We start from the raw sequence: 144179 nt of genomic DNA on the forward strand, positions 1-144179 counted from the left end.
ATCCGCCGTACAGTCCCGACCTGGCACCGAGCGAGTTCCACTTATTCCCAGCAATGAAGAAGTGGTTGGCTATGCAGCGTTTTGATGACGACGCGCAGCTTCAAGAAGAGGTAACCACGTGCTTGAAGGCGCAGGCGGCCGAATTTTACGACGAAGGAGTTTCCAAGCTCGTCCATCGCTACGATAAGTGCCTTAATTTAAATGGCAACTATGTAGAAAAGTAGTATTTAAGTGTGGCTTTCGTCTGTATATAATAAGAAAATTTCCAATACTTTATTTATTTCTAATTCCAAAACGTAATGTACTTTGTGGATAGCCCTCGTACTACAGATACAGACGACTGGTGCGTCAACAGATCAGTAAATGGAAAAACTGACGAAATTCCAGCTGCTGATGAACATCTTGGGCCACTGCGTCGTCATCGCCATAGTGGACTACCAGTCGCTGCTGGCGATGGCCCTCGCGCTGAGCGCCATCTTCTGCGTCGCCAGAGTGTACGGCGCGGCATCCAGGGCCGCCAAGAGCCTCGAGAGCAAACGTGAGTCCAGCTGAAGCTCCCATCATCCATCAGTTGGGTTGGTGCATAGGTTCAAACACAGCACAGTAGGTGCATTTTAACTAAGCGTAAATACTTAACATCTGTTAGTGTTAATACCCAGTGACCATACGTCTGCAACGACTGGTGCTCGCAGCACCGAAGTTTGACAGGTATATCAAAATCGGTTCAGAGCTGACATGTAACCAAGACAGCGACGATCGAATTTCAGAAATTTTCGTCTTGCGAACATCGTGTAAACGTCGTGTCTGTTGCGTCGTTCATAGTCACGACTCGAAATGAACAACAACTTTTTGATTCTTGTATGTCACTCACACGAAGGACACGACGAGAAATGTACCACTTTTCGGTACAATCGAAATTGTTAATATCTAGAATTATGTCAGTCTCTGGCCAGAAAGAATTAAGAGCCACTATTTGTTTCCGCAGACAACGCTCAACAGTTCGTGTGCCTGCAACGTCACATGAAAGGGACATAGGTTAGGTTAGTGTTTAACGTCCCGTCGACAACGAGGTCATTAGAGACGGAGCGCAAGCTCGGGTTAGGGAAGGATTGGGAAGGAAATCGGCCGTGCCCTTTCAAAGGAACCTTCCCGGCATTTGCCTGAAACGATTTAGGGAAATCACGGAAAACCTAAATCAGGATGGCTGGAGACGGGATTGAACCGTCGTCCTCCCGAATGCGAGTCCAGTGTGCTACCATTGAAAGGGACAGAGTTATTTTTCTGCCGTATTTATATTAGATTGACCCGTAGCTTCGTAGCGTTTTTCCATAAGTTTAATAGACACAACAGGTACAAATAGCAGTACGTAGTACACCACACCGTCGCTGTTCCACCAATGTTAAACATTATCTTTTGTGGATGCGCGCAGGTCTTTGTACGGGGACTTCCTGCTTTATTTGTATTCTACCTTTCCTTTCTTTTTCTTTATACTAGCTTAAAGACACCATTTCCCGTCATCACTAACTATACAGGATACGAATGGTCGGTGTTATTCGCGAGTCAGTTGATGACGAGCAAGCAGAGATGCACGTATCGTCACGCGCTGATTTTTGTGATTTTGGCTTAGAGCATGCGGTACCGATACCCATTGCTTCAAAATGTCGCACGATGGTGGAATTAATAACAGTTCGTCACATTCGCCAGTTCTCAAGTACACAGACGTGGATTAATGCTTTTAAACGATCTTCATCAAACCCCGAATTTGTTCCAGAAGGTGGAGAATCACTAATGCCAAAACGACCCTCGTTAAAACTAGTAAACCATTCTCTTGCCGTGTTCCGTAAAATGGCGTTATCCTCAAACACGCCGCAAATGTTTCTGCCTGCAACCGCCGCTATCACACCTCTATGGAACTCAAACAGAAGAATATGTCAGAAATGTTCCGATTCCTGCACTTGGCACCCCATTTCCTATCATCCACAGCTCCACTCACTGTCTCCAAATGACGGAATGACAATATGTAAAGTGACATAGCAACGGTGAACTATAAATAAAAAATGACAATCGACAAATAAAATCGGAATACCGACACGCAAAACAAAATCGCTAAGAACTTACGCACCAACCTAATACACATATAAAAAAAACTTTTGCATCACCTCGGTTCCGATAGTCCCGGACCCTGTATAGACAACTGGAATAAAGATCAACATAAACATAATTTCCGCCCTTTTTATTGCTCATGAAACCGACACATTTCATGTTGTGCCACCATACAACGAGAGCTTCAGAGGTAGAGGTAACGATTGCTGTACACACCGGTACCTCTAATACCCAGTAGCACGTCCTCTTGCATTGATGCATGCCTGTATTCGTGGCGCACTATCCACAATTTCATCAAGACCCTGTTGGTCCAGACTGTCCTACTCCTCAACGGCGATTCGGCGTAGACCCCTCAGAGTGGTGTCGGGTCACGTCGTCCATAAACAGCCCTTTTTCAATCTACCCCAGGCATGTGCCACAGGGTTCATGTCTGGAGAACATGCTGGCCACCCTAGTCGAGCGATGTCGTAATCCTGAAGGAAGTCATTCAGAAGATGTGCACGATGAGGGCGCGAATTTATGTCTATGAAGGCGAATGCCTCCAGTATGCTGCCGATATGGTTGCAATATCGGTCGGAGGATGTCATTCACGTATCGTACAGCCGGTACGGCGCCATCCATGACCACCAGCGACGTACGTCGGCCCCACATAATGCCACCTTGGACAGTGTGCCTGACCGGGTTACCTCAAAACATGTCTCTGACGATTGTCTGCTTGAAGGCATATGCGACACTGATCGGTGAAGAAAACGCGATGCCAATCGTTAAGCAGTCCATTCGGCATGTTGTTGGGCCCATTTGTAACGCACCGCATGGTGTCCTGGTTGCAAAGATGGATTTCTCCATGGACGATGGGAGTGAAGTTGCGCATCATGCAGCCCATTGCACACAGTTTGAGTCGTAACACGACGTCCTGTGGCTGCACAAAAAGCATTATTCAACTTGGTGGCGTTGCTGTCAGGATTCCTCCGAGCCATAATCCGTAGGTAGCGGTCATCCACTGCAGTAGTAGCCCCTAGGTGGACTGAGCGAGGCGTGCCATCGACAGTTCCTGTCTCTCTGTATCCCCTCCAAGTCTGAACAACATCGCATCGGTTTGATTCACTTTGAGACACCTGGACACTTCCTTTGTTGAGAGGCCTTCGTGGCACGAAGTAACAATGCGGACGCGATCGAACCGCTGTATTGGCCGTCTAGGCTTGGTTTAACTACAGACATCACGAGCCGTGTACCTCCAGTCGAACCCCCCCCCCCCCTGCCTCCCCACCCCGTCTAATAGGAGCTGCTCATGCAGGGTTGTATACATCTTCGGGTGGGTTTAGTGACTTGTCAAAGGGACTGTCAAAGAGACTGTGTCTGTGATACAATATCCACAGTCAACGTCTATCTTCAGGAGTTCTGGGAACTGGGGTGATGCAAAACTTATTTGATGTGTGTACATGTATCAAATTATATTGAAATCCAGACCTTTGTAGCTCTTTGATAAATATCAACAGGCATCCCCGACCGAGACTCGAAGCCACGATATCTTACTTACATTGCAGACGCTCTATCCGACTGAGCCATCGAGTCCTGGTCGGGGCCCACATTTTCATCTGTTCCTGTTGATATTTATCAACGTCTGTAAACAGCTACAAAGGTCTGGATTTCAATGTAATTTCATTCTTCGAGAGCAGCAAGATCACCAATTGTGTCTGTTCTTTCGGACACCATATTCGTATAATACATGCACAGTCCACGAGCCCCCTTATAGTGAGTGAACGCCTGGCACCGCTGTGTCTCGTCCCCCGTCGTCCCCCGTCCCTCTCCCAGCCCCTTTCGTCATGACCATTTAATAAGATGTATAGCACCTGACAAAAATAGTGAAGCACACGAAGGAAGGACACGAAATGCAACTTCACACGCTGAGAGGGTATGTGCAGTTACCTCAGTGATTACAAAACAGGGTCAAATTTACAAAGAACTTGGCAGTGTGACCACACATATCAGATGGCGCTGCACCAAATGTGACCTGGACACATGCACTGATTCGCTGTATCCGGCCCTCAGCCAGGCTGACTCAGTCAATGAACTGCAAATAAGTCCACTACATAAACACAAGCTCGGTGAAGTTAGCTTGTCTACTCACATAAGAGATCTGGACAGAAACTTTCTGAAGTAGCTGCGGTTTTCGAGCCATTCACGAAAGACTTCAGAAAGTGACCTTGAAGGGTCCTGTCACCCCTCCAAAAATTGACTCCAAGTGGGATTTTTAGAATGTTGTTCATAGCATTACTAGGCTACAAGTGTCCAAAAATTTGCGACTACACCAACTTTTTTCCCTTATTCCCCCCTTTTCCTGTCTTGTTTGACGGAGCTACATAATATTGTTGATAGTGGCACTGGACGGAATTGACATTCGAGCTGGTCGCAGACATGCTCTATCAGATCTGGAGATATTGCTGACCAAAGGACTACCTGTACATTATGCAGAGCGTTCGTAGACACACGCACCTACTGAAAACTGCCACCATGATACTGACGCGTGAGAGGTAACACACGAGGATCGAAGATCTCCGTGACGTACCATTGTGCCATTAGTCGCTACCAGGCATGACATAAAATCATACCTGATGGCCACCCACACAATCACGCCAAGAGAAATTCCACTGTGCCACTTTGAGACGTTGGAAGATTGGGATCTCTCCCCAGGCCGCCACCATACTTGCAGATGAAGGTCATCTAGGGGAGTACAGAACCGTCATTCACGGTCCACACAATACGACATCGTTCATCAGCAGACCATGCTTCCTGGGCAAGAACCACACCAAAAGCAGACGTTTGTGTTGTGGTGGTAACGGCAGCCTACATGTTGGACAGTGATTCCCTATGCCGGCTGCTGCTGGTCTCCAACCAACTGTGTGCGATTACGCAGAATGTTGCAGGGAGTCCGTTACTAGTCCTCAGATGGCACACCTAGAAGTGAAGGGGTGCGATGTGCCTGGAGCACGATATGGCGATCCTCCATTGAGATGGTCAGACGTGAACGACTGGCTCTGAGCACTATGGGACTCAACATCTGAGGTCACCAGTCCCCTAGAACTTAGAACTACTTAAACCTAACTAACCTAATCACCCACATCCATGCCCTAGGCAGGATTCGAACCTGCGACCGTAGCGGTCGCGCGGTTCCAGACTGAAGCGCCTAGAACCGATCGGTCACACCGGCCGGCGTGAACGAGTGGAACCTTGACGACGATCATGCCTGCCCTCATGGTTCCCCCTACAGTCCAACATTTGGTCACTGCCTCATCCCAATGCCCCAAAAATCTGCATATTGCTCGATTCGACCAGCTTGCTAAATGGAGACCCCCTCCTTTCGAACTCGGTCACGTGCTGATAATGCTGTCACACACGAGTACTCAGCATGTGCGTGTCCTTGGCAGCGATCACTCAACATCTAACGCTGTTCAGGCCCTTATGTACTCTATTAGGCCTCTTAACAACACTAAACACAACAGGACTAATGCACTACGGTGGCCATTCTGTGTATCGAAGGGAACTGCAGATCTAACCATTTAAATCCCCGCTGATGGCGTGTGCGTCTTTGAAGTTACAGTCACATCTGACCAGGTGTTCTACGTGCTTAAAGATATATCTGTTTTTATTAATTATGTAATAGACAATAATAAACCTTATATCACACTTTAAATTAATACCTTTTTTCTAACTTTTGTGTCGCACTGAACATAATGTTAATTATGTAGAATACCTGGTTACATGCAAGACAGAGTCTGATTGCCCTAGTCTTGCAGGGATGAAGTCATCAACAAATCATCATCTTAAGCAGTGTCCAGCCCCAAGCTGGGCCTGCTTGGAACATAAGCAAAAAATGGCTCTGAGCACTATGGGACTTAACATCTATGGTCATCAGTCCCCTAGAACTTAGAACTACTTAAACCTAACTAACCTAAGGACATCACACAACACCCAGCCATCACGAGGCAGAGAAAATCCCTGACCCCGCCGGGAATCGAACCCGGGAACCCGGGAGGAACATAAGCCTCGCGATATACTCCTGTTATGTTTGCCTCATTTTTCAACACACTCCTCCACACCTCTCAGCCATCTGTCCCTTGGTTTCCCCTTGACTGTTTCCTTCTCATCTCCATTTCATGTATCTTCTTCGAAATCCTGGTGTTTTCCATTCTTTTTAAGTGTCCAATACCACATTAGTCACGATGTTTCTGACCTGCTCTGCAAGCATTGCTGTTTCACTATTTTCCTTACCCTTTCAATCTTCATGCTGTCACTTTGTTTCTCCTAATCTACTTCTGAGGAACTTCAATTCACATGCCAGTAATCTGCTTACATCTATTTTCTTCATTAACTACGTTACAGATGTATAGCTCAGTATTCTGATGTCGTAACTTCTTTGTTACTTCTTTGCTTTTTTGTGAGACCTCTTTGTTCCAAACCAGGCTCTCAACACTTCGCAGAAATATTCCTGTCTCTCTCCTGGCCCCTTTCCCATTTCTTCCAGTTTCCTCTATCACGCTTCCCAAGTACTTGACACTCTCCACCTTCTTCAGTTGTTCACCTTCAATCCTTATTCCGTTCGTTGTAACTGGGATCTCACATTTGTTTGCATTAAATTTCATTCCACGTTGTCTCACAGTTTCTTTCTAAGCACCCATCATAGAGTAAATCAATAAATAACAAATAAAATAAATGGAATGATTGACACGATACCTATACTTCTTATCTCCTTATTGCCATATGGCTGTCTCCATAAGCCATCGACATTGCATCATTATTAATGGCTTTTCTAATATATTTAAATATCTTCAACATTTCGCGGCCCTGTCAGCAACTGTATAATTATTAATTTTTATTTTAATAATGAATAGCCTCAACTGCTGTTCATTATTAAAATTAAAATTAGCTAATCTGATATGTATTTCATTAGTTCCTATGTACAAAAAATTACGATATTAATAAAGGATTGAAAAATCAGATCACTGGAAACAACTTATAAGATTAGTTTATCGTAAGTTCACAAATAGCATAACATAAAACAAAATGTCCAGACATATGCACAGCACCTCTAGTTAGTTAGGTCATATATATTTAAGTGGCTGACCTTCATATTTAACAGTAGTTTACCGTTTCATGTTTACAACAACACTGCCGTCGATGTTGAAAGGATAGCCTCTGCGTCAACCAGTGTTCGGGTAGAAGATTTTTGCCGTTATTTGTGTGAGGTGCTCGAAAATAGTTGATACTTCACGATTCTTTCATCGAGTAAGTTCCGTAGTAGAGACTCATCCAGTCCATTTCAGAACAGATGGGTTGGAAATTTGCAATAATTTAAGCGCAACCCTGCAATCGTTTTTATGACTCTTCTGCTTCTGCTCCAACTATAGTTCAATTCTTTTATCTTGGCGGCTCGCGCATGCCCGCCCAGACGCGGGAGATTGCTGCGTTGCCAGTTGCACACGACGCACGCGCCAATAGAAGCAGCGCCATAGTATAGCATAGTTCACAAGCTTACGTTTAGGGGGGAGCGCGCAGTTCATGAAGTAAAGCCACCATGGCCGCATTAACCCTTTCGCTGCTACAAAGACGTGCTCCCTGCATTCCGCGCTGTGCGCGATTTTGTCACTGCACTGCTCGCCTGTGCAGACACATCGTGTTCCGACTGCTTTGACACTCTTATCATTCGATTCCACAAAAACTATTTGGCCCAAAAATTAGATTTTTACATGTCTTCTTGACTGATACCTTCCCCCCATAAATGACTTAATTTTGTTTCGATGTTCAACGTAGTTATTATGCAGCATTAAATATTGTAAACCACTGCACGAAATTTTGAAAAGTTTGCAGAGGTATAAGTCCATAGAGTATACTTTCCGTATGGTCGATTTTAGTTGCCACAATGTTGAGAATGAAATGTGGACAAGATACCTAAATTTCATATAAAATTACTACATAATTACTGCATAATAACTGCGTTGAACATCGAAACAAAATTAAGTCATTTATGGGGGGAAGATATCAGTCAAGAAGACGTGTAAAAATCAAATTTTTGGGCCAAATAGTTTTTGTGAAATCGAATGATAAGTGTGTCAAAGCAGTGGGAACACCATGTGTCTGCACAGGCGAGCAGTGCAGTGATGACAAAATCGCGCACAGCGTGGAATGCGGGGATTACGTGTCTGCAGCAGCAAAAGGGTTAATGAAGAGACAAAGCACTAGAAATTTAAAAAAAATTGCATTCAAACGAATATAATTAGTGAAGTAAGGCACTTATATATTGTTTTTAAATAATGAAAATATTAAGCAGCACACAAGGTTTGAACTCATAACCTTTCGCATAGAAGCCCAACATCTTAACTGTTACGCTAACACAGCTCCTCTGAGTACTTAACGCCTTGAGGATTGTAACGCGTCATGCAAAATACCGACAAACACTGTTGGTATGACTATGAATTACTCACGCTTCGTCGAAGTACAATAGGAAATAAACAATTACCGCTGTTCTTTATTGCGAAAAAGCGGTTCGTGAGATTGATACAAACACCTTTCCTTGCTATCGCCTGAATTAGGAGTCTTATTGCTTGTTTGGTTTAATTAATTAATAGAATATGAAGCAATTGGTATAAAGAATGCTTTTTCAAAACTTTCTATAAAAGAAAGTCTGCTATCAAGACATTGCTTTTGTTCTATTACTTTATTTATGACTGAGCGTTTCTAAAACTGAAGACACTCGTCCATGCTATGCACTGCAGTCGAGATCTGGCAACGTCGTTCTCTGTTCATTGGCTGACTGTGTTTTGTGACGTCAGATGCGCAGAACGAACCTAAACTCGGCCGCCAACATAAATGACGCTCACTTTAGTAAATCAGCCGATAATAGTGCACCCATTTAGAGATGTAGGTCCAGTCCCATTGCGCATGCCAGCCGTTTCTCACTTTTTCTTTGACCGTGCTCGTCATTTCTGGATAAGGAAGTCTCTCACTCAGGGGCAGCTATGTCGGTGGCGAGTTTGTGCAGCAGGTGGTTGCTGATGGGGAAGCGTAAAGCGGCCCGCCCTTGTGCAGGGAGGATTCGGCTGTACGCCCACGTGGCCGACTCGCTGAACGGCCTGGTCACCATCAGGGCTCTGGGCAAGACGGAGGAGGCGCTGCACCAGTTCCACACCCGCCAGGTAAGGCCAGCAGACTGCAGTTGTCTGCAAAACTGACGCTGCCAACCTGCTTGTTTACTATCGATAATGTAATTAAAGACGCTGTACGCATTTCTTTGTTTGTGTCTGCACGCGTGGGTTCTGAAAGCCTAACTGGACATACTGAGTTCATATACAATTTGATCCCTCGTTTGACCGTAATCTACTGTAGATCGCTCGAACAAAAAATACTATACGCTCAGTCTGGAAGAATACAAAGGTCAAGCGGCCCTGCTCGGAAAGTAGCAGAACTGACCCACAAAACAACCGTCCAATATCACCAACCTATATTAACTGTAGAATCTCCAAATCCTCGCACGAACGGAAAAATGGCTGACATCGATATAAGTGTCTAAGGAATAGAAAAGCAACTGGAATCGCTCAACAGAGGAAAGTCCACTGGACCTGGCGGAATACCAGTTCGATGTCCTCGGTGGCTCAGATGGGTAGAGCGTTTGCCATGTAAGCAGAAGATCCCGGGTTCGAGTCCCGCTCAGGGCACACATTTTCCGCTGTCCACATCGAGGTATATCAACAACACCTGTCGGCAGTTGAGGTTTTCAGTTAGTTATCATTTAAATGACGTATTGTTGCAATTTTGGGTCAGTCGTGAGTTGTCTGTCGGTATCTTTGGTGTGACGTCATAAGCGCGTGACTGCGTGTGAGATCGCTCTCTAAGTTTTCATCTATTTTTAGTTTTCAGATATATATTTTAACTGTTTTTGTGATAATATTTACTATATAAGTGACTTATTAGTGGTTTCTTCATTCACCTCTGCATTTCCTGTGTTGTGGCCTGATATTTGTGAGTGTTTCGTATCGAGCAACTTAACCTCTTACCCGTGTTTACATTCCGCGCTGACCAGTTGCAGCTGTAGCGGCGCATCGAAAGCTAAGTACTAATTAATTGTTTGTGTATAGTATTTTATTTAGGAACTTTAGTGGTCTTCAACCGGTGTTCTTGGTGTTTTCCGGTGAAATAACTTCAGAAGAAATTTTTGCGAACTGCTTTCAGTTTCGTTACTGTCATTAGACGTTTGATTTTCTTTCTGTGTTAGTATTTTGTTATATTCTCATTTGTTGTTGATTAATACTTTCAATAATAGTAGTTACTTCCCTTGTAGAGCAAGTTTGTGATAATTGTAGTCAGTTTTTAACATCTTCTTATTGTAGTAGCGGAACTTAGATAAAGTTGTTTTCTTGTTTCAATAATTGTAAAATTTTACCATGAGTGAGAAGTGTGGGCTTTGCCGTAGGTTCGTGAGTAGTGGATTGCGGTGTGAGACTTGTTCGAAGTATTTTCACTGGGGGGAATGCAGTGGGGAAGCCAGTGGGCATTCTGGTGAGATCCTCTCCTGGAACTGCAGGTTATGTAGCAAGAGTAAGTTGATAGAGGAGCAGGAGCGTAAGATCTGTGCCCTTCAGGTGCAGTTGAAAAACGCACAGTAGGAGCTAGATAGGATGAGGAGGGAGAAGGGGGTTGGGGAATGGGAGCTGGCTGTTGGCAAGAGATCTGCTAGGAGAAGGAGATTTTCAGATAGCTTTACTATTGGTGTTTGTAATAGATATGACCAACTGTCAGAGTCTAGTGGAGAGGAATCTCTAGTAGCTGTAGATGTAGGAAGTATGCAGCAGACCTCAGCAGTTACGGTGGCTAGGACAGTTGCAAAGTCTAAGAGGAAGAAGAAGGTTCTGCTGTTAGGTAGTTCTCATGGTAGAGGTGTAGGCCAGCAGTTGCAGGAAGTTTTGGGGAGTGAGTACCAGGTCACCAGCATTGTGAAGCCTAATGCAGGATTGGCTCAGGTGACTTTTAACATAGGGGGGTTATGTAGGGATTTTACTAAAGAGGATCAGGTAGTGATTGTGGGTGGGGCTGGTAATAGTATTGATAGGGATGGGAAGTATGACATAGATGGTGACCTGGAAAAGATAGCCACTCAGACTGGCAACACGAATGTGCATTTCGTGGAACTGTTTCAGCGTCACGATCGGCCTCATCTTAATATAGCCGTCAGGCGTAATAACATGAGACTTGGGGGTGCGCTGATGACAGAAGGCATGAGTCACATTTCAGTGGTGTCGGTGGAGTCTATCAGTAGGACGGGTTTCACTAGACATGGCCTGCACCTCAACAGGTATGGGAAGGGGAGGTTGGCAAAACTTATAGGTGACAGCATAGGTGGGGGTGGTGGGATCACTCATGGGAAAATTCCGGTAGTTGTGGGTGTTAGAGCTGTACCTTTTTTAGATTGAAGTCAGCTGATAGGTATTCCTGCTTAAGGGAAGTCTCTCTAACAAAGAAACCACTTTCTACAAAGCTTGGGTATCCGATTAATGAGGGAATTAGTATATTTCATCAAAATATACAAGGTATTCGAGATAAAGTTAGTGAACTGCTTATAGATGTTGACTCTGAAATTATTGGTATATCTGAACACTTCTTAAATAAGGAGATAATTCAGAGGCTTCCTTTACCAGGATACAGGTTGGCTGGCAGCTTTTCTAGGAGCTCTTTGCGGTGTGGGGGAGTAGCCATGTATGTGAAAAACGGTATCCCATTTGAGTCAATTGATGTTTCAAAGTACTGCACTGAAAAGGTGTTTGAATGTTGTGCAGGTGTGGTTAAATTTAGTGGAGCTAAACTTCTTACTGTTGTTATTTATAGATCCCCAGACTCCGATTTCACAACATTTTTGCTAAAGCTAGAGGAGGTTCTTGGTTCACTTTATAGGAAATACAAAAAGTTAGTTATATGTGGTGATATTAATTGTATAAGTGATTGTGCAAGGAAAAGGATGCTGGTAGACCTCCTTAATTCATATAATCTTATGCAAACCGTATTCTTTCCAACGAGAGTGCAAGGGAACAGTAGAACAACCATAGACAATATTTTTGTTCATTCGTCATTATTAGAAGGGCATTCTGTTAGCAAAAAGGTGAATGGCCTTTCAGATCATGATGCACAAATTTTAAGTCTAAAAGATTTTTGTGCTTCAACACATGTTAAATATAGTTACCAACTTTTTAGGAAAGCTGATCCAGTTGCTGTACAGACTTTTGTAAACCTTATCAAGGAACAAGATTGGCAAGATGTTTATAGTGCTGATACAGTAGACGATAAATATAATGCTTTCCTCAAGACTTTTCTCGTGCTCTTTGAAAGTTGCTTTCCGTTAGAACGTTTAAAACAGGGTACTAGCACAAACAGGCAGCCTGGGTGGCTGACTAAAGGGATAAGAATATCTTGTAGAACAAAGTGGCAATTATATCAAAACGTTAGAAACAGTCAAAATCTAAATGCAGCAGCCCATTACAAACAGTATTGTAAGGTGCTTAAAAAAGTTATTAGGAAGGCAAAAAGTATGTGGTATGCAGATAGAATAGCTAAGTCTCAGGATAAAATTAAAACCATATGGTCAGTCGTAAAGGAAGTGGCTGGTCTGCAGAGACAGGTCGAGGATATAGAATCAGTGCGTAGTGGGGATGTCCGTGTTGCTGATAAGTCGCATATATGTACAGTACTTAATAATCACTTTCTGAATATAGCAGGTGAACTAAATAGAAACCTAGTCCCAACAGGGAATCATATAGCGCTCTTAGAAAAAAGTGTTCCGAGACTGTTACCTGAAATGCTCCTCCATGATACTGACAAGAGGGAGATTGAGTTAATAATTAAATCACTAAAGACCAAGAACTCTCATGGATATGACGGGGTATCTAGCAGAATACTGAAGTATTGTTCCACGTATATTAGCTCAGTACTTAGCCATATCTGTAACTTTTCCTTTAGCAGTGGTCGGTTTCCTGACCGATTAAAGTACTCGGTAGTGAAGCCACTTTATAAAAAGGGAGACAGGGATAATGTTGACAATTATAGACCTATTTCTATGCCATCGGTGTTTGCTAAAGTTATCGAGAGGCTTGTATATACAAGGTTACTGCAGCATTTAAATTCACATAATTTGCTGTCAAATGTACAGTTTGGTTTTAGAAATGGCTTAACAACTGAAAATGCTATATTCTCTTTTCTCTGTGAGGTTTTGGACGGATTAAATAAAAGGTTGAGAACGTTAGGTGTTTTCTTTGATTTAACGAAGGCTTTTGACTGTGTTGACCACAAAATATTACTGCAGAAGTTGGAACATTATGGAGTAAGGGGAGTAGCTTACAATTGGTTCGCCTCCTACTTTAAGAACAGAAAGCAGAAGGTAATCCTCCGCAATATTGAGAGTGGTAATGATGTTCAGTCCCAATGGGGCACTGTTAAATGGGGCGTTCCCCAAGGGTCGGTGCTGGGGCCACTGCTGTTCCTTATTTATGTAAATGATATGCCTTCTAGTATTACAGGTGATTCAAAAATATTTCTGTTTGCTGATGACACCACCTTGGTAGTGAAGGATCTTGTGTGTAATATTGAAACATTATCAAATAATGTAGTTCATGAAGTAAGTTCGTGGCTTGTGGAAAATAATTTGATGCTAAATCACAGTAAGACTCAGTTTTTACAGTTTCTAACCCACAATTCAACAAGAACTGACATTTTAATCAGACAGAATGGGCATGTTATAAGCGAGACGGAACAGTTCAAGTTCCTAGGCGTACGGATAGATAGTAAGCTGTTGTGGAAAGCCCATGTTCAGGATCTTGTTCAGAAACTAAATGCCGCTTTATTTACCATTAGAACAGTATCTGAAGTAAGTGACATTTCAACACGAAAAGTAGTATACTTCGCATATTTTCATACGCTTATGTCATATGGTATTATTTTTTGGGGTAATTCTTATGATTCAAAAAGGGTATTTTTGGCTCAAAAACGGGCTGTTCGAGCTATGTATGGTGTAAGTTCGAAAACCTCTTGTCGACCCCTATTCAATAGTCTGGGAATTTTGACATTGCCCTCACAGTATGTATTTTCTTTAATGTCGTTTGTTGTTAGCAATATTAGCTTATTCCCAAGAGTTAGCAGCTTTCACTCAGTTAATACTAGGCAGAAATCAAATCTGCATGTGGAATGCACTTCCTTGACTCTTGTGCAGAAAGGAGTGCAGTATTCTGCTGCATCCATTTTCAATAAGCTACCACAAGAACTCAAAAATCTTAGCAGTAGCCCAAACACTTTTAAGTCTAAACTGAAGAGTTTCCTCATGGCTCACTCCTTCTATTCTGTCGAGGAGCTCCTGGAAGAGATAAAAAATTAAGCAAATTCCAGTGTTACATTCTTGATTTTCTTTATTTAAACTAACGACTTGTTTCATTTTATGTGTTTCTACAATCGTGTTATAATTTCATGTATTGACTCGTTCCATGACCATGGAGACTTCTCCTAAATGTGGTCCCACGGAACAATAAATAAATAAATAAATAAAATAAATAAACAGATTACGCGAAAGAGCTTGTCCCCCTTCTAACAGCCGTGTACCGCAAGTCTCTAGAGGAACGGAAGGTTCCAAATGATTGGAAAAGAGCACAGGTAGTCCCAGTCTTCAATAAGGGTCACCGAGCAGATGCGCAAAACTATAGACCTATATCTCTGACGTCGATCTGTTGTAGAATTTTAGAACATGATTTTTGTTCGCGTATCATGTCGTTTTTGGAAACCCAGAATCTACTCTGTAGGAATCAACATGGATTCCGAAAACAGCGATCGTGTGAGACCCAATTCGCTTTATTTGTTCATGAGACCCAGAAAATATTAGATACAGGCTCCCAGGTAGATGCCATTTTCCTTGACTTCCGGAAGCCGTTCGATACAGTTCCGCACTGCCGCCTGATAAACAAAGTAAGAGCCTACGGAATATCAGACCAGCTGTGTGGCTGGATTGAAAAGTTTTTAGCAAACAGAACACAGCACGTTGTTATCAATGGGGAGACGTCTACAGACGTTAAAGTAACCTCTGGCGTGACACAGGGGAGTGTTATGGGACCATTGCTTTTCACAATATATATAAATGACCTAGTAGATAGTGTCGGAAGTTCCATGCGGCTTTTCGCGGATGATGCTGTAGTATACAGAGAAGTTGCAGCATTAGAAAACTGCTGCGAAATGCAGGAAGATCTGCAGCGGATAGGCACTTGGTGTAGGGAGTGGCAACTCGCCCTTAACATAGACAAATGTAATGTACTGCGAACACATAGAAAGAAGGATCCTTTATTGTATGATTATATGATAGCGGAACAAACACTGGTAGCAGTTACTTCTGTAAAATATCTGGGAGTATGCGTGCGGAACGATTTGAAGTGGAATGATCATATAAAATTAATTGTTGGTAAGGCGGGTACCAGGTTGAGATTCATTGGGAGAGTCCTTAGAAAATGTAGTCCATCAACAAAGGAGGTGGCTTACAAAACACTCGTTCGACCTATACTTGAGTATTGCTGATCAGTGTGGGATCCGTACCAGATCGGGTTGACGGAGGAGATAGAGAAGATCCAAAGAAGAGCGGCGCGTTTCGTCACAGGGTTATTTGGTAATCGTGATAGCGTTACGGAGATGTGTAGCAAACTCAAGTGGCAGACTCTGCAAGAGAGGCGCTCTGCATCGCGGTGTAGCTTGCTCACCAGGTTTCGAGAGGGTGCGTTTCTGGATGAGGTATCGAATATATTGCTTCCCCCTACTTATACCTCCCGAGGAGATCACGAATGTAAAATTAGAGAGATTCGAGCGCGCACGGAAGCTTTCAGACAGTCGTTCTTCCCGCGAACCATACGCGACTGGAACAGAAAAGGGAGGTAATGACAGTGGCACGTAAAGTGCCCTCCGCCACACACCGTTGGGTGGCTTGCGGAGTATAAATGTAGATGTAGATGTAGATCTTAGAGTATCCACGAATTGGACAGAAATATGAAAAGACCGAAAACACATTACCATGCCTAATACAGAGCAGGAAACCAGATGGCATTCAAAAAGACTTGCAGTCGTCTAGCAATGGATAAATACAGGATCGTAGGTTTTCAGGGCAATCTTACACCATTCTTCCTGCAAAATAGTGACAAATTTAGTTAGCGATCATGGAGATAGATAGCGATCACTCACCCTTCTCTCCGAAGTAAATCACAACGGATCAATAATCTTCAGATATGGTGATTGTGCTAAGCAGGGGAGATGCGAAAGTTCATGTTCATGCCAACAAAACCAGTCCTGGGAGAAGTAAGCTGCGTGAACACGAATTCTGTCATATTGGAACAGCGCATCAACACTGGGGAACAAACACTGCATCGTGGGATGGACGTGGTCAGCTAACACTGTACTATAATCCCTGGCAGAAATGCGACATTACAGAGTAACAATCGGGCCCGTAGAATAGTACGAATGAACACCGAGTCCACCCCATGTTTCAGCCTTGGGATGTAACTGTTTGTAAAGCTGAAGGCAGTGCAAAACAAGGTTCCTCTGAGCAAATGACTTTCTCCCTTTTCTTCGTGGTAGAGAGTTGATGGCTTCAATTCCTCATTTCCATTCTATGGGTATTTGCATCAATGATGAGTGGCTGTGCAGTTACAGCTTGCTCGTGGGGCTTCGTTGGTGTTGTTTTGATGCTGACACGGTCCGGTAGTGCGACGTTTGTTCTGCCGTGACTTTTCAGCTGTAGTGCCCTTATTTTTCGTCACATTCCTCTTTAATCACCCTCCGTCACGATCAGTCAACATACACTTTTGTCCGCGTTTTTTTTCCGATTTCTTTGCATGTGGTATAAATCTCCGACACAGCCCCTCTTGATACATCATACACTTCGGCTACCTTTGTTACAGAAGCACCACCATACGAGCACCGACAATTTCCTCACGTTGTAATCCACTTGTCTCCGACATAATGTACTCACAGCTACCCTCAATACTGTTCTGAGCACGACTGAGGACACGGCACAGGTGCTGTTCGTCGACCAATACAACGGCGCCAGTTCCTGGCGCTTGTGTGTTCAAATACGCATTTCTTGGATGTTTCCACTTTTTTCTCCAACCCTTCTATTCTCAGCTCGTATATAGTGAGGTATCTGTAGCAGAATGCTCGTGACGTCACCGAACAGCTGTCGCATGACATCCTGAAAGTCGCCGATCAACGTATTCAGGTAGATGCAGAATTTCTTTACATCCAATAAACATTTACCTCAGTACCATGTCAACTCTATTATCGAAGTTACTCCTGTATGGGGTAAGCCGGCCGGAGTGGGCGAGCGGTTCTAGGCGCTTCAGTCTGGAACCGCGATGCTGCTACGGTCGCAGGTTCGAATCCTGCCTCGGGCATGGATGTGTGTGATGTCCTTCGGTTTTTTTTTTTGTGGTCATCAGTCTACTGACTGGTTTGATGCGGCCCGCCACGAATTCCTTTCCTGTGCTAACCTCTTCATCTCAGAGTAGCACTTGCAACCTACGTCCTCAATTATTTGCTTGACGTATTCCAATCTCTGTCTTCCTCTACAGTTTTTGCCCTCTACAGCTCCCTCTAGTACCATGAAAGTCATTCCCTCATGTCTTAGCAGATGTCCTATCATCCTGTCCCTTCTCCTTATCAGTGTTTTCGACATGTTCCTTTCCTCTCCGATTCTGCGTAGAACCTCCTCATTCCTTACCTTATCAGTCCACTTAATTTTCAACATTCGTCTATAGCACCACATCTCTAATGCTTCGATTCTCTTCTGTTCCGGTTTTCCCACAGTCCATGTTTCACTACCATACAATGCTGTACTCCAGACGTACATCCTCAGAAATTTCTTCCTCAAATTAAGGCCGGTATTTGATATTAGTAGACTTCTCTTGGCCAGAAATGCCTTTTTTGCCATAGCTAGTCTGCTTTTGATGTCCTCCTTGCTGCGTCCGTCATTGGTTATTTTACTGCCAAGGTAGCAGAATTCCTTCATTGACTTCGTGATCAACAGTCCTGATGTTAAGTTTCTCAGTGTTCTCATTTCTACTACTTCTCATTACCTTCGTCTTTCTCCGATTTACTCTCAAACCATACTGTGTACTCATTAGACTGTTCATTCCGTTCAGCAGATCATTTAATTCTTCTTCACTTTCACTCAGGATAGCAATGTCATCAGCGAATCGTATCCTTGATATCCTTTCACTTTGTATTTTAATTCCACTCCTGAACCTTTCTTTTATTTCCATCATTGCTTCCTCGATGTACAGATTGAAGAGTACGGGCGAAAGGCTACAGCCTTGTCTTACACCCTTCTTAATACGTGCACTTCGTTCTTGATCGTCCACTCTTATTATTCCCTCTTGGTTGTTGTACATATTGTATATGACCCGTCTCTCCCTATAGCTTACCCCTACTTTTTCAGAATCTCGAACAGCTTGCACCATTTTATATTGTCGAACGCTTTTTCCAGGTCGACAAATCCTATGAACGTGTCTTGATTTTTCTTTAGCCTTGCTTCCATTATTAGCCGTAAGATCAGAATTGCCTCTCTCGTCCCTTTATTTTTCTTAAAGCCAAACTGATCGTCACCTAGCGCATTCTCAATTTTCTTTTCCATTCTTCTGAATATTATTCTTGTAAGCAGCTTCGATGCATGAGCTGTTAAGCTGATTGTGCGATAATTCTCGCACTTGTGATCTCTTGCCGTCTTCGGAATTGTGTTGATGATGCTTTTCCGAAAGTCAGATGGTATATCGCCAGACTCATAAATTCTACACACTAATGTGAATAGTCGTTTTGTTTCCACTTCCCCGAATGATTCCCCCTTAGGTTTGTTAGGTTTAAGTAGTTCTAAGTTCTAGGGGACTGGTGACCTCAGATGTTAAGTCCCATAGTGCCATTTGTATGGGGTACCAAGTGAAATTTACGTCTGTATTGAAGGTTACTAGTAACGAGCGCGCAGCATGTTATCTTGGGTGCAGGGGGTGGTCGTGGTTAAAGCTCAGCTACTGACGGCCTTCCAGTGTGGGCTGTAACTATCCTATGCCATAGAGACTTCTTAGATTTCCTAATGCGATATTGCTGACCCGATTTGTGTTGCAAAAAATTAGTTTCAATTGTGGCCACCAAATTCCAAACCTGGCGCTGTGAATGCAAGGACGACTTATAGAAATGCTTCCATCTGTAATGGATAAGGAACGGGACATCGGCAGAAAACGTCAAACATTGAGAAAGGCCGGCCGAAGTGGCCGTGCGGTTAAAGGCACTGCAGTCTGGAACCGCAAGACCGCTACGGTCGCAGGTTCGAATCCTGCCTCGGGCATGGATTTTTGTGATGTCCTTAGGTTAGTTAGGTTTAACTAGTTCTAAGTTCTAGGGGACTAATGACCTCAGCAGTCGAGTCCCATAGTGCTCAGAGCCATTCGAACCATTGAGAAAGGGGGCAATGCTGATATGATTATTATTTACCGTTGCTTACGCAGTTTGTTCTGTATGAGCACCGGAGACGTCGACGAGATGATCTACAGCGTCAGATTTGCACCTAGTGACCAAAATTGGAACTAATTTTTTCCACTGTAATTCAGTTCCGTATTAGCACATTACTATGTCTACCAAGTTTCGGCACCGTATGATAATTACAGCCGTCACTGGACCTCTGTCAGTAGCTGCAGTTTAATTATAACCACCCAGTGGAAATACTTTAAGGTGTGCCCCAGAAAGTGCCTTAAAATCATTGCTGTTCACATTGTATATTAATGACTTATCATACTATATTAGTAGTAACGTCAGACTGTTTGCAAATTATTAGGTCAGTTATAGTGAAGTACTGTCCGAAAAAAGCTATGCAAATATCCAGTCATATTTTGATAAGATCTTCAAGTGTCGCAGAGACTGACAACTTACTTTAAATGTTGAGAAATTTGAAATTGTGCCCTTCAGAAAACAGAGAAAAGTAACATCGTACATCTAGGCTTAATCACAACACGAACCAGTCAGCTCAATCAAGTACCTAGGTAGGCACGTGATTTGGAATGATAACATGGGCTCGGTCGTGTGTAAAGCGGTGGGGAAGTACAGTCCGCCTACAACGGGGGGTTGCCTGTAAGACACTCAGGCGGCCCGTTCTAGGATATTGCTAAAGTATGTTTGACGCACACCAAATAGGACTAACACAGGATACTGAACGCATACAGAGAACGGTAGCACGAATGGTCTCAGGTTTGTCTGGCCCACGGCCGAGAGTCACTGAGAAACTGAACTGGCTGAAGTGTGAAGATAGACGCAAAGTGTTTCTCCTACGAAATTCCAGGAGCCAGTGTTACATGGAGAATTTAGAGATACTGTTCATCCTGCAAGCAGCGGCGTGAAAACAAGATTAGACCTTATAGGGCACATAAAGGCATTTTAGCGGCTAGTGCTGGGGATTCTGAATTCCAGGACTGCGGCGAACGATCGCAGATTGCGAGGGGAGAACCATGACGGTAATGATCAGAGAGAAAGCCTCTGATACATTGGCTGGACTCCAGCAATGGAGGCTGAAGCCTTAAAACAATGCCAGCCACTCGCGCTAGCGCATCGACAGAACGATCATTAAACAAATGACGGCCGAAGATCACGAGAGAGAAGCCAGAAAGGCAACGTGTCAGTCATCATGCTGTCTTCTCTACAGGTTCATCTACAATGATAGTCTGCACACCACTGAACTGCATGACAGGGAGTACTTTCGCACTGTACTGTGTATTCGGTTATTTCTTTTTCCAATGCCATTCAAGTATGAATCGCAGGAAAAGTGTCTTCGCGATACCTACCGTGGCGAAACGTTCGGCATTGCACTATATTCGGAGATTCATCATTAACGCTGCTTCTTGAAACTTCAGTTTTTTCAGCATAACAGTGACCCCCTTCCGAGGGTCTGTCGCCAATACATTTTGAGGAGGGGACGCCTCACAGCTGTTATATATTGGAAAACTGTGATGACGATTACCGCCTTGAGCTGCTGGTAAAGTACTTTATTCATACAATCAATTTTAGTCGTCTGACCATCACCAGGTTCACAAATGTATTACTGCATCATGTTACGCGAAATATAAAATCATTACGGTCAGGTGATAAAACCATGAACAATACACTGCCATCGTATCGTAATACAAATCAAGCCGCCAGTCTATGAAAACCGTGCTCTGGAGCGTACACATTTATATTTAAACAAAAAAAAGGTCCAAATGGCTCTGAGCGGTTCCGCTAGGCCAACGCAGCCGGCTTATATTAAAACAATAATCGGCGTTGACGCTGCGAACAGATTCATACCACACAGAGGCGACTCAACAGCTGATTACTCTTATGAACCTGATGATGGTCAGACGGTTGAAACTGGTTGTATAAATAAAGTATTTTATTAGCAGCTCAATGCGGTAATATGAAATTTTTCAAACCTGTGAGCGCTCATGCTGCTCCTCTTTGTACACTGCCGTGAGAAACTTAAGGACGAAAGTAAATTTCGCATGATGTGTCACTGCGAAGTAACAAAGCACAATCAAACTTGGACCATACATAGAATGAACTTCTAGAGCATAGTGGAAAAGGTAACTGAAAAGAAAAACAGAATGAGACGAACATAAATCACACTTTTAATCAAAGGCAATAATTACACTGGAGTCACCGCGACTTATGAGGGCACTCCGGACATTACAAAAGGCGGAACATGGTTCTTAATAGTGTGTGTGATCAGCAAAGACGGAAATGGAAGGTCTGCAACGTGAGCCAACGCTGCCCACAAGGTAGCTGAGGACTTCTTGTGGTGGGGCGTTCCATTCTTCCAGCAGCGCGGTTTACAACTGGTGGGCGCTCGTTGTTGGACGTGGCCGTGCTTCAGTGCGTGTCCGTAACGCATTACACGCGTGATCGATGTGATTTAAGCCGGGGGAACGGCAATACGTTCGATTTACCACGTATCCTCTCGTTCCTACAACTCCCCTACCAGCGCTATTCGGTGCGGTAGCGCATTTGCATCCATAGAAATGAATTTAGGGACAAATGCACACCTGGAAAGACGCAAACGGAGAAGTAGTACAATGTTACAATAGCGCTGGCCGGCTAGTGTATATGGCGAATGGCAGGAATACGTAACCCACACAGCGACAATGTCGAACATGATAGTTTTCGTCGTCCAGATGGTATTATATGGGGAGGCAAGACGTTTCATGTGCGTACGGACAAGCAAATTTTTGAAAACGGTACGCTTACCTATGAATGTTATTGTGAAACTGTACTCGTTTCCCAAATGCGTCTTTTTCGGTGTATATTCAGCCCTGACTTAATTTTCATTTATGACAATCCCCGACTACTTCGATCGGGTGGGAGAGGTCTTGGAATGAGAGGATATTCGGCGAATGCACTGGCCTGCCCGTTCCCCCTGCTTAAACCGAATCGAGCACGTGTGTAATGCGTTGGGGAGGCGTTGTGGAGCACGTCCCCCATGCAGCAACGAAACCATCCAGCTGTCCTGAACAGCGCTGGTGGAGGAACGCAACACTCCACTAAAAGAAATCCTCTCCAACCTTTTCGCCAGCATGTGAGCCTGTTGCAGGTCGTGCACTGCCGTTCGTGACGACGACACATCCTATGGAGAGACATGATCCGCCATTTGTAGTGCCCAGAGGACCACCATATTTCGCGGTGACTTTCGTGTAACTACTGTCTTCGAATAAATGCGTCGCTTCTATTCGCCTCACTGGGTATTTATTTCAGTTACCTTCTGTACAATAATGTAGCAGTTCACTTTATGCATGGCCGAAGTTTCATCGAGCTATGTTACTTGCCAATGACAAATCGTGGATAAGTCACTTCTGTATTTGAGTTTTGCACACCAGTGTATATCTTCAATATCCCCTGTTGGTCTTATTTGGCACAGGTCCAGCACCACTGATCACTTGAATCCAATGAGTGTTTTGGAAGCAGTCTCCTTTGTAGACTTACTCCGTTCCTCCGGTATTCTACCAATAGACCAAAGTCTACCACGTGCCGTACCTACTGTTAGGTCTCCGTGATCGTTCCGTTTCGTATCCCTACAAATTGTTGCACGCTGTTGATCGTATGAGTTACATATTCCACTTGTCACGCACTGGTACTGTAATCGGAACTAATGATATCAGCTGCATCGGGACTTTATGCAGCGGGTGAAAATGTGTGCCAGGCTACGACTGGAACAGGGATCTCCAGCTTACTAGGCAGTTGCGTCAACCACTGCACCACTGGACGCAGCAAAGTGTCCCGGTGATCTCCCAGACCTCGCCCACGTCCTCAGTTCTCGCTAATTTCAGATTCCCGCAGCAGGCCAAACGTAAATGTGCATCCGCACTGAAGTTTGTGGATGCATTGCCTTTCCAAGGCGAAACGATTATATGAATGTGTGGTACATTTTAAAAATTATTTTTAAGTGTTTTAGAGAAAATAGTATCCAGCGATTCATTAGAAGATAAAATGCAAGGCTGTATATGGAACGGGCAATACCTATGAAATTTGATAAAACTGAAAGTCAACCCACCTCTCCTACTGAGATTAGGAAAATAACAAATTCATGCAAAAGGGGAATTTCTTGTTCCTAATACATAAATAGGTTTCTCAGCTACGTATGTAGTAGCTCATTGAAACAGGCCATTTATACAGACTTCAGTATGCTATTGTTAAAGCATTGCATAATAAACAGGATAGGTCTGAAGCTAACAACTGCTGCCCAACCTTACTTCTGACAGCTTCATCCAAAATTCTTCCAAATGTTATGTATTCAAGAGTAGCTTTACGTATCTGTAAAAATGAAGTACTAACAAATTGTCAATTTAGTTTTCAGAAAGACATTTCAACAGAAAATTCTATACATGCTTGCACTGAATAACTGAACATCGCCCACCGTGATATTTTATAATTTCTCAAAGGCTTTTCACTGTGTGGATGTATGAGTGAGACAGTGAGCAAATGGTTTAATTCATATATAACAGGAAAAATGCAGAACGTTGAAATTGACAGTACAGATAGACTCCAAAAATCAGCAGAGTCCTCTAACTGGGGAGATATGACGAATGGTGCCCCACAGGGTTCCATCTTCGGTTCCTTATTGTTCTTCATATATATTAATTACTTGCCACTCTATAATCATGAAGATGCAAAGCTATTTCTTTTTGATGATGATACAAGTATAGTAATCACACCCAACAAACAGGACTTAACAGAGGAAATCGTAAATAAGCTCTTTCAGAAAATTATTAAGTGGTTCTCTGCAAATGGGCTCTCACTAAATTTGGAGAAAGCACAGTACATACAGTTCTGTACAGCAAATAGCATAACACCGTTGACAAAAATACACTTGGAACAGAGGTATCTTGCTAAGGTAGCATATTCGAAATTTCTGGGTGTGTGCACTTATGATAAAATGAATTGGAAGAAACATATTGATGATCTGCTGAAACGGTTAGGTTCAGCTACTTACGCTATTAGGCTTATTGCAAATTTTAGTGGTAAAAATATCAGTACATTAGCCTCCTATGTTTATTATCATGCACTGTTTTCACATGGCATCATATTTTTGGATAATTGTTCACTAATAGAAAAAGTATTCACTGCATAAAAGAGTGTAACCAGATTAAGAGCTGGAGCCCAGGTAACATCACCTTGCAGACGTTTATTTAAGGAACTTGGGATATTTCCTAATGAAATGTGTTATTAACAACCCATCCCAATTCAAAAACAATAGCGAAGTGGATAGCTACAATACTAGAAGAGAGGGGTTAAATCTGACATTGGTACAGAAACGGATTCATTATCCTGCCACTAAAATATTTGGTCATTTACCAAATAGAATTAAAAGTCTGACAGCCAGCCAACATTTAAATACAAAACAAAAGAATTTACGAATGACAATTCATTCTACTCAACACATGAATTTTTAGATATGAAGCAGTAATTTTATATTTATATACAGGGTGGTCCATTGATCGTGACCGAGACAAATATCTCACGAAATAAGCTTCAAACGAAAAAACTGCAAAGAACGAAACTTGTCTAGCTTGAAGATCGAAACCAGAGGACGCTATGGTTTGCCCACTAGATGGCGCTGCCATAGGTCAAACAGATATCAACTGCGTTTTTTTTTTAAATAGGAACCCCCCATTTTTATTACATATTCGTGTAGTACGCGAAGAAATATGAATTAGTTGGACCAATTTTTTCGCTTTGTGATAGATGGCGCTGTAATAGTCACAAACATATGGCTCACAATATTAGACGAACAGTTGGTAACAGGTAGGTTTTTTAAATTAGAATACAGAACTTAGGTACGTTTGAACATTTTATTTCGGTTGTTCCAGTGTGACACATGTACCTTTTTGAACTTACCATTTCTGAGAATGCATGCTGTTACAGCGTGATTACCTGTAAATACCAAATTAATGTAATAAATGCTCAAAATTATGTCCGTCAATCTCAATGCATTTGTCAATACGTGTAACGACATTCCTCTCAACAGCAAATAGTTTGCCTTCCGTAATGTTCGCACGTGAATTGAGAATGCGCTAACGCATGTTTCCAGGCGTTGTCGGTGGATCACGATAGCAAATATCCTTCAACGTTGCCCACAGAAAGAAATCCGAGGGCGTCAGATCCGGTGAACTTGCAGACCGTGGTATGGTGCTTCGACGACCAATCCACCTGTCATGAAATATGCTATTCAACACCGATTCAACCGCACGCGAGCTATGTGCCGGACATCCATCATGTTGGAAGTACATCGCCATTGTCTCATGCAGTGAAACACCTTGTAGTAACATCGGTACACCATTACGTAGGAAATCAGCATACATTGCACCATTTAGATTGCCATCGATATAATGGGGGCCAATTATCCTTCCTGCCATAATGCCGCACCATACATTAACCCACCAAGGTCGCTGATGTTCCACTTGTCGCAGCCATCGTGGATTTTCCATTGCCCAATAGTCCATATTATGCCGGTTTACGTTACCGCTGTTGGTGAATGACGCTTCGTCGCTAAATAGAACGCGTGCAAAAAATCTGTTATCGTCCCGTAATTCCTCTTGTGCCCAGTGTCAGAACTGTACACAACGGTCAAGTCGTCGCCATGCAATTCCTGGTGCACAGAAATATGGTACGGGTGCAACCGATGTTGATGTAGCATTCTCCGAAGTTTTTGAGATTCCCGATTCTCGCGCAATTTGTCAGCTACTGACGTGAGGATTAGCCGCGACAGCAGCTAAAACACCTACTTGGGCATCATCATTTGTTGCAGGTCGTGGTTGACGTTTCACATGTGGCTGAACACTTCCTGTTTCCTTAAATAACGTTACTATCCGGTGAACGGTCCGGACACTTGGATGATGTCGTCCAGGATACCGAGCAGTATACATATAACACGGCCGTTGGGCATTTTGATCGCAATAGCCATACATCAACACGATATCGACATTTCCCGCAGTTTGAACGGTCCATTTTAACATGGGTAATAATACCGTCAGCACTGGCGGAATGTTACGTGATACCACGTACTTATAAGTTTGTGACTATTACAGCGCCATCTACCACAAAGCGAAAAAAGTGGTCCAACTAAAACATTCATATTTCTTTACGTACTACACGAATATGCAATAAAAAATGGGGGTTCCTATTTAAAAAAAACGCAGCTGATATCCGTTTGACCTATGACAGCGCCATCCACCGGGCCAACCATAGCGCCATCTGGTTTCCCCCGTCAAGCTAGACGAGTTTCGTTCGTTGTAGTTTTCTCGTTTGATGCTTATTTCATGAGATATTTTGCTTGGTCAGTCTCAATGGACCACGGTCTTCAGTCCAGAGACTCGTTTGATGCAGCTCTCCATGGTACTCTATCCTGTGCAAGCTTCTCCCAGTACTTACTGCAACCTACGTCCTTCTGAATCTGCATAGTGTATTCATCTCTTGGTCTCCCTCTACGATTTTTACCCACCACGCTGCCCTCCAATAGCAAATTGGTGATCCCTTGATGCCTCAGAACATGTCCTACCAACCGGTCCCTTCTTCTAGTCAAGTTGCGCCACAAACTCATCTTCTCTCCATTTCTATTCAATACCTCCTCATTAGATATGTGGTGCACCCATCTAATCTTGAGCATTCTTCTGTAGCACCACATTTCGAAAGCTTCTATTCTCTTCTTGTGTAAACTATTTATCGCCTATGTTTCACTTCCATACCTGGCTACACCCCACGCAAATACTTTCAGAAACGACTCCTGACACTTAAATCCATACTGGATGTTAACAAATTTCTCTTTTTCAGAAACGCTTTCCTTGCCATTGCCAGTCTACATTTTATATCCTCTCTACTTCGACCATCATCAGTTATTTTGCTCCCTAAATAGTAAAATTCATTTACTACTTTGTCTCATTTTCTAATCTAATTGCCTCAGCATCACCTGATTTAATTCGACTCCATTCCATTATCCTCGTTTTGCTTTTGTTGATGTTCGTCTTATATCCTCCTTTCAAGACAATGTCCATTCCGTTCAGCTGCTCTTCCAGGTCCTTTGCTGTCTCTGACAGAATTACAATGTCATCGTCGAACCTCAAAGCTTTTATTTCTTCTCCATGAATTTTGGTTCCTATACCTAATTTTTCTTTTGTTTCCTTTACTGCTTGCTCAATATACAGATTGAATAACATTGGGGATAGGCTACAACCCTGTCTTACTCCCTTCCTAACCATTGCTTCCCTTTCATGCTCCTCGACTCTTAAATATTATATGTAGTGTAATGAAAAGTTAAACTGATACGTTCTACATTATTCAATTACTTGCGAAATGTGGTATTCATAATCTACGGAACAAGTATTAAAGTAACGTAGTTTAATGTAATGTAATGTACGAAAGCCATATATTAAATAGAAGTGACATTACATGATATTATCAGAATTAATAACATTAAGATTGTCTGCTAAGAAATTTGTCAACGAGGGACAACGTGTTAACAGTCAATAAATCTTGCATCTTTCTCTTAAACTGTCATTAATTAGGAGGTAAACTTACAATGGTTCTTGGTACGTTATTGAAAATTTTCGTTGCTGAAGCATCAAGGTTTTGTTGGATCACAGTTACTGTCTTTAAATCTTCGTGTAGATTTTTTTTTAATATCTCGATGATGTCTACCAAGCTCTTCGTTCTCGACGAGGTCAAATACTACTTGAGAAAAGTTTCAGAATGAACTACAGTAAATATGTGGAGAAGTAACAGCAAGAAATAATTCATTGTGCTAAGAATAAACAAGTCTTTGGGCATGTTTGTGCACAACGTTCTTAAACTCTTTCTTCAAATAATTCGTTACACTAGTTGAGACTACCGCTTGTACTCCAGAACAAACGGTTGTCCACAAACGAAATAATTTCCGCCCTACCTGAACCCTATACTTCCCCTTCCAGACACGGAGACCCATTGTTAATACAGAGTACCTACTAATATTGAACAAGTTGCTTGTCTTTTGTTAGTGTATTCCACGAGTCATTCCACGTCCCTGCAGCTTATCCTTCTCGAGATGACTTACGGAACACGACTGGTGAACGAATGAATAGCGATGTTTATCTCATTTAATATAAAGGGTGATTATAAGGTCCGCGAAAAATTTTAGAAAGTCAGAACAGATAAATGGGCAAGAAGAATGTAATAAAAGATACAGAATGTGGAAGTGAGAGTCAACGACGTGAATGTCCTGTGTGTCGGCCCTCCCTTCACACGGCAGACAGCTAGTCGGCAGTGCTAACCCGCCTGTACCAGACCCAGTGGGCCGGCAGTGGCGGTACGAACAGCTATAGTGCGATGCGGTTTCTCAAATCTTTGACGTTTTGTGGCAGACGTGCAAAATTGAAACTTCTCCTTTTTTCTTTGTGCAGCCTTCCCATCGGAAGAGAGTCCGCTGTTTGGAACCATTTCTTACGATGTAACGCTTCGTGTTGTTTGAGGCTTCTTGATCTGAAATCTGCGTCTGTTGTGTCCCGCACTGCCTCCGGCCCCCGCCAGTCAGACGACGGCACTGAGCTGACGACTCAGCTGGATGTCGCCCGTACTGCGCGTCCGCACCGGTCAAGTCTCCATTCTTGCATCTTTTCACTGACTGGAGCCACTCCAGCTCCTTGCCGCGTCGTCGTATAGTTCAACTGGTCGAGCAGGGAAACGCCTTACAGTGAGGTGACAAAAGTCACGGTTGTTGTTGTTGTTGTTGTGCTCTTCAGTCCAGACACTGGTTTGACGCAGGTCTCAATGCTACTCTATCGTGTGCACGCTTCTTCATCTCCCAGTACCTAATGCAACCTACATCCTTCTGAATGTGCTTAGTGTATTCATCTCTTGGCCTCCTTCTACGATTTTTATCCTCCACGCTGCCCTCCAATGCTAAATTTGTGATCCATTGATGCCTCAGAACATCTTCTTCTTGTCAAGTTGTGCCACAAACTTCTCTTCTCCCCAATTCTATTCAATACCTCCTCATTAGTTAAGTGATCTACCCATCCAAACTTCAGCATTCTTCTGTAGCACCACATTTCGAAAGCTTCTATCCTCTTCTTGTCCAAACTATTTATCGTCCACGTTTCATTTCCATACATGGCTACACTCCATACAAATACTTTCAGAAACGACTTACTGACAATTCTATACTCGATGTTAACAAATTTCTCTTCTTCAGAAACGCTTTCCTTGCCATTGCCAGTCTACATTTTATATCCTCTCTACTTCGACCGTCATCAGTTATTTTGCTGCCCAAATAGCAAAACTCCTTTACTACTTTAAGTGTCTCATTTCCTAATCTAATTCCCTCAGCATCACCCGACTTAATTCGACTACATTCCATTATCCTCGTTTTGCTTTTGTTGTTGTTCATCTTATACCCTCCTTTCAAGACACTGTCCATCCCGTTCAGCTGCTCTTCCAGGACCTTTGCTGTCTGTGACAGAATTACAATGTCATCGGCGAACGTCCTAATTCCATGTCGGACCTCGTTTCGCCCGGCGTAGCACAGCAACTCGACGTGGCATGGATTCAACAAGTCGTTGGACGTCCCCTGCAAATATATTGGGCCATGCTGCCCCTATAGCCGGACATGATTGCGAAAGTGCTGCCGGTTTGTGCACGAACTGACCACTCTCGTATGTCCCACAAATGTTCCATGGGATTCGTGTCGGGCGATCTGAGTGGCCAGATCATTCGCTCGTATTGTCCACGACGTTGGTCATACCAGTCGTGGACAACTGTGTTCCGGTGTCATGGCGCATTGTCACCCATAATAATTCCACCGTTGTTTGGGATCATGAAGCCCACGAATGACTGCAAAAGGTCTCCGAGCAGAGGAACGTAACAATTTCCAATCAATGACCGTTTCAGTTGGACCACAGGACCCATTCCACTAGCTTGCACAGTACCTTATTTACGACATGGGTCCATGCCTTAGTGGGTTCTGCGCCACACTAGAACCCTACAACGAGCTGTTACCAACTGAAATCGGGACTCATCTGACCAGTCTACAGCTCTACAGTCGCCTAGGGTCCAACCGATACGGTCACGAGCCCAAGAGAGGCGCTGCGGGCGATGTCGTGCTGTTACCAAAGTGACTCTGGTCGTAGCCCATTTTTCGCGCTACTGTCGTAACGGATACACTAGTCATAAGTCCCACATTGATTTCTGCTTGTCTGTTAGCACTGGTAACTCTCGCAAACGTCACTGCTCTTCGTCGTTATGTGAAGGCCGTCGTATTGTCCGTGGTAAGACGTAATGCCTGCAATCTGGTATTCTCGGCAAACCCTTGACACTGTAGATATCGAAATATTGAATTCCCTTGCGGATTGCGAAATGAAATGTCCCAGGCTTATAGCTCCAACTACTATTCTGCATTCAAGGTGTGTTAATTCTTGTCGTGCAGCCATAAACATACCAGTTAGCTTTTCACATGAATCACCTGAGTTCAGATGACAACTCTGCCTATGCAGTGCCCTTCTCTACCTTGTACACACGATGCTACGCCATCGGTGTATGAGCGTATTGTTATTCCATGGCTTTTGTCGCCTGAGTCTATGTTATTTTCAGTCTTCGCATTTCGATGCTTGTTGTGGGTGTGCCGGCCGGACTGGCCGAGCGGTTCTAGGCACTACAGTCTGGAACCGCGCGATCGCTTCGGTCGCAGGTTCGAATCCTGCCTCGGCCACTGGTGTGTGTGATGTTCTTAGGTTAGTTAGGTTTAAGTAGTTCTAAGTTCTAGGGGACTGATGACCACAAATGTTAAGTCCCATACTGCTCAGGGCCATTTGAACCATTTTTTTGTTGTTGTGGGTGCTCAGCGCTAACAGGTGTGGACCAACACTCGGTACGGGTCGACCGAAGCGTCCGATCCACCCGTCGGCTTTGACCCGTGACGTAACGCTGTTGTGTGTGGCGTCACGACGGCGCGGAATTTAGTTTGTGAGAGTGGAGTGTTTGTAGGTGTCGTTTTGATGCGATTGGTGTTGCTCTCTGGAGGTGTGTTAGGTGATATTTTTGGTTTAGTTTGCGAGTGTGGCGTCGTGTGTGAATTTTGGTGAATTGCTCTTTTTATGTCTCTGGTAGGCATGGATATGACTGACAGGGTCAACTGTTTTCGGTTGTCAGCTATGATGGGGAAAATTCCGTTGTCTCGAATGAAATTTCTTCAGCTATTCGGATTTTTGGATGAAGTCGTGAAGTGTTCAGTATGTCGTGAAGAAATGAGGCTTACTTAAAGTTACGGCGACTCGGACCACGGATGGCTGTATATGGAGATGTCGTAAGCATAACAGGTCAAGGAAGTGTTCGATCCCAATTTATGAGATAGGGAGCTGCTGTTGGCCTAAATAGGTCAAGCGAAGTGTCAGATTCCAGATGATATTGTGTTTAGTGGTATTTGGGGAGTTTTGTGAGGTCGGTTATTTTTCGACGTTTTGCGTGGTTTTGTATGGGGGTGGGTGTCTAAATTTGTTTATATTTAGTTTGTCCCCAACCAAAAACCCCATATTTCCCTCGCTTGTCCCGTTAGTGCAGTAGGTTTTTTGTGGAAGGTGTGTGTGTTTGTTTTTCGATGTATTTTCGTCCTCATAATGTGTACGTAACGATTTTATATGCGCCATATTGGAAAAAATCTACCATCTGGTGAGCAAGATGTATGAGACAGGCGAAATATCCTCAGACTTCAAGAAGAATATAATAATTCCAATCCCAAAGAAAGCAGGTGTTGACAGATGTGAAAATTACCGAACTATCAGTTTAATAAGCCAAAGCTGCAAAATACTAACGCGAATTCTTTACAGACGAATGGAAAAACTAGTAGAAGCCGACCTTGGGGAAGATCAGTTTGGATTCCGCAGAAATATTGGAACACGTGAGGCAATACTGACCCTACGACTTATCTTAGAAGAAAGATTAAGGAAACGCAAACCTACGTTTCTAGCATTTATAGAATTGGAGAAAGCTTTTGACAATGTTGACTGGAATGCTCTCTTTCAAATTCTATAGGTGGCAGGGGTAAAATACAGGGAGCGAAAGGCTATTTACAATTTGTACAGAAAGCACATGGCAGTTGTAAGAGTGGAGGGGCAAGAAAGGGAAGCAGTGGTTGGGAAGGGAGTGAGACAGGGTTGTAGCCTCTCCCCGATGTTATTCAATCTGTATATTGAGCAAGCATTAAAGGAAACAATAGAAAAATTCGGAGTAGGTATTAAAATCCATGGAGACAAATAAAAACTTTGAGGTTCACCGATGACATTGTAATTCTGTCAGAGACAGCAAAGGACTTGGAAGAGCAGTTGAACGGAATGGACATTGTCTTGAAAGGAGGATATAAGATGAACATCAACAAAAGCAAAACGAGGATAATGGAATGTAGTCGAATTAAGTCGGGTGATGCTGAGGGAATTAGATTAGGAAATGAGACACTTAAAGTAATAAAGGCGTTTTGCTATTTGGGTAGCAAAATAACTGATGATGGTCGAAGTAGAGAGGATATAAAATGTAGACTGACAATGGCAAGGAAAGCGTTTCTGAAGAAGAGAAATTTGTTAACATCGAGTATAGATGTGTCAGGAAGTCGTTTCTGAAAGCATTTGTATGGAGTGTAGCCATGTATGGAAGTGTAACATGGACGATAAATAGTTTGGACAAGAAGAGGATAGAAGCTTTCGAAATGTGGTGCTACAGAAGAATGCTGAAGTTTGGATGGGTAGATCACTTAACTAATGAGGAGGTATTGAATAGAATTGGGGAGAAGATGAGTTTGTGGCACAACTTGACTAGAAGAAGGGACCGGTTGGTAGGACATGTTCTGAGGCATCAAGGGATCAGAAATTTAGCATTGGAGGGCAGCGTGGAGGGTAAAAATTGTAGAGGGAGACCAAGAGATGAATACACTAAGCAGATTCAGAAGGATGTAGGTTGCAGTAGGTACTGGGAGATGAAGAAGTTTGCAAAGGATAGAGTAGCATGGAGAGCTGCATCAAACCAGTCTCAGGACTGAAGACCACAACAACAAAAACAACATATTGGAATCGTGGTTTATGGTCGTTTCCGCCATAGTTGTGACGTCATGGGTCAAAGCAAACGTGCGGGATCTGACGCTTCCGTATTTCTCTCGGAACTATATAAAGCAATTAGCCTCACCATTGTACGGTATATTTTTGATTGTGGGTGAATAGGCATCTCATGACAACAAACAGCAACAGGAAAGTCTCTGAATCGCAATCAGGTCACTCCGATTCCTGCTGGCACATCCCCACTCACATAGCCGTCGCTTTACAGCCGAGAGCCTCGGTATCAGAATGTTACCATCTTGGCGAAAGGAGCCCCCTTAATTCGTGTACTTGCAGGAGATGGACTCGTTTCGAGGACTCAATCACGAGGACGTTTACAGATCTTTGCAGACCATCATTTCCATGTTTACACTCGAGTTTGAAGTTGCTGCCTGGTGTCCGCCGCAGGCATCACATCATGACACTGGTCACGGTACGCATTTCTGTGCGACGCGCGCTGCGCTATTCGAAGAGGAGTGGAGTGGAGTCAGGACTGAACATCGATGAACGCCGACTGTCGCAGGGAAGCCGTCAGGCAGTCTTGCCAGTCTAGTGTCGTGCCGCACTGAGTACTCAGCTTATGTAAGTTTCTGCAGCTTTGTGGTAGCGAAGAGGATACCAGATCGCCTGCAGTTTTCCTCCACCATAAGCGCTGTCCTCCGTGTGACCTCGCGAGGAATCATCTGCTTGCGTCACGTCTGGCGTTCATGATTGCGACTCCACTGGTTCCAGGTCAGCGGCCGTGACTCCGTCTCTCCAGCGACGTCCTGCCGTCTCGCTCAGGAACACACTTGTGGAAACACTCACAGATGAAACCCCTGCTATTAGTTTCATGTTGCGGCACGAACCACGTGTGCAGCCAACTAACATAAGGACAGCACACACATCCATACCCAAGGCGGGATTCGAACCTGCGACCGTAGAAGCAGAGCGGTTCCGGAGTTAAGCGCCTAGAACCGCTCGGCCACAGCGGCCGGCTCCATCGAGTCGAGATAGCTGATACCATTGATAGTTCTCTCAACAAAGAAAAATGCCGGCCGAAGTGGCCGTGCGGTTAAATACGCTGCAGTCTGGAACCACAAGACCGCTACGGTCGCAGGTTCGAATCCTGCCTCGGGCATGGATGTTTGTGATGTCCTTAGGTTAGTTAGGTTTAACTAGTTCTAAGTTCTAGGGGACTAATGACCTCAGCAGTTGAGTCCCATAGTGCTCAGAGCCATTTGAACCATTTGAACAAAGAAAAAGGGTTTATAGACTGCCTCGTTGGGACATGCCATAGTACACGTTAAGTTTCTTGGTATCCCGGACGTGTTCGACTGTTGCATTTGGATTCTCTGTCCCCTGTATACCTGTTGTTGTGTCGGTTGACCATTCCCGAAAGATGAAAAGCGGCCTCGCGACTGAAGACCAGTTTGCTTGCCAAGTCATTATTCATGTGTTTACACAGATCTGGACACGGCTCAATTTGTTCAAAATGGCTCTGAGCACTATGGGACTTAACTTCTGAGGTAATCAGTTCCCTAGAACTTAGAACTACTTAAACCTAACTAACCTAAGGACTTCACACACATCCTTGCCCGAGGCAGGATTCGAACCTGCAACCGTCGTGGTCGCGCGGTTCCGGACTGTAGCGCCTACAACCGCTCGGCTACCACGGCCCCGCACCTCGTGGTCGTGCGGTAGCGTTCTCGCTTCCCACGCCCGGGTTCCCGGGTTCGATTCCCGGCGGGGTCAGGGATTTTCTCTGCCTCGTGATGGCTGGGTGTTGTGTGCTGTCCTTAGGTTAGTTAGGTTTAAGTAGTTCTAAGTTCTAGGGGACTGATGACCATAGCTGTTAAGTCCCATAGCGCTCAGAGCCTACCACGGCCGGCGCTCAATTTGTCGTCATGGTTTATGGCTAGCAGGATCTGCGATTTGTATGGTTTCGCTCTCAATCGCTTACAAAGAATTTTCCAAAGTTTTGGCTGAGGGATGTTTTGTGTGTGTGTGTGTGTGTGTGTGTGTGTGTGTGTGTGTGAAATCTTATGGGACTTAACTGCTAAGGTCGTCAGTCCCTGAGTTTTCACACTACTTAACCTAAATTATCCTAAGGACAAACACACAGACCCATGCCCGACGGAGGACTCGAACCTCCGCCGGGACCGGCCGCACAGTCCATTACTACAGCGCCTCGGACCGCTCGGCTAATCCCGCGCGGTGGATGTTCAGTACTGCACTCCGTAAAATCAGGTCCCTCACACCGTCCTCCGTCTATTGTGACACAGTAGGTCGGCTCCAATCTTTTCCATCGTACAGCCAACCATCCTCACTGAATTTCTCGCAGCACTTCACTGTGCGGTAGACGGGTCGTGTGTTGTGAAAATTGCCGCGATAATCTCTTTGCACGCGCTCAGTGCCGACTGGCAACGGAAGAAATACTAACACATACTGGGTCCGGGCCTAAGTTCATAGCGTTTTCCCGTAAGTTTAAGAAACGCAACAGATACACATACCAGAGACTTGAGTCATCAATAATATATTCTCCTTCACAATTTACAACAGCCTGCAAATGATGGGATAACTTTCCGTGTCCGCGACTGTTGGCATCACGTGGTTTTGAGGCGAACAACTCGTCGAGCTATGCTGGGAGCGCATTTTCATCCGGAGAGGAAGTTCCTTGAAGGCTGTTCGATGGAGAGCGGAAAAGGTGAAAATATGAGGCCGCAACTTCAGGTGAACAACGTGGGTGCGGCGTCACTGCCCAACCCTACTCCTGTACAGTGTTCGCTGTCTATCTATCAGAGTGGGGGCGGGAGTTACCGTGGAGCAGCGCCACCTCACGCAGTCTTGCTGGTCGTTGCTCTTGGACTGCGTCTGTAAGACGTGTCATTCGTTGACAATAAAACTCAGCAGTGTCAGTCACACATCGAGGAAGCAATTTGTAGGCCACCACGCCGTTGCTGTTCCACCGGATGTATGACGTCATCTTCTGTGGGTGCTCACAGATGTTTGTGTGGAGAGTTGCTGCTTTGTCTGGGCTCAACCATTCCTTTCTTTTCCTTACGTTATAAAAGCAAACACCATCCCTCGTCATCAGTAACGATGCAGATAGGAACGGTCGGTGTTGTTCGGAGAGACAACTGATGACCAGCAATCAGAGATGCAAATATTTGTGATTTTAGCTTCTTAGTGCATTCTGTACCCACACACACGATTTTTGAACCTTCCCAACCACAGGCAAATGTCGCACTATGGAGGAACGATCACAGTTCATCACATTTGCCAGTCCTTATGTATACTGACGTGGGTCATTGAGGATTACCGCGCTTAAACGATCTTCTTCAATCCCCGAACTTCTTCCTGAATGCTCCCGCGTCCGGCCATCCTGATTTAGGTTTTCCGTGATTTCCCTAAATCACTCCAGGCAAATGCCGGGATGGTTCCTCTGAAAGGGCACGGCCGACTTCCTTCCCCATCCTTCCCTAATCCGATGAGACCGATGACCACGCTGTCTGGTCTCCTTCCCCAAACCAACCAACCAATCTTCCTGAATGCGGAGTCACTAATGTCAAAACAATCCTCCTTAAAACGAGAAAATCGTTTCCTTGCCGTGCTCTGTCCATTGGAATTATCCCCGTACGCGGCGTAAATGTTTCTACGTGCCTCCACTCCACTGCAGTAAGCCCTCTATTGAGATCAGAAGAATATCTCGGAAATGCTTCAATTTCTCCATTAGCTACTCCATTTTCTGGCGCCACACCTCCACTCACTATCTCCAAATGACAAAATGACAATATATAAACTCAAATGGCGACAGCGAATTACAAATAGAACATGACAACCGATAAATAAATCCATATAACTGGAATACCAACGTGAAAAACAATAACGCTCGGTACTTGTGCACCAACCTAATAAAATAGTGCGTTCTCTGCACGGTTCTCTGCCATTATCAGCAAGTACGGTAGATGGCGCCCGTGGCAGCGGTTTTCCAAACTGACTAGCCAGCTCCAAGTTCACAAAACACCTTGAGAACCTGTCTCACAACTTACGGTATCATTTGTTACGTTACATTTAGCCGTTTCCTTACAGCAATTTTTCAAATTTTTTTCCAGACTTTATGTTTGTCCTCTAGGAACTGAAATATAAAACCATGAAAACATTCATCAGTAAAAAAATTTATTAGAGTTCTATGTGTGTTTTTGCATTAGTGCACGTCCGACATGAAGTGATCTTTCGGTTTCTTTCAGGACGACTACATGTGTTCGAAAGCCGTGTCTGCCGAAATAAGCAGCGAAGCCAACCTGTGGATCGACAGCACGGTCGCTTTCTTCGCACTGTTGACTGTAATAATAATCATCATGTTCGGAGAAAGTAAGTAAAAATTCTTTTTTGTGTAAATACCACGGCTAATGAACAAACTAGGATAATGGAATGTAGTCGAATTAAATCAGGCGCTGTCGGTATTAGATTAGGATACAAGACACTTAAAGTAGTAAATTAGTTTTGCTATTTGGGTAGCAAAATAACGGACGATGGGCGAAGTAGGTTCAAATGGCTCTGAGCACTACGGGACTTAACATCTATGGTCATCAGTCCCCTAGAACTTAGAACTACTTAAACCTAACTAACCTAAGGACATCACACAACACCCAGTCATCACGAGGCAGAGAAAATCCCTGACCCCGCCGGGAATCGAACCCGGGAACCCGGACGTGGGAAGCGAGAACGCTACCGCACGGCCACGTGCTGCGGGCGGCGACGTAGGGAGGATATGAAATGTAGACTGGCTGTGGCAAGGAAAGCGTTTCTGAAAAATTTGTTAACATCGAGTAACGATTTAAGATTAGGAAGTCCTTTCTAAAGGTACACTACTGGCCATTAAAATTGCTACACCACCAAGACGACGCGCTACAGACGCAAAATTTAACCGACAGGAATAAGATGCTGTGATATGCAAATGATTAGCTTTTCAGAGCATTCACACAAGGTTGGCGCCGGTGGCGACACATACAACGTGCTGACATGAGGAAAGTTTCCAACCGATTTCTCATACACAAACAGCAGTTGACCGTCGTTGCCTGGCGAAACGTTGTTGTGATGCCTCGTGTAAGCGGGAGAAATGCGTACCATCACGTTTCCGACTTTGATACAGGTCGGATTGTAGCCCACTGCGATTTTGGTTTATGGTATCGCGACATTGCTGCTCGCGTTGGTCGAGATCCGATGACTGTTAGCAGAATATGGAATCGGTGGGTTCAGGAGGGTAATACGGAACGCCGTGCTGGATCCCAACGGCCTCGTATCACTAGCAGTCGAGATGACATGCATCTTATACGCATGGCTGTAACGGATCGTGCAGCCACGTCTCGATCCCTGAGTCAACAGATGGGGACGTTTGCAAGACAACAACCATCTGCACGAACAGTTCGACGACGTTTGCAGCAGCACGGACTATCAGTTCGGAGACCGTGGCTGCGGTTACCCTTGACGCTGCATCACAGACAGGAGCGCCTGCGATGGTGTACTCAACGACGAACCTGGCTGCACGAATGGCAAAACGTCATTTTTACAGATGAATCCAGGTTCTGTTTACAGCATCATGATGGTCGCATCCATCACGGTGAACGCACATTGGAAGCGTGTATTTGTCATCGCCATACTGGCGTATCACCTGGCGTGATGGTATGGGGTGCCATTGGTTAGACGTCTCGGTCACATCTTGTTCGCATTTATGGCACATTGAACAGTGGACGTCACATTTCAGATGTTATAGGACCCGTGGCGCTACCGTTCATTCGATCCCTGCGAAACCCTAAATTTCAGTAGAATAATGCACGACCGCATGTTGCAGGTCCTGTCCGGGCCTTACTGGATACAGAAAAGGTTCGACTGGTGCCCTGGCTAGCACATTCTCCAGATCTCTCACCAATTGCAAAAGTCTGGTCAATGGTGGCCGAGCAACTGGCTCGTCACAATACGCCAGTCACTACTCTTGATGAACTGTGGTATCGTGTTGAAGCTTCATGGGCAGCTGTACCTGTACACGCCATCCAAGCTCTGTTTGACTCAATGGCCAGGCGTATCAAGGCCGTTATTACGGCCAGAGGTGGTTGTTCTGGGTACTGATTTCTCAGGATCTATGCACCCAAATTGAGTGAAAATGTAATCACTTGTCAGTTCTAGTATAATATATTTGTCCAATGAATACCCGTTTATCATCTGCATTTCTTCTTGGTGTAGCAATTTTAATGGCCAGTAGTGTATTTGTCTGGAGTATGGGAGTTAAACAGGGACGATCAATAGTTTATGGCTCTGAGCACTATGGGACTTAACATCTATGGTCATCAGTCCCCTAGAACTTAGAACTACTTAAACTTAACTAATCCAAGGACAGCACACAACACCCAGCCATCCCGAGGCAGAGAAAATCCCTGACCCCGCCGGGAATCGAACCCGGGACCCCGGGCGTGGGAAGCGAGAACGCTACCGCACGAGCACGAGATGCGGGCGATAAATAGTTTAGACAAGAAGAGAATAGAAGCTTTCGAAATTTGGTGCTATAGAAGAATGCTAAAGAATAGATGGGTAGATCACGTAAGTAATGAGCAGGTACTGAATAGAATTGGGGAGAAGTGGAATTTGTGGCACAACTCGACAAGAAGAAGGGGTGGTTGGTAGGACACGTTCTAAGGCGTCAAAGGATCACCATTTAGTATTCGAGGGAGGCGTGGAGGGTAAAAATCGTAGAGGAACACCAAGAGATGAATACAGTTAGCAGATTCAAAAGGGTGTAAGTTGCAGAAGTTCCTCGGAGATGACGAGGCTTGCACAGGATGGAGTAGCATGGAGAGCTGCAGCAAACGAGTGTCTCCACTAAAGACCATGACAACAACAATGAACATTATTTCACATAGATGTAGTTCTGGTCTACGTTACAGAAGACGCAGAAAACTGGGGCATGTTGGAAAGACTGCCGCGGCCTCAGGAACACCCGCTTCCAGCTCTCGAAAGTGTTTGAGTTCGACACTTTCGTCTCTTTTGGCCACCGCTTTGTGGTCATTACTTCACAACGGCGCAGCACTTCACTACAATCTGTCCTGTGGGGGCCTCTTCATGTCTGCGTGACTACCGCACCCCGCAGCGTGTCCGTAATTGAAGTTCCAGTCTCAAAACGCTGTGGAAAGAGAACCACTGCTCAGAATGACGTCAAATTTGAATGGCATGGAATAAAAAAAATAAATTCAAATTTGACCAACAGATGGCGCTGTAAGCGTCACAACGTGCGCGCCGACAGACAGCTCTTCCTCAGGAGGCGCCTGACGTCACAGCCTCCATGATGGCGCGCTGCTGGTAATGCTCTGTTACGAGAACGGTGCGCAGGAGCAAAAATTCCGGACACTCGAGGGCACGAAAATAGGTACTGCTGCGATGTCTGCTGAAGGTCTGAGGAAAATAATTACAAAATTGGAGGAGACAGATTCTCATGAAGTAGAATGTGGCAAAGGAGGGAAACCAGTTGATCCGACGTCTGTCGAAGATGTGGCCACAGCATCGCAGGACCGGTCTAGCGGTGGTGTGCAAACAAGGAGTGCAAAGGGAGTTGCCCGAACATTGGACATGCCTGCGCGCACGCTGCGTAAAGTCCTACGAAACGTCCTGCGTTGCTCTCCACACAAAACCGTTCATGTTCAGGAGTTGCTTCTCCTGAACAGCCAGCAAGACAAGCGTTCGTTCGCTCTGAAATTTCTTGCTCGCATAGAAGTCGACACTGAATGCCCATCCAACATTCTGTGGACAGACGAAGCCTATTTGGATCCCCGAGTACATAGCAATACGCAGAACTGCTGAATATAGGCGACGGAGAATTCGCGCGCACATCAGCCTATACGACTTCATTCCGCAAAGCCAACCGTGTGGTGCTGGTTAACGAGATCCTTCACTGGAGGGCCGTTTTCATTCGAGGAGACGACTCATGGGAGTACTGTTACCTGCTCCGTCAATGGTAAACGGTATAAGAGTCTTCTGTGGACCAACATCGCCGGCCGCTGTGGCCGAGCGGACCTAGGCGCTTCAGTCCGGAACCGCGAGCCTGCTACGGTCGCAGGTTCGAATCCGGCCTCGGGCATGGATGTGTGTGATGTCCTTAGGTTAGTTTAAGTAGTTTCTAAGTCTAGGGGACTGATGACCTCAGATGTTAAGTCCCATAGTGCTCAGAGCCTTTTGAACCATTTGGACCCAGGTCACTCCAAGCCACGAACAACACGGATGCGTGGGTAGGACAACTTTTGTGCAGGATGGCGCTACTCCGCACATTGCACAGGCAGTGGAACGGCTGCTGCAGAGATAATTCGGGAATGTCAGAACTGTCAGCCGTCATTTCCCCTTCGGCCGGCCGCCCAGATCACCTGATCTTACCGTGTGTGACTTCTACATCTACATCTACATAGTCCGCAAGCTACCTGACGGTGTGTGGCGGAGGGTACCTTAAGTACCTCTATCGGTTCTCCCTTCTATTCCAGTGTCGTATTTTTCGTGGAAAGAAGGATTGTCGGTATGTCTCTGTGTGGGCTCTAATCTTTCTGATTTTATCCTCATGGTCTCTTCGCGAGATATACGTAGGAGGGAGCAATATACTGCTTGACTCCTCAGTGAAGGTATGTTCTCGAAACTTCAAGAAAAGCCCGTACCGAGCTGCTGAGCGTCTCTCTTGCAGAGTCTTCCACTGGAGTTTATCTATCATCTCCGTAACGCTTTCGCGATTACTTCAAAATGGCTCTGAGCGCTATGGGACTCAACTGCTGAGGTCATTAGTCCCCTAGAACTTAGAAGTAGTTAAACCTAACTAACCTAAGGACACCACAAACATCCATGCCCGAGGCAGGATTCGAACCTGCGACCGTAGCGGTCTTGCGGTTCCAGACTGCAGCGCCTTTAACCGCACGGCCACTTCGGCCGGCGTCGCGATTACTAAATGATCCTGTAACGAAGAGCGCTGCTCTCCGTTGGATCTTCTCTGTCTCTTCTATCAACCCTATCTGGTACGGATACCACACTGCTGAGCAGTATTCAAGCAGTGGGCGAACAAGCGTACTGTAACCTACTTTCTTTGTTTTCGGATTGCATTTGCTTAGGATTCTAATGAATCTCAATCTGGCATCTGCTCTACCAAAGATCAACTTTATATGATCATTCCGTTTTAAATCACTCCTAATGCGTACTCCCAGATAATTTATAGAATTAACTGCTTCCACTTGCTGACCTGCTATATTGTAGCTAAATGATAAGGGATCTTTCTTTCTATGTATTCGCAGCACATTACACTTGTCTGCATTGAGATTCAATTGCCATTCCCTGCACCATGCGTCAATTCGCTGCAGATCGTCCTGCATTTCAGTACAATTTTCCATTGTTACAACCTCTCGATATACCACAGCATCACCCGCAAAAAGCCTCAGTGAACTTCCGATGTCATCCACAAGGTCATTTATGTATATTGTGAATAGCAACGGTCCTACGACACTCCCCTGCGGCACACCTGAAATCACTCTTTATTCGGAAGACTTCTCTCCATTGAGAATGACATGCTGCGTTCTGTTATCTAGGAACTCCTCAATCCAATCACACAATTCGTCTATGGCCCTCTGAGTTTCGTGGACAAATAGCGCGAGCTGGGTTTCACACGATCGTCTTTTTCGAAACCCATACTGATTCCTACAGAGTAGATTTCTAGTTTCCAGAAAAGCCATTATACTCGAACATAATACGTGTTCCAAAATTCAACAACTGATCGACGTTAGAGATATATGTCTATAGTTCCGGCTGTGAGATTATCAAAAGATGTTGTGTTCAGTGCTGCAATAATAAAAGTAGCTGAACTGAAGGCACGCATTACGTAGCACATTCTGAACGTGGTCCTCGAGATACTCGACTCAATTGTCGCACATCCTGTAAAAACCGATGTCATGTTGTCTTTCGTGCGGTTTTTGGCCCCAGTACGATTGAAAACAGATGTCGTTTTGCTTCTTATTCAGTTTATGGCCTCAGGACAACCAACAATCAATTTTTCCTATCCGACGTGGCACGACCTTGCCGTGGTGGACCCCATTTACGTTAAGACGCTTACAGCGCCAGATATTCGTAAAATTTACGTTACCTTTTTTTTTTTTTTTGGATTATGACCTTTCTTCCTGCGTCAATAATATGTTCAAATCTGAAGTCATTCGATGGAGTGGTTCTCTTTAAATAGCTTTTTGAAACTGGAATTTTAATTATGGGCACCCTGTACACCCACCTCAACCTGCTTACTGTACTGAAGCACTGGACTGCCACGACAAATTCCCCTCCATTTCCACATTATCTACTCCTTCATGTCTCAGGATGTGTCCTATAAAACCATGCCTTCTTTTAGACCGCCGGCCGAAGTGGCCGTGCGGTTAAAGGCACTGCAGTCTGGAACCGCAAGACCGCTACGGTCGCAGGTTCGAATCCTGCCTCGGGCATGGATGTTTGTGATGTCCTTAGGTTAGTTAGGTTTAACTAGTTCTAAGTTCTAGGGGACTAATGACCTCAGCTGTTGAGTCCCATAGTGCTCAGAGCCATTTTTTTTTAGACCAGTTGTACAATAATTTTTTTTTACCTCCAATTAAAGTCGTTACTTTCTCGTTAGCATTCGATGTAGATCTGTAATCTTGAACACACTTCTGTATTCGCCATATTTGCTACGACTATGTCACCTGCCCTCATCTGACGCTTTGCCTTTCCCCTTTGCCACGCTGTACATCCTTTTGCTTTTCGTCTTTCCATTCTAAAGAGTGGTATTTTATAAACGGGCGTGCAAAACGGGCAGCTACACTTCTACAGTACTGCCCGATGTGAGGGAATCGTGCACCCACGAACAGTTCAGTCTTCCACGCTAGCCCCTACATCGAGTCCATTGGCAATAAAAGCAGGTGCTTCATCAAATCTACAGCTCAATACGTTCCCAAAATCTCTTCCTTTACTGCGCACAGTGCCGCAGTTGTCGGTGGACTGGACCGCCACCCGGTTTTTCTGTGGTTTTCGTAAAAGGGTAAAGAGAATGCCGTGTTGGCGCCTTTGGAAAGACACCCTCGATTTCCTTCCTTATTACGTTCTACCTGAGTTTGTGCTCCGTCTGTGATGACCACACCGTCGACAGCACGTTAAAACCCACCCTCCCTTCTTTTTCCGACAAGTTTTAATTTTTTTCCTTTTGTAATGATTTCACTCTAGAATGAAACTACGAAGGTGAAAACAACGCTGGTAATAACGCGTACCGACCATAATTGAACTCATTTCGCTTTTTACCGATTAGGTATCAAAGTTAATACCCTATGCAAATGTCAGAGCAAGAAGAAAGAAGGAGAAGTTAATTACTCGCTGTTTTCGTACAACTTCTTCGAAGCATACAGCGTTTACTCTAAAATCTTATGAAAATCGGAGTGATCCAGTATTATCTTTCATGAGGCCCTTTTTGGTTTTCTCTGGGATGCTAACAGGTGTTTGTCAATCTTGTTCTTTTGTGTGTGGTTGTATTAATACTCTAGTTTCCGCACTGTTAACTGATCTATTATGTGTTATTTCGCAGGTACATTTGGCGTCGTTTCTTGATTCCTTAGCTTTAAGTTCCCTTTTTGACCACGCTGTAGAACAATTTTTATGTATTAAGGAGATCACTTCTATTTTCATATTTCTATTTTGGTGTTTTTATACTACTTTTGCACGAAGTCGTTGGCAAGATGGTTAATTACACCCAAGCAAGCAAGCAAGGACTTACAATGTATTTTTTTAAGAAGCTTTGGATAAACATCTTCATTGCTGTTGATCGCTCAATTCTCAGATGCCTTTAATATTATACCAATGATTATTTTTTTGTTATGACCGTAAGTTTGCAACACAGTACAGGTGATATTTGTTGTGCCAGAAATACTGTATGTCGTCGAAATTTATTTGTTAGCATAGCCTTCAGCTACGTCAATGGATACGACCTAGCAAGGCGCCATTAACAGTTTCTAGTGTGATTATAACATGTTCCATCAAGAGCGATGTACACCAGTTGTGGATTAAAGTTAAGTATTCCAGCAGCTACGTACTTTTCTTTATAGCATTCATTACGTATCCTGTTTCAGACCTCACGCCAGCCTGCGTGAGTTTAACGCGTGCATTTCGGCCTCCGCTCTCCACACAGTGTTGGCTAATCTGCCAACACTACATAATCATTTGCATATCACAGCATCTTCTGCCTGTTGGTTAAATTTCGCGTCTGTAGCACGTCACCTTCGTGTGGATTTGGCCAGGTCACTAATGACACCCCGACATGGCCAAGCACGGTACTCTGGTGTCCCGAAACAGTCGACTGGAGAGTGCAATGGCACTCTGGTGCCTTCAGTGGCGTCTACGTGAAAGAGACGGACGTACAGGTGTGTTCTGCAAACCCAGTGAACTGCGTGTTCCGGAGCTCATTCGTCCACGACCTGAGGGGCAGCATCCCAGGCTTCGTGGTGTGGAGGGCCATCAGTTGCACCTCACGGTCACATTCGGTGTTTCTTCAGGGTAGAGTAACCACTGCACAGGTTATTATCTCTGTGCTGCTGCCATTCCTTCGACAGGAAGGTGATGCGCTTTTCAGAAGCACAGTGCGTGTCCACATACAGCTGCTGCGGTGCGAAGTGCTCTTTGTGGTGTGCGACTCCTGCCCTGGCCAGCACCATCACCACACGTCTCGCCAGTCGAACACATCTCGGACACGGTGAAGTGGGAACACGGTCGTTCTGCAGGGTCTGCAACAACCACTGCCGAACTGCAGAAACACGTGCAAGATGCTCGGGACAGCCTATCGCAGGACGGCATTCGACAGCTTTGCGATGCTTTGAATGTGAGAAAATACGCCTCAGTTGGCGCCAGAGGGGGCTATGCTGTTTACTGATCCGACTCCCTTCACTGTCACGTGGGTCTCATCTGGTCAGAATTGGTTATCATGCACTCCCAGAATGGTGAACTACCTGTCTCCTCACTTCTGAATAGCGTGATCGTGTCCTTGAGGGTGTTGGTCTTTTTTTCCAGCAGTGCAACATGTAGGCAGATTATCAATTTCCAGATGGATTTACTACACTATTCATCTTGAGAATAATTTCACACTAATTGCATTTATTATTTGGAAACAGTACATGTAGTAATGGCAAACTGCAGTTAAATGAAATTAACTGCTAAAATGTAATCGAGTGCACTATGTGCAATGAATGAAATCAAGGGCGTATCCTACTGTCTACGGCGAAACTTCAACAAAATTGGTTTTATTTCCACACGAAATATCCATCTTGCACCAGAACTACCTAAATGGTAGCAAACCTTAACAATTTGCTTGGCTCCTTACTCTGAAGTGTTTCAACAACAGTTGTCGATCACGAAATAAGGATACAAAATAGTGATGTGGTCACGAGGCTCAAGGACGGCACCCTGATTCCAGAGAGGCAAGTGTCGGTTACGAGGGCAGTTCAATAATTAATGCAACACATTTTTTTTTTTGAAACAGGGGTTGTTTTATTCAGCATTGAAATACACCAGGTTATTCTCCAATCTTTTAGCTACACAACACTATTTTTCAACGTAATCTCCATTCAATACTACAGCCTTACGCCACCTTGAAATGAGGGCCTGTATGCCTGCACGGTACCATTCCACTGGTCGATGTCGGAGCCAACGTCGTACTGCATCAATAACTTCTTCATCATCCGCGTAGTGCCTCCCACGGATTGCGTCCTTCATTGGGCCAAACATATGGAAATCCGACGGTGCGAGATCGGGGCTGTAGGGTGCATGAGGAAGAACAGTCCACTGAAGTTTTGTGAGCTCCTCTCGGGTGCGAACACTTGTGTGAGGTCTTGCGTTGTCATGAAGAAGGAGAAGTTCGTTCAGATTTTTGTGCCTACGAACACGCTGAAGTCGTTTCTTCAATTTCTGAAGAGTAGCACAATACACTTCAGAGTTGGTCGTTTGACCATGGGGAAGGACATCGAACAGAATAACCCCTTCAGCGTCCCAGAAGACTGTAACCATGACTTTACCGGCTGAGGGTATGGCTTTAAACTTTTTCTTGGTAGGTGAGTGGGTGTGGCGCCACTCCATTGATTGCCGTTTTGTTTCAGGTTCGAAGTGATGAACCCATGTTTCATCGCCTGTAACAATCTTTGACAAGAAATTGTCACCCTCAGCCACATGACGAGCAAGCAATTCCGCACAGATGGTTCTCCTTTGCTCTTTATGGTGTTCGGTTAGACAACGAGGGACGCAGCGGGAACAAACCTTTGAATATCCCAACTGGTGAACAATTGTGACAGCACTACCAACAGAGATGTCAAGCTGAGCACTGAGTTGTTTGATGGTGATCCGTCAATCATCTCGAACGAGTGTGTTCGCACACTCCGCCATTGCAGGAGTCACAGCTGTGCACGGCCGGCCCGCACGCGGGAGATCAGTCAGTCTTGCTTGACCTTGCGGCGATGATGACACACGCTTTGCCCAACGACTCACCGTGCTTTTGTCCACTGCCAGATCACCGTAGACATTCTGCAAGCGCCTATGAATATCTGAGATGCCCTGGTTTTCCGCCAAAAGAAACTCGATCACTGCCCGTTGTTTGCAACGCACATCCGTTAGAGACGCCATTTTAACAGCTCCGTACAGCGCTGCCACCTGTCGGAAGTCAATGAAACTATACGAGACGAAGCGGGGATGTTTGAAAATATTCCACAAGAAATTTCCGGTTTTTTCAACCAAAATTGTCCGAGCAAAAAAATGTGTTGCATTACTTATTGAACTGCCCTCGTACGTTTAAACTGTCTTAATAATTTGACCACTGTCCGATCTTGGTCTATCGTCAGGAAATGAAGTGTATTACTTACTAGCAAATTTGACAACTTTTTTTTACATTGCCCTGAACCAGTGAGATACGTAAATGCCATGAAGAGACATTATGAACAATACATTTCACATACTTCCGCATATATTGATAGCAGTCCACGGCAGCAATTATTCTGATTACACGCTTTTGTGCAATGAAAACTCTTTTACTCAATGATGAGTTACCCCAGAATATGATGCCGTACAAAAGCAGAGAATGAAAATAGGCGTGGTAAGCTAATTTACTCCGATTTATATCGCCAAAATTTGCAATGACCCTAATAGCATAAGAAGCTGAACTCAAACGTTTCAGCAGATCCTCAGTGTGTTTTTTCCAGTTCAACCCCTCATCAATGCATACACCTAGAAATTTTGAATATTCTACCTTAGCTACCGATTTCTGATCGAAGTGTATATTTATTAATGGGGTCATTCCATTTACTGTGTGGAACTGTATAGACTGTGTTTTGTCAAAGTTTAATGAGAGCCCATTTGCAGAGAACCACTTAATGATTTTCTGAAAAACATCATTTACAATTTCACCAGTTAATTCTTCTCTGTCGGGTGTGATAGCTACACTTGTATCATCGGCAAAAAGTACCAGCTTTGCATCTTCGTGAATATAGAATGCCAAGTCATTAATATATATTAAGAATAGCAGAGGACCCAAGACCGAACCTTGCGGCACCCCATTCTTGTTTGTTCCCCAGTTTTTTTGCATATTATGTGAACTGTTTATTTCAACTTTCTGCACTCTTCCAGTTACGTATGATTTAAACCATTTGAGCACTGTCCCATTCGTACCACAGTACCTGAGCTTATCTAGAAGTATTCCATGATTTACACAATCAAAAGCCTAAAGCAGTGGAAGCACTCTGCTGAATGCCACGGCGCAAGGAAATCCGGGGAAAGAAGCAAGCAGACCAGGCAGATGAGGCAGACAGCAGGGAATACAGTTTTGTAGAGAGCAACATTCTGCTGAGGGCTGCCAGCTCGTCGTCGATTCGGAGAGCCAGGTAAGCGAGGGAGGGGAGTGGTCAGCTGACCGCCCGGCCGTGCTGCAGGTGTGGGCGTGACGGCCGGGGGCGTGGGCATCGCGCTGACGCACCTGCTGGGGCTCTCCAGCATCGTGTCCCAGCTGCTGCAGGAGGCGGCCAGGCTCCAGCAGCACCTGGCGGCCGTCCAGAGCGCCGTCGCCTTCGCCGCCGTCCCCCCGGAGGCCGACTGCGCCACCGGCGGTGAGCTGTTTACCTCCTCTCTCATTCACACACGGCTTCCTCTGTCGTTCAATTCCGCGTATCTTTAGGAGGCATTTCATATCCACTGCTTGATAAAGGCATCTCCTACATCACTCCTCGTGCTCTCTGTAGGTCTTACCTGGACTCTTAACATCAGCCTCCACATATCAATAAGGTCATCTCGCTATTGCAATTTTGTCATATGATGACATGATGGAGACCGTGGCTGTTGTTTGAAGAGAAATGTTGGTGGTGTTAGGACAGTAACCAGCCACACACACACACACACACACACACACACACACACACACACACATTATATATATAGCTGAAAAATTAAGCAAATTCCAGTGTTACATTGTTGATTTTCTTTATTTAAACTTACGAATTGCCGCCTGAATATGTTTCTTATATTTCATTTTATCTGTTTCCACTATCGTGTTATAATTTCATGCATTGACTCATTCCATGACCATGGAGACTTCTCCTTAATGTGGTCCCACGGAACAATAAATAAATAAATATATCGTAACATTTGACGATAATGTCCTATGTTTGGAAAGGATCATACATTCATTTACACAACTGTAATGCCTTTTTTCACTAGTATAGAGACATTGAATTTTTGTATTGATATTGCTAAATTAATTATGAAGTATATATATTTATTGTTCCGTGGGACCACATTAAGGAGAAGTCTCCATGGTCATGGAATGAGTCAATGCATGAAATTATAACACGATAGTGGAAACAGATAAAATGAAATATAAGAAACATATTCAGGCGACAATTCGTAAGTTTAAATAAAGAAAATCAACAATGTAACACTGGAATTTGCTTAATTTTTCAGCTCTTCCAGGAGCTCCTCGACAGAGTAGAAGGAGTGAGCCATGAGGAAACTCTTCAGTTTAGACTTAAAAGTGTTTGGGCTACTGCTAAGATTTTTGAGTTGTTGTGGTAGCTTATTGAAAATGGATGCAGCAGAATACTGCACTCCTTTCTGCACAAGAGTCAAGGAACTGCATTCCACATGCAGCTTTGATTTCTGCCTAGTATTAACTGAGTGAAAGCTGCTAACTCTTGGGAATAGGCTAATGTTGCTAACAACAAACGACATTAAAGAAAATATATACTGTGAGGGCAATGTCATAATTCCCAGACTATTGAATAGGGGTCGACAAGAAGTTCTCGAACTTACACCACACATAGCTCGAACAGCCCGTTTTTGAGCCAAAAATACCCTTTTTGAATCAGAAGAACTACCCCAAAAAATAATGCCATATGACATAAGCGTCTGAAAATATGCGAAGTAGACTACTTTTCGTGTTGAAATGTCACTTGTTTCAGATACTGTTCTAATGGTAAATAAAGCAGCATTTAGTTTCTGAACAAGATCCTGAACATGGGCTTTCCACAACAACTTACTATCTATCCGAACGCCTAGGAAGTTGAACTGATCCGTCTCGCTTATAATATGACCATTCTGTCTGATCAAAATATCGGTTCTTGTTGAATTGTGAGCTAGAAACTGTAAAAACTGAGTCTTACTGTGATTTAGCATCAAATTCTTTTCCGCAAGCCACGAACTAATTTCATGAATTACATTATTTGATACTGTTTCAATATTACACACAAGATCCTTCACTATCAAGCTGGTGTCATCAGCAAACAGAAATATTTTTGAATCACCTGTAATACTAGAAGTCATATCATTTATATAAACAAGAAACAGCAGTGACCCTTGGGGAACGCCCCACTTAACAGTGCCCCATTGGGACTGAACATCACTACCACTCTCAATATTGCGGAGAATTACCTTCTGCTTTCTGTTCTTAAAGTAAGAGGCGAACCAAGTGTAAGCTACTCACCTTACTCCATAATGGTCCAACTTCTGCAGTAATATTTTGTGGTCAACACAGTCAAAAGCCTTCGATAAATCAAAGAAAACACCTAACGTTCGCAGCCTTTTATTTAATCCGTCCAAAACCTCATAGAGAAAAGAGAATATAGCATTTTCAGTTGTTAAGCCATTTCTAATACCAAACTGTACATTTGACAGCAAATTATGTGAATTTAAAAGCTCCAGTAACCTTGTACGTACAACCCTCTCGACAACTTTAGCAAACACCGATGGCATAGAAATAGGTCTATAATTGTCAACATTATCCCTGTCTCCCTTTTTATAAAGTGGCTTCACTACCGAGTACTTTAATCGGTCAGGAAACCGACCACTCCTAAAGGAAAAGTTACAGATATGGCTAAGTACTGGGCTGACATACGTAGAACAATACTTCAGTATCCTGCTAGATACCCAGTCATAGCCATGAGAGTTCTTGGTCTTTAATGATTTAATTATTAACTCAATCTCCCTCTTGTCAGTATCATGGAGGAGCAAAGAAATGGTTCAAATGGCTCTGAGCACTATGGGACTTAACATCTATGGTCATCAGTCCCCTAGAACTTAGAACTACTTAAACCTAACTAACCTAAGGACATCACACAACACCCAGTCACCACGAGGCAGAGAAAATCCCTGACCCCGATCATGGAGGAGCATTTCAGGTAACAGTCTCGGAACACTTTTTTCTACGAGCGCTATATGACTCCCTGTTGGGACTAGGTTTCTATTTAGTTCACCTGCTATATTCAGAAAGTGATTATTAAATACTGTACCTATATACGACTTATCAGCGTATCTTAGCATCTGTGATACTCATATGTTTGTAAGCTCTTTGTATGTATCAAAACATGTGGTGCGTGGTAGAAATCATCTCAGTGACAAATCTTAAGTGTTCAGTGAGAACAATTTACGAGTGCAACAATAAGAATGCAGTGGGAATGCTTTTACATCTGTTGGGCGAATTTTATGAAGACAAACACTCGAAACCGACGTTTCACGTAAGTCACATGCAACTAAAATCTGTAACGCAACCATCGGTGTGTGGCGTGTTTATAATTATGTATTATTTATATTTTAGGACAATTAATCTGTAAAAAACACACCATATGTCATAAAGAAAGGATGTAAACCGTCTGAGGATGAATCACAACGATTCGAAACCGGTAACGGTACCCTTTGAATAAAGGAACTGAAAGTAAATTTGTGGCTGGTTGCTGTCCTAACACCATCAACATCTCGCTATTTCCTCATCTTTTCAAATCCACCAAAGAACTTACTTGATCCACATACCAACCATTCACTCGCTTACGTCTCCTCACAACATTTATGTTTAACTTCGTCCCTGGTTTCCCCGTATCGATTAAGGCAAATTATGGCGCCAGTCCTTTGAAATGGTTGACTTTGTTCTGCGCCTGCTCTTGAAGCTTTCCTGGGCAGCGCAAACGTGCCTTTATTGTCTGACGAATGCACAAAATTATGTGTAGCCACCTTCAGGGTAAACAAGATATAATCTCTTTATTACACGGACGGTTCAGCATATCGTATTTGCTTACAAATTTCAGAGAAGTACGTACAGAAGCAGTGGTCGCTGAGTGGGTCCATAGAATTCCAGCAGGTTTCCCTCAAGTATGAGAGAGGTCCGCTGGCCCTGAAGGACGTCAGCTTGCGGATAATGGATGGCGAGAAGGTGAGTGTGAATCAAAGCTTCTATACCATTGTTCTTTCTGCACTCTAAAGACAATGTTGTAGTTGTTATGCTTTGGTGGTCTCATATCTGCTACCAGTAACACAAATACACCTCTATCCTGTCAGTCATGTTAACGGTTTCTGCACTCCAGAAACAGGCAGTGCTCAAATTTACAGAGTTGTGAATAGCTTGCGTGAAAGAAAAGCAGCTACCACGGAATAGCACGCATTAAAACAAGCAAATCCATTAGTAATTTGTATATTCGCTCAAAAGGAAAAAAACATTTGCCTGTTACATGGCAGAGTCCTATGACTTGGCTGGCGAACTATAGCACAATTAAAACCGGTGCCTTGAAAGTGTGAGGCGACAGCGACATACCAGACAGTGTAGGGTCGAACCCAGGCCTATTACTCGTACTGGACCCAGGGAATGTTGAGTGTGTGAAAACCGCCTATAGCGATTATTTTGCATGTCCTGCAGAAATGTAATTCATTCTGGCTGTGCAAGAGAGTGATACATTACGAAGAAGTGACATGTTTTATTGAACAGTAACCCTGAGAAAGGCCACTGTTACACAGGTGAAAGATCTCTTCAGTATTTTAAATATTCCACATGCTGACGTTGCAGAACAAATAAAAAGATGTTAGTGAAACTCCAAGAAATAGCATCATTATCTTGGCGGCACTCTGCCTCCATTCTCGTTCCATTTCGTATTTACCGTTGATGGGACAGCAGCGAATTGCCTGTACTTGCGGTTGAGTATCCACATGTCAGGACGTCATTATATAGCAGACACACATCCATCACCCCAATCAGTTGTCTCTTGGAGATAAACATGGTGCCAATCTTCAAAAGTTAGAGTTTCTACTAAAACACGTTGCAGCCTGAACGACAAGAGAATTTTATTTTGGGATGCCGCTGTCAAATCCGTTTGTGGCGGCTCTCTACTGGGTAATTTTGCTATATGAGGACAAACAGCAGGAGAATGTCACTGACAGGAGCAGGATCTGAAACGGTCATATGGACACATGGCCGAAAATGCATTCCTACTGGAGCATGTTATAGTCTTAGGTGGAGATTTCAATTTACCGGACATAGACTGGGACACTCAGATGTTTAGGACGAGTGGTAGGGACAGAGCATCGAGTGACATTATACTGAGTGCACTATCCGAAAATTACCTCGAGCAATTAAACAGAGAACCAACCGTGGAGATAACATCTTGTACCTACTGATAACAAACGGACGCGAACTTTTCGACTCTGTAAGCGCAGAACAGGGAATCAGTGATCATAAGGCCGTTGCAGCATCCCTGAATATGGAAGTAAATAGGAATATAAAAACAGGGAGGAAGGCTTATCTGTTTAGCAAGAGTAATAGGAGGCAGATTTCAGACTACCTAACAGATCAAAACGAAACTTTCTGTTCCGACACTGACAATGTTGAGTGTGCAACCGTAAAATGCGTTTTAGTCAGGTACGTGCCGAGTAAAATTGTGAGGGACGGGAAAAACCCACCGTGGTTCAACAACAAAGTTACGAAACTACTGCGAAAGCAAAGAGAGCTTCACTGCAAGTTTAAACGCAGCCAAACCCTCTCAGACAAACAGAAGCTAAACGATGTCAAAGTTAGCGTTAGGAGGGCTATGCGTGAAGCATTCAGTGAATTCGAAAGTAAAATTCTATGTACCGACTTGACAGAAAGTCCTAGGAAGTTCTTAGAAAATGTAGTCCATCAACAAAGGAGCTGGCCTACAAAACACTCGTTCGACCTATACTTGAGTATTGCTCATTAGTGTGTGATCCGTACCAGGTCGGGTTGACGGAGGAGATAGAGAAGATCCAAAGAAGAGCGGCGCGTTTCGTCACAGGGTTATTTGGTAAGCGTGATAGCGTTACGGAGATGTATAGCAAACTCAAGTGGCAGACTCTTCAAGAGAGGCGCTCTGCATCGCGGTGTAGATTGCTGTCCAGGTTTCGAGAGGTTTCGTTTGTGGATGAAGTATCGAATATATTGCTTCCCCCTACTTATACCTCCCGAGGAGATCACGAATGTAAAATTAGAGAGATTCGAGCGCGCACGGAGGCTTTCCGGCAGTCGTTCTTCCCGCGCACCATCCGCGGCTGGAACAGGAAAGGGAGGTAATGACAGTGGCATGTAAAGTGCCCTCCGCCACACACCGTTGGGTGGCTTGCGGAGTATAAATGTAGATGTAGAGGTGGAGAAAAAATATTTTCGACAGTGACCCCAGTATCGCCACCAGGTAGGCAGGTGGCTCGCCAGCACGGGGTAAGCCAACCAGCCACGTGGGACATTACCTACGGACCCGCCTCGACAGCGACGGTTTTGTCACTGTGTCATCGTACACGGATCCAAAGTGCTGCGTTGTCCATCATCCCACAGATTCACAGATGAGGCCACATGTATAAGGGGGAAAACCTGTCAACCTTCACAGCACCAGGCTGTGGGTCAAGGAAAATCCCTGAGGTGTGGTGGCAGTGAATCATCAACTCTTGTCCAGCCTCAAGGTGTGGGTGGGGAATACTTGGGGACTGCCTTGTGGGACCAGTCATCCTTCCACAACGGCTCATAGGGGAGGCATATCTCCACTTCCTGCGGATGACCCTGCCTTATCTGCTGGAACATGTGCCTCTGGCAGCACAGAGCAAGTGTTCGGATGGTACAGTACTTGCTCGTGAAAAGCGAAGGTCCCGGGCCTAAATGGTTGAAATGGCTCTGAGAACTATGGGACCTAACATCTGAGGTCATCAGTCCCTTAGAATTTAGAACTACTTAAACCTAACTAACCTAAGGACATCACACACATCCCTGCCCGAGGCAGGATTCGAACTGCCACCGTAGATGTCGCGCGGTTCCAGACTGAGGCGCCTAGAACCGCTCGGCTACACCGGCCGGCCGATCCCGGGTCCGAGTCTCCGTCTGGGATACTGCTTTGATTCGCTGCAGAGTGAAAATTTCATTCCGATCTTTTGTCTGCATCTTCAAGTGGCTGTATCTCCCTTGTAACGCACTTCTGGCCCTATGTCCGTATGATCTTTTTTTGCTCCTTAGCCTCAAAGGGATGATTTGCTGCAGTTTGTCCTCATTTAGCACAATCACACTGCATAAATAAAACAGTTTCGTTTTCTATCACAATCACGTTTCACATTTACAGGAGGTACTGCTTATGAAGGTTACATCATTTCCAGAAAGCTGGGCATACGGTTGCAGTAATATTTCTGTCAGGAGACGTCCAGTTCACTAATCTTCCTTCTCTTAACAAGCACCTGATGGTCAGCTCAGTAAATGACACTCTCTTTGTTGTGACGTTTTCTCTGTGATGGTTTCTGTGTGTGTGTGCTACTTTCTGTGAAGAGGTGTTGGTGTGGTGGCAATGCTCTAGGCGTTGCTGAGGATGGGTGAAGATGGTTTGGGGCAGATGGGTCAGGGCAGACCCTCGCGAGTGGCGATGTTGTTCAGGCTGGCCCTGTCCTCCTCCAGGTGAGTATTATTCGGCGAAGTCGTCGTCTGGATTGTGATTGTCTCAAAATGTGAGCCACCTTGTGTAAGCAAGTGGTGATTAGTGAGCAGGGAGGGGGGGGGGGGGGGGGGATGTGGAAAAGCACTGGAAAGTCTTCGCTTCTTGAGACGCTGCTGCAGCTGCTTCCAGCCACCTCTGGCCATACCCTTCTGGTTCATCTTCATCTACATCGATACCCTGCAAATCATACTTAAGTGCTTGACAGAGGGTTCATCGAACCACCTTCACACTAATTCTCCACTATTCCACTCTCGAACAGCACACTGAATAAACGAACACCCATATCTTTCCGTATGAACTCTTATTTCCCTTATTTTATTATCATTCTTCTCCATGTAGGTGATAGTAAAAAAAATTTTTCACATTCGGACGAGAAAGCTGGTGATTGAAATTTCGTGAAAAGATCCCACCACAACGGGAAACGTCTTTGTTTTCATGACGTCCACCCCAAACCATCTTCATGTCCGTGACCCTCTCTCTCCTATTTCTCGATGATACAAAACGCGCTGCTCTTCTTTGAACTTTTTCAATGTACTCTGTTAATCGTATCTTGTAAGGATCCCACACAACGCAACCGTACTCCAAACGGGGGTGGACAAGTGTGGCAGTTTCTTTAATAGATCTGTTGCTTCTTCTAAATGCTCTGCCAATAAATCGCAGTGTCTGGTTTGCCTTCGACACAACATTTTCCAATTTAAGTTGTTTGTAATTGTAATTTTTAGATATTCATTTGAATTTACGGCCTTTAAATTTGACTGATTTATCGTGTAACCGAAGTTAAATGGCTTCCTTTTAGCACTCATGTGGATGACCTCAAACATTTTATTATTTAACGTCAATTGCCAGTTTTCGAATCATACATATAGCATACATAAATTGTTTTGCAGTTGGCTTTGATCTTCTGATGACTTTACTAGACGATAAGCGACAGCATTATCAGGAAACAACCTAAGACGGCTGCTCACATTGTCTCTTAAATCATTTATATAGATAAGGAACAGCACAAGGCCTGTAACACTACCTTTGGAACGCCACAAATCACTTCTCTTTTACTAGATGACTTTGCGTCAGTTACTATGAACTGTGTCACGTCTCTGACAAGAAATCACGAATCCAGTCGCATAACACAGACGATATTTCCTAAGTACGCAATTTCACTACAAGCCGTTTTTGTGGTACAGTGTGTAAAGCCTTCTGGACATCTAGAGATACGGAATCAGTTTGAAATCCCTTGTCAGTAGCACTCAACACTTTATGCGAGTAAAGAGCCAGTTGTGTTTCACAAGAGCGATTTTCTAAATCCGTGTGGACTGTGTGTCAACAGACCGTTCTTTTCGAGGTAATTCAAAATGTTCGAACACTATATATGTATGTTCCAAAATCCTGCTGCATATCGACGTTATTGGTATAGGTCTGTAATTTAGTGGATTAAACCTACTGCCTTTCTCGAATATTGATGTCACTGTGCAGCTTTCCAATCTTTGGGAACAGATGTTTTGTCGAGCGAGCAGTTGTATATGATTGTTAAGTACGGAGCAACTGCACCACCATACGCTGAAAGGAAGCTAATTCGTATACAGTCTGAACCAGAAGACATGTTTTTGTTAATCTATTTAAGTTGCTTCACCACTCCGAGGATTTCTGCTTCTAAGTTGCTCATGTTGGCAGCTATTCTTGATTCGAATTCTGGGTAATATTTACTTCGTCTTCTTTGGTGAAGGAATTTCAGAAGGTTGTGTTTAGTAAGTCTGCTTTGCCAGCACTGTCGACGATAGTATTTCCACTGCTGTCGCGGAGCGAAGGGATCGATTGTGTCTTTCCGCTAGCTACTGCACTGTGTTGGTCCCCACATTGATGCCGTCTTCTGCAAGGAGATGGGGACTGTGGGATGGGCTGGAGCCAGAAAATCCTCACTGCAGGGATGCACTGCTTAGGCGTGCCTCTTCTACCTCTGACTATACAGGGTGGTCCATTGATAGTGACCGGGCCAAATATCTCACGAAATAAGCGTCAAACGAAAAAACTACAAAGAACGAAACTCGTCTATCTTGAAGGGGGAAACCAGATGGCGCTATGGTTGGCCCGCTAGATGGCGCTGCCATAGGTCAAACGGATATCAACTGCGCTTTATTTTAAAATAAGAACCCCCATTTTTAATACACATTCGTCTAGTACGTAAAGAAATAAGAATGTTTTAGTTGGACCACTTTCTTCGCTTTGTGATAGATGGCGCTGTAATAGTCACAAACGTATAAGTACGTGGTATCACGTAACATTCCGCCAGCGCGGACGGTATTTGCTTCGTGATACATTACCCGTGTTAAAACGGACCGTATACCAATTGCGGGAAAGGTCGATATCGTGTTGATGTATGGCTATTGTGATCAAAATGCCCAACGCGCGTGTACTATGTATGCTGCTCGGTATCTTGGACATCATCCAAGTGTCCGGACCGTTCGCCAGATAGTTACGTTATTTAAGGAAACAGGAAGTTTTCAGCCACATGTGAAACGTCAACCACGACCTAAAACAAATGATGATGCCCAAGTAGGTGTTTTAGCTGCTGTCGCGGCTAATCCGCCCATCAGTAGCAGACAAATTGCGCGATAATCGGGAATCTCAAAAACGTCGGTGTTGAGAACGCTACGTCAACATCGATTGAACCCGTACCATATTTCTATGCACCAGGAATTGCATAGCGACGAGTTTGAATGTCGTGAACAGTTATGCCACTGGGCACAAGAGAAATTACGGGACGATGACAGATTTTTTGCAAGCGTTCTATTTAGCGACGAAGCGTCATTCACCAACAGCGGTAACGTAAACCGGCATAATATGGACTAATGGGCAATGGAAAATCCACGATGGCTGCGACAAGTGAACATCAGCGACCTTGGCGGGTTAATGTATGGTGTGGCATTATGGGAGGAAGGATAATTAGCCCCCATTATATCGATGGCAATCTAAATGGTGTAATGTATGCTGATTTCCTATGTAATGTTCTACCGATGTTACTACAAGATCTTTCACTGCATGACTGAATGGCGATGTACTTCCAACATGATGGATGTCCGTCGCATAGGTCGCGTGCGCTTGAAGCGGTATTGAATAGCATATTTCATGACAGGTGGATTGGTCGTCGAAGCACCATACCGTGGCCCGCACGTTCACCGGATCTGGATGTCCCCGAATTTCTTTCTGTGGGGAAAGTTGGAGGATATTTGCTATAGTGGTCCACCGATAATGCATGGTCTTACGTTAAATCAGTAAGTGGCTCGAAACAGCATATCCAGACACTCCGGGATGATGATGGCATTGACAGAGAGGATGACACGCGTAAAGCTGAAGTACTAAACACCTTTTTCCAAACCTGTTTCACAGAGGAAGACCGCACTGCAGTTCATTCTCGCACGAACGAAAAAATGACTGACATCGAAATAAGTGTCCAAGGAACAGAAAAGCAACTGGAATCACTCAACAGAGGAAAGTCCACTGGACCTGACGGGATACCAATTCGATTCTACACGGAGTACGCGAAGCAACTTGCCTCGCTTCTAACAGCCGTGTACCGCAAGTCTCTAGAGGAACGTAAGGTTCCAAATGATTGGAAAAGAGCACAGGTAGTCCCAGTCTTCAATAAGGGTCGTCGAGCAGATGCGCAAAACTATAGACCTATATCTCTGACATCGATCTGTTGTAGAATTTTAGAACATGTTTTTTGCTCGCGTGTCATGTGATTTCTGGAAACCCAGAATCTACTCTGTAGGAATCTACATGGATTCCGGAAACAGCGATCGTGTGAGACCCAACACGCTTTATTTGTTCATGAGACCCAGAAGATATTAGATACAGGCTCCCAGGTAGATGCCATTTTTCTTGACTTCCGGAAGGCGTTCGATACAGTTCCGCACTGTCGCCTGATAAACAAAGTAACAGCCTACAGAATATCAGAGCAGCTGTTTGGTCGGATTGAAGAGTTTTTTGCAAACAGAACACAGCATGTTGTTCTCAATGGAGAGACGTCTACAGACGTTAAAGTAACCTCTGGCGTGTCACATGGGAGTGTTATGGGAAAATTGCTTTTCACAATAAATATAAATGACCTAGTAGATAGTGTCGGAAGTTCCATGCGGCTTTTCGCGGATGATGCTGTAGTATACAGAGAAGTTGCAGCATTAGAAAATTGCAGCGAAATGCAGGAAGATCTGCTACGGTCGCAGGTTCGAATCCTGCCTCGGGCATGGATGTGTGTGATGTCCATAGGTTAGTTAGGTTTAACTAGTTCTAAGTTCTAGGGGACTGATGACCTCAGATGTGAAGTCCCATAGTGCTCAGAGCCATTTGAACCATTTTTTTGCAGGAAGATCTGCAGCGGATAGGCGCTTGGTACAGGGAGTGGCAACTGACCGTTAACATAGACGGATGTAACATATTGCGAATACATAGAAAGGAGGATCCTTTATTGTATGATTATACGATAGCGGAGCAAACTCTTGTAGCAGTTACTTCTGTTCAATATCTGGGAGTATGCATGCGGAACGATTTGAAGTGGAATGATCATATAAAATTAATTGTTGGTAAGGCGGGAGCCAGGTTGAGATTCATTGGCAGATTCCTGAGAAAATGTAGTCCATCAACAAAGGAGATGGCTTACAAAACACTCGTTCGACCTCTACTTGAGTATTGCTCGTCATTGTGGGATCCGTACCAGGTCGGGTTGACGGAGGCAATAGAGAAGATCCAAAGAAGAGCGGCGCGTTTCGTCACAGCGTTATATGGTAAGCGTGATAGCGTTACGGAGATGTTTAGCAAACTCAAATGGCAGACTCTGCAAGAGAGACGCTCTGCATCGTGGTGTAGCTTGCTGTCCAAGTTTCGAGAGGGTGCGTTTCTGGATGAGGTATCGAATATATTGCTTCCCCCTACTTATACCTCCCGAGGAGATCACGAATGTAAAATTAGAGAGATTCGAGCGCGCACGGAGGCTTTCAGACAGTCGTTCTTCCCGTGAACCATACGCGACTGGAAGAGGAAAGGGGGGTAATGACAGTGGCACGTAAAGTGCCCTCCGCCACACACCGTTGGGTGGCTTGCGGAGTATAAATGTAGATGTAGACAACATGCGTCAGCGCATTGGCAATGCATGTGCGAACATTACGGAAGGCGAACTACTCGCTGTTGAGAGGAATGTCGTCACACGTATTGCCAAATTGCATTAATTGCATTAATGTGGTATTTACAGATAATCACGCTGTAACAGCGTGCGTTCTCAGAAATGATAAGTTCACAAAGGTACATGTGTGTAGCGGGACTTTGAATTTCGCAGCGCTACACTCGGAACCTCAGATATAAATTATACCGTCGCAGCGGTATGAGCGCTCGACGGCAGAGAAAATACTAAAATTGTAACTCTTTTTTTTCTATCCGTCGATTGTCTCTCGAGAGCGGAAGCTTAATGCAGACGTGATCTGATGAAGACGAAAAAAACTTGTTAATATGTAGACATATTGAGGAAGTTGTTATGACATTTGGAAAAGGGAGCAACGCAAAATAAATTGCATTTAGTATCAAGACGGTTTTGTGATAGATTAGAAATTCCTGGACAATGAAACTTACTGCAAGATTTCGGAGCAGACTTTTCACGCAGAAATGAAGTAGGAGATTTTTGAAGACCTGGAAGCCGCTCGAAAGAGGACATGTTAACATGCTAAAGGATGATCTCTTATCTACGCCATTTCCCCCTGTCAGTTACCTTTTGTTATTCTCTGTTCTTTTTCAATAATGTTTGTAGTGGAAATTGGTTTAACTTTTGCTGAAAAACGCCACAAGGACCACCCCAATAATAGCTTTTCCGAATCATGAAGTCCGATGGCTTTTCTGCAATACGAAGTCCGACTTGCTTTTCATTCTTTCCCTTTTTCACGGTCATTTACGATTTTAAAACCCCCTTTTTATTCACCATTTCTTCCCACGTTTTCAACCTTTTCTTATCTTTTCTTCACTTTTATTTTTCATTAACCACTACATGTATCACATTGGAACAACTGAAATAAAATGTTGAAATGTACCTACGTTCTGCATTTTAATTTAGTAAAACCTACCTCTTACCAACTGTTCGTCTACAATTGTGAGCCATATGTTTGTGACTATTACAGCGCCATCTATCACAAAGCGGAAAAGGTGGTCCAACTAGAACACTCATATTTCTTTAAGTACTACACGAATATGTAATAAAGAAAAGGGGTTCCTATTTTTAAGAAACGCAGTTGATATCCGTTTTAGCTATGGCAGCGCCATTTGGCGGGCCAACCATAGCGCCATCTAGCTTCCCCCTTCGAGCTAGACGAGTTTCGTTCTATGTAGTTTTTTCGTTTGACGCTTGTTCCGTGAGATATTTGGCCCCGGTCACTGTCAGAGGACCACCCTGTCCACTTGTGTGCTTCGTCGCCGGCCTGCACACGTGCGCCTCCACGTGCGCGCAGGTGGCGGTGGTGGGCCGGACGGGCGCCGGCAAGTCTTCGCTGGGGGCGGCGCTGCTGAGGCTGGCTCCGCCCACCTCGGGCCGCGCCCTGCTGGGCGGCGTCGACGTCTGCGCTCTGCCGCTGGCCGCGCTGCGGCGCTGGGTCTGCCTGGTGCCGCAGCAGCCGGCGCTGTTCGCAGGGACCCTGAGGCGCAACCTGGACCCCGCCGGGGAGGCGGGCGACGCCGACGTCTGGCGGGCGCTGGAGCACGTGAGTAGCAGGCGTCCGGGGGGGGACCGGGAGCGGTGGCCGCTGTCCACTACTCACCAGGCTGCTGACCTCTCCCGTGAGGGGCCGGGCTTCGCCTGTTACAAGCCAGGATAAACGGAGAGTAGAGGAGGAGTGCCACTATAGATATCGTCGCCCAGCTGCTATTACCCTTAAGGGGGGTAGGACGTCACACGGGCCGACTTGGACCAGGAGAGGCATCACAAGACATTTTAATTTCCACGCTCTATACTTTCACAAACAAAATTCATAAAACTTTGTCAGCATCACCAGGAAGGATTCAGAATTCACACTCATTGCCGTGGAAGTTCGAAAACACAGCAAAACAAATTTTTTTTTACGTGTGAAATTTCATCTTTTTTTCATTTCTAATGGCTGCATTTGTTGCTTTAGGTACACTTTTCTTCATAAATTAGAGAGATTCTTTGATGAATTTTGCACATCATACATACCATACTTACATCTACATCTACATGACTACTCTGCAATTCACATTTAAGTGCTTGGCAGAGGGTTCATCGAACCACAAACATACTATCTCTCTACCATACCACTCCCGAACAGCGGGTGGGAAAAACGAACACCTAAACCTTTCTGTTCGAGCTCTGATTTCTCTTATTTTATTTTGATGATCATTCCTACCTATGTAGGTTGGGCTCAACAAAATATTTTCGCATTCGGAACAGAAAGTTGGTGACCGAAATTTCGTAAATAGATCTCGCCGCGACGAAAAACGTCTTTGCTTTAATGACTTCCATCCCAACTCGCGTATCATATCTGCCACACTCTCACCTATTACGTGATAATACAAAACGAGCTGCCCTTTTTTGCACCCTTTCGATGTCCTCCGTCAATCCCACATGGTAAGGATCCCACACCGCGCAGCAATATTCTAACAGAGGACGAACGAGTGTAGTGTAAGCTGTCTCTTTAGTGGACTTCTTGCATCTTCTAAGTGTCCTGCCAATGAAACGCAACCTTTGGCTCTCCTTCCCCACAGTATTATCTATGTGGTCTTTCCAACTGAAGTTGTTCGCAATGTTAACACCCAGGTACTTAGTTGAATTGACAGCCTTGAGAATTGTACTATTTATCGAGTAATCAAATTCCAACGGATTTCTTTTGGAACTCATGTGGATCACCTCACACTTTTCGTTATTTAGCGTCAACTGCCACCTGCCACACCATACAGCAATCTTTTCTAAATCGCTTTGCAACTGATACTGGTCTTCTGATGACCTTACTAGGCGGTAAATTACAGCATCATCTGCGAACAACCTAAGAGAACTGCTCAGATGGTCACCCAGATCATTTATATACACTCCTGGAAATGGAAAAAAGAATACATTGACACCGGTGTGTCAGACCCACCATACTTGCTCCGGACACTGCGAGAGGGCTGTACAAGCAATGATCACACGCACGGCACAGCGGACACACCAGGAACCGCGGTGTTGGCCGTCGAATGGCGCTAGCTGCCCAGCATTTGTGCACCGCCGCCGTCAGTGTCAGCCAGTTTGCCGTGGCATACGGAGCTCCATCGCAGTCTTTAACACTGGTAGCATGCCGCGACAGCGTGGACGTGAACCGTATGTGCAGTTGACGGACTTTGAGCGAGGGCGTATAGTGGGCATGCGGGAGGCCGGGTGGACGTACCGCCGAATTGCTCAACACGTGGGGCGTGAGGTCTCCACAGTACATCGATGTTGTCGCCATTGGTCGGCGGAAGGTGCACGTGCCCGTCGACCTGGGACCGGACCGCAGCGACGCACGGATGCACGCCAAGACCGTAGGATCCTACGCAGTGCCGTAGGGGACCGCACCGCCACTTCCCAGCAAATTAGGGACACTGTTTCTCCTGGGGTATCGACGAGGACCATTCGCAACCGTCTCCATGAAGCTGGGCTACGGTCCCGCACACCGTTAGGCCGTCTTCCGCTCACGCCCCAACATCGTGCAGCCCGCCTCCAGTGGTGTCGCGACAGGCGTGAATGGAGGGACGAATGGAGACGTGTCGTCTTCACCGATGAGAGTCGCTTCTGCCTTGGTGCCAATGATGGTCGTATGCGTGTTTGGCGCCGTGCAGGTGAGCGCCACAATCAGGACTGCATACGACCGAGGCACACAGGGCCAACACCCGGCATCATGGTGTGGGGAGCGATCTCCTTCACTGGCCGTATACCACTGGTGATCGTCGAGGGAACACTGAATAGTGCACGGTACATCCAAACCGTCATCGAACCCATCGTTCTACCATTCTTAGACCGGCAAGGGAACTTGCTGTTCCAACAGGACAATGCACGTCCGCATGTATCCCGTGCCACCCAACGTGCTCTAGAAGGTGTAAGTCAACTACCCTGGCCAGCAAGATCTCCGGATCTGTCCCCCATTGAGCATGTTTGGGACTGGATGAAGCGTCGTCTCACGCGGTCTGCACGTCCAGCACGAACGCTGGTCCAACTGAGGCGCCAGGTGGAAATGGCATGGCAAGCCGTTCCACAGGACTACATCCAGCATCTCTACGATCGTCTCCATGGGAGAATAGCAGCCTGCATTGCTGCGAAAGGTGGATATACACTGTACTAGTGCCGACATTGTGCATGCTCTGTTGCCTGTGTCTATGTGCCTGTGGTTCTGTCAGTGTGATCATGTGATGTATCTGACCCCAGGAATGTGTCAATAAAGTTTCCCCTTCCTGGGACAATGAATTCACGGTGTTCTTATTTCAATTTCCAGGAGTGTAGATCAGGAACAGCAGAGGTCCCAGGACGCTGCCCTGGGGAACACCTGATATCACTTCATTTTTACTGGACGATTTGCCGTCGATTACTATGAACTGCGACCTTCCTGACAGGAAATCACGAATCCATTCGCACAACTGAGACGGTACCCCATAGGTCCGCAGCTTGATTATAAGTCGCTTGTGAGGAACGGTGTCAAAGGCTTTCCGGAAATCTATAAATACGGAATCAACTTGAGATCCCCTGTCGATAGCGGCCATTATTTCGTGCGAATAAAGAGCTAGCTGCGTTGCACAAGAACGATGTTTTCTGAAACCATGCTGATTGCGTATCAATAGATCGTTCCCTTCGAGGTGATTCATAATGTTTGAATACAGTATATGCTATGAGTGTGAATTCTGAATCCTTTCTGGTCATGCTAACAAAAGTTTATGAATTTATTTGTAATAGACAGTGGAAATTAAAATGTCCTGTGGTGCCTCTCCTGCTCCAAGTCGGCCCCTTTGACGTCCAACCCCCCCCCCCCCCCCCCCTTAAGCGCCTCTTGCCTCAGTTACACTGAAGAATGCAGCTGTCTGTGGAGTGAAACTCACGAGGCAGTCACCACGGTAGTTTTGTGTCGCCCGTCTTCTGACTGGTTTGACGCAGCCCGCAAAGAGTCCTCTCCTCTGCTAACCTTTTACTCTCAGAGCAGACGGCCGGCGTGGCCGTGCGGTTCTAGGAGCTTCAGTCTGGAACCGCGTGGCCGCTACGGTCGCAGGTTAGAATCCTGCCTCGGGCATGGATGTGTGCGATGTCCTTAGGTTAGTTAGGTTTAAGTCGTTCTAAGTTCTAGGGGACTGATGACCACAGATGTTAAGTCCCACAGTGCTCAGAGCCATTTGAACCATTTTTGAATCTCACAGGGGCACTTGCAACCTGCATCATCAATTATTTGCTGGATCTATTCGAATCTTTATCTTCCTCTAAACTTTTTACGCTCTACAGCTCCCTTTAGTTGCGTGGAAGCTATTCTGTGATATCTTAACAGATGCCCTACTAATCTGTCCCTTCTTCTTGTCAGTGTTTTCCATTTATCCCTTGCCTTGCTGATTGTGTGGCGAACTTCTTCATTCCTTAACTTATCAGTCCATTTAACTTTTAGCCTGCTTCAGTAGCACCACATCTCAAATGCTTTGATTCTCTTCTTTCCCAGTTTTCTCACAGTCGATATATCTCTACCATACAGCGCTGAGCTCCAAACGTACATTCTCATAAATTTCTTCCTCACTTTATTTCCTACGCTTGATGTCAGAAATGCCCTCATTTCCTGTGTTAGTCTGCTTTTTCTGTTCTCCTTGCTTACGTTGCCGTGTTGTATTTTTCTTCCGCAGAATTCCTTCACTTTGTCCACTCCGTGATGACCAATTCCGATTTTTTGTTTATCGCTGTTCTCATTCCTGCAATTTCTCATTACTTTCGTCTTTCTTTGATTTACTCCCGATCAATATTCTCTACTGATTAGAATGTTTATTCCATTCAACACATCCTGTGATTATTCTTCACCGAGGATAGCAATGCCATAAGGAATCTTACTACTCATATCCTTTATCCTTGAATTTTAATTCCACTCTTCAACTTCTCTTTTATTTTCGTCATCGTTTCTTCGACGTATATATTGAACAGCATGGGCGAGAGATTACATCCCTGTCTTACACCCTTTTTGATCCGAGCACTTCTTTCTTGGTCTTCCACTCCTACTGTTCCCACTTTGTCCTTGTACATATTGTATATTATCCATCTATCCCTATAGCATACCGCGTTCTCAGAAATTCGGACATTTTGCACCATTTACATTGTCGTACGCTTTTTCCAGGTCGACAAATCCTACGAACGTGTTTTGATTTGTCTCCAGTCTTGCTTCCATTGTCAACTGCAACGGCAGAATTGCTTTTCTGCATGTTCTGAACGTCAGTGGTGTCAGTGGAATATACATTCTTGATGAATAGCGATTCAAAATGGTTCAAATGGCTCTGAGCACTATGGGACTTAACATCTGTGGTCATCAGTCCCCTAGAACTTAGAACTAATTAAACCTAACTAACCTAAGGACATCACACACATCCATGCCCGAGGCAGGATTCGAACCTGCGACCGTAGCAGTCGCGCGGTTCCGGACTGAGCGCCTAGCACCGCGAGACCACCGCGGCCGGCCAATAGCGATTCATGGCACCTTGTTATTGTGTCGGTCCTGTGATACGTGAGTCAATGACTGGAACTACTTACGGTATTTGGTTTATAGTAGGACCTGAGTATGACGCAAATGTGGCGTCTGAATAATAATTTCTTTGTAAATACAGGTCTTTTGTTCCATTTCCATTATTTATATTGTCAGCAGTTATCCCAAATCCAGAAGAACGATAAATTTTCATAAGCTGAATATATAGAGGGCCTAAATAATAAAAACAAAACTGAAAGGAAGAGAAAATACACGGAGGTTGAGACATATGATAGTGCGACATGATTTTGTCGGAGCACTGTAAAACTTAAAATCCAAACAAGACTCCTGAAGTGAAGAAAGATATTGATATGCTTGGGAGAGTCAGCAACACAAAGCTATTGCACGTGGTTTGTAACATAAAGGAGACAGGCAACATATCTTCAGATTTAAAGAAAAACGTAATCATTTCTATTGTAAGAAAAGCAGATCATGACAGGTGGATATATTACCGAACCATCAATTTCGTAAGTCACGTTTACAAAATACTGGTGAAATTTATTTTCAAAACTGACCTCAGAGAAACTCAGTTTGTGTTCCGGAAAAATTTGACACACACGAGGCAATACTAATCGTTCGACTTAGAAGATAGTTTAAAGAGAGACAAACCTACTTTTATAGCATTAGTAGGTTTAGAGAAAGCTTTTCACAATATTGACTAGAATACACTGTTTGAAATTCTGAAGGTAGCAGGGAGCGGGAGCAGAATGTTAGGTACAACTTTTTCACAAACCAGACTGCAGTTGTAAGAGTTGAGGGAAATGAAAGGGCAGCAGAAGCTGAGAAGAGAGTGAGACAGGGTTGCCGCCTATCCGCGATGGCATTTAATCCGTACATTGAGCAAGCAGTAAAGGAAGTCAAGGATGTATTCAGGTGACCCTGAGACAAGAGGATTGGGAACTGAGACACTAAAACTAGTCGATCAATTTTGTCATCTCGACAAAAGAATATCTGATGATAACTGAAGTAGAAGGGCTGTTCTGAAAATGAGAAATAAAAATATAAATTTAAACGTTAAAACTTCATTTCTGAAGTTATGCTCTTTAAAGAGGCGTCACGTCGAAGACGAAAAATTCTGAGAAAAATAAATAAATAGAATCTCTGGAAATGAATTCTGAAAATTAGAAAGTTAAATAGAGTAACTAATGAAAAGGTTTTGATTCGAATTTGGAATAAAGGAAATTTATGGTACAACGCAACTAAAAGAAGGAATTGGTTGATTGGACGCATCCTGAGAGACCAGGGATTAATTATTGGCAACGGAGGGAAGTGGTGGAGGCGTAGAAGTTGTAGAGGAAGACCAACAGCTGATTACATTAAGCAGGCTCAAATGGATGCAAGTTACAGTACTTAACCCGACATGAAGAGGTTTTCGTAGGATAGAGTAGCGTTGAAACCACATTTTAACAGTCTTTGGACGGAATAAAGGAACATCATCAACAATGGCCATCAACATATCAAAAATATCCGCATTTCCAAAGCACAGCAATAATCACAAATTAATATAATTGTTGGAAACAGTGAAAATGTACCAAATGGTGGACGAGAATGTGAAAACACCAACAAAGAGAGAGCCAGTACGGCTTGGCCGTTGATCATACCGCTGTGTCTTTCCCTTTGCATTGTCTGCCTCACGAGAAGCATCGACTAGACTCTCCCCACCTCCCCATGTCCCCCAACCCATCTCTTCCTCAGCCTGCTCCTGACTTGGCCCATTTTTATTCCTTCCTTCAACGATTCCTCGTTGCGGCCAGTTTGTTCCAAATAGTGGTTGATCATTTCAAGTTGGATTCTTTCCTCTACTATTGTTCGAAGTGCTTCACTATTCCTTATTCTCTGAGTCCACTTCTCTTCGAACACCTCACTCCACAATGATGAACCATAATTTTTGCCGTCAACAAATCTTGCACTTTTTCGAAATCTCTTCTGTGCATACTGTAATTCTTATTTCCTCAACACAACTTTTTCTACCAACATACTTTCTCGGCAGCTAACCCATTGTAATTGTTCCACGGTCTTTCATTCCAACAATGTTTTTTCAGAACCTTCATATTTTTTATTTCTCATCACTTTGTTCTTTCCAACGTTTATCCTCATCATGTACTACTTACCCACTTTTGGGAACTACCAGAATCATAAATTGTAGTTCCTCGTCTGCAACAGCCAACACTGCTTAATTATTTAGTTATTTATTATACACACACCAAATAAAGGTTTTACATCACCACTGTTCCCAGAACTCCTGAAGATAGACGTTGACTGTGGATAGCCGGCCGAAGTGGCCGTGCGGTTAAAGGCGCTGCAGTCTGGAACCGCAAGACCGCTACGGTCGAAGGTTCGAATCCTGCCTCGGGCATGGATGTTTGTGATGTCCTTAGGTTGGTTAGGTTTAACTAGTTCTCAGTTCTAGGGGACTAATGACCTCTGCAGTTGAGTCCCATAGTGCTCAGAGCCATTTGACTGTGGATATTGTATCACAGACACAGTACCGTACACTTCAGAAACAACTATGCATGATCAGCGCCTATTAGACGGAGGCGGTCTGACAGCCGATCAGTTCCAGTCATTCCACCAGGAAGGAGGTACACGGCTCGTGTTGCTCGTAGTTCAATCATGCCCAGACGGTCAATACCGCGGATCGATCGCGTCTGCGTTGTTACTTTGTGCAAGGAAGGGCTCTCAACAAGGGAAGTGTCCAAGCACCCGGGAGTGAACCAAAGCGATGTTGTTCGGACATGGAGGAGACCAAGAGAGGTAGGAGTTGTCGATGACATGCCTCGTTCAGGACACCCAAGGACTACTATTGCAGTGGATGACCGCCACTTACGCATTATGGCTCGGAGGAACCCAGACAGCAACGCCACCATGTTGAAAATGCTTTTTGTGCAGCTACAGGACGTCGTGTTACGACTCAAACTGTGTGCAATAGGCTGCATGATGCACAACTTCACTCCCGAAGTCCATGGCGAGGTCCATCTTTGCAAACACGACACCGTGCAGCATGGTACAGATGGGTTCAACACCATGCCGAATGGACCGCTCAGGATTGGCATCACGTTCTCTTTACCAATGAGTATCGCATATGCCTTCAACCAGACAATCGTCGGAGATGTGTTTGGAGGCAACCCGGTCAGGCTGAACGCCTTAGACACACTGTCCAGCGAGTGCAGCAAGGTGGAGGTTCCCTGCTGTTTTAGGGCAGCATTATGTGGGCCGACGTACGCCGCTGGTGGTCATGGAAGGTGCCGTAACGGCTGTACGATACGTGAATGCCATCCTCCGACCGACAGTGCCAACCACATCGGCAGCATATTAGTGAGGCATTCGCCCCCATCGTGCACATCTTCTGAATCACTTCCTTCATGATAACGACATCGCTCGACTAGAGTGGCCAGCATATTGTCCAGACATGAACGCTGCCGAACATGCCTGGCATAGATTGAAAAGGGCTGTTTATGGACGACGTGACCCACAAACCACTCTGAGGGATCTACGCCGAATAGCCGTTGAGTAGTGGGACAATCTGGGCCAACAGTGTCTTGTTGAAATTGTGGATAAGATGCCACAACGAATACAGGTATGCATCAATGCAAGAGTACGTGCTACTTGGTATTAGAGGTACCGGTGTGTACAGCAATCTGGACAACCACGTCAGAAGGTCTCGCTGTATGGTAGTATACAACATGCAATGTGTGGTTTTCATTACCAAAAAAAGGGGAGAAATGAAGTTTATGTTTTCTCTATTCCAATTTTTTGTACACGTTCCGGAACTCTCGGAACCGAGGTGATGCAAAACTCTTTTTGATGTCTGTATTTATCATTTTTGCACCTCGTGTAATGCCTCATGCTATTCAAAGCTTTTTCTAATGCTGTCGGTATCACAGCATAAATATTGGAAAGCGCTGGTGGCAAACAACATCCTTGTCTAATAACTCTTCAGGTATCATTTACAACCACACTGATGGAAAAAAACCGTAATACCAAAAAATAATTGACCTAGAGCAATGAAATTTCGAGAATACATTTGTATAGGAAATATATTGAAGTGGTTAACATTGCAAGATCAGAGGCTAATGTAAGCACGAAATATGCCATCGGAAATGTGAAATACTGGTACATTAATAAACGGTGTAACCTGCCAGAATGTTGAATGTTACCAAGAAAATGTGCATGCATGTGTTGCGTGACATGCTAGCTTCTGAGATGGACTTCCTTGACTGCTGCATTTGGTGGGTCAACAGACAAGGAGGGGGAGAATGAGATTTTCACTCTGCAGCGGAGTGTGCGCTGATATGAAACTTCCTGGCAGATTAAAACTGTGTGCCCGACTGAGACTCGAACTCGGGACCTTTGCCTTTCGCGGGCAAGTGCTCTACCATGTGAGCTACCGAAGCACGACTCACGCCCGGTACTCTCAGCTTTACTTCTGCCAGTATCTCGTCTCCTACTTTCGAAACTTCACAGAAGCTCTCCTGCGAACCTTGCAGAACTAGCACTCCTGGAAGAAAGGATATTGCGGAGACATGGCTTAGCCACAGCCTGGGGGATGTTTCCAGAATGAGATTTTCACTCTGCAGCGGAGTGTGCGCTGATATGAAACTTCCTTGTCTCCGCAGTATCCTTTCTTTCAGGAGTGCTATTTCTGCAAGGTTCTCAGAAGAGCTTCTGTAAAGTTTGGAAGGTAGGAGACGAGATACTGGCAGAAGTAAAGCTGTGAGTACCGGGCGTGAGTCGTGCTTCGGTAGCTCAGATGGTAGAGCACTTGCCCGCGAAAGGCAAAGGACCCGAGTTCGAGTCTCGGTCGGGCACACAGTTTTAATCTGCCAGGAAGTTTCAAGGAGGGGGAGATTAGTATTTAACGTCCCGCCATTACAGACGGAGCACAAGCTCGGATCAGGGAAGGATTGAGAAGGAAATTGGCCATGCTGTACCAATGGAACCATCCCAGCATTTGCCTGAAGCGATTTAGGGAATTCATGGAAAACCTAAATCAGGATGGTATGATGCGGGTTTGAACCGTCGTCATCCAAATGCGAATCCAGTGTGCTAATCATTGCGCCACTTCACTCGGTCCAGTCAATACAGGGGCGGTTAATGCTGGTTGTGGATGACACTGCAGCTATCGTCCGACAGTGTCCCATATGTACTCGTTTGGGGACAGATCTGGTGATCGAGCTGGCAATCGCACATGTCGACATTGTACAAAGCTTGGGCAACATGCCGAACTCTATAGAGCATATTGGGTTCAAAAAGCTGCATTTGGGCGAGGGTTATCCTCCTGGGAAACACCCCCCGGAAAGCTGTTCATGAAGGGCAGCACAGCAGTTAGAATCAGCAAACTGGCGTACAAAGCAGCAGTCAGTGTGCGTGGTATAAACACGAGGGAGCTCCTGCTGACGTAAGTTCAGACCGTACCTCCAGGTGCAGGTCCAGTGTGTGTACTAAGCAGACAGGCTGGCTGCAGGCCCTAAACTGGACACCTCCTAACCAGCACTCGGCTATCGCTGGCACCGAGGCAGAGCAGACCAGCTTTAATCAGAAAACACGACAGACTTCCACCCACCCCTCGAATGAGTTCTCGCTTGACTCCACTCAAGTCGCAAATGACGGTGGTTTGGGGTCAGTGGAATGCACACTACAGGGGTCTGGCTCGGAGCTGTCTTTAAAGTAACCGATTTGCAACAGTTCGTTGTGTCGCTGTTGTTCCAATTGCTGCTCAGATAGCTGCTGCAGCTGCAGTACGGCGCACCAGAGCCATACGCCGAACGCGATGGTCTTATCTCTCAGTAGTGCCACGTGGCCGTCCGGGCCCCGATCTTATTGCGACCGTACTTTCTCGTGATCACCGCTGGCTATATTAATGCTACGTCTTTCTGCAGTATCTCAGAAGGAACATCTAGCTTCTCGTAGCCCTATTACACGACCTTGCTCAAACTGAGTGAGTTGTTGATTGAGGCGCCCGCTAAAACCGCTGGGCAGTACAGGTAATTAGGATAGTGGGAAGGGCCAATTAAGGTTTGGGTCAGTTTCAACTTGTAATTGTAATTTATTGTAATTTAATAACACATTTACAACCAAAGCGGCACATAACCAAACATTTAACAAACGCAACTCTTTCACGGCTGAAGGCCACCAAATAAGAAATCTTAAAAATCAACAAGATAAAAATGCAGTTAAAATAACAAATAAAATAATTTAAAAAAAACATATACCATAGCTAGGTGGAAAGCCCCAAGGCAAAGTAGATAGAGCAAACAAACGTAAGGTGCAATACAAATGGTTGGAGGCCACAATTAAATGTCAAAATTTTGAAAGATATTACCATAATCTTTTAAAGGCAGACGGCCGCAATGTTTAAGCTTGAAAGATAATTTTAAGAATAAAGTTGCAAGGCTGAAAGCCCACAATCAATTTTCCAAAATTTTACGAAAATATAACCATAAGCCTTAAAATTTAAATAGCTGGAAACAGATAATTAAACACCGATGGGAAAGACAATAAAGACAACGGCACTCAGAAGCCCCCAGGGACGTCGGTTTGCGCCCGTTCACTTAGGTGAGACAGCTGGTGAGCCCAACTACACTTGATCCGTCGGAATCCAACCAGGAGACAGCCACGGACCGACCTACACAACGACTTGCTAGCCATCAATCATTACATGAGAACGCAACCACAAAAGGTTACGTGATGATCCACAATGATCTATATATTAGCTGTCAGAATTACACACCAAGCTGGACAGCGACAACAGGTGAGGAAAAGACACTGCCTGAAATTACGTTAGTGGCCAGGGCAGGTAACCGGAACACTAACAGCCACAAGGCAGAAAATTCCGCTGGTACACTTGAATTTGAAACACGGTAATATAGTTAACTTCACCCAAAAGAACACTGCCTGAATTTACGTCAGTGCCCCGGGGCAGGTAACCAGGACACTAACGGCCACAAGGCAGAAAATTCCACAGGTGCACTCGAATTTTAGTCAACCAATATAGTTACTTGCCACCGCATGGTGGCTAAATTTCGGCAATAGAAACACTCGTCATTGCTCACAGGGAAACCTCCCCAACAGCGAACCACCGAAACGAACCACCACAACATGAATGGACGCGGCTTGGGTATTTGATAATGTTACTTAAATTCCGTCTTGACTGCAAATTTTTTTTTTTATTCATATGACCGGTTTCGGTTCATTCAGAACCATCTTCAGATCTGATATTTCAGTTACAGGAGTAACCCGTCCAAATCCAGCAACTTTCACATGCTGATGTGACGTAGCATGTGAAAGTCGCTGGATTTGGACGGATTACTCCTGTAACTGAAATATCAGATCTGAAGATGGTTCTGAATGAACCGAAACCGGTCATATGAATAAAAAAAAAATTTGCAATCAAGACGGATTTTAAGTAACATTATAAAATCACTAATTGCCGTTATCCCGTAAGACATTATGTCTGTTTTTGTAAAATTTGGATATTTGAAACCACTACTTTGACGTCCTGTGTCGGTGAACCACGAAGCTCGTAGCGATCGGACAGCTCCACACACGCTCCGACACTGCGCAGGGACCGCCAGCGGATCCAGCCGCCTGCACCGCGCGGAGATAACTTCCCTGGTCCGCAGCAACCGACCGACTCCCCTCACAATGTCGACAACATCTAAAATCGTCGTCATTGGAAATAACGCCAAGTACACACACGAACTGACAAACACTTGCACGAAGACCTGTATAACACACAACAGTAACTAAGCACGCACGAAGACAAATCGGGAGTCAAATGGTTCAAATGGCTCTGAGCACTATGCGACTTAACTTCTGAGGTCATCAGTCGCCTAGAACTACTTAAAGCTAACTAACCTAAGGACATCACACACATCCATGCCCGAGGCAGGAGTCGAACCTGCGACGTAGCGGTCACGCGGTTCCAGACTGAAGCGCCTTTAACCGCACGGCCACACCGGCCGGCAAATCGGGAGTCGATGCACACACACACACACACACACACACACACACACACACACACACACACACAGTCGACTCATGAACGATCGGCGATCCAAAGCGCGTCGTCCGGTAGGAGGACCGACCGACGATCCACCAAGACCGTGGCCCGGCTCAGGTGATGCGTGGCGGCAATGGTAGGGCGAGCCATGTGGACGCAGACCTCACAGCTCCAACCCGACTGCACTACCGCCGCATTGCAACTCCCCGACTGGCAGGTCCGGACTGCGCTCCAGACGCGTTCCAACTGACTGGCAGACCCGAACTCGAGACCCGAACTGCCTACGACAGACAACGACCGGGAAGTAACAGCAGTCGAGCAAAGATACTACGAGAGGGCATACATCGATCGACACGCGCTGCTACGCCGGTCACGGTCAGGCAAAGCAGCAAATCAGTGGCAGTTTTTTTTTTTGTCATCAGTCTACTGACTGGTTTGATGCGGCCCGCCACGAATTCCTATCCTGTGCTAACCTCTTAATCTCAGAGTAGCGCTTGCAACCTACGTCCTCAATTATTTGCTTGACGTATTCCAATCTCTGTCTTCCTCTACAGTTTTTGCCCTCTACAGCTCCCTCTAGTACCATGGAAGTCATTCCCTCATGTCTTAGCAGATGTCCTATCATCCTGTCCCTTCTCCTTATCAGTGTTTCCCACATATTCCTTTCCTCTCCGATTCTGCGTAGAACCTCCTCATTCCTTACCTTATCAGTCCACCTAATTTTCAACATTCGTCTATTGCACCACATCTCAAATGCTTCGATTCTCTTCTGTTCCGGTTTTCCCACAGTCCATGTTTCACTACCATACAATGCTCTACTCCAGACGTATATCCGCAGAAACTTCTTCCCCAAATTAAGGCCGGTATTTGATATTAGTAGACTTCTCTTGGCCACAAATGCCTTTTTTGCCATAGCTAGTCTGCTTTTGATGTCCTGCTTGCTCTGCCCGTCATTGGTTATTTTACTGCCTAGGTAGCAGAATTCCTTAACTTCATTGACTTCGTGACCATCAATCCTGATGTTAAGTTTCTCGCTGTTCTCATTTCTACTACTTCTCATTACCTTCGTCTTTCTCCGATTTACTCTCAAACCATACTGTGTACCCATTAGACTGTTCATTCCGTTCAGCAGATCATTTAATTCTTCTTCACTTTCACTCAGGATAGCAATGTCATCAGCGAATCGTATCATTGATATCCTTTCACCTTGTATTTTAATTCCACTCCTGAACCTTTCTTTTATTTCCATCATTGCTTCCTCGATGTACAGATTGAAGAGTAGGGGCGAAAGGCTACAGCCTTGTCTTACACCCTTCTTAATACGAGCACTTCTTTCTTGATCGTCCACTCTTATTATTCCCTCTTGGTTGTTGTACATATTGTATATGACCCGTCTCTCCCTATAGCTTACCCCTACTTTTTCAGAATCTCGAAGAGCTTGAACCATTTTATATTGTCGAACGCTTTTTCCAGGTCGACAAATCCTATGAACGTGTCTTGATTTTTCTTTAGCCTTGCTTCCATTACTAGCCGTAACGTCAGAATTGCCTCTCTCGTCCCTTTACTTTTCCTAAAGCCAAACTGATCGTCACCTAGCGCATTCTCAATTTTCTTTTCCATTCTTCTGTATTCTTGTAAGCAGCTTCGATGCATGAGCTGTTAAGCTGATTGTGCGATAATTCTCGCACTTGTCAGCTCTTGCCGTCTCCGGAATTGTGTGGATGATGCTTTTCCGAAAGTCTGATGGTATGTCGCCAGACTCATATATTCTACGCACCAACGTGAATAGTCGTTTTGTTGCCACTTCCCCCAATGATTTTAGAAATTCTGATGGAATGTTATCTATCCCTTCTGCCTTATTTCACCGTAAGTCCTCGAAAGCTCTTTTAAATTCCGATTCTAATACTGGATCCCCTATCTCTTCTAAATCGACTCCTGTTTCTTCTTCTATCACATCAGACAAATCTTCACCCTCATAGAGGCTTTGAATCTATTCTTTCCACCTATCTGCTCTCTCCTCTGGATTTAACAGTGGAATTCCCGTTGCACTCTTAATGTTACCACCGTTGCTTTTAATGTCACCAAAGGTTGTTTTGACTTTCCTGTATGCTGAGTCTGTCCTTCCGACAATCATATCTTTTTGGATGTCTTCACATTTTTCCTGCAGCCATTTCGTCTTAGCTTCCCTGCACTTCCTATTTATTTCATTCCTCAGCGACTTGTATTTCTGTATTCCTGATTTTCCCGGAACATGTTTGTACTTCCTCCTTTCATCAATCAACTGAAGTATTTCTTCTGTTACCCATGGTTTCTTCGCATCTACGTTCTTTGTACCTATGTTTTCCTTCCAACTTCTGTGATGGCCCTTTTTAGAGATGTCCATTCCTCTTCAACTGTACTGCCTACTGCGTTATTCCTTATTGCTGTATCTACAGCGCTAGAGAACTTCAAACGTATCTCGTCATTCCTTAGTACTTCCGTACCCCTCTTCTTTGCGTATTGATTCTTCCTGACTAATGTCTTGAACTTCAGCCTACTCTTCATCACTAGTAATTTAAATTAACGTTGTGAGGTGGAAGTACGTTAAAAACAGGGTGTAAGAAACATGATGGCGGGAACACGAGCCACGCACGGCGCGTTGACAATGGCGCCTTTGTCGCCCTACAGGCATTCTTGGCTAACATCAACGCACCACGTCCAATCTGAAAGGTGGTTGACTAGCACGACCGTTACCGCGTGTATTTACAGCAAACCTGATTTGTATCCTCGTGGTGTCGCTGCCACCGCCACTCTTAGGGGACTGGCGTAAAATTTCAACAGACATCATCTTTCAGATGTAGAAACACGCCCAACAGCTTTCGCGGCTATTGCACAACTTCTTCCTGGTGTTGCGATTTTTTTCCGTCAGTGTATTTCCCCACCACCAGTCACAGGACAAAAGACAATCAGTTTTCTCATCAGTGCAGTGGTGTCAGTGTCGTATGGACACATTCCTGTGACAGACATTACAGTTTGCAGGGTCACCGAGTTTGCAGCAGCTGGTATGCTTGTAGGTGGAGCTCAGCGGTCTGGTCGCTGGGACCGGTCTGGAGACTCCAGTGGGCGCTGGAGGCAGCGGCTGGAGCGCTGGACAGCGGCAGCTCATCTGCCTGGCCAGGGCGGCCCTGAGGAACGCCAAGGTGTTGATCATGGACGAGGCGACCGCCAACATCGACCACGAGTGAGTACAGTGCCCGGCTGTGCCCTAAGCTGTCCTCAGACGAGGGAAGGGCAGAAACCTGCTTGTGATGTCGGGGAATCGACGCTGTTTCATATTCGGCATAGCTGAAGGTTATATCAGTACCTAACACAAACTGTCACGCTATTTACGGTTTATTACTTTTATAACAGAGTACAATAAAACATTCTTGCATCACAAGATATTTCTTTCGTTTTGTGGCCGGTTTAGATCTGTATGATCCTCATCAGACATACCTTTCATTCCAAACTAGTTCATAAGACAGAAAAACTTGTAAGCGAGATGGGCGCCGTCAAAAGATGCAATAAGATAACAAAACTAACAGTATTCTCAGTCATCCTGCAATATAGGTCAGTTGTGTTTATAATAGTTTTATTATGCTCTTACATCTGTTGACGGTACCTGTCTCGGTTTTAAATTTTTTGAAATTACAATGAAATGGATACCCTTAGCTGCATCAGACGTTGATATAAGTCAACGGGGACAGTTGAAAATGTATGCTCCGACCGGGAGTCGAACCCGGGATCTCCTGCTTACATGGCAGACTGTCCATCTGAGCCACCGAGAACACAGAGGATAGTGCGACTGCAGGGACTTATCTCTGGCACGCCTCCCGTGAGACCCACATTCGTAACTTATTGTCCCGTACCAAATTCCTAGTGCCCCTGCCCATCATATTCATTATTCGCTGCTTTACCGCCGATTCTGTGTCCTCGGTGGCTCAGATGAATAGAGCGTCTGCCATGTAAGCAGGAGATCCCGGGTTCGAGTCCCGGTCGGGACACACATTCTCAACTGTCCCCGTGGACTTATACCAACGCCTTATGCAGCTAAGGGTATTCATTTCAATGTAATTTCACTCTAACGATCTGCATGGTCACATGTCCGAAAGAACAGATACCATATACATATATATTTAAGTTTTTTGTTTCGTTTTATGCAGCCAGCAGGAATGATCAACATTCACAGATTTGATCGGAACGATCAATCGAAGCAAAAACGTCTAGGAAACATGGGCTCTAATGTGCTTTAAGAGCTATGAAAAATTGTTCACTAGAAGAGAGGAGTTTCACAGTATCGAAGATGAGCAAGTGTGCATAGCTCTTAAGAACTGTATTTTAGAGCCAATGGAATTATCGTTTATGTCATGTCCCTGATTACGGACCATTTCTCCTGGGAATGACAAACGTGCCTGATGATAAAGATCGAAACCGATTGTAAAACAAAAGAAAATGGTTTGCGATCGAAGATTTATAACAGTTTTTAGCTGAGTACCTGGCGTTGCTCAGGTATGTATTCACTCCACTTCTATTGGCACAGTTCCTCCTTCCACCTCTCTTTGCTCGTCCCCTCCGCCCTCTATGTCCACATCCTTCTGTCCTCTCTCTCTGTTCACCTCTTCCAGCCCCATTGTCTCTCTGTCGGTCTCTCTCTGTCCATCTGATACCCCTCCATCACTCTTTCCATGTGCTCCTTCCCAGTCTCTCTGCCCATATGCTCCTGCCTCCTCTGCCTACCCACTCCTTCCAGCGCTGTTCATCTGCTCCTTCCCCCTCCGTCCAACTCCTCCACCCCCTCCTCTGAATTAATCTCGTCCTGCCCCTCTATCTCCTCCTCTACTTCCTTTATCTCTTCCTCCACCGCTCTCTTTTCATATCCTGTTCTTTCCTTCCTCTGTCCACCTCCTCCCCTTCCCTTTCTATGTTCATGCCAGTTCCCCTCTCTGTGTCCATCTATTCCTCGCTCATATCTATGTTCGTATCCTCCTTTCTATCCATTTCTACCTCCATGATTGTCTCTGGACATTATGACCCCCTCCTCTATAGGACGTTGCCGGTTCTTACCCTCACAGTATTTCTTCCAACTGAGTAAGTAATATGAGTACCAAGTTTGACCGAAACTGTGCCAGTGGTTTAAGTGTAGATGTGGTACATACATACATATGTACATCCATTTTTATAATATATATATTGTATGGCATACGAAGTGTTTTGAGCCACTGATGTTCATCTTCAGGAATCAAGCAATTCGCTGCAATACTACCTACGTTACTGAGGCAGCTGCCGAGGAAAGTGTCGTTAGTTCATAGTCCAGTGGCGAGGCTGTTTATTAGTTCGACGTCATCTGGGTACTGCAGGTTTTACCTCCGGCTGATGTGATATCAGAGCACCTGTCTCAGTTTCGTTGCACATTTTCATGATGATGTTAAATCGCATTTCAGTCTTTAGCACATTATACACGAGATTTATTCAATAACATGAACACAAGACAACTGCCACATATGTAGCGACGTTTTCTGCGAGTGTAGTGTGCTAACATATCAGTTCAAATATATAGTGAGATGTTATCTATGAGTGTAATGTGCTACGTACAGACTCACCTATCACACAGTGAAGAAACAAACGCGACTTAAAAATAATGTAAAGTGTGAAATGGAAAGAATGCACGTGTTTCACCATCAGTATCCTAAAAACAATTTGATTGTCATCTAATAGGTCCTCAGAACAAACTTAAATAAGTGTAATTACCGCTAAAAGGGGTCGTTTACAAAACTCCTTATCCATCAGTTACTTAGTATCGCCCGTCGGTGTGGGACCCTTAAGAAGTTTATGTAGTCAAAGTGCGAGAGTTGCAGAATTGCGCAGCAGACGCGATACAAGGAAGACATTTTTCGACCAGGATAATTTTCCTAAATTCCTAGAAAAACAGCCCTCCATTAACACATCTCGCACAACAACCGCGATCAGAGAAATCAGGTCTCATGTAGAGAGGTAACAAGAGTTTTCTCTTCTTCCCGCGTACCATACGTGAATGAAAGAGCAAGAGTCGTGAATGACACTGGTACAATGTCATGCACCCTCCGCCACCTACCGGATGGTGGCTTTTTGAGTACAGACGCAGATGTTCACAGACAAAAGTCGTGACGGTGGAAACAAAAGTGCGAATCAATAGACGGGTCCTGTATCGGATGGCAGTCATCCGTGCATACAGGCCCTACTCCACCACTGCGGAGTATGCGCAATGAACTACAGTACGGTGTAGCTGCAGCGTAATTTTGTTGATACCTCACGGTGCTTCCTACTGTATGAGTGGAACCAGATGTAGCCTGTTTTCTGTTTCAGGACGGATGCGATCATCCAGAGGACGTGGCGGAAGCTCTTCGCCAGATGCACAGTCATCATCATTGCCCACAGAATCCACACCGTCATGGACTGCGACAAGGTGCTCGTCATGAACAATGGAAAGGTTGAGGTAAGCGGCTGTTGCGTTCTTCTATACAGGGTAATTTATATCGCTAGGTGACTCTAAAGGGCGACGAGCTTTTTATTCAACTGCAACTGCATATCCCCACCTTCCGCTTTTACTTCGACATTTGTTTCACTTCCAACAAAGTTCACCGATGGTGAGCAATTGCCTATTCACGATTTTGTAATTAACGTCATTTTTATTATGTGGTTAAATACCTTTCCTACCACACAAACGTCACTTACACTAACCGAGAAGAGCAATGTGTGCCATCAGACTGCGTATTTGTATTGTGTGCTTCTTACTGTATATTCATATTTATGTTTTATGTCTGTGTATTTGTCCTGTGTCTTTTTATTTCGTATTTGTATTTTATGTATTTGTAATACAGTTACAACACTAAGAAAAAAATGGTTCAAGTGGCTCTGAGCACTATGCGACTTAACATATATGGTCATCAGTCCCCTAGAACTTTAAACCTAACTAACCTAAGGACATCACACAACACCCAGAAAATCCCTGACCCCGTCGGGAATCGAACCCGGGAACCCGAGCGCGGGAACGCTACCGCGCGACCACGAGCTACGGACGACAACACTAAGAGAGGACAGTCATGTACACCATACAGCTTGGTGTAGTTGTGTTTTTTATTCATTATTCTGTACTTATTTTCATACTGTGTACCACAAACGTCACTTACACTGAGGGGGAAATGGATACGCATTATTTGTCTTAGAAAATTCATATTTTGTATTCACATTCAGAATATTTTATCAGAAGTGTCAGTTATACTAAGGGACATCAGTCTTGTGCATTATCCATCTTTGTGTATTCTTATTTTGTATTTTTTGTGAATTTTCTTATTGTGTGCCATGACCATTACTTACACTAACAAGGGACATTGATCGCATTGGTAGTCTTTGTGTATTTCCATAATGTTATGAATCGTACTTTTATTTTGTGTGTTTGTACCACAAACGTCAGTTATACTCAATCATGTGTGCGCTACTTATCTATGTGTATTCGCATTGTACACTTCTTATTGATCTTTTGTATTCATATTCTCTACCACAGAGGTCAGTTACACTAAGTGTAATGTACCTCTGTATATACGTATTGTATATTTTGTGTTATATACGAACATTCATAATTAAACTACGTTTATAAACACAAGTGCCAGAAGATAATTTTTAAAGCACAGCACTTTCACTAACAGGAAATATATTTACGTTTCTACACTGAGCATGTCCAGTGCTATCTCGATGAATAATGTAACACGTGTGTAGGAGAACGTTGACCACTGAGGAAGCTTTACTACGAAGCGTAAAGCTTTTGGTCTTAAGATTTTCATTACTGTCGCAAGAGACAGCATTAACCTACATAACTTGTTCAGTCCTTCATTTGTGGGTCCGTATTTGCTTTACTACAGGGATTTGAAATCCGTCATTGTAGGTACTGAAAAGTGCGGATTTCTTTCAGAATAAGCGTTTCGATTTATTGCTTTAAAACATCTTCAGTGATAGGGAATGAAACATAATTGCGACTAAGTTTCGCATCTACATCTAAAAACAGTTAGTTACAAAATGTGTTGTATGAGTTTTACATACAGCAACTTTGTCTGACTTACGATTACATCTCCAAGAGTAGTCTGCATGCACATTTTCGAGCTATTCAAGCAGTTGGCACTGATATTTTTACCCTAATTTCACGTTTGCTAGCAGCACTCCACATTTCCTGAGGTGATATACGAAAAATATTTCACCGCTAGTATTTACAGTAGTTTGCGTTCTCCCAGGGACCTGCGATAAGTTAATTCGGATGTTTAAGAATACCCGCATACAGCATTAATGGCACTTTTCCTGTATCAGTTATGCCGATAAAATATCTAGGAGCGACACTAAGAAACGCCGCGAAATGGAACTGGTAAGGTCAGTTGTAGGAAAGGCGAGCGATCGACTTCGGATTATTGCCAAAATTCTAGGGTAGCGCACCTTATGAACACGTGAACCAGAACTCCACCGACAAGCTTTCAGAGGCAACAAAACGTATCTAGAAAATAAGGGCTCTAAAAGCGTATTTTAGGAACCATGGAAGTGATTGCATTATTCTACTGTGACACTAATGGTGATTTCACGCAATGAAAGGGAGAATGTAAAGATTGAAGGACTCATTTATTTAACAGTTAAATATTGAACAACGCTTTCCTTGCCATTGCCAGTCTACATTTTATATCCTCTCTACTTCGACCATCATCAGTTATTACGTCCCCAAATAGCAAAACTCCTTTACTACTTTAAGTGTCTCATTTCCTACTCTAATTCCCTCAGTATCACCCGACTTAATTCGACTACATTCCATTATCCTCGTTTTAGTTTTGTTGATGTTCATCTTATATCCTCCTTTCAAGACACTGTCTATTCCGTTCAACTGCTCTTCCAAGTCCTTTGCTGTCTCTGACCGAATTACAATGTCATCGGCGAACCTCAAAGTTTTTATTTCTTCTCCATGGATTTTAATACCTGCTCCGAACTTTTCTTTTGTTTCCCTTATTGCTTGCTCGATATACAGATTGAATAACATCGGAGAAATGCTACAACCCTGTCTCACTCCCTTTCCCAACCACTGCTTTCCTGTCATACCCCCGACTCTTATAACTGCCATCTGCTTCTGTACAAATTGTAAATAGCCTTTCGCTCCAATTTTTTCCAATACACCATATTATTTCGCACTTTTCTTGCTACAAAACCTTAATTTCAACATTACCTCCGTTGAAATCGACGGCCCTACGCTACCCTGCTGGAAGTACATGTATGCCTGCACGGTACCACAGTATCGGTCGACGCCGGAGCCAACGTCTCGCTGCGGCAGTAACCTCCCCATCACCCACGTAATGCATCCCTCGGACTGCAGTCTTTATTGTTCCAAACAGATTGTCCTTCGGCGCTACTTACGACCTTCTGTCAGACGGCGAAGAACACGGCGTTCACACACCTCTGAGCACCGCACCTGGTGGAAGAGTCTGTCAGCACTACGAACAGAGAATTCCAGTTGCGCAGCCAGGTGTCTGACTGTGATCGATCCATCACCTCGAATGAGAGCGTCTGCGCGTTCCAATACGCCAGGAGTCACAGACGTGCGCCGCCGACCAGCACGCGGGAGCTCGCACAGGTTTGCGACGATGACACACGCCACGCCCAACGACTCACCGTGGCTTTGTTCACTGGCAGCTCTCCGTAGACTTCCCGCAAGCGCTCTGGTTGTCCGCCAAAAGAAACCCAGTGACGAGTGTCTGTTCGGAACGCTGCCCATAGCGCTGCCACCGACTGGAACTTCTCGAAAGTATAGGGGCTACAGCGGGAATATCGCACCGTGTCCCACTCTGCACTTCTTCTACCGAAACTGGCCGAGGAAAAAAAAATACGTCGCTTTACTTACTGAACGGCACTCGTAACATTCATTTGCTGCTGTAATCGATGTTCGTTTCAGAGCCCTCCAGTAGGCTTGTGGGTGTCTGACGTCAGTGTGTGAGCCTGTCCACGTGTTGTGATGTTCGCAGCAATTCGGCCACCCGTACCAGCTGCTGAGGGAGCCCGGCGGCGCTCTGCACCGGCTGGCAGCGGAGGCCGGCGAAGACGTCCTCCAGAGTTTCCTGGAGCGCGCGAGGCAGGTGAGCGAAACAGGACGACGGCAAGCCAGCAGCGTCCCTAACCTCCCCTCCTGTCCGCACCAAAGAGATAGTACATGCCTGACACCATTCCACTTTCGGGGCGATCGAGAGCGATATGAAAATAGAAGCAACGAACTTCAAAACGCCACCACCGCTCTAGTAGAACATTTATTCAGATTCAGTGCTCTGCAAAATTATGTTGCTACCTTCGGATCCGTAAAGAATTGACCGAGGAAGCACAAAACAGGGTGCTAGATATCTACATAAATTTAAAAAAAAATGCATACATAACGTGTTAATACTAGCACGAATCCTTTACAGAAGAATGGAAAAACAGGTAGAAGCGGAACAAACACTGGTAGCAGTTATTTATGTAAAATATCTGGGAGTATGCGTACGGAAAGATTTGAAGTGGAATGATCATATAAAAATAATTGTTGGTAAGGCGGGTACCAGGTTGAGATTCATTGGGAGAGTCCTTAGAAAATGTAGTCCATCAACAAAGGGGGTGGCTTACAAAACACTCGTTCGACCTATACTCGAGTATTGCTCATCAATGTGGGATCCGTACCAGATCGGGTTGACGGAGGAGATAGAGAAGATCCAAAGAAGAGCGGCGCGTTTCGTCACAGGGTTATTTGGTAACCGTCATAGCGTTACGGAGATGTTTAACAAACTCAAGTGGCAGGCCCTGCAATAGATTCGCTCTGCATCGCGGTGTAGCTTGCTGTCCAGGTTTCGAGAGAGTGCGTTTCTGGATGAGGTATCGAATATATTGCTTCCCCCTACTTGTACCTCCCGAGGAGATCACGAATGTAAAATTAGAGAGATTCGAGCGCGCACGCAGGCTTTCCGGCAGTCGTTCGTCCCGCGAACCATACGCGACTGGAACAGGAAAGGGAAGTAATGACAGTGGCACGTAAAGTGCCCTCCGCCACACACCGTTGGGTGGCTTGCGGAGTATAAATGTAGATGTAGAAACCTACGTCGGGGAAAATTAGTTTGGATTCAGAAGAAACTTATCAACACGCGAGTCGATATAGACCCTACCCATTCTCATAGAAGATAGGTAAAGGAAAGGTAAACCTATATTTATAGCATTTGTAGACTTACAGAAAGCTTTTGACAATGTTGACTAAAATACTCTTTCAGATTCTGAAGGGGGCAGAGGTAAAATACAGGGAACAAAAGGCTATTTGCAATTTCTAAAGAAACCGGATGACAGTTAAAAGGGTCGAAGGGCACGAAAAGCAAGCACTGGCATTGGGACAGGGTTGTTGCCTATCCCCGATGTTATTCAATCTGTATATTGACCAAATAGTAAAGAAAACAAAAAAAATGGAGGAGGAATTAAAGGCCAGGGAGAAGAAATGAAAACTTCCAGAGCTAGAAATATTTGTGAACCTGAGTTGCTCGACGCTGAGATGGAACATCTCCACAATGCACTAATGAAGAATGGATTTTCGTCCGCCGAAATAAAACGTGCGTTGAGGCAGCCACGCAGAAATCATACTGACGTACAGGCTACTGCAAAATCTAAGGTTTTCCTGCAGTTTGTTAAAAATGTAACGGAAAGAATAGGGAGGATCTTGACGAAGCGGAATATTACCTTAATTTACAAGCCCACCAGGAAGATACAGGAATACCTTAAGCCTGCTAAGGACGCTCGCAAACCTTTGGAAAAAGCTGGAGTGTGTAGGATCCCATGCAGCTGTGGTGATGCTTATGTGGGTACAACTAAAAGAAGTGTTTCTGAACGTTTGGAAGAGCACAAGGGAAATTGTAGAAGAGGAGAAACGGAACGATCAGCTGTTGCGGAGCATGCTTTCCAGCCAGGGAACCACAATATTCGTTTCGAGGAGACGCAAGTACTAGCGGCCACAAGCGGATACTACGAAAGGCTCTACAGGGAGGCAATCGAAATCGCTAAACACCCAAATAATTTCAACCGAAAGGAGGAGGGTGTCAAATTAAACGGTATATGGATGCCGGTGTTAAAGAAGATGTGTACCACCCGTCCACTACTGGGTGATGGCAACGGCGATTGACGGTGACGGACAGCGGCCAATTGCACTGACGTTTTCAAAACACGTGACGTCACACCGCGGCGTGGGAGCGCGCGGACACGGAATTTAGCGGCAGTCAGTAGCGAGCCAGTGGGTGTGTTGGACCTCCCATCGAGATACGGACCCCCTTGAAGATGTCTCCCGCAGTCGGAGACGAAACGTTGGGAATTGAGACCAAATTCATCAACCGACCACGGCATAACAGCCCGGATACTTATAATGGACATGATATTTCCGGCCGTGGAAGTCTACATTTTAGTAAATATAGTACAGTTTGTACATCGCAACCTTTATGGTTTTTAATAATAGACAAACTCTCAATAATTAGCTATTCTGTCTCTGAACAGCAGCACTCGGTTGAAATACACCCGAAACCATAGCAGAAAAACTGATACCCTTTCATCCATTAAGCACATGGTCATACAATCATAATAATTAACTGTTTGGCGGCTTCAGTAAATCACAAAACCCAATAAAGGAATTTAAAAGGGGGTTTTTCAACCTCTCACCCCGAGCAATACAGTGGCCGACGGCCTCCACTTAACGGCCGAGAGCAGCGGCGTTTGCGTAGAGTTGTCAGTGCTGGCAGACAAGCAACATTGCACGAAATAGCCGCAGAAATCAATGTGGGACGTACAACGAACGTCTCCTTTTGGCATTATGGGCTGTGGCAGCAGACGACCGAAGCAAGTGCCTTTGCTAACAGCACGACAGCCTGCAGCGCCTCTCCTGGACTCCTGACCGTATTGGTTCGACCCTGGACGACTGGAAAACGGTGGCCTGGTCAGATGAGTCCCGAGTTCAGTTGTTAAGAGCTGATTGTATGGTTGGAGTGTTGGGCAGACCCCATGAAGCCGTGGGCCCAAGTTATAAACAAGGCACTGTGCAAGCTGGTGGTGGCTGCGTGATGCCGTGGGCTGTGTTTACGACGAGTAGACTGGATCTTATGGTCCAAGTGAACAGATTATTGGCTGCAAATGGTTATGTTCGGTGACTCGGACAACATCTGCTGCCATTCATGTTCCCAAGTAACGATAAAATTTTTATGGGTAGTAATGGGGGATATGATACTGTGTGAGGAGTTTGAGAGAGCACTGGAAGACCTGAGTCGAAACAAGGCCCCCGAACATTCCATTAGAACTACTAACAGGCTTGGGAGAGCCAGTCCTGACAAAACTCTACCATATGGTGAGCAAGATGTTTGAGACAGGCGAAACACCCTTAGACTTCAAGAAGAATATAATAATTCCAATCCCAAAGAAAGCAGGTGTTGACAGATGTGAAAATTACCGAACTATCAGTTTAATAAGTCACAGCTGCAAAATACTAACGCGAATTCTTTACAGACAAATGGAAAAACTGGTAGAAGCCGACCTCGGGGAACATCAGTTTGGATTCCGTAGAAATGTTTGAACACGTGAGGCAATACTGACCCTACAACTTATCTTAGAAGAAATGTTAAGGAAAGGCAAACCTACGTTTCTAGCATTTGTAGACTTAGAGAAAGCTTTTGACAATGTTGACAATGGTGGCAGGGGTAAAATACAGGGAGCGAAACGCTATTTACAATTTGTACAGAAACCAGATCGCAGTTATTAGAGTCGAGGGACATGAAAGGGAAGCAGTGGTTGTGAAGGGACTGAGGCAGGGTTGTAGCCTATCCCCAATGTTATTCAATATGTATATTGATAAGCAATAAAGAAAACAAAAGAAAAGTTCGGAGTAGGTATTAAAATCCATGGAGAAGAAAGAAAAACTTTGAGGTTCGCCGATGACATTGTAATCCTGTCAGAGACAGCAAAGGACTTGGAAGAGCAGTTGAAGAGAATGGACAGTGTCTTGAAAGGAGGATATAAGATGAACATCAACAAAAGCAAAACGAGGGTAATGGAATGTGGTCAAATTAAGTCGGGTGATGCTGAGGGAATTAGATTAGGAAATGAGACACTTAAAGTAGTAAAGGAGTTTTGCTATTTGGGGAGCAAAATAACCGATGATGGTCGAAGTAGAGAGGATATAAAATGTAGACTGACAATGGCAAGGAAAGCATTTCTGAAGAAGAAAAATTTGTTAACATCGAGTATAGATTTAAATGTCAGGAAGCCGTTTCTGAAAGTATTTGTATGGAGTGTAGCCATGTATGGAAGTGAAACATGGACGATAAACAGTTTGGGCAAGAAGAGAATAGAAGCATTCGAAATGTGGTGCTACAGTAGAATGCTGAAGATTAGATGGGTAGATCACATAACTAACGAGGAGGTGTTGAATAGAATTGGGGAGAACGGGAGCTTATGGCGCAACTTGACTAGAATAAGGGATCGGTTGGTAGGACATGTTCTGAGGCATCGAGGGATCACCAATTTAGTATTGGAGGGCAGCGTGGAGCGTAAAAATCTTAGAGGGAGACCAAGAGATGAATACACTAAGCAGATTCAGAAGGATGTAGGCTGCAGGAGGTACTGGGATATGAAGAAGCTTGCACAGGATAGAGTAGCATGGACAGCTGCATCAAACCAGTCTCAGGACTGAAGACCACAACAACAACAACAACAACAACAACAACAACAACAGTAATGCGGCGTGACACCGGTACACAGTTGTACGTGACTAGAATGTAGAACATCCTGGACAGTTCGAGGGAATGATTTGCCCACCCAGATCGCCCAACATGGATCCAAAAAATGGTTCAAATGGCTCTGAGCACTATGGGACTTAACATCGGAGGTCATCAGTCCCCTAGAACTTAGAACTACTTAAACCTAACTAACCTAAGGACATCACACACATCCATCCCCGAGGCAGGATTCGAACCTGCGACCGTAGCAGTCGCGCGGTTCGAGACTGAAGCGCCTAGAACCGGTCGGCCTCTCAGGCCGGCCCAACATGGATGCCATTGAACTTTTATGGAATATAATCGATAGGTCAGTTCGTGCACAAAATCCTGCACCGGCAACACTTTCGCAATTGTGGCCTGCTATACAGGCAGCATGGATCAATATTTCTGCAGAGGACTTCCAACGGCTTGCTGAATGCATGTCACGTCTAGTTGGTCTTCACGCCGGACGAAAGGAGGTCCGACATGATATCAGGAGGTGTCCCATGTCTTTTCTCACCACAGTGTACGCGAAAATACTAGATTAAGCTGTTCACATAACACGCAGAAGTTCTTTCCGTGCTGGCGGGTAAGACAAATGTAGAAGACGACTAATGCAAAGTATCTGTAAGCACTACACCCTTGAAATATGAAATATTCAGTCTGCCTGCTTGTATGCGGGCGTTTGGGCGCTGCGCAGTTTGCAAGCACGATTTCGAAGAGACATGCAGCAACTACTTGTCTTCGAATATCTCCTTTGAGGTCCCTCGCTGTGAAAACAACCACAGTAAGAGCACACAGTTCTGGCGGCTGCCATCAGAGTGTGGCACCGCCCCACACGTCCGCAGCTCGTGGCCTACTGGCTAGCGTTGCTGTCTCTGGATCACGGGGTGCCGGCTTCGGTTCCCGGCCGGGTTGGGGATTTTTTTCTGCCCGGGTACTGGGTGTTTTGTGTTGTCCTCGTCATTTCATCCTCGCCATCATGCGTGACAGTTGCTAGATTGGACTGTGTAAAAAATGGGACTTTGTATGGGCGCTGATGACCGTGCTCTTGGGCGCCCCACAAATCAAACCATCATCATCATCACTGCGCAACAACCTCCCTCCCCCCCTCTCCCTCTCTCTGTCTATCTGGCTCAGGCTGACCGTCCTTCCTCTCTCTCTGGTGTTCCAGACGTACCAGCGGAACGGCGCCACAAACGACGGGGACGAAAGGCCTGCGTAGTCCGTCGACTGACTGATTACCAAATGGAGCTGCAAACGCAGCATATTTCTGGAGCGGCTTACTACAAGGGCTTACCGAAAGGCCAACAAGTGGATAGATGGTGAAGCCGCGAACATAACACGAGGCCAAATCTGACGACAGAACATCTAGATGATAAGATTATTTTCTACCTGCAACTTCTCAAGCGGCATTACATATAAGTTAGCTGACGTCTTGTCGATGCTTGGTTGTTTGTCCATTGCAATCTTAAATTACACACAAAAAGAATGCAACCTGTCAATAGAATAAGAAACAGATCCAGCTTGTTTACATGTTTCTAAAAGAATAAATATAGAAAGCCACATATATAGCAAATTTAGCTGAAATTTCTGGAGCGTTCAAGATCCATGCATCCATGGCACGCCTTAATCCATTCCATTCCTTTCCCTTCCCTTCCCTTCCCTTCCCTTCCCTTAGCTTCCCTTCCCTTCCCTTAATATAATCTCCAGGAGTGCTAGTGCTGACCTATTCTGAATGAAGATATGGGAGTGAATATGACCTACACTTATAGCACTTACAATACAAAATATATGTTACAAAAAGAGAGTGAAATTTTCACCCGGCAACGGAGTGTGCGCTGAAATGAAACTTTGTGGCATATTACAACTGTGTGACCCAGACTCGATCACGGGACCTTGGCCTTTCGAGGGTAACTGCTCTGCTAACCGAGTAGTGAGTTGTTAGAGCCACGAAAGGCTAACGTCCCGTGTTAAGCTGCTTTACGTCTAGTCACATACGTACCGGTTTTGTTTGAAATTGCTCCAAACATTCCCGCATTAGACTTCGCAGGTCACCCCCTCCTGCCGTCATCCACTCCCATAGGGATTAAATGTCATCAGGACTCAATCCCCATCGACTACTCTGAACACACACACACACACACACACACACACACACACACACACGCACACACACACACACACACACACACACACACACACATACAGGGCTATTACAAATGATTGAAGCGATTTCATAAATTCACTGTAGCTCCATTCATTGACATATGGTCACGACACACTACAGATACGTAGAAAAACTCATAAAGTTCTGTTCCACTGAAGCCGCACTTCAGGTTTCTGCCGCCAGAGCGCTCGAGAGCGCAGTGAGACAACATGGCGACAGGAGCCGAGAAAGCGTATGTCGTGCTTGAAATGCACTCACATCAGTCAGTCATAACAGTGTAACGACACTTCAGGACGAAGTTCAACAAAGATCCACCAACTGCTAACTCCATTCGGCGATGGTATGCGCAGTTTAAAGCTTCTGGATGCCTCTGTAAGGGGAAATCAACGGGTCGGCCTGCAGCGAGCGAAGAAACGGTTGAACGCGTGCGGGCAAGCTTCACGCGTAGCCCGCGGAAGTCGACGAATAAAGCAAGCAGGGAGCTAAACGTACCACAGCCGACGGTTTGGAAAATCTTACGGAAAAGGCTAAAGCAGAAGCCTTACCGTTTAGAATTGCTACAAGCCCTGACACCCGATGACAAAGTCAAACGCTTTGAATTTTCGGCGCGGTTGCAACAGCTCATGAAAGAGGATGCGTTCAGTGCGAAACTCGTTTTCAGTGATGAACCAACATTTTTTCTTAATGGTGAAGTGAACAGACACAATGTGCGAATCTGGGCGGTAGAGAATCCTCACGCATTCGTGCAGCAAATTCGCAATTCACCAAAAGTGAACGTGTTTTGTGCAATCTCACGGTTTAAAGTTTACGGCCCCTTTTTCTTCTGCGAAAAAAACGTTACAGGACACGTGTATCTGGACATGCTAGAAAATTGGCTCATGCCACAACTGGAGACCGACAGCGCCGACTTCATCTTTCAACAGGATGGTGCTCCACCGCACTTCCATCATGATGTTCGGCATTTCTTAAACAGGAGATTGGAAAACCGATGGATCGATCGTGGTGGAGATCATGATCAGCAATTCATGTCATGGCCTCCACGCTCTCCCGACCTAACCCCATGCGATTTTTTTCTGTGGGGTTATGTGAAAGATTCAGTGTTTAAACCTCCTCTAACAAGAAACGTGCCAGAACTGCGAGCTCGCATCAACGATGCTTTCGAACTCATTGATGGGGACATGCTGCGCCAAGGGTGGGAGGAACTTGATTATCGGCTTGATGTCTGCCGAATCACTAAAGCGGCACATATCGAACATTTGTGAGTGCCTAAGAAAACTTTTTGAGTTTTTGTATGTGTGTGCAAAGCATTGTAAAATATCTCAAATAATAAAGTTATTGTAGAGCTGTGAAATCGCTTCAATCATTTGTAATAACCCTGTACATACACTAATGGTGCAACTGGTGCAACGCTTGTCTTAGAGAGGCTGTATAATTTCCCAGATAACACATCGCATCACATCAGGTAAAAGCGGGACACATGAGGCGGTGGGAAGTGACGCTGCACGTGCAACAGCTGGTGACAACAGCTTACTCGCAAGTTTTTGTATTTCAAGAATGGAAAATCGGGGACAAATTGAGGGAATTAAAATTTCGAGACCAAGGTAAGTGAAGAAAATTTTACACGATTCCTTTTTAATCGTGGCTACTAGCACATACGGCTTCTTTCGCTAACATCATTGGTGAAAACGGGGGTGCGGCATCTGGCCCAATGAAAACGAGCAGATGACGCCACGTTACTGTGGGTCAGATGCCTCCATGCTTGCAACGCCAACAGGAGTCCTTCAGATTTCGTTTCACAGAAAAATTCCGAGAAAACGCATCAGGACAACAGACAGCGGAAAACAGACTACAGAAGATCTATCAGAGGCCGTGAGACTAATCCGAAAGGAAAGCAGCTCGAATGAAAAAATATACCAGAAAAAACAGCGCGGAGAAAATTAGCTACGCGCAGTTTCAAGAAAATAGATCGTGGACCGTTATCATACTTGCGTGAAGACGCAGAAAATAAATTAGCTGCCCACCTAAAGAAATTGCAAGCATATGGCTTTGCTCCCACACCGTCAGACCTCGTGCAGATAGCTTTCAATTTAGATGATCAGATGGGACTGAAAAACAAATTCAACCAAGGAAAGAGACTTGCAGGGAAAGATCGGATTCTCTCACTTTTAGAACGCAATGTAGACTTAAGCATGAGAAAAGTGTAAGGGCTTTCTATTGCCAGAGTGATTGGAATCATCAGGGACGAAGTCAGTTCTTATTTTGATATTTTGACAAAAACATTAACAGAAAACGGGCTTTTGTATAAACCATGCAGTACGTACAATGTAGACGAAACTGGTCTACAGTTAGACAATGAGCAATGGTAAGTTGTGGCGGCAAAAGGAAGCAGAAATGCAATGGTAATTTGTGTCGGCAAAAGGAAGCAGAAACGCTGAAAAAGCAGAGGAAATAACAGTTGGGCCTGCTGTAACGGTAAAGTAAATTTCTTACCACCGTAGTGCATTTACATGCCTCCGGGATCAGACGTTGTTATGACAAGAGAATCCGCTTACGTGAGTACTGATGTTTACATGGATTGCTTCAAAATCCACTTCCTTCCGAGAAAAGCAACTGGGTGTGCTCTGCTACTGCCAGATGCTCATGTTCTCATAGGAATTCTCTCACCCTTTTGCCACGCGGGGCAGCCGCGCGGCTCGCCCCGTCGGAGGTTCTAGTCCTCCCTCGCGCATGGGTATGGGTGTGTGTGTGTATGTGTGTGTGTGTGTGTGTGTGTGTGTGTGTGTGTGTGTGTGTCGGCCTTAGCGTAAGTCAGTTTAAGTTAGATTAAGTAGTGTGTAAGCCTAGGGACCGATCACCTCCCAGTTTGGTCCCATAAGACCTCACCACAAATTTCCAAAATTTCTCACCCTTTTGGATCTAGCTGTTGATAATGAAGTGTCTGCCTAGTCATACGACACACTTTTCACAGCCACTAGACCGATCATTTTTCAAGCCGCTAAGATCTTACTTTAAAGAGGCTCGCTCACTTATGGATTGTAGGTGATGCAAGCAATGACAGAAGAAGTACAAGGCAGCAGTTTGGAGAGTTGCTCTTCAGAGCAAGGGCTCGTGCTGCAACTGTCCAGATTGGTGTATCCGGATTTAGAGCCACTGCAATTGTCCAGCTTGATAGAGCAGTAATTCCGACCCATGTCGTCGTTTCAGCCATAAATAATACTGAGACAGAGCTCCCAGCTATTGAAGACGTCTCTAAAGTCAGTAAGGTCTCTAAAGTCTGTAAAGTATGGAAGGTAGGAGACGAGATACTGGCAGAAGTAAAGCTGTGGGTACCGGGCGTGAGTCGTGCTTCGGTAGCTCAGTTGGTAGAGCACTTGCCCGCGAAAGGCAAAGGTCCCGAGTTCGAGTCTCGGTTGGGCACACAGCTTTAATCTGCCAGGAAGTTTCACGTCTCTAATGATTTGACTCCAGATCAGCCATCAACATCAACGTTCGAAACAAATTTGTTAGCAGCACGCCCTTCTACTTGCAAACTCTGCCCAAAGTGGCTACTGTTCGACAAACTGCACAGGGCAATTGCAGTGTAAATGATGACTTAGTGATTGCTCATTCTACATCTACATCCATCTACATCCATACTCCGCAAGCCACCTGATGGTGTGTGGCGGAGAGTACCTTGAGTACCTCTATCGGTTCTCCCTTCTATTCCAGTCTCGTATTGTTCGTGGAAAGAAGAATTGTCGGTATGCCTCTGTGTGGGCTCTAATCTCTCTGATTTTATCCTCATGGTCTCCTCGCGAGATATACGTAGGAGGGAGCAATATACTGCTTGACTCCTCGGTGAAGGTATGTTCTCGAAACTTCAACAAAAGCCCGTACCGAGCTACTGAGCGTCTATCCTGCAGAGTCTTAAACTGGAGTTTATCATCTCCGTAACGCTTTCGCGATTACTAAATGATCCTGTAACGAAGCGAGCTGCTCTCCGTTGGATCTTATCTATCTCTTCTATCAACCCTATCTGGTACGGATCCCACACGGCTCAGCAGTATTCAAGCAGTGGGCGAACAAGCGTATTGTAACCTACTTCCTTTGTTTTCGGATTGCATTTCCTTAGGATTCTTCCAATGAATCTCAGTCTGGCATCTGCTTTACCGACGATCAACTTTATATGGTCATTCCATTTTAAATCTCTCTTAATCCGTACTCCCAGATAATGTATGGCATTAACTGCTTCCAGTTGCTGACCTGCTATATTGTAGCTAAATGATAAGGGATTTTTCTTTCTATGTATTAGCAGCACATTACACTTGTCTACATTGAGATTCAATTGCCATTCCCAAGACCATGCGTGAATTCGCTGCGGATACTCCTGCATTTCAGTACAAGTTTCCATTGTTACAACCACAGCATCGTCCGCAAAGAGCCTCAGTGAACTTTCGATGTCATCCACAAGGTCATTTATGTATATTGTGAATAGCAACCGTCCTACGACACTCCCCTGCGGCACACCTGAAATCGAAACTTCCTGGCAGATTAAAACTGTGTGCCCGACCGAGACTCGAACTCGGAACTTTTGCCTTTCGCGGGCAAGTGCTCTACCAACTGAGCTACCGAGGCACGACTCACGCCCGGTCTCACAGCTTTACTTCTGCCAGTATCTCGCCTCCTACCTTCGAAACTTAACAGAAGCTCTCCTGCGAACCTTGCAGAACTAGCACTCCTGAAAGAAAGGATACTGCGGAGACATGGCTTAGCCACAGCCTTGGGGATGTTTCCAGAATGAGATTTTCACTCTGCAGCGGAAAATCTCATTCTGGAAACACCTGAAATCATTCTTACTTCGGAAGATTTCCCTCCACTGAGAATGACATGCTGCGTTCTGTTATCTAGGAACTCTTCAATCCAATCACACACATCGTCTGATAGTCCATATGCTCTTACTTTGTTCATTTAACGACTGTGGGGGACCGTATTGAACGCCTTGGGGAAGTCAAGAAACACGGCATCTGCCTGGGAACCCGTGTCTATGGCCCCCTGAGTCTCGTGGACGAATAGCGTCTTTTTCGAAACCCATGCTGATTCCTACAGAGTACATTTCTAGCCTCCAGAAAAGTGGTTATACTCGAACACAATACGTGTTCCAAAATTCTACAACTGTACTCACAACGTTGTGAGGTAACGGGCGAATTGTTGTGCCCAGAAACTATTCTAAGTAGGCGTGGGCGCACAGGACTCTGGCCAAAGCCGCGGCCCGGCAGCAGACACGTGGTGCTAAAAGTTAGCCGGACGAGAGGATTGGCCGGAGCACGTGGTACATCGGCCGCGTGGCTGCGAATTCCAGGTTGACACTGTGACGAGGGCGGCGCTTTGTGTCGGAGGAGTTGCAAGTGCCGAAGATAGCGGACTTTTTGAACCATAATAGCAGACATTTCACAGTTCGTATAGAAATTAATAGTAGCCAGATGAATCATGATACCTCAAAAAGAAACATGTACATTACCATTATTTGCACGACGATTCTGATGGTGTAATCAGATTTTCAATATATTTATTAGTTTAAAATTTAGTATCCGACGATTAATTATACAAGTAACACCCAGCAACAAATTTCCAAAATATAAACGCTACATCCGATTTTGTCGATCGCCATGTCTTCAGAAAGCTATTAGTGTAAACGTAAATTGGTATGAATTACAGGCATGTAACTTGAAGAATACATGAGTTAACCGTTACAGCCATGCGGATAAGATGCCTGTCATCTCGACTGCTAGTGATACGAGGCCGTTGGGATCCAGCCCGGCGTTCCGTATTACCCTCCTGAACCCACCGATTCCGTATTCTGCTAACAGTCATTGGATCTTGACCAACGCGAGCAGCAATGTCGCGATACGATAAACTGCAATCGCGATAGGCTACAATCCGACCTTTATCAAAGTCGGAAACATGATGGTACGCATTCCTTCTCCTTACACGAGGCATCACAACAACGTTTCACCAGGCAACGCCGGTCAACTGCAGTTTGTGTATGACAAATCGGTTGGAAACTTTCCTCATGTCAGCACGTTGTAGGTGTCGCCACCGGCGCCAACCTTGTGTGAATGCTGTGAAAAGATAATCATTTGCATATCACAGCATCTTCTTCCTGTCGGTTAAATTTCGAGTCTTGATGCTACAGCCGTTTTAGTGGCCAGTAGTGTAGTAGCCAGATGAATCATGATACCTCAAAAAGAAACATATACATTACTATCATTTGCACGACGATTCTGATGGTGTAATCAGATTTTCAATGTATTTATTGGTTTAAAGTTTAGTATCTGACACTAAATTATACAAGAAACACCCAGCAACGAATTTCCAAAATCTAAACGGTTCATCCGAGTTCGTCGATCTACGTGTCTTTATAAAGCTATTAGTGTAAACCTAAATTGGTATGAATTACAGGCATGTAACTGAAATAGTACATGAGTTATTGGATGTCAAACTGGCCGATAACTCTCGATCGCGTCAGGCCATAAGTACTCCACAGTGACTCGTAAAAACGGTAGCAGCATGCTTATAAATACAGGGTGATCAAAAAGTCAGTATAAATTTGAAAACTGAATAAATCACGGAATAATGTAGATAGAGAGGTACAAATTGACACACATGCTTGGAATGACATGGGGTGTTATTAGAAGCAAAAAAATACAAAATTTCAAGAAATGTCCGACAGATGGCGCTTCATCTGATCAGAATAGCAATAATTAGCATAACAAAGTAAGACAAAGCAAAGATGATGTTCTTTACAGGAAATGCTCAATATGTCCACCATCATTCCTCAACAATAGCTGTAGTCGAGGAATAATGTTGTGAACAGCACTGTAAAGCATGTCCGGAGTTATGGTGGGGCATTGGCGTCGGATGTTGTCTTTCAGCATCCCTAGAGATGTCGGTCGATCACGATACACTTGCGACTTCAGATAACCCAAAGCCAATAATCGCACGGACTGAAGTCTGGAGACCTGGGAGGCCAAGCATGACGAAAGAGGGGGCTGAGCACACGATCATCACCAAACGACGCGCGCAAGAGATCTTTCACGCGGCTAGCAATATGGGGTGGTTCTAATAAAACCCCATGTCATTCGAAGCATGTATGTCAGTTTTTACCTCTCTATCTACATTATTCCGTGGTTTATTAAGTTTTCAAATTTATACTGGCTTTTTGATCACCAGGTATATTGATTCATCTATATCTTTGTTAATAGCCGATATATGCTATTCATGAAGAAACTGGTCAATTATTTATTGTGTTTTAGAAAGCGTAGAGACATTAGGCTCCTGGCCTACCTTTTGCTTCTTTTCTTTTGATATATGTTTATTTAATTGTTTATGTATTTAATAATGTGTGTTAGAGAGTGTTTACGGTCCAGCCGTAGGAATATTTATTTAATTTCAAGTATTTAAATGTAAATGCAAAATTTGGAATATGTTTAAATACGTGTGTGGGTACGTTGTTGTGAAGACATGGCGCGAGCGCTCTAGCCACTCACAGCGCTCGTGAGTGGGGGGAGTGGATGGGAGCGCCGTTTCCGGAGAGGACTCGACGTAGTTCTGGCGGTGCGGCGGTTCTGGACAGGACGGCACTGGACACGGGAGGTGCCGGTACGGTCCGGGCGACAGACGCACGGTCGCCAGAGAGACTTGGGAGTGTGCAGCGGTTTGCGCGTGGTCGGAGTGCCGACTTGCGAACTTGTTAGATTTCCGAGGTTTCTACAGTGAAGACGTAGTGTGCGTTTAGAAGTGAATATCTCGCGAGCTATGTTGTTTTTCATAACGAATTACGTGGAGTAGGAATCTACTGTTTCCGTGTTATTCAACTTATATTTTATTTAATTGTTGGACCATCGACACCAATGATAAGTATCAGTCAGGCTTTCGAAAGCACCATAGTACAGCAACTGCATTAATCAAAGTAACTGATGACATTAAACATGCTATGGACAGACGTGAAGCTACCATCCTAACATTGCTTGACTTTACCAAGGCTTCTGATACAGTTGACTTTGATATATTACTAATTAAAATGAAACAGCTGAATTTCTCAAACAGCGCAATACACTGGTTCGACAGCTACCTCAAAAACAGAAGTCAACAAGTCATTTGTGTGTCGGAGAAGTCATCATGGAAAAACGTGCGCTCTAGAGTTCCTCAAGGCTCCGTCCTTGGTCCATTACTCTTCTCACTGTACATTAATGATATTTCTTCAGTGATTCACTCCTGCAACTACCATCTATATGCCGACGACATCCAACTGTACATAAGTGCAAGCCCCAAGAATATTGCTGACGCAGTAGCGAGTATGAACGCAGATCTTTGCTCTGTTTCTCGATGGGCACAGAACCTAGATCTGAAACTAACCCCCAAGAAATCCCAGGTCATTCTTATATCCCATCCAAAGTTAATCAGCCGGTACTTTCGCGAAACAGTCCCTCAAATACTCCTCAATGGTACCCAACTACCATACCAAAAAACAGTAAAAAACCTTGGAATAATCTTGGATGAACACCTAAACTGGGAAGAACAAACAGTCACAGCTTGCCGGAAATCGCTCTCCTCCCTACATGCTATCCAAAAATTTAGAAAAATAGTTCCAACTCATGTTAAACAAATATTAGTCCAAAGACTAGTCTCGCCTAATCTTTACTACTGTGATGTAGTTCAACACGGCACAAATAGTGAAAATTCGAGATGCCTCGAGCTAGTGATGAATGCTTGTGTTAGATACGTATGCAATATACGGTTGTATGATCATATCAGTCCTTCATACTCCCAGCTAGGTTGGATACGCCCACATAAGGCACGCGATCTCCACTCGACGTGCTTACTTCATCGATTTCTTAGACACTGGTGCCCCCAATACTTACCTTCTCACATTAAACACCTATCATCATTCCACAACCTCAATACCAGATCGGATACGTCTAGCATCTTCGCTGTACCTTTACATAACACAAAATCTTTCTCCGTGTCATTCTCCATCTCAGCCATACGACTATGGAACGCGCTCCCCTGTGATCTACGTCTTATCCAGAACCACTCAACATTCAAGAGGGAACTCAAAACTTACATATTAGGGACGGTATAGCCACCATTGTTGTGCCCCTCTCATCTCTTTCTTTCTCCTCTCCATCATAGCTTCAAATTTCACCATTCCATTTCTCTTCCTCTAACCTAGTTACCTCTTCTATATCTCTTTCACCCCATTCTATCGTATTATGTCTCTGCTCGATGAGAATAACTCACAAGCTGCAAGAACATGAGAAAATTCCCAACTAGCAATAGGACTGACATTCATAAAAGAAAAATATGTTTACTTTCATATACATAGTCATTACTATTATTATTATTATTATTATTCTTGATTGTTATAATTATTTTTTTATTGTTATAGTTATCATTGTTCTACTGTTATAATCTCTATTTTTTCTTGTTTCACAAATGGTTCAAATGTCTCTGAGCACTATGGGACTTAACATCTGTGGTCATCAGTCCCCTAGAACTTAGAACTACTTAAACCTAACTAACCTAAGGACATAACACACATCCATACCGAGGCAGGATTCGAACCTGCGACCGTAGCAGTAGCGCGGTTCCGGACTGAGCGCCTAGAACCGCTAGACCACCGTGGCCGGTTTCTTTAACATTAATACTGTATAAAACGTTATGTGTCCTTAATGTTCTGTACAAACTGAAATTCGTTCGATCTGAGTATGCCCGGTTAGGTGTAAGAGAGGGCCTGAAGGCCCTAATCTTGCCAGGTAAAATAAATGCATAAATAAAAATAAGTGTTTTGCAGAAATATACGGCATTCTCAAAAGTACTCCTGCCATCGTACTCATCATTTAAAGACGTTAAGATAGTACCTGCACATTTTATTTAACTGCAATCTTTCATTTATAAATGTACATGTTACATTCATAATTCGCAATTGCCGAGTGATAGGAACTTTCGAACATTCGATTCATGTGTCTATTCGTATCGTATACTGTAGACTCAGGAGTATTTGGCTTGTAATGCGGCAACTACGTATCCCAGCCCCTAGACAACGAAACCAGCCAAAACTTTCAATGTTGAAACGTTGAGTCGGAGGGTGCGTAGTTAATTAGAAAGCCCGGATCGTGGAGAAACTCCACTACAATTGCTGGAACAGATTTTACCTGTTCCTGCACTACCTCAGAGAAGTAAATGTAAAAGAAAACAGCCAGCAATGAGTTTGACAAGCGTCGAGTTTATAGCAACGAAAAGAAAGAAAATCACTTAAGGAAAGAGGAAAGGAAAAGCGTGTGCACAAAAAAAATGTAGCAGTTAAAAGAAATCAAATCCTCAAAATCAGAGGAAAGAAACCGCCAGACAAGCGTCTGTTTGAAGACGCAATTTCAGAAGACGATGATGATATTTCCCTAGACGATAGTTCCTCCGATGTATTAAATTTCGAAGAAAACGAATGTGTACAGTGCCTTGAACTTTATCGAGAAACGTCGTCGTCAATATGTAGGACGTTCCAGACGGCTCATGACTCGTGCACATTCTGTGACAATCTGTGTTGTTTGTGCAGACGACTGAAAAATCAACTTGAAAAACAAAAACCAAAGTAAATGTCATTTTCAGCCTCTTTTGCAACTGGCCATCTGTCCCTCCTTTCGGTGGCATCTTGCTCGCCATTTTATATTTTCTTGAAATTTGCAAGCCATTGTATATTATAAGAATGTTCCTTTGCTACAAAGATTTTTGTAATACTATAGTTTCTGTAACAATATACAATGTTCTGATCACCAATCTTGCCTAAATTTATTGCAGTTTAAGTGCTTATATATCGATAAAAATTAATTTGAAAAAATGTGCGGCGTCTGTCCCGCTTTAACCTTCGGTAACCTTAGGTATCCGCCATAGCCGGTCCCAAGCCCGGTTGAGAAAGGAGGAGAGGGAGAAGTTACACCTCGTTAAAAAAACCTTGGTTCACCTGGCCCGGGTGATAGTACCTCGTGAGGGCCCCTTTCCAGGGATACGGTGAAGACCTCAACGGCAGCGAAGGCGGAGAAGATGGACTTCGGTACAGCGAAGCTGGCGGGTGAGGCACCTTTTCTCTTTGAGTACAAAAAGAGCACAAGTAGCGACTGAACTGGGCGGCTACAGACAGCGTCTGACTCATGGTGAGCGGCTGACTTTAGGCTGGGCATCCTACTGCCTATGTGGAAAGTAACGGGAAACTACCACATTACATACCCAAGCAGTACATGGTATGTCTATCCATGTGAAAGATTCCGGAGTTAAAACTTCCCCTCATTCGGATCTCCGGGAGGGGAACACATTGAGAATAGACATATTCGAAAGGAAGAAAGGGATAGTGAAGGGAGGAAAGATACGGATTGGAACATGAAATGTGAGGACACTTCTGCAAGCATGAAAGCTAGAGAATGCAAAACAGGAGAGGAAAAGGAACAGATTAGATGCCCACGGTTTGTGTGAAATGAGATGGGGAGATAGAAAGTGGAGACTATAAACTCTTTTACTCAGGGGAAATCAAGAGTGGTGAAAACGGAATAGGAATATTGATAGGGCAAAAAGTTGAAAAGTAAGGTAATGAAAGAAGATCCAATATATTGATGGAAGACTGATGATGATGCGACTGAAGGGTAGTTCAAAAGATTTGGTATTAATGGTATTAATGCCAACCAGCCAGCACAGAGATGAGGAAGTGGAAGAGAATTATGAGAAAATACAAGAACTCATAGAGAAAGAAAATAGAAATGCCTGCATTATCATCATAGGGGACTGGAATGCAGTGGTGGGTGAAGGAAGAGATGAAGATACAGTAGGAAAATTTGGATTAGGAATAAGAAATGAGAGAGGTGAACGACTAACTAGTTTCTGCAAAGAAAATTCATTAGCAGTGGGTAACACATTATTTGAACATCACAAAAGGAGACGTTACACATCGATATGAAATTTGAATAGGAAAAGATATCAGCTGGACTACATCCTGATACAAAAAAGGTTTAGGAACTGTTTGAAGAATGCTAACGCTTATCCAGGAGCGGATATAAATTTAGACCACAACCTAGTGATGGGAGAAATACAAGTGAAGTTGAAAAAAGTCTGTAGAGGTAAAGCAAAGGAAAGACTAAACATAGAAAGATTCAAAGAGATAGGAAAGGCATCAGATTTGGCGAACATATTTATGGAAAAATGGCAAAGAGGTAGTGTTGATGAAAGTGTTAATGACAAGTGGATAAAAATGAGGGAAAGACTCATGGACTCATCCAAAGCACCAGGAAAGAATGGATAACAGAAAACATGTTAAAAAAGATGGAAGAGCGCAGAAAGTGGAAAAGTGTAGAAACTGAAGGAGGCAAAAAGAGGCACAGTAAACTGAATAATGAATTAAGAAGAGAAACTGAAGAAGCAAGAGAAAAATGGATGAGACAGAAATGCGACGAAATAGAGAAAATGGAGAGAGAGGGGAAAGTATGCAATGATGTATAGACTGGCTAGTGAGATAGTTTTTGAACGTAAAGGAAAGAGGAATAACAGAGAAATAGAAAGAGCGGATGGTACTCTAGCAGAAGAACCACAGGAGGTTTTGAACAGATGGCAAGAATATACTGAATGTCTGTATGAGGGGGATGAAATGCAAAGCGAAATTAAGGTTGAAGAGGAGCAATATGTGCCGGAGGATGGAAAGCAGAAGTATAAAAGGCGCTGAAGGAGATGAAGAATAGGAAGGCATGTGGAATCAGCAGAACTGTTGAAGAGTCTGGGAAACAAGGCAAGAAAAGAAATAGTCTACCTCTGTAACGAGATATACGACAAACGGGAATGGCCTGAGGAATTCGCTTCAACAGTTATGATACCAATACAGAAAAAATGTGAGGAGCACCGGACCATCAGTCTGATTTCTCATACAGCTAAAGTCTTGCTGAAAGTGTTGAATAGAAGGTTATATGGCAAGCTGGATAGAGGGATTGCAGAGGAGCAGTTCGGATTTAGAAGAGGGAAAGGAACAAGAGATGCTATTGGCCTGCTAAGAACTATAGGGGAAAGATATATGGAAAAGGGTAGATAAATCTTTGCTGTTTTTATAGATTTAGAAAGGCTTTTGACAGAGTTCAGTGGAACAGGCTGATGGATATTTTGAAGAGGAAAGGAGTAGATTGGAAAGAGAGAAGACTGATACAGAATCTATATTTACACCAGAAAGTAAGGATAAGGATTGGAAATGAAATGTCAGAAGGAAGCAGCATTGGACGAGGTGTTAGACAAGGTTGTTGCCTTTCCCCGCTCTTGTTTAACGTATACCTTGAAGAGATTATTGCGAAAAGTTTAGATGGAAAAGAGGAATATGTATTGGTGGAGAGAGGATATAACGTATAAGATTTGCTCTTGACATGGTATTAGTGGCAGAAAGTGAGCGGACAGTGAATAACACGCTCAAAGATCTGAATGAAGCTTGTGTGGTATATGGGATGCAAATAAACAAGTATAAGACGCAGACTGTCCAATATTAAAATAGGACAATCTACCATTAGTCAAGTAAGTGAATTTAAATATCTCGGAAGCACAATAACTGAAGACTTGAGATGTCACCAGGAGGTGAAAACTCGAATTGCCATAGTGAAGAAGGCATTCAACAGAAAGAGAGACACTTATGTGGCAAATTAGACAAAGGACTAAGGAAAAGGCTTGGCAAACTTTTTGTCTGGAGTGTGGCACTATATGGGGCAGAAACATGGACGCTGAGACGAGAGGATGAAAAAAGGTTAGAAGCATTTGAGACGTGGATGTGGAGGAGAATGAAGAGAATAAGCTGGATGGAAAGAGTGAGTAATGAAAGAGTGTTGGAAAGGGTTGGTGAGAGAAGATGTCTGCTGAAGGTTGTGAGAGAAAGGAAAAAGAACTGGTTGGGACATTCATTGAGAAGGGAGTGCTTGCTAGTAGATGCTTTGGAAGGATTGGTTTGTGGGAGAAGACAGAGGAAGAAGGAGATACAAGATGATAGACGACATAAAGGGAAGAGGAAGCTATGCAGACCTGAAGAGGATGGTAGAAGACCGGACAGCCTGGGGAACTACCATGCGAAACCCTGCCTTTAGGCAGAACACTGATGATGATGATGATGATGATGACGATTGGCGTTCCATTGCTCTGCTCTCATGTCAGAACTTTACCACTACACAATAATTATACAGTCTAATCGTACGTTTGTGTGGGTCACAAATATTTTATTAATTTCCTGGTGCATTTAGACCACTGGTCGTCTCCAAAAGGACATAAAACAGATTGATACAAAGCGTCTCGTCAGTATTATCGGTACAAATCACAAGTGTAGAACATCTCAGTCACCCAGACACCTCGCATGATGACTACACCGATGGTATTATAAAACGATTCATTTCTGTAACGCCTGGAGGTGCTGACAGAACAACCGCTGGTTGCTACGAGACGTAGATTGTGTCCAAGTGGCACTGTGACTGAGAAATCAGCGGTGAGAGAACGAGTCTCAATCCACACAGAAGTGATTTCTTAAGGGGAACAACAGGGTGTAGAACAGTGGTTTCGAATGTGTCTCGGACCGTTACCCTTGAACGAGAGCCTATGTCATTAAACAGCCTGAACGAAGAATGAGATTTTCACTCTGCAGTGGAGTGTGCGCTTATATGAAACGAAGTTCGAGATTCAACTAGATATCCGACTCGAAAAAAAAAAAAAAAACTTGTCTTATTGAAGTGGCCAATGATTTTAATACGCTCTTAATATTCATATAAATCAAATTCAATAGCTTTCTCCGTTTTTCAGTAAACCAAATAATAATGATGCAATGACATGTCTGGTGCAGCTTATTTCTAACAATTATTCTTTGTATTTAGTTTCGTATTTGCCACTGTACAACGTAAGTAATGTGCCAAGTTCATTTATTTCCTCACTTATATTTTCCTAGTCGAAGCTACTGTTTCACACTGTTGAGTTGTGACCAATAGAAATGGTATTCTTACCAGTTCTTTCAATAACTGTAGCTACTAACCATCAACCATTCGCTAAATTAATGGCAGTTACGACTTATATAAACGTGATTATTAGTGTGTTAGCTTTCGAGCTTCCAGAAGTAGCACTTTCGCCTGAATTTCACGAACCTAAAAAGTATTTCTTCACTTACAGAAATTCGTCTTAGAACACAGATATTTGCTTGTCAGTTTTCCAAGTGAGAAAAATATTTCCTATTAGAATTTATTATTGATTACGATTGATAGCTACTACCAATGAACGGACAGCAGAAGAAATAAATAGATGAGTAAAGAAGAAGCTGAATAGTCTTAGTAAACAAAACAAAATTTAACAAATCCTCGGATCGCAGCTTCATTGTGTATGAAACTAAACGTTTACAATCAGTTCGTGTTAGTACATATGATTTATGACGTGAGTCATGGTCTTTTAATGCGAAGACCGTTCAAAATTACAGCGCAATGGTGAGATGCGCGTTGCAAATTAATGTGAGATACGGGAATGCAAATAATGGGTTGGGAAACACTCAAAAATCGCAGATGTAACTATGATAGTGATGAAAAAAGCAGGTGGGATGGACAGTAGCAAGGAGGGTGGCTGGTGGATGGCCAAAAGAAATTCTTTTCTGGATTCAAAAAAGTAACAGGATACTGGGAACGTAAACTACTGAAAGGCAGGTAGATGGCATTAGCAGATATACACAGAAGAGCCAAAGAAACTGTTAAACCTGCCTAATATCGTGTAGGACCCCCACGAGCAAGCAGGAGTGCCGCAACACGCTGTGGCATGGACTCCACTAACGTCTGAAGTAGTGGTGGAGGGAACTGACACCGTGAGTCCGGCAGGGCTGTCCACTAATCCATAAGATTACTAAGGGGTGGAGATCTCTTCTGAACAGCACGTTGCAAGGCATCCAAGATATGCTCAATAACGTTCATGTCTGGGGAGTTTAGTGGCCAGCGGAAATGTTTAAACTCAGAAGAGTGTTCCTGGAGCCACTCTGTAGCAATTCTGGACGTGTAGGATGTCGCATTGTCCTGCTGAAATTGCCCAACTCCGTAGCAATGTACAATGGACACGAATGGATGCAGGTGACCAGACAGGGTGCTTACGTACGTGTCACCTGTCAGAGTCGTATCTAGACGTATCAGGGGCCCCATATCACTGCAACTGCACACGGCCCACAGCATTACAGAGAATACACCAGCTTGACCAATCGTCTGCTGACATGCAGGCTCCCCGGATTCATGAGTCTGTCTCCATACGTCCATCCGCTCGATAAAATTTGAAAAGAGATTGGTCCGCCAGGTGACATGTTTCCAGTCATCAACTGTCCAATGTCAGTGTTGATGGACCCAGGCGAGGAGTAAAGCTTTGTGTCCTGCAGTCATCAAGGGTGCACGAGTGGTCTTAACTAATGTAACTCAATTTCAAATCAACTGTTAATGAAAGCAATACTAGCAATATGGATAATCTACATAAAGAATCAAAGTCTCCAAAGTTCGCCCACAGGGCGTGTGCCGTTCAAGAACAAACTTTCCCATTAACTTGGTGGGAACAATAACGCCTTTAGCTACTAACAAGGAACAGTGTAAGAGCAGCCTTAGGATTTAACAGTGCTTAACGCCTACTCCGCTGACGGTTTCAAAGAGAATTTTTGATGTATGAGTTACTGACAATGTCTTGTAACTCCAGTTGTGTGTAATGAACCTAGAAAATCATAACGAGTTTCTTTTTACGAAAACAATTTGTGTGTGTGGTGTAGGACAGCTTTTAGAATTGTTAGGAACTGGGTCATGTACACACAGCCGTACCGGTCAAATTCAGACCATCCTCGTGTCGTAAAACATTTGCTAACTGTGTATTCCACGAATGCAATAAATAGTCGTTCTTCAAATGATCTGTTACAATATAACATGTGTTTTACTACCTTTAACCCAGAAATGACGATATGGATTTTAAATGTATACATACTATATGTTTGTGATACTCTTTGTATTTACTTCGAAATTAAAATCTGTTTGAACATTTTTATTTGCTACCGAACCATTCTACATAGAATCTACGGTTTTGTATTGATTTTGAAATTAAAATCTGTTCAAACATTTTTAGTTACTACAGAACTGTCCTACTTAGGATCTACAGAAGAAACATTAGCATACAATTCTTTCTCAATAGCCCTGTTTTTATGACACGTTCCGTATCCTGTGGTATGTCTCCAGTATAGGTCTACCAAATTAACAGTCCATCTATCATAATTAGACTATGTTCAAAAGTATAAATTATTTATTAATCACCGTCTGCATTATGAAATCTCCTGACCATTCTACAGTATTGACTTTTGCCCTGGAAACCTACGAAACTGCTCTATCGAAAGAGATGAGCATGCTGCTCAGCTGGTCATGGATTCAGTCATGTCTGAGAGTGTAACAGTAGCGTTCCCAACAAACTTTGGTCGAAGTCACTGAAACCTGTGCGATTCCTCAAGCTTTCCGACGATCTGTTAACATTTTTGAGTTGAGACTGTCTGAGGTGACACCTGACGATGCCGACGGGTCACGACTCAAAAACCTCGTGGAAGGAAGACTGCGGTATTCAGCCATACGCCTGACAACTCTAGAATGTAACAAAAAACGATGTGTCAAAAAATCATCTTACAGTTTCAAAACGCTATTCCTGTGGTTAAACGAAGGGACAAATTACTTCTCGCATAAGGCTAGAACAATGGCCACGATAGTAACTTACAGAAACACACGGGGGTCTACGACATAATAGTTCTTCCTCGACGCAAAAGTATGGCGATCTGCATGGTGTAAAGTGCAGAAATGGCCTCATGTTTTGTTCTGAAATGTTTTGCACTCATGGTAACGTGTACCCTTGAAAGTGTTGTTAATAAAAATTCTCTATTTTAAACTAGACTGAACTGCATGTGACTGCTTTAGTCTTTAATAAAACTTACATCTGACTGCGTATTTTACTGAACTGAACTTTATCTGACTGCATGAAAATATTGTTGGAAAATTAATACTCAAAATACACATCTGACTGCATGAAAGTTTAGTGGTCAAAAATAAATGAAAGTCACCAACCTGCATCTGACAGCGTCAGTGGACTTAGCTCGTGCACTCCTTCCCGTTTAGCCGATAATAAAACATATATTCAACTCAGCCGTAGTGCAATGATATAAAATTGTCATTCTAGATAACTTCACTCATTTTGGCCCTGTTTGTTACTTAGTAAAAATTCTGTCCTGATCTGAATAATTTGCCAACTGTGCAATGGCATATAGATTATTTTACTCTGATAAATGAAATTATTAGCTTTACTCATGGGAACTTTACTTTAATGTAACTTTTGGTTCAATGCAAGCACAGAATGCAGAGAACGACATAAGGTGTGAGATGAAACTCTAATTTTATCTAAAAAATATTTATTATTCAAACTTTTAAGGCACATGCGAAAAACTAAAAAAAAACTTCTGTAGCATTGATTTACGAGAAAGTTTCGCAAAACGCTTATTGCATCAACAATGGGATTTCTATCTAGCTTTTAGACATTATTTAACCAAAGAAAACCTATTTATTAATTATTCTTTCTAGTTTCCCCAGGTATGTGCCGAGTTTCGCTCAGTATATAGCTTATTATGTGCGTAGCGCCAATTCTTACTTTGATGCTGTCATGACCCGGCTGCCTCCTGCAGGCATCTAGCTCCGACTCGAAACACGTCTGCTGTCTCTGCGCATCTCCTCACCACCACTCAAACTTCTACCGCGTGCACCTAGCTCTGTTAGCTGTCAAAGATCTTACTACTCGAAGATGTACTACTTGTCCAACCTTGCGGTTGGGAACTATCGACATTTGTCACTCACTCTATCCTGATCGAATCTGAGCACATACCTTTCACCCTTCATGTAGTTTGCAAAGAAAAAAAAAACCAAATACATTGTTTTACCATACTGTATATTATCGTGCACCAAAAAGTTCCTTTCAGAGTACACTGATATAATAGCTCCATACTTAGCTATCACGTACCACCGATCGCTCGATCAACAATCGTTACCTGAAGACTGGAAACTTTCACGGGTCACACCGATATGCAGGATTTGAAATTGAAGTAATCCACTGCATCACAGACCCATGTCACTGACGTAGATTTGCAGAACCATTATGAAGTACCTCGAACAAAACATTCAACTGACACATAGTCAGAAAATATTCTTCTTGCGGAACACAACTACCTCTTTATTCAGAGGAAGTAATGAATACTGTTGGTGGGAGATCTCAAATTTATTCTGTATTTGTAGACAGCCAGAAACCTTTTGATGCCGTACCTCACATCCAGAATCTCATCAAACTGCGTGCCTGCGGATTTTCGTCTCAGTTGTGCGACTTGATTCATTATTTCCTTTCAGAGAGGTCTTGTTGGAATTTGAGCTTCCTGCCATTTTCTGGGGGAAGGGGTTAGGTTAGTGGAGGTAGCCAAATTGACCTCCTTCCCGCCAAAATTCAAACTTCCCTCCAAAATCCGCCATCTCGAATGACATCTTAGCCCCGATCTCGGATGACACCATGCGCTGTTGCCAAGTCTACAAGCCGCCATCTTGGATGACGTCATCGTCGCCATCTTGGATACATCTGGCAACAATGGACTTTGGGGTGGTGACTGCTCTGTCCCCCTACTATTATCCCCATACACGGCGCAAATACATCTGTTTGCCTCCACTGCTGTCAGCCCTCTACTGAACCTAAAAAGAAGAACATGTCAGAAGCGTTCGATACCTCCACTTGGCACTCCGTTCTCTTGCGTGCACAGTTACAATCACTACCTCCAGATGACAATGTGTAAACTCAAATGGCAGTAGTGAACTATAAACAAAAAGTTCCATTCGATAAATGAAGTTACAGGTACTGTAATATCAACAGGAAAATGAAAAACCCTACGAACTTACGCACTAACCTAAATACTTATGCCACCTCGACTGTAGCACCAGTACCAACAAACAATTTATTCAGCCTTAAAATACGGCACAACACACACACACACACACACACACACACACACACACACGCACACACGCACACTTCCAAATTCCGAACACGTCACACTCTTGATGGGTGTGTGGTAGCTGAGCCGCGCCACGAATCTATAGGTCGCATCGCGCTCTCAGCTGTAGTCGTCTTTGGCCAGAGGGCGTGGCTGTCGGCCTGGTACGCCACGCCAGCAGGGGGCTCGCTCTATCGAGTTTCCACGGTGGGGCTGTGAAGTTACAGTTGGACGGCGGTCGAGCTTAGGCTTGTCCTGCGCACCTACGTCACGTATTCTCTAACAGCCAATGAGCGTTCATTGTTCTGACCACTCTGCTGTGAATGCCGTAGCCAATGCGAGCATTAAATGCGATCGTAGAGAGTTGTTTACTGAATTTCGGTTCCATTTGTTGCGAGATGTCATGGCTGATTGTGGCGATGAGTGACTAATTCTGCGTAAGCAAGCGGGAGGAATAATTCGCAGGATATACGGTTTGCTCAGGTGGAAAGTACGCACACGCCCACACCGCAAATGTCGCTCGGAATCGTCAACAAAGCAATTCCCGTCCGTGCCTCGGTATGCGCGAACCGCCATCGTTCGTGGATTCGGGCTACAACTGAGGAGCAGAGCCGGGGGTGGGGTCGCAATTTCACTCGGCGTTGGCTCGAGTGCCCTCATATTCTGCATCCGTAGTTCGTCTCCGAAATCCTTCCCGGTGCAGACGTGTGTGAGCGTACAAGCTGTGTGTGTGTGTGGGGCGGGAGGGGGGGGGGGGGAAGAGCGGTAGTTGTTCGCCACAGAGCACGTGGCTGGCGGCTGCTAGGGGCCATGGCAAGCGGCTGGCGACTACGCCGCCTCAGAAGAACTCGTGCGAGAGCGTAAGGCCGTGCTGGAGCGCTTGGAGGAATTTATAAACCAGAGAAAAGTTGATAAACCACGGAGGTGCGAGTTGGCACTTAATGGACAGAAAAATATGTAAAGCTAAATTATCTAGATGCCCCACAAAAATATATAACAGTTTAAAAGTTATTGTTGTCTTAAAAATTGTAAATTTATGAAAGTTCAAAAGCTAATATCTCGGCAATGCTTTGGCCGATTCACATGAACAAATTGTTTACGGATGCGGCTAGTAGAGCTGCATCGAGCAATCATAGCCGATTTAGCATAGTGTGTACCATTTTTGAATGAAAGGTCGGAATATGGGATTCGACTGAGAGAATCTGTGTTTTTGGTAATAAATAAATTTAAAGAGACGCAACTAGCGGCAGCATTCTAAAGTTTAAAGAGGTAGATGAGTAATTAAGTATGTATTTTTATTTGTTTGTGTTTAGTATAAAAAATCCTGGAAAAGCAAAATCACGCCACAAGAACATATTTTTTTAGAAAACGGTGGCAGACGCAAAACCTTGGGCTTTAAATTGTTATTGCCTGGAAAATTTCCATATTTTTCAATATGTCGTGTATGTTTTTGTGTTTACTTTTAGAATATTCGTAATTTTCGTCAAACATTGTCTTGAGTTAGGCAGTCGTTTCGAGGGTGGATAGGGTGGCCATCTTTGATGACGGGAGAGTTGGTTTTGAGCGACGCTAAGAGCCGGACATGCCGCGCATCTGGGGGTAGCAGTGGGTTGGTAGCCACGTTCAGGGACAAGTATGTATGTAGCGACGTTCGAAAATCTTCAAATGTGTGTGAAATCTTATGGGACTTAACTGCTGAGGTCATCAGTCCCTAAGCTTACACACTGCTTAACCTAAATCATCCTGAGGGACAAATACACACATCCATGACTGCAGCGTCTTGGACCGCTCGGCTAATCCCGTGCGGCATAGCGACGTTCGAAAACTATCAAGTTGAGCGCAATATAGTGGTTTAGGAAGCAGACAACAGTTTATTTTGTCAACTGTGAGCAGACTGTTGAGTTCTGTGATCGCGACGTACGAATTTTATAGCGAAGTGATGTAGCATCAGTTATTAACGGCTGCCCTTAAGTAGAAGCCCCTCTGACTGCATTTTAAGTGTTTACTCAATGTACTGAAGACTATTAGTGGAAAAATAGACAAACTACTTGTTCAAATTATAAATCAACGTGAGTGACTGAATATTTTTTAAAATTCACCGCAGTGCCTGCCTACATTGTTTTTCATATTTTATTTAAGCTTAAGAAATTGAGTTTACAACAGGTGTGATCTGGCACCCTATGACGGAAAACGTAGCCAAACATTGACACCAGCCACATCTCTGGGCCGCTCAATTAAGCTGAGTGTAACAAATATATATTTTTTCGTGCCATGGCATGTGGGGGCTCGAGCCAAACTACTCAAACTTCAATGTGTAGTGGCCGGTACCGTCGTACGGGGCCAGTATTACACTGGAGACCGCAGTGGAGCAGGCTGCGAAAAGTTAGGGCCGGTTTCCATACGGGATACCGCGTTCAGGCTGTCTTTCGACTGTGCTCCGACTTTGTCACGAAGCATGGAATCGCGACTGAACTCATCCTATTCACTTTGCACAGGCATCAAGTACCTAGTTTCCTCTCAGCCTGCTGTGTTCACGCTGTGCGCTTGTCGCGCTGTAGGCTGTCCGTGGGGAGGTCGATCCACGGCAGGTGGCAGGTGTGCAGCGGGAACACTGTTCGTGACGTGGAAGCCACATCGAGGCGTGGGAATGAGCCCCCCCTCCCTCCCACTGTAAGGGCTGCCATCCTTTGTTCACGTTCTGTGCTTCTGCTTCCGCATAACTCGCATAACCAGTGATCTCTATACCAGCTGGATGTTGAACTTCAGTTGTCTGATCGTGCCAAGCATAGATGCTCATATTTCATTTCTTGCCAAACTACAATATGGCTGCTAGGAAATGTCACAAGAATAGGAAAAGAAAATACTTTTCGATTCCGCTCTCACATCAGCCTATTACATCACATTTTGACATAAAGTTGAAAACAAGACATCAGTCTACAGCGTAACAGTCTCCTCAAACGCCTCTCTGGTCGAACATGGAGATTAGACCCTTCCACTATCCTACATACCTATAAGTCCCTCATCCAACCCATCCTATGTTATGCCCACCCTGCTTGGATCTTTGCCCCCCACCTACTACAAATCCCTCCAAATCCTTGAGCACCATGAACTCCGCCTCTATTATCGCACCCGTCTCCCGTCCCCCCACACGGATCCTTTATGATATGATTCCCTTCCCTCACCTCCTCCTGTTCATTGAGAGAATACGGATCCTATACATCTTCCGCAAACTGGATCCCCCCATCCTTTGGTTTCCCCCCTCCTCTCCCACCCTACCCCGCTGCCACACCTGTACCACAGTGTCACGCCTGGTCTCCATCTCCACACGCTACATACTCTCACCCAAGGTGGCTTCCACCAACTCTCCCTCCCGGATGATGTCCTCGAGCCTTCCATCTACCCGTCCTACCAGATCTAATCTCTCCTTCCCTCCCCCCTTCCCTTCTTCCTCCTTTTTCCCTGGCAAACGCCTTCTTTCTCCTTTTCACGTCTCCCCCCCTGGGCTTCCAGCTCCTTTCCTTCTCCCCTCCACTGCCCCCTCGTACCCCCTCCTGGTTTCCCGATACTATCACTCCCCCTCCCTTTTCTTGCGCCCCTCCTCCCTTCACCTGCTGGTAGGTCCCATTCAGTGCAGTGATTTTTAACGTTTTCATTGTAGGGTCCGTGCTTCTCCAGTGCTGCGTGCAGTGCTACGTTCTACCAGCACGAACAGTGTCACTAACATTATTCATTTGTGTTCCGACTGTGGTGTTTCTTTGTTTTCGTGTCGACTCACAGTGTTCATTCTCAGCAAGTGTGTGCGGCTCTCGTCTATGTTGTTTTTAAATCTATTATTTCTGCTCACCTATTTTCGTTCGTGTTTATTCATCACTTTATACCATTCTATGGTGTGTGTTCTTTTCTCATTTGACTACGCTTTTTCTGTAACTCTCTTGGTTCAAGTGCGGCGTATTGTGCCGCTGTCAACCCCCCCCCCCCCCCCCCCCCCATTTTGGGGAGTGAAATAACAATAAAGAGAAAAGAAAAGAAATCAGTCTGCAGTTCTTTGTCACGTACAGACCGATGGAAATTTGGGTGCGAAACTACAACATGGCGGACGATGCAAAGCACATGAATCTGCAGGCATGCTGCAGTTCTACACTCAGAGATCAGATTTCTGCATCCAGGTCACATAGAGATCACTGGCATAAAGATCAGAAGGATCGCCGATTCCTTTTGTTGTGGTGAGAATGGAATGCGAATGCCCTTATACACCAGAAGTAGTCTTTACTCATTTCAAAATAGAAAAAAAAACAACAAAAAACAAGCCATCCGCAACACTAAGCGAACTGCAGCACACACAGCTTAAGTGCAATGATTTTGCATTGGTTGGCAGTGGTAGCTCAGGCCTGACCTGTACTGGTATCTTACACAACACTCTGCACCTACAACTGCCACGATATAGTCTCCACATAACAACACTTGTTCAGCAGGTACCAGAACCCTACTATTTGTCGCAGAAAGAGTATGACTACACTCTTGTTAAGACAATAAGCTTAAAAAATACAGTAATTATAGGTTTTGTATTTAAGACTGTTCGTGTTACTTTTTTGTTGTAATTGCTGAAGCTACCACTGATAATATTTTGCTTACTTGTACGTCATGAATGCACAAGCAAATGAGCGCCACTGAGGTGCTACTTTATTCGAACTCGTGCTAGACGCAAAAACACATGTGACCAGGCTGCAAAGTACATAAAGAAATGAAGACTGGACGATGAAACGCAGTTTTTAATTTCATTTCTTCAAAACCATGGGACCTTTGCCAACATTCAAAGTTCTCTAGACGATGGAGTCAATGGAGAAGAAAACGAGGATGCTGAGGTAGGTCCACCCCTGGGGTATCCCAGTACTTCCTCTCCTACAAGTTCTACAACATTAAGGCGTGCTGCCCAGACAAACAGAAGCCAAAGGTCTTCGATCTCGCGTGGAAGCGCTGGTACCAATCTGGAAACTGCACTCACTGATTCTGTAGGAGCCCCGGCAGCCGCACCAAACGCCAGAGAAGAGAAGAAATTTAATGACAGTTTTCGTAGATAAAAAACACACAGTGATGTTTTTTCCGGAGCTCAGGAAGAAAGGACTGCAATAAATACTTGTACTAAAACTCACTGTAAAATACTTAACGAATTTCAGAGGATAATCGGCGAGTCTATTGCATATCGAGCAGAAATCTCTCCCTTCGTCTCTGGCTCTCAATAGAGGCTGAACCCGGTGACTACGTTTCTGTCTTTCCCGCCCTTGCTTTCTCCTCAACAAAACTAAATACACTGATGAGCCAAAACATTATGGTCATAACACCTGGTTTGTCCTTTAATGGAACGAAATACATCACAAACTCTGCGTATCAGGGAGCGGACAGTTTGTTGGTAGGTTTGTGGAGGTATGTCTACGCGCATGTCATGTACTTCGCGTAAATAACGGGCTACCGATTTAGGTACGCGATGATGTCGTTGAGTAAACATGTGAAGTCCACAGCTCGTGGTATCGCGGTCGCTTTCTCGCTTCCCGAGCACGGGGTCCCAGGTTCGATCCCCGGCGGTGTCAGGGATTTTCACCTGCCTCTAGATGATTGGGTGTTTGTGTTGTCCTCACCATTTCATCATCATTCACGAAAGTGGCGAGTTTGGACTGAGCAAAGGTTTTGTACGGCCGCTGATAACCGCGCAGTTGAGCGCCCCACAAACCAAAAGTCATCATCATCATCATCATCATGATCGTAAACATGTGAACACGTAGGGGAGGCCTGCTGCGGAGCCGCATGTTCAACGATGGAAAACGAACGGCGTGCCCCGAAACACTTGTGCGTGCACCAGCATTCTGCTTTTTCGGCAGAGATGCCACAGATCACAGTTTATCCTGCTTCACAGAGCAGACGACTCTCCGAACCGCGCGTTCTCTGAGGAGTCGTGGACGATCAACCATTTAGCGCCTAGTGGTATTTTCACTGTCCTCCTCCCTCTTTCCGTAAATGCTCACGACAGTACCACGTCATTCTTATTTACTGTCTTGCCATGCAACTTGTGTACATTTAACTCACCTTGTCAAAGAACTTGATCCTTATTAAAACATTCGTTCCACTGGATGCGTAGCGCCTATACTTCAGTTATTTTACTTAAATCTCTACAACTTCGATTTATGATAATTCAGACCGAGGTCTCTACTTCAAGCGCTAGCCCACTTACGTTAATTACAACTGTTGGGGTTTTAAATAAATTGTAATTATGTATTTTATCCATGTTATACTTGTTGAGTAATTTAAAACGAGTGCTCTAACTCCTAGACAACGGAGAAAAGAACAGCAATCGATTGCGAAATCCGTCGTTTTATTACGACAGATCTAGATTTCAAGTGCTTCAGTGCTAAAACTTACAGAACAGTAGAATCAGAAACAAATACACACATAAAAAAAAGTTTTGCATCACCCCAGTTCCCAGAACTCCTGACGATAGACGTTGACTGTGGATATTATGCCACAGACACAGTCCCTTTGGCTGTTCAGAGATGTCACTAAACCCTCCCGAAGATGTAAACAACCATGCATGAGCAGCGCCTATTAGACGAAGGGGGTCCGACAGCCGATAAGTTCCGAACATTCCACCAGGAACGAGGTACACGGCTCGTGTTGTCTGTACTTCAACAATGCCTAGACGGTCAATACCACGGTTCGATAGCGCCCTCATTGTTACTTATCGCCAGGAAAGACTCAACAAGGGAAGTGTCCAGGCATCTAGAAGTGGTCCAAAATGATGTTGTTCGAACAAGGAGATACACAGAGACAGGAACTGTCGATGACTCGCCTCGCTCAGGCTGAACAAGGGCTACTACTGCAGTGGATGACCGCTATCTATGGATTATGGCTAGGAGGAACCCTGACAGCAACGCCACCATGTTGAATAATGCTTTTCGTGCAGCCACAGGACGTCATGTTACGACTCAAACTGTGCGCAATAGGCTGTATGATGCGCAACTTCACTCCCGACGTCCGTGGCGACGTCCATCTTTGCAACCACGACACCGTGCAGCGCGGTACAGATGGGCCCTACAACACGCTGAATGGACCGCTCAGGATTGCCATCACGTTCTCTTCATCGATGAGTGTCGCATATGCCTTCAACCAGACAATCGTCGGAGACGTGTTTGGAGGCGACCCGATCAGGCTGAACGCCTTAGACACACTGTCCAGCGAGTGCAGCAAGATGGAGGTGTCATTATGTGGGGCCCACGTACGCCGCTGGTGGTCACGGAAGGCGCCGTAACGGCTGTACGATACGTGAATGCCATCCTCGGACCGATAGTGCAACCATATCGGCTGCATATTGGCGAGGCATTCGTCTTCATGGACACAATTCGCGCCCCCATCGTGGACATCTGAATGACTTCCCTCAGGATAACGACATCGCTCGACTAGATTGGCCAGCATGTTCTCCAGACATGAACCCTATCGAACATGCCTGGGATAGATTGAAAAGGGCTGTTTATGGACGACGTGACCCACCAACCACTTTGAGGGATCTACGCCGAATCGCTGTTGAGGAGTGGGACAATCTGGACCAACAGGGCCTTGATGAAATTGTGGATAGCATGCCACAACGAATACAGGTATGCATCAACGCAGGAGTGCGTGTTAGTGGGTATTAGAGGTACCGGAGTGTACAGCAATCTGGACCACCACGTCTGAAGGTCTCGCTGTATGTTGGTACAACATGGAATGTGTGGTTTTCATGAGCAATAAAAAGGGCGGAAATGTTATGTTGATCTCTATTCCAGTTTTCTGTACGCATTCCGGAACTCTCGGAACCGAGGTGATGCAAAATTTTTTGGTGTGTGTATATGATAGTTAACATCGAGTCGTAAGCGTCAACAAAAGCACGATAGAGTTACGTACCTTATAACGACGGGCGACGTTAGTCCAAAGTGTCATGAAGTAAACAATATTGGTTGATCTAAAACGTACATTAGTCTAATATGAACTAAAGCCTTTTCTTACATGGTTGAACAGGAAGAAAATGTGACGTCAGAGACGTGCAGTGCCCTCTATTGAGGCAGCGGTTAACACTCCTGGAAATGGAAAAAAGAACCCATTGACACCGGTGTGTCAGACCCACCATACTTGCTCCGGACACTGCGAGAGGGCTGTACAAGCAATGATCACACGCACGGCACAGCGGACACACCAGGAACCGCGGTGTTGGCCGTCGAATGGCGCTAGCTGCGCAGCATTTGTGCACCGCCGCCGTCAGTGTCAGCCAGTTTGCCGTGGCATACGGAGCTCCATCGCAGTCTTTAACACTGGTAGCATGCCGCGGCAGCGTGGACGTGAACCGTATGTGCAGTTGACGGACTTTGAGCGAGGGCGTATAGTGGGCATGCGGGAGGCCGGGTGGACGTACCGCCGAATTGCTCAACACGTGGGGCGTGAGGTCTCCACAGTACATCGATGTTGTCGCCAGTGGTCTGCGGAAGGTGCACGTGCCCATCGACCTGGGACCGGACCGCAGCGACGCACGGATGCACGCCAAGACCGTAGGATCCTACGCAGTGCCGTAGGGGACCGCACCGCCACTTCCCAGCAAATTAGGGACACTGTTGCTCCTGGGGTATCGGCGAGGACCATTCGCAACCGTCTCCATGAAGCTGGGCTACGGTCCCGCACACCGTTAGGCCGTCTTCCGCTCACGCCCCAACATCGTGCAGCCCGCCTCCAGTGGTGTCGCGACACGCGTGAATGGAGGGACGAATGGAGACGTGTCGTCTTCAGCGATGAGAGTCGCTTCTGCCTTGGTGCCAATGATGGTCGTATGCGTGTTTGGCGCCGTGCAGGTGAGCGCCACAATCAGGACTGCATACGACCGAGGCACACAGGGCCAACACCCGGCATCATGGTGTGGGGAGCGATCTCCTACACTGGCCGTACACCACTGGTGATCGTCGAGGGGACACTGAATAGTGCACGGTACATCCAAACCGTCATCGAACCCATCGTTCTACCATTCCTAGACCGGCAAGGGAACTTGCTGTTCCAACAGGACAATGCACGTCCGCATGTATCCCGTGCCACCCAACGTGCTCTAGAAGGTGTAAGTCAACTACCCTGGCCAGCAAGATCTCCGGATCTGTCCCCCATTGAGCATGTTTGGGACTGGACGAAGCGTCGTCTCACGCGGTCTGCACGTCCAGCACGAACGCTGGTCCAACTGAGGCGCCAGGTGGAAATGGCATGGCAAGCCGTTCCCCAGGACTACATCCAGCATCTCTACGATCGTCTCCATGGGAGAATAGCAGCCTGCATTGCTGCGAAAGGTGGATATACACTGTACTAGTGCCGACATTGTGCATGCTCTGTTGCCTGTGTCTATGTGCCTGTGGTTCTGTCAGTGTGATCATGTGATGTATCTGACCCCAGGAATGTGTCAATAAAGTTTCCCCTTCCTGGGACAATGAATTCACGGTGTTCTTATTTCAATTTCCAGGAGTGTAATTAAGTAACAGCGAAGTTATACAATTAAAACAACTTTTTCGATGTTCTGAACAATAAAATCACAAGTGACAGTTACATTATTGAAAACAGATCACTTGTGTGGAGCCGTAAGTGCAGCACGCTCAGTAACAGTAAGTACAGGAGAGTATTACTTACTTGCCTGATTAAGACGTCAGTCTTCTAATACAGTTTGATTATCTACTTTATTACTGGACATTACTATTAATATTGTACTTTCACTGTTGTATGGAATTGTAAGTGGATCTTCCTCCATTAGTTTGTGATGCTAAAATACATTACATACTATCCTGTTCTTACTTTTATTGAGTGTGTCGTATTTATGCACCCACTCAAGTTGTTTGTTCTCTATGGTTTAACCATGACTTGTGGTTTCATTGTTCAGTACTTCAAAACATTTATTTTAATTCTATAACTATACTTTTATTGAATTATTCACCGGTGCCTCAAAAGAGGGCACCACACATCTCTTACGTCACATCTGTGTAAACGAAGGCTTTAGTTCGTGTTAGGCTCATGTATGTTCTAATTCAGCCAGTATTGTTTACTACGTGACACTTTGGACTAATGTCGCCTGTTGTAGTAAAGTATGTATCTGTGTGTTGGTCGGTGTTAGCTATCTTATATATGTTCCTGATTCTACGGTTTTGTAATTTTTAGCACGGAAGATGACTATGGAACAGTGAAATCCAGTTCTGCTAGTAAAACGACGCATTTCGCGTTCAATTGCTGTTCTTTTCTCCACGGTGTACATTCAACGATCGCTGGGCACAACGGGGTCAGGTGGATTCCAATCTAACTGAGTTCTAACTCTTGTTTGACTGCAAATGCGTTCCCAAAATTTTTGACACAATTGCTGCTAATCTTTGTGCACACACTGAACTGAATGATAACTGGTTAATGCGTGGAGCCTCCTCGACGTTTGAAGGCTTGTGCGTTGTAAAGGTTTCTTGGCGGCTGATTGCAGCGAAGCATAAATCATTTTCTCTTCAAAAGAGAGACTCTTGTGATCAGTTACAGAGCGTAAAGTTCTAATTTGATCTATTGTTTCTGTATGCGTGTTAAGGTCGTTTTACGTTTGTGTGTTTTTTTTTTTTTTTTTTTTAACTATAACACGTGAAACGTCCCAATTACCCGGCGGTGTCAGAGTTGGAACTTATTCTTCTGAACTTCAGCTCACCTTTCCATTGCACTTTCAGATTTTTAGATTGTCAAGGACACTGGTGATTGTACTAAAGTGCATTTAAAATTTATTTGTGTCGAGACTGGTGTTCAAGCTCCGTTTGCCCAGTCCTTCCATCTCCGAGCCAACCAAGCGGCAGGTCGCCTTTCAATAACTGCAAGATTCGGATAAAAAATTTTACTCAACTCGAGGCTCTACACGCTCAATTTTCCGTGAGAATGAAGCGTAATACCAGCACCTCTCAAATTCACGTCGTAATGAAAATAATGCAAGGGAAATGTGTCCAGTGTTCAGAAAGAAAGCGTTAAGAGAGAAAGCGTCATACAAGAGCTCTGTTGAGCCATTATGGACTTGGAACGGGGCTGGTAAAATATTCTAACAAAGAAATTCGCCGTGCAAATAGAGAAATTAATTTATTTTATTTTTGTTGCCAGTTTCGGCAATTCAATATGCCATATTCAGGACCCATATACACATCTCAAAAATCATCGATATTTGCATACTGGGGACGTCTTTGAACTCTCAATTATTTCGGAAGCACCTGAGAATTAACGACATCCACAAACAGACAGCCCCAGTATGCAAATTTCGATAATTTTTGAGAGGTGCACATGGGACCTGAAAAAGGCATACTGAATTGCCGAAACCGGCAGCGAAAATAAAACAAAACAACTTGTCAATTTTCACTGCCGTTTGGTGAATTTCTTTGTCAAATAAGCGTCATGTAAGGTTAGAATACTCGTTTGAAAATGAAATGCTCGTCAGATAACGCGAAAATACGGGACATTTCTCTGTCAGTAAAGGATGTTTGGGAACAACAGAGCAAGTTCTCCGCTAACTTCTATTAGTTTTAACTACGAATAACAGAGAGAGAGTAATATACGTATCCTGATCTTCTGTCACAATAAATCCAACCACTCTGTGTCTACAATATAATTGTTTTTTGTATCAGACAGATAGAGATTCAAATACACGGAGGGATCGCGAATATCTATGAAGTGTCATAAGTCTCATTAACATTTGCAGATTAAAAATAGTATCTGCTACACCAAATACAAATATTGAGGCATGTCATCCATCATTACCTCTAAATTAAGACACGGCCTTTACTGCAGCTCTCTTTAAACTAGGTTTGCCTTCGGTAGCGCTCAGTTCGCTACGCCTTGTATCGCGTAACAGACAGCCAATCAGCTGAGCGGCCATGCTGTATTCCGCTCCGCCATGTCTGCAGCTTCCTTCGGTGACAATTTAGCAGCGATTTCTCTGATAGCGCATCCCATTCGTACGAACCGCGCAAGTGCGCACGGCAAACTTCGGGCAGATTCGGCAATCATCGTAGCGCGCTCGGCTTGCCAGTCTCCTGGCCACATCACACGGCGCGACAATTCGTCGTTCCGAATGCAGCCGAATTTTTTGCCACTCCCAAGTCCAAACAGACAACGAGCGTATGATTTGTTCCGTGACAGAGATTGCTGAATTACAAAATATACAGAGAATGTAACCACTAAGCCTACCAGCACACGGACGAGGGATCCATTCCTGAATCTTAAAATGTAACCACTGTGCCTACGAACACATGGACGAGCATCCCAAATGCTTTCTTTTGTGTGTGAATTACAATATTACAAACACCAAATTCTGAATAACTTTGCGGTACATAAAAAACAACCACGAATAATTTCTTCTGTTTTGCACACTGTTCAACAATACCTTGCATTTCAAAATCGTTCAAAACTAGTCTCTCTGATTTATTGACTAAATTGTAAAGCATTTCATAAAGGTGCAAAAATATTACATGTGTAAATGAAAGAGAACTACAAATAAATGTGTAGAATAAAACGTAATATTAAGTAATACGTGTAAAGCCTCCAAACGAAGTAGAGTACGGAAATAAACATCAGTATTAAGATTTCGTAGATGACAAACGAGGAAATTTCATGGATCGCAAAACGTTATAACTAGACACTAAATCAACATCATAACATTATCTTAGGCAACGTTAAGCTGATCACGTTTAAAATTGTTTTCTGTCTGGTATTATTACATTACTTTCTTAACAGTGGATGTATGTGTATAGATAACTAGTCAACAGAATACGAAAATATATAAACATGTCTGCCAATCAACGAACGAGGATTCACACGTATATTTCCAGTCAATCCGCTCTCCGTGTATAATGGAGACACGATTTAGGGTAGTTAATTTCGTTATGAAAGTGGTGAAAAACATCGCTCTCTAAAGCTTAGCCACTCACGCGTAAGAATATTGGCACACTGGTGCGATCTGAACTGAAGGCGATTTAAATGTGACAGATCGATACACGAGTTCGTGAGCTCATTATTCAAATAAGGAACCTCATAGCGGATACGAATTAGTAGGAAGGCTTACCATTCGCTGGAAGAGATCTCGGATGTCGAAACAGCGACCGAAGTGGAAGAAGTTGGAAGCACAGAACAAGGAAACCGACGCGGCAGGACAGCAACTACGAACCGCACGCTCCGAACACTATCCGTTAATTGCGGCAGCTCGACATGGCGCGCTGTTGATCCGGTCACGTGACGTCATAGTTGCGCACAAATCCCAGCGATCGGTCGCCAGGTCAGAGCAAATGGCAGCGAGCCATTGCTCATAGCTCACAATTCTCACTCAGTCTGATGAATCGAATGCGACGTGTGAGAAAATGGCTGCCTGTATGCGAATCGTTTCTTTCGATTTTTGGCGTGGTTGTTTAGTTGTCTTTCATTTCTCTTACACCCACTTAGGCCAGTATTACAGTATCATATTTCTTTGTCAAAGCTGATGTGTCAAATATTTATGTCAAAGAAATTTGATGGTGTAATAGGGAAATTTGTCAAATCTCGCCTGTCGTCAAACAAATATGATCAAATCTGGAGCTTCGAAGTAGATTTGATCATAAATGTCGTTCGTCTTCTGTAGACTGCAATGTGAAGTGTAATCGCTTCGAGCGCTGGCGTCGCTACAGCTGTTTAACGTCTCCGTAGTGTGTTTGTAAACATGGCTTCAAAGTTGGTTTGTTACTTCGACTCATTTTTTCTTTTTGTAGTGAACTTGCTTCGACTAGGGGAGAGGGGAGGGGGCGGGGTGAGCAAGGGGCACAGTCCATGCTGTTAATTGTGTGTTGGTGTACAGGTGGAATATGCTGCAGGCGACTTCAAGTCCACAATCACAGTTACAGCCGTCCACCTCTACATCTGGAAACATCCAGGGAGCTTTTCAGCAAGCCGGAATAGAGGATGCGGTTACACACTAAAATTAAACATTCTTTCTTAGCTTTCCATTCTACATTGTCTATTTTTGAACTCTGGATGCCACAACTTAAAAAGCGCTTTATCTCTTTCGTAATTTTTAGTAATTTTGTAGTTGTTGGAACAATAATTGCAATAATTAAATTATTCAAAATTAATAATAGTTCTTATTGTCCATATAGTGTACTAAACATTAATTTACTTTCACATATTCCCCCTTCAATGCTTTATAAATCGATTCACACGTTTCTGGAATTATTTTGGTTAATGTGCGATGTGATATTCGAGTGCTGTGTTATAAACTAGAATAGCTCTCTCATGTATCAAGAAATCGCAGAGTCAGAGTTTACCTGTCTTCTGCACATATAGCAGTTGTCAAGGGAGTATCCTGTTTTGTAATATGATAAGCCACTTTACTGACCAAATACTGAAATAGACTCTCATTCATTCGTAAGTAATTTATATATCAAGACGACTTCCTCCACTTGCTGATCTCATAACAAATTTTGCTGACTGCTTTTGCTATCGCGACGTAACCTTCATCCAAGTATGTTTCCTTTTTCTCCGCCGCTTTTGTTCCAAATACACACAATGCAGTTTTGGCATTAGCAGCTGCAGCGGATAGAAAAAAAAATTGTCGTCCGCCATCTTGAAATTTGACGAAAAATATGATGACAGTGTGATACCCTTCTTCAGCGCCTAAGTCAAAGATCTTTGTCAAAGAAATTTGACGAATACTTGATCATACTTCTTTGTCAAAGAAATATGACAGAGTAATTCCAGCCTTGGGGTAAAAAATTGACTCTAGATTTTGTTACTTAGAGATCACAAACAATTGTGAAAGGTGGAGGCGAAGCCAGAATAGCCATTTGTCTTAAGAAGAAATGCTAATTTACATTGACATCCTCAGATTTTGCATCTGTTAGCAGTTTGAATGCCGTGTTGTAGATGGAAAAATTTTTGGGTTTATGGAACAACTAGTTGCGTTACTGAAGTTTAGATAATAGTAGGTGAAGGTATTATTTTAAATGTTTACGGTGTACCAGTTCTATAGCTTAGGTCACTTGTCATTTCATTTACCTCTTGATTCCGCGATAGCGTTACAGCTTTCAGCGATGATGGAGAAGGGTAAATGTAGGACATCAAGCTAAGGGGCACTGGTCTGGAAACGACAGATTCGGAAGCTGTAAGCGGAAATCTTTCTGATACTTCTGACAGCGCAATACGTGTACTGGTAGTGTTGTTGCTAAGACTGTTTTTAGGGGTTTAATGAAGACGAAAAACAATAAAAAATATCCAGTAAATAATGGGCTCTAAAATACATACTTGAAGAACTGTGGGTACTTGCTCAGTGCAGGACACGTGTTACGCAGCAGCGAAGACGGACAAGTGTTCATAGATCTTGAGGAATGCGTTTTAGAGCCCACGTTTACGAGAACTTTTTTTTGTTCTTGTTTTGGTTCAGCTCTGAAATTTGCCTACTCTACAGTTTTTGGAGTGTACGTATTCCACTGTCAGGGATATCAGAACAATTTCCCCTTGCAACTTCCGACTCCGTTGTTCCCGCACCAGGGCCCGCACTTCAGATTTATACATCAACCCTTCTCCATCGTCCCTGAAATGACATGTCGTGTGGCTAGGCCTCCCGTCCAGTAGACCAGTCTCCTGGTGCAAGTCTTCTGAGTTGGCGCCACTTCGGCAACTTGCGCTTCGATGGGGAGGAGACGATGATGATAATGAAGACAACACAACATCCAGTCCCTGAGCGGAAAAATGTTGTCGTATGTCTGTACTATAGTTCAATTCTTTTATCTTGGCGGCTCGCGCATGCCCGCCCAGACGCGGGAGATTGCTGCGTTGCCAGTTCTGCGCACCAAGAGAAGAAGCGCCATAGTATAGCATAGTTCACAAGCTTACGTTTAGGGGGGAGCGCGCAGTTCATGAATTAAAGCCACCACGGCCGCATTAACCCTTTCGCTGCTTCAAAGACGTGCTCCCTGCATTCTGCGCTGTGCGCGATTTTGTCACTGCACTGCTCGCCTGTGCAGACACATCGTGTTCCGACTGCTTTGGCACTCTTATCATTCGATTCCACAAAAACTATTTGGCCCAAAAATTAGATTTTTACACATCTTCTTGACTGATACCTTCCCCCCATAAATGACTTCATTTTGTTTCGATGTTCAACGCAGTTATTATGCCCCATTAAATATAGTAAACCATTGCACGAAATTTTGAAGAGTTTGCAGAGGTTCAAAATGGTTCAAATGGCTCTGAGCACTATGGGACTTAACTTCTAAGGTCATCAGTCCCCTAGAACTTAGAACTACTTAAACCTAACTAACCTAAGGTCATTACACACATCCATGCCCGAGGCAGGATTCGAACCTGCGACTGTAGCAGTCGCGCGGTTCCAGACTGTAACGCCTTTAACCGCTTGGCCACTCCGGTCAGCTTTGCAGAGGTAGAAGTCCATAGAGTATACTTTCCGTATGGTCGATTTTAGTTGCCACAATGTTGAGAATGAAATGTGGACAAGATACCTAAATTTCATATAAAATTTACTGTATAACAATATCTCATTTAAGTACAACATAGTTGTCATATGTAATATTGAGAAATATTCCGTCTTTCGCGACTGTAACAAAAGTTTTATTTACACTGAGCACGTTTGGCTTTATTTTAAAGCACTTCAATCAATCAAAAGGAACTAGACAAAATACATTAAACAAAACTGTGGACTTACAAAAACATTAGGACTTGAATATACCGTCTATCAGTGAAGTGCTCTGAGCTATGTCAAATATAATTTTTGTGTGTGGCACACACAAACATCATTTATTTGCTAAAACACTGATCAGCCAACACAAACGTTGAATATTGTGTTACCGCAGTACAAAACTACAGAAGGTGTCTTGGCAATGGAGGAGACAAAATACTGTCCACTGAAGATGCTTCAAAAGAGAGAAACTCGTCTGGTCTAAATAAGTCGCTTATTACAGTTGCAGAAGTATTTCAGTACCATTGGTAAAACTGCGACTGTAGAACAAAAACAAGAAAGAGAACATGAGTGCCATTGTGTATGTGCCATACCTTTCATTGACTGAAATGCTTTAAAATAAAGCCAAACGCGTCCAGTGTAAATAAAACTTTTATTACTGTCTCGAAAGACGGAATATTTCTCAGTATTACATACGACACCTATGTGGTATTTAAATTAAATGAGATATTGTTATACAGTAAATTTTATATGAAATTTAGGTATCTTCTCCACATTTCATTCTCAACATTGTGGCAACTAAAATCGACCATACGGAAAGTATACGCTACGGACTTCTACCTCTGCAAACTTTTCAAAATTTCGTGCAATGGTTTACTACATTTAATGCTGCACAATAACTGCGTTGAACATCGAAACAAAATTAAGTCATTTATGGGTGGAAGGTACCAGTCAAGAAGACGTGTAAAAATCAAATTTTTGGGGCAAGCGCACACACAAATGCATACACGAACAGACCACAGATACTTCGATAGTTACACTCATAAGTTTGGCAGTAATATTCGATCTTTGGCAAAAACATTTGACAGTCGGCAACAGAAACCAAAACATTGCATTAAAAAAAAAGCGTTCAGTGCATAGTGCTGTGGAATGCAGAAAAAAACAGCAATTGGCGCTCATAGGAAGAAGAACAAGACCAAAAATGCAACAGGAGCGTAATATGTAAGAAACTGTCTACGCAACCTGTAAGTACAGTTCAAAACATTACTACTTAATAGGAAATACCAACCACCAACCACTGTTTATAACCTATAGGCACAGTGACAAAAATGTAAATAAAATAGCTAACATATGTACATATTACAGGCCACTGATGATGCCTTGCAGAAAATAAAGGCGAAAAGCGTATGGCACTAAAATTGTGTTTTATTCAGTTGCTGTCAGACGGTCCATAAGTGAAAATCATCAACATACCGTAGTATTACGCGCAACTGAGGAGGACAGGACCAAAAAATTGAAGAAGACAAAGTGAGTTACTCAACACTTCGATTATCGACGATACGTACGTATTATACTGAAACGTGAACTTGAAAACTAAGAATTTAATTCTTTGAATTAACATACCTTTTGCAAATGTTTTGGGTGTGTAGGGAAAACTGATGGTACAGCATCTTCTCGGAGCCTTACTGTTGAAAGGGAAGTTCGGTCTATGTCCTCTTCTCGGAAATGCTGAGAACATATAGTGCTCCATTTAGACGCACGCCAATTCTTCCTCCTCAAGGCATTCTCCCACAGAGCTTTCCGACTTTCATTTTTAGGATATCTAAAATCATACAGGAGAAAAACACGCTATAGTACAAGTACCGATGTAGCACACGTTCATTCACAATGAAGTTGTAAAATCACACTTAACGAGACAACTTACACATGAAATGTTATTCCCTTCGATTTCGCATCACAATCAGAACGATTCGTACATCCGAACACCACGCAAGTCACCATAATAGCGCAAAATCCTTCCAAAAGCGAGCGACAAGCCTATGCACACAAGCTTACAGCAGCAATGTTTTGGTCGGATTGAGATGGCTACCTTCGGCTTCACATAGCTTCACAGCTGTGACGTTACGGCGTCTCCCTCTATTCTTACCTCCATGGAGCGAACCCATTCCAATGGCTGAAGCTGTCCAACTGGAGTACGTACTCGTTGCTCGTTGGTGGGGCTGTACCCTAGAATGAAAGTTGCAGAGACTGTTCACCTTTAAACTCAACACAGTCACTGCTTGCAGGTTCAAAACAGGGGGCAAAGAGACGGGCTTCCTGAACAGCGTCTCCGATGACCATAACAAATGTATCACCTTCTAGCGTTAAAAGGTTTTTTGCTTTTCGTATTTAACCAAATATAACATTGATGATGATAATTTATGGCAATGTTTGCCGACGAGATAAAGAATGCAACCTTTTAACACTAGATTGCGTACTCACGGCAGTTCTCCTTGGCCGTTTTTTTTTTTTTTTTTTTTTTTTTTTTTTTTTTTTTTTTTTTTTTTTTTTGGTACGACTTGGAAGGACAGAAAAATTAATGAATGATCGACGATGCGTCGGTTCTCGATTGTGTTCAGGAGGCGTACAGATTGATTGCGCGAAAATAGTTTCTCAAATGACCTCTCAACCCGGATTGCTTTCACGCAATCAGACTCTTCAATGAAATTACCTAAGGGACCTATTTGAGTAATAAAAAAAATGCAAAACAGTGAAATTTTGTAAAAAAAAAGTTGTCAGATCGGAAACTGAACACATTAATGGTCCCCCAAATACAATCGAGACATTATTTGTGGTTAATTTAAAGAAAAGAATAAGCATAGATTTTCTGTGCAGTGAAACATCAATATATTCTTAAAGAACAAAGGCGTTAAACTATAAACATTAACAAATTTACAATGTATACAAAACTTACATTTTTATGTTTTTCTCATACATGGAGCAGTCCAACAATCGCTGCTTTTGTATGTGTGATATTTTGTAAAAAATTAAATGTCCTGGCGTGCGCGAAAGTATTTTTTATCGTCACAAGGATTACAAAAGAGGTTTTTTTTCCCTTGATGATAACGTGGTTTTTCACACTAAATGAAATATAACTTGTAGCGGTGCTACACAACACGTCTTAACAAGTCGGCGACCAAACATCAAAGGTAATGAAGTACATGTTAACATATCGGCGACCAGAAGTACAACTAACTAGAATTTTCCTAACAAATGATAAATTCTTCTTTCTTCTGTTTCGCAGCGTCTGGATATCAAGCGCTGCGGCAATGATTTTAAATATCTGCGCCCAGCGAGTCATAGTGTTTAAAAGTACCTTTTAAACGTTGGCCGCGCGTCTTGGTATAGGCACACGTTATAAACAGATTTCCTTTCTTTATTCTCGCGTTGTCATGCTTAGTCTCATTACTAACTACAGCTCGATGGCTGTCCTTTTCTCATATGCAAAATGTCTGAAATCCAATAATATCACATTGCTTCCCGCGTGAGGAGCGATGACTCCGTCAGGATCATCGCGACTCACGCGTAGTCGTGATATTATTGCTTTCGTGAAACAAGTTAGTATTACTTGCAAAAATTCTTTACAATAGATTTTACACACTACATCAGGCAAAGTGGTTAACATACAGAGTATCAGGTAAGTATATTCGTACGACTGAAATTGATAGTAATTTGTCCATAGTGTAACTACATGAGAATTGAATTGTGCTCTTTCTAATGTATTGTACAAGGATAACAAATGTTCATTTCTGGGTAAAAAATAATGAAATTCAGATAAAAATACACATACATATATACATTATACATGGCATAATAAATAACAAAGAAATAAATTACTTGACTTCGCAGGAAGTCTGGGTGCTGTGTGCACTCGTGGAAAAAAAATGTTACAAAAAATTGACATTCTTGTTTTACAATGAAATATTACAGGAATATTTTTGTCGTTGTTTCGTCGAAGATTTCTTGCAGTAAATACATAGCACTTTACTTATTTGTGGCTTTCATGGCCTGCAAAAAAAATGTTTCACTACACTTGGGTAGGTATGAGTTGCACTGGGAGTGGTAGAACTTCGGGTATAAATGATAGCACTGCACTTGCGTGGGGAAATTGATGACATTTTCACAGTGGAGGAAAAGTGGGGCACCACTTTCACTGTGGAAGTTGGAGTAGTTGTCGGGGTGTGATGTTGCGTTGGAAATACGTCGTGGGTCAGGAACTGGAAGATTGGTTCTGTAACATGTTGAGTCGTATGGTGGCGGTCTCTACTTCACTTGACACATGTCCGTGCTTTCATTTATGTTTTCGTACATGAAAAATACAGAAAAAAATTTGTATTAGAATGTGCTTACTTAGTCTAAAAGAAAATTGGATTAGGTAAGGATAACAATTGTTTATGTACATAAGGTCTCATTCTCTTAGGAATGCTCAGTTCTCATATTTATCTATATTTCTGGTTTTATTTGGTTCGACACGTTTTGGTCATTACTCGGCCTGGTCAGTAAATTCGGTAGCAATTGTCAAAATCGAGCTTAAGACTCTTCCGATAAGTGTCTTTAAAATTTCACAAGGTACATGAGTGCTTAATTCATTGCTTTATCATATTTTATTTTGAATGAATTTCAAACACATTTGGCACCCGCGCTCGTTGTGCAAAGAAAAATTGATTGTTGAGCGATCAGCATACACAGTGTTAACGTCCGTTGGTCACAATCACGTGATAATAACTTGACAGTTCCACAACGCTAGCAGCAGTATTCTGCGAGAAGCAGAGCGTTTGGTGTCTACTAGCCGTGGTGTGAGTTTTTACACAGTTTTTCATCGACTCTGGATTACGGAAGCAGCCAGATGCGGCGACTCCCGCAGCTGTTTCGAAGAATGTGTCCGTGGAAAGGCGTACAGTACCGTTTGTGGTAAGTACAACACTTATTCACTTTCACTCTTCGGCTTTCTACATCGTGGTTTCGTGGCACAAGTACTTATAACTTTACTTCACACGCGGTATTTTACACGTGTCCTTGGAGTTATCACCTTTTCAGTTCACACGTTATTGTTAATTCGTGTTCACATTTATTTGGTCGTCATGTTAAGGTTCACGCGCACCACTTTTATACGTGTCCATTAATTACTTGTCTATAGTCGGTTCACACGCAGCAGCACATACGTGTCCATTTATTACTGACTGCATTATTACTACAAAGTACAGTTAACATTTAGTATACATATCATGTCTAAAAATTATTTACAAAGAAATATTTAGTCTCTGTGACTACAAGGCCTGACGAAAAGCGTGTCTCTTGTTCGTAGTTTGTGCTTCCAAGGCACTTTAGGTTTACACTTTGTTCTAAATCTTGTTATTCTTTTCTTTTTACAATAGTTACCCTTTTCTCAAGTTCAGCTCTTTTATTTTCTCTCTATTACGTCGTTAGTTTGAAGACATAGCCAATGTGGCTTCGTTTACGTGATGAACAGTTCGTGTTCAAACTACCATTAGGGAAATTGGGAAGCTTGGTGTTCCCTGTCGTGCAATTGCACATAACAAATCTTAACTGAACTCGCAATTTGCGGAGAATAAGCATAGCCCGTCAACAACCAATGTGTCACGACTATCCATTCGTATAGCCTGTATGTATCAATCATGCAACCAGCCCGTAAAATTCACTTCTCTACTGGATAAGGTAGGATGGTAAGGATACTTGTTAGAGGAAAACACAAAAGACTTTTATGGAGTGAAGAGATTTGAAGACACAGTGTTAATGACGTATGATATGATGAGCTTAACATAAATTATTATCACCTTAGTTTTTCATGACAAATAGTATAATTAAATCGATACACTAGTTTCCTTGTCGTCTCATCCAGCTCTCTAAACAATTTTCTATGCATATCTAAAATTACTTAAACCATGCATTAGCAGTGAACTGTGTTAACTATCTTCTGTTCCATGTATCGTAAAATTGGTTTCCTAAAAAAAAAAAAAAATCGTCGTATCTCGGGGACCTGAAATAGATATTTCTAGTACTAAATTAGTTTATGTATAAATGATCTTTGTAAATATTTCAGCTGCACTGTGCCGTAAAATGTTTATGTGCGTATACGGTTTTCTCCGTATTATAATAAAATAATTGAGTTGCGCACTTCTTTCCTGCTACCTGGATCGTTATTGACTTACTTGATTCTTATATGCTAAGCTGCTGCTTTTTGCCTGCTGTGTTTCATAGGTGGTCTCATAAAATTTGTTGTCACACACTCCTTATGCATAACATAACATTTACGTCATTAGAGTAAGGGACCTTAATCGATTTTTTTTAACCTACGCTATCAATCTGGTCTGAATGATCAATTTAATTTATTTCATTCAAGAGGAGAGGGCTTTGCTATACTTAAAACTAGTGATAGCAGGTGGCACTTAGCACGTCCCTACTATAATATTTATTTGTCAGCTCTTTCGGCTGTGGCCGTTCATGGCTCAATTAACTTAAAACTAACTTACATCTAAGGCAAATCTTGCTCTCCTACAATAAATGTGTTTTACATAAGGTGCTCATATAAATTACTTATCTTGCTGTGGCAGGTCGACAGGGTGTTAGTCCTGTGCATTACTCTTACATACGTTGGTACTTCACACATAGTATGACAACTTATAGTGTGTGTATATTTTATTTTAGCAGCTTAACTCAACAGATATTTTCAATGGTTGACTCGGTATTTCTTCAAGTTACCATACGATTAGACTTTGCTAATGTATTTGTCATGCGCCTTTTTTCTTAGGTTGGCATCAGTGGTTAAAGATATGAGAGCTTGTCTTAACTTGTTGTCTAATGTTACTTCAGGGTGTTGTAATTTCGTTCCGTAACTTCCCCGTGGGGGCATAAAGAAGCTACTAATGGTGTTCCGACTTGGGTGGAGCTGAAATGTCAGTTATTTTTACTTGACTAGTATTTTGCGACCTACCAGGTCGAAAATTTGCGTTCGTATCCCATACGACTTGTGCATCTCTTGATTGCGTGTTATTTGACATCGCGTTTGGTGCTTGGTTCGCCTGTGTGTAGAACATGGTCGGATTTCCTTGGCTATTATGACCGGCGGTGTCAGGAAAAGCATGCGACGAATTGTCCTGAGTATTGTTCCTGAACTGTTGGTTGGGTTGGTGAGAAAATGTCACATTTTTCGGCTGTGCAAAATTCATTTTGTGAGAGGGAGTGAAGTGGCTCGCCTGACTGTACTGTTGTGGTCTGTTATAATTGTTCCAATTCTTTCCCTTGTGACGATTTCCATTATTCGTCTTGTTCTGGTACGGGTAATTACCGTTGTGATTTATCGGTGAATTACTGTATTGTTGCTGTGTGTTTTGATAAATCGGATTGTATCTATTCTGGTGTGGATGTTTGTTATATTGTTTTCCATTACGGCGGTTGAAACTGTTATGATTGCCGTAAGGCTGAGCGTTTGGTTGTCCCGTGTTATGTTGGTACGACATTCCATTGACGCAGTTTGTTATGTGCTGCTGCGGAGCGGGCGGTCCATTATTATAATTATTCCGCGCGCTCGCACGCACATCCTCATAGATCATATTCAAATTGTCAAGAACAGAAAGAAAGGCTTCTAGGTCTTCTTAACTAGTTTTTCTCTTATTGACACAGGAAGTTTCGACTTTAAGATCATGATTACATCTTTGGTTGAAATGGGCGTGTCCCAATACTGAATTTTACGTAGATATTTTTCAAAATAACGTCTCAAACCTCCTCCTTTGGTGTTGAAAGGTTCGGCGTTGTAAACCTCCTTTCAGAGTCTTTGTTGTATACCTGAACTCCAGAATTTATTCAAAAAATGCTTTTCAAAATCTACATAGGTGTGACATTTGTCTATTATTTCTGTACCCCAAATTGATCCTTCACCGTGTACGTAGCCTAAGATGAACTGTATCCGCTGCCTGTCGTTCCATGATTCTGGGAATGCACCTGTGAATGATTTTAGAAATACTATGGGATGTATATTTCGTTTTTCAGGTATAAAAGGCTGAAAAACTCTGTGTTGTAGCACACTCTCGTCTCGCATTAGTTCAACGAGAGTTAGTTGATCGGCATGACTACGTGACGTAGAAGTTTCGTCACGCTTATTATTTACTGTTGGTGAGAATTGTACCTGACACGCGGGATATTGACGATTATCGTGTTCTGGCGGTAGCGAATACTCACTTTGATTGTCACCTTGCAATTCCGTAACTTGTCGTTTCAGTTGATCTATATCATTGCTTAGCTGACGTTTCCATTCCGGAAGATCGTGGCTAAATGCTCGTCTGATTTCACCCAATTCACTGGTTAAAGTGTCACCAGGAGTACCGGGAGCGGTTAAGATTTCTGCTGTAGCAGATTTAACCGTACCCTTTAGTTCAGCGTGTACCTTGCTGAAAATGTACTGTTCTTTGGATGGCATCCACTCTTCAAATTCCCTATTAAGTGTATTGCTTATACCGGTGTTGACATCTGCGATCTTTTTGTCAATATTGACATCGGATATTTGCTGAGCAAGGTCTTCGACTCGTTCGCCAACGTGGTTGACACTTTCTGTCAATTGGCTTACTCTCTTTGAAACATCACTGTAATGTTTCAAAGAGTCACTCGCAGTTGATTTACACACATCTATTTGGGCCTGCATATCTATGAACTTGCTACCAATATTGGTCTCGGCGGATTCCACCATCGAAAGAACACTATCAATTTTTGCGTGTACGCTTGCGTTTAGCTCGCTTGCGTAAGCAGTGGTAATGGCTTTAATTTTTTCCTCCATGGTGTCATTCGAATTTTTGATTTGTGCTTGGATGTCGGTAATAACAGAATTTATATTGTTCATTCGCACTTGAGTGTCCTCTATCCTTGATTCTAAACTGTTGAACCTGCTGTCACTTTGATTTGCTAACTGACTGATTTGCGTTTCAATATTGTCACTTTGGTTTGTTAACTGACTGATTTGCGTTTCAATATTGTCACTTTGGTTTGTTAACTGTGCCATGTTTGCTTCAAAACTGGTTTTCATATCAGCAAACAATTTTAGTATATCTGACAGCGAGCATTCACGTGACTGCGACGCGGTCTGTGGCGCCGACAGCTCACGTGTCGCTTCGTCGTCTGTTGGTCCCTCACTACGAGATTCAGGTTTGTTTACACCCGCGCGCGGTCTAAGTTGCCTTGGTTGCTCATCAGCCATAATAAATTTAAAGTAGTTACACTGCACGAGCTAGAAAAGATAATTTTTTTTAAATTATGATTTTCACTTGTCAGGTGCGCTAAGTATTTCGCGTCCTGATTTCTCAGATATTGCGTGCGCGTTATAAACAATTGAAACTCGGACACACGAAAATGCCAAAATGGCAGCGGGAGTGATAAAATAAATGAAAAACACTTATAGAGCACTGAAACTGGCACAGACAGCGGCCATTGTGATTCACTAAAATGCACAGCAATGGAAATTCTTGCTAACTATTTCTAACTATTGTAAGCGAAATGGTGAGATAGAGGCGGATCTAATAGCAAAAGGAAACAGAAATTTGGAAGTTAAATTGCCTGAGGAAAAGGAAAAAAGCGTAGAGAGTGAATGTCATGAGCCGACTGAATGCTCGGTACGCAAAGCTTCCAACGTAATGAAAAATCGTACTCACATTAGTTGTCTTGCGCGCTGCTATTTATTGCTGTTGTGGATTCTTACTGCGATTTTCTGCATATGCGTCCTTTTTTTTTTTTAATCACTGGTTTTGGCTTCCAATTTTCTCCAGATGGTAGCATGAAAATAAAAGGAACAAATTAGTTTTTTAGTCGAGTCCCTTTTCGGGCGCCACATCTAGCGTTAAAAGGTTTTTTGCTTTTCGTATTTAACCAAATATAACATTGATGATGATAATTTATGGCAATGTTTGCCGACAAGATAAAGAATGCAACCTTTTAACACTAGATTGCGTACTCACGGCAGTTCTCCTTGGCCGTTTTTTTTTTTTTTTGGTACGACTTGGAAAGAGAGAAAAATTAATGAATGATCGACGATGCGTCGGTTCTCGATTGTGTTCAGGAGACGTACAGATTGATTGCGCGAAAATAGTTTCTCAAATAACCTCTCAACCCGGATTGCTTTCACGCAATCAGACTCTTCAATGAAATTACCTAAGGGACCTATTTGAGTAGTAAAAAAAAATGCAAAACAGTGAAATTTTGTAAAAAAAAAGTTGTCAGATCGGAAACTGAACACATTAATGGTCCCCCAAATACAATCGAGACACCGCGATAAAGAGCGAACCTGTAACAAAGTTCATTTAAACATAAACATTATTTGTGGTTAATTTAAAGAAAAGAATAAGCATAGATTTTCTGTGCAGTGAAGCATCAGTATATTCTTAAAGAACAAAGGCGTTAAACTATAAACATTAACAAATTTACAATGTATACAAAACTTACATTTTTATGTTTTTCTCATACATGGAGCAGTCCAACAATCGCTGCTTTTGTATGTGTGATATTTTGTAAAAAATTAAATGTCCTGGCGTGCGCGAAAGTATTTTTTATCGTCACAAGGATTACAAAAGAGGTTTTTTTTCCCTTGATGATAACGTGGTTTTTCACACTAAATGAAATATAACTTGTAGCGGTGCTACACAACACGTCTTTACAAGTCGGCGACCAAACATCAAAGATAATGAAGTACATGTTAACATATCGGCGACCAGAAGTACAACTAACTAGAATTTTCCTAACAAATGATAAATTGTTCTTTCTTCTGTTTCGCAGCGTCTTGATATCAAGCGCTGCGGCAATGGTTTTAAATATCTGCGCCCAGCGAGTCATAGTGTTTAAAAGTACCTTTTAAACGTTCGCCGCGCGTCTTGGTATAGGCGCACGCTATAAACAGATTTCCTTTCTTTATTCTCGCGTTGTCATGCTTAGTCTCATTACAAACTACAGCTCGATGGCTGTCCTTTTCTCATATGCAAAATGTCTGAAATCCAATAATACCACAACCTACACTACAGCCCCTCTATGTGCACATATTATGCTGTGGTCCTTGAGGGGGCAGCATTTTTTTTTAGGCAGTGTAAATTCGAGAAATATTCAACGTGCTTCATTTTCGGATTGCTTGTCGCGTCTTTTTTTCCCCAATTTTTTGAAAATCTGTTAGTTCTTCGAGTGAGAAGGTGTGGCTGTGCTATTACTGTCCGAGCGCTGACTTGACTCTCATGGATCGTCCTCGTCGCCCACGCGTTCCAGCTGCGACGTCTGCTTGTCCAGCAGCTCCACAGCACACGAGCGTCTTTTCTTACGGCGGCAGTGCCTCAGTCTACGCTAGCGCGTGAATTTGTAACCTTCGGAAGTCACCTTCATGTGCGGGGAACAAATAGCGAAATGAAGATTCTGTCTTTAAGGAGAGGTTTACTATCTTTTGGTTCAAAAAATCGATTTTTTTAAATTGCATTTTTGGATCCATAAAAGAGTTTAGAATCCACCCCTGAAACGGTTTTTCCGAATGCGGAATGGAAATGTTTGTTACTGGAGGTTGAACAAAAAACTGCACCTGCCTGAAATCGGCCTTTTTCACGCACCAGTCTTTTCCTTTCGGAGAATGAGTTATTGTACCGGTGCTTGGGAGGAAACACGCAAAATTCAAAAGAAAGTTTGAACGCGTGTGTTTGGAAGTTAGTCCCCAAGCGTTTGCATTCTAGTGCGAAGACTGTGGAGATTGCGAATTTCCTGGCAGTGAGCAGCTTCAACGAATGGAATTCAACAATTCTGAAGACCGTGACAAAGATTGGACGTCACCCTGGGACTCTGTTCGACGCAATTCGCCGAGCATTCGGACGACCACCGGATTCGAACGGCCGAAAACCGATTGTCACCGGCCGTACGAGCGGCTCTGGAGCAGCGCAGAATGGCCCAGATCGAGCAGAACGCCCTCTATGAGGAAGAGGAAGGACTAGTTTATGGACCCGGAATAGCAGATTTAACGTACGTTGCATAATATTGCATTTGTATGTAGTCAAAACTTCAAACGCGTTTTCCTCGGAATGACTTTTTTTTATCGCGCGGTATGGTAATTTCAAATCTACTGAACTGATTGGCATGATTCTTTGTTTCCGACGAAGCTAATCAAATTGTCTAGGAGTTGTATCACTTTTATTCCGATCCATGAACTATAAATATTTTTACTTGGCCGACGAAGTTGAAAAATCGACGGGAAAACCCTATTTTTTCAAATGGCCGTCATTTTGTTTCCTATGGTCCAAATAACTTAAGCGAGGTACAACTCCAAAAGAATCTTATATTATACTTCGCTAACGTTGACTCAATTTTTATTTCAGACGAGCCGGCTGACCTGTGATATGCCGTGGAGGTCTACATCGAAATTTTGTTTCGTTCCGACGGAACTACCGCCTTTTCTCTTCGACATTTTCGGTCGAAAAAATTCCAGTTTGTAGAGGAAATATCAATAAACATTTTGACCAAATTTGACATGGATATCTATAACACATCTCGAGAAAAAACTTCTCAAAGAACATGCTTTTCTCGAGCCAAATACAGTAAATCTCCCCTTAAACTGAGTTATAAGGGAACGTTATTCTTCTACGCGCCAATCGTACAGTTCTCAAGTATTATGTGGCTGAGTCTCTCGGACAGAATACACTATATAAAAAAGCGGCCAGTAAGTATGTAGAGTAGAGGTAAAGAGCGCAGAACAACCATCGCTAAGTGGCACTTTATGAGAAGTGGCACAGGCTACTGAGAAGTTTCATGCACGATGTGTGAATAAATCAGTTGAGACTCGAATAGGAAAATAATATGACGATATCATTAACACATTATGCACAGATGTTTCTACTATGTTTGTAGTTCCCGTTGTTTGTCTTGTAGTAAAGTCGTCAGAAGATGAAAACGGATTATACAGAGATTTGTACGAGCCGTGTCCGCCGCAGCACAGAGGAACGCGTGTACGCGAGATCGGGCAACACTGCCGCGTGCCTTGGCTCCTCCCCACCAGCTGTGACCCCCCCCCCCCCCCCCAACACAGTCTTTCTTGACTGGCCGGTCATTGGCGAATTGGCGATGCGGTACCCCCCTCGCTTCTCCCGCCAGGTGCGTGAGGCGTGCAGTGATCATTTTCACTACCCCTGTTGTATCCGAATTGTATGGGCCACAGCGCACGTCAAAAATGTGCGAAAGTGGGTCAGAGCGCTAAAGGATGGACGCATAGACGTCCATCACGAACAGCGTTCTGGTCGGCATTCTGTATCCACCGAAACAATTTAAAAAGTGGAGATAGAAATGCTTGAAGATCGCTGTGAAACAGTTCGTGAGCTATACGAACGCGTCCCTGAAGGTAGTAAGAGTACAACTGACAACATTTTGACCGATCAGTTGAGTAATCACAAAGAGTGTGAGAGGTGGGTCCCCAGAATTCTCACTGAAGACATCTACATGGATACTCTGCAAAGCACATTCAAGTGCCTGGCAGAGGGTTCATCGAACCACCTTCACAATTCTGTGTTATTCCAATTTCGTCTAGCGCGCGAAAAAGAATGCTTTATCTTTCCGTACGAGCTCTGATTTCCCTTATTTTATCGTCATGATCGTTCCTCCCTATGTAGGTCGGTGTCAACAAAATATTTTCGCATTCGGAGGAGAAAGTTGGTGATTGGAATTTCGTGAGAAGATTCCGTCGCAACGAAAAACGCCTTTCTTTTAATGATTTCCAGCCCAAATCCTGTATCAATGCTGTGACACTCTCTCCCATATTTCGCGGTAATACAAAACGTGTTGCCTTTCTTTGAACTTTTTCGTTGTAC

General features: G+C 43.9%; 1 protein-coding gene and 1 non-coding gene across 4 annotated transcripts; both read left to right on the forward strand.

Moving 5' to 3' along the window:
• The first annotated feature begins 390 nt into the window (after nt 1-390).
• Nucleotides 391-93166, forward strand: LOC124551160 (putative uncharacterized protein YKR104W). Of its 3 annotated transcripts, XM_047126132.1 has the most exons (10): nt 391-538; nt 9187-9293; nt 37994-38117; nt 49727-49900; nt 53363-53487; nt 63511-63759; nt 79831-79997; nt 83138-83267; nt 86818-86928; nt 92762-93166. In XM_047126132.1, the coding sequence occupies exons 1-10, from the start codon at nt 394-396 to the stop codon at nt 92810-92812; spliced, it is 1383 nt and encodes a 460-aa protein (XP_046982088.1). In that variant the 5' UTR covers nt 391-393; the 3' UTR covers nt 92813-93166. The 3 variants fall into 3 exon arrangements, with proteins under 3 accessions (XP_046982088.1, XP_046982089.1, XP_046982090.1); XM_047126133.1 differs by lacking the exon at nt 86818-86928; XM_047126134.1 differs by lacking the exon at nt 63511-63759.
• On the forward strand, nt 80725-80799 carry Trnat-ugu. The gene has a single exon. It is a non-coding gene; the product is annotated as a tRNA-Thr (tRNA).
• Nucleotides 93167-144179: the final 51013 nt, after the last annotated feature.

This window comes from Schistocerca americana, chromosome 9 (genome assembly GCF_021461395.2).
Source record: "Schistocerca americana isolate TAMUIC-IGC-003095 chromosome 9, iqSchAmer2.1, whole genome shotgun sequence".
Classification (NCBI taxonomy): domain Eukaryota; kingdom Metazoa; phylum Arthropoda; class Insecta; order Orthoptera; family Acrididae; genus Schistocerca; species Schistocerca americana.

Excerpts from the sequence above, each read along its gene's own strand:
- LOC124551160 (XM_047126132.1), top strand. The coding sequence starts at position 394 with ATGAACATCTTGGGCCACTGCGTCGTCATCGCCATAGTGGACTACCAG. Across the intron at positions 9,294-37,993 it reads ACCAGTTCCACACCCGCCAG|GACGACTACATGTGTTCGAA; the intron begins GTAAGGCCAGCA and ends GGTTTCTTTCAG. Across the intron at positions 83,268-86,817 it reads TGAACAATGGAAAGGTTGAG|CAATTCGGCCACCCGTACCA; the intron begins GTAAGCGGCTGT and ends TGATGTTCGCAG.